Source organism: Choloepus didactylus, chromosome X (genome assembly GCF_015220235.1).
Source record: "Choloepus didactylus isolate mChoDid1 chromosome X, mChoDid1.pri, whole genome shotgun sequence".
NCBI lineage: Eukaryota > Metazoa > Chordata > Mammalia > Pilosa > Megalonychidae > Choloepus > Choloepus didactylus.
In genome coordinates, this window is record NC_051334.1 from 187,420,454 (window position 1) to 187,552,404 (window position 131,951).

Consider the following 131,951-nt stretch of genomic DNA (forward strand, 5'->3'; position numbering starts at 1 on the left):
CCCTGGGTCTGCCCTGCCTCAGTTTCCCCAGGACGTGACACCGGGCCCGGGAGCCCTGTGCTCTGAGGCCTTCCTCCCCGTCCCCCGCCGACCCCGCCAGGGCGGAAGCTGCCTCGGGGACCAACGGGGTGCTGAGGGAGGGTCGCTCGCTCAGGGGGATCAAGGTCCCCAGGCCCCCAGACCCCCAGGCTGGGCTGCCCCGGCTCACTCCCACAGATGGCAAGACCCCGACGGGGCACCAGGCACGTTTCCCCGAGGGGCCCCGGGGGTCTCAGGGGCCATGGGGTAGAGGGTGGCAGAGGGGAGGCCACCACGCCACCGTCGTCAAAGCAAACAGAGCAGCGGGATAAGGGGCCCCGGAACGGCCTGGCGGCTCCGATTCCCGGGAACCCCACCCCCTGCCCGAGCAGAGACAAAGCCCCGACCACAAAGCCAGGAGATGGATGACGAAGCAGGGACAAAATAGTGGCAGCCGTGACTCAGGGACGAGGTCATCATCGCACAAAGAGCATGTCCCAGTCACCAAGGGGCCCAACGAGGCAGAGGGGGCCGAGCGGGGCAGCCCAGAGGGAGAGGGGCCGGGTGCCCCCACAGAAACGCCCTTCTGCGAGACCACGTGGGCCCACCCCAGGCTGCCGGGGCCGGGGATAGGTGGAGGCTGGTGGCCGGCCTTTCGCTGTCACCCGCCGCTCCGACTTGACCACGGCCCACCCAGGAAAGCCCCAGCAGGAGGCCCCAGCGCAGGCCCCGGGCAGCGGCAGAGTCTCCTGGGGTTGGTGGAGGTGCTGGGGGTATGTGGGGGGCCCGCTCCCGGGCAGGAGGCACCCTTTCTGCTCTCCACGCTCACCCCAAATCCACCCTCTCCACTCTCCCTGCCCACCCTCCTTGGCGCCCCAGCTCAGCCTCCTGGCCTCTCGTCCCTTCCTCGGGCCCCCTCAGAGGGCTCTTTCCACCCCCGCCCCCGATCTGATGGCGCCCCCTCCCCTCAGGTCAGCAGGGCAGCCGGGGAAGCGCTGCGCCCCTTTCCGGCCTGGACTGCGGAAGGCGCCCTCCGGAGACCAGGGAAAGCCCCTTTTCTCTGCGACGTCCGCACCCCGTGAGGGCAGCTGCCGGGGTGGGGCACGGAGCACCCCTGAGGAGGCCTGGGGCTCAGGGCAGGGCCCTCCCTGGGGTCCCTGGGCCAGCGGGAGCGGGTGAGGATCGCCAATTCTCGGGCCCCCGCCCACCTGCAGGAGCAGAGACTATGTAACAAGCCCTCAGGGGTTCCCAGCACCCGCCAGCGTGGGGCCCCGGGAAGGACGGTATCTTTCCAGGCCCCACCTCTGAGGACCAGGACGCCACGGGCCTCCCCTGCCGCTGCGCCTTATCCCCCCCAGGACAGAGTGGGGCCCGGCCCTGAGGCGGCCCAACCTGCTGGCCCCGCCACCCCTGTCCTCAAATCAGGCGGGTCTCCCGGGAGTCTCTTCCTGGGGGTCCACACCCGTCCAACGACATGGGGGGCGGACTTGACCTCACTGCCAGCCCCCCTCCCACAGCGGGGACAGACAGACACCTCTGTCACCAGCAACTCGGTCCCCAGCTCGACCCACATCTCCTCGGATACTACTCGTGTGTGCGCGCGGGAGGGGGGCAGGACCCGTGATTTTCACCCAAGGATCCCAGAGGCACACTCGGGAGGGAGGGGCGCGCACACTGGGGGGAAGATGGTGGTGCGTACAGCTGGGGAAAAGATGAGGGTGTGCACGCCCGGGGTTGGAGAGAGTGCGCACGGCGGGGGTGGAGGGTGTGGCACCCAGGGAGCGAGAAGGGGGTGCCACCCTTCTGGGCCCTGGGCGGGGAGGAGCGCGCAGGAAGGGGGCGCCAGGGGCTCCCGGAGGCCAATCTGGGCGTGGCCGCAGAGGCGCCGCCAGGCCTCCTGTGCCACCGCGCGGGGTCGCCCGCCCGCCTTGGCGCCGGTGCGCATCGCCCCGGGGCAGCACGACGGCTCCTTCCCCGACGGTCTAGCAGGCCAGGCCGGCCCTCGGGCACGGTGGGGGGGGGGGGAGTCCGGCAGGGAGGGGCGGGCCGACCGTGGCCAGGGGCTTCTCCCGGGCCCTGGAGTCCCGCCCGAGCGCTTCTCCTAGGGCCTTCTCCCGGGGGAGGGCACAGCCCGCCTGGCGCCGGTGCCCGGTGCATCCCCTCGCCTCCAGGTCGCGGGGCAACAGGGACAAGGCGCATTCACATCCTGCGGTCCCACACCAAGAGCGTGGATGCGCCCAGACGCACGGAGGGAGGGTCCCGCCCCTCTCCGGCCTGGGCCCGCCCCTCTCCGGCCTGGGCCCGCCCCACGCTCCTCCGAGCGCCCACGGGAAGACCCGCCCAGGACGGCCTTTGAAGCTTATTATTGGGCCCGCCCCCTCCCGGTCGTTCGGCCAATGACCAGTCTCTGTTCTTGATGAAAACCCGCCCCTCAAGTCTGACTGACATTTTCGATACCCAATCAAAGCAATGGCTTTGCGTCGGTGTCCCAAGTGCGGTGCAGCGCTAGGCGCCGCCTGCGCTAGCCGCGGGGCTGGGCGTGGCGCGGCGCTTTGGGCTTTCCTGCCGGGAGTGCTGGGGGCGTTTGCTCTGGGGCCCGACCTTGGTGGCCGCGTGAGGGCTTTAATTCTCTCTGCACTTACCCCAGCCTTTTTTTTTGGGGGGGGAAGGCTTGAGGTTATTATTTTGAAAAAATTATATCCACAGGAAGTTGCAAAGAAACGTCCAGGAAAGCTCGGTGCCCCCCTCACCCAGCTCCCCCCAGGACCAGCGTCTTGCAGAGCCATAGATCAATATCACAGCCAGGGAAATGACCGCGGCACCATCCGGGGCGCCTTCAGATTCCACCAGTTGTGTGTGCGCACGTGTGTGCATGTGTGTGCATGTGTGTGTGCGCGTGCAGGTCTGTGCAGGTTCCTGTCCCCACCCCCACGGGCGGGCTGCAGGCCCGGTCCCCCGACTCCTCTGCGCGGCTCCCTCGAGTTGCCCTTTCCCAGCCACGGCCGCCGCCCCCCCCCCCCCCCCCCCGTCCCCTCCCAGCCCTGGGCAGCCACTAATCTGTTCTCCATCCCATCATTTCGTCATTTGGAGAACGGCACAGAGATGGAGCCAGACGGTGTGTAACCGCTGGAGGCTGCCTTCTTCCACCCTGGAGAGCCACCCGGACATTGCATTTTATCAGTCATTTGTTCCTTTTATTGCTGAGTAAGACGCCATGGGGTAGAGACGTCACAGTTTAACCATTCACCCTAGAAGAGTAGAAGGACGTTTGGCTATTCCCAACTTGGGGTTATGACGAATAAAACTGCTATGACCATTCGTGTACAGGGTTTTGTGATCATAAGTTTTCATTTCTCTGGGATAAAATGCTGCGAAGGGCCATGGCTGGGCTATATGGAAGTGCATGTTTAGTTTAAAAAAAAAAACTGCCAAACTGTTTTCCAGAGTGGCTAGACCATTTTACATTACCACCCGCTATATTTTTAAAGAAAATAGTCAATTGTTTTTTTAAAAAGCATGTTATTTTAGGCAAGATTGTGAGCTATTCTGTTTCTCTCCTCTATATTTTCCTGAGCAATTACCAACCAAGTCATGCACATAGTTTTAAAAAACTTAAATAGTATACATTTTTTTTTCTCCTACACCTGCACCGTTTTATATTCCCAGCAGCAATGTCCAAGTGTTCCTATTTTTCCCAGACTGGCCAACACTTGTTATTTTCCACTTTTTAAAAACAATAGCTATTCTTAGTGGGTGTGAAGAGATATCACATTGTGGTTTTGATTTGCATTTTCATAATGACTAATGATGTCACGTATCTTTTCCTGTGCTTCTCGGTCAGTTTTATATCTTCTCTGGAGAAATGTCCACTCATGTCCTTTGCCCATTTTTTAATTGGGTTGTCATCTTGTTGTTGGGCTGTCGGAGTTGTGCTGTTGTTGAGTGGAGGGTTGCATATACGGCTGTCAGGTCAGGTAGGTCTATAGTTGTGCCAGTTTGAATGTATTGTGTCCTCCAAATGCCATTATCTTTGATGTAATCTTGTGTGGGCAGACGATATCAGTGTTGATTAGATTGTGGTTCTTTGAGTGTTTCTTTGGAATGTGCCCCACCCAGCTGTGGGTGATGACTCTGATTGGATAATTTCCATGGAGGTGTTGGCCCACCCATTCAGGGTGGGTATGAATTAAAGTACTGGAGCACTATATAAGATCAGACAGAAGGAGCAAGCTGCTACAGCCAAGAGGGACACTTTGAAGAAAGCACAGGAGCTGCAGATGAGAGACAGTTTGAAGACGGCCATTGGAAGCAGACTCTTACTCCAGAGAAGCTAAGAGAGGACAAATGCCCCAAGAGCAACTGAGAATGACATTTTGGAGAGAAGCTGCAGCCTAGAGAGGAATGTCCTGGGAGAAAGCCATTTTGAAACTAGAACTCCGGAGCAGACGCCAGCCACGTGCCTTCCCAGCTAACAGAGGTTTTCTGGACACCATTGGCCATCCTCCAGTGAAGGTACCCGATTGCTGATGTGTTACCTTGGACACTTTGTGGCCTTAAGACTGTAACTGTGTAACCAAATAAACCCCCTTGTATAAAAGCCAATCCATCTCTGGCGTTTTGCATTCTGGCAGCATTAGCAAACTGGAACAATAGTCTAGTTCGAGTCTTCCGTTTCCTTCTTGACATGCATGCACACTAAATTTGTGGATAAAGTGTGCTCTGTTCCCTCTGAAAGTAGGGGACCGGGGACCTGCCCTGGGAACACAGCCACTGACCATCCCTTAGCAGGGGAGGATGTGGGGCCACAGCAAGCACAAGTCCCACGCAGCTTTCTTCCTGATGGTATTTTGCTTGATTCAGCGTTCACTGCATTGCTGTCAACCTTTGACTGTTTTCCAGAGTTCTGAGAAAGTTGGCTCTGAGTTTCTGCTTGTTTTGTTTTTTTTTTTTTTTAATGTTTTGGTGGGGGCAGGCATCTGAGGCTTTCTACTGTGCCATCTTGGTCCCACAATTCTACATTTTCCTTGTGGTTTTCTCTGGCTACAGGGAATTCGATTGGATCTGTGTACTGGAATTTATGTAATGTACTTATAGGCCACTGACTTTTTGCTATTACTATTATTTTTTTTTTTTTTTTTTTTTTTTTTTTTCATTTCAGACTATTTTGTTGGCATTTCTTTTTTTTTTTTTTTTATTTTTTTTATTTTTTTTATTTTTTTTTATTATTTTTTTTTAAATCATCATTTTATTGAGATATATTCACATACCACGCAGTCATACAAAACAAATTGTACTTTCGATTGTTTACAGTACCATTACATAGTTGTACATTCATCACCTAAATCAATCCCTGACACCTTCATTAGCACACACACAAAAATAACAAGAATAATAATTAGAGTGAAAAAGAGCAATTGAAGTAAAAAAGAACACTGGGTACCTTTGTCTGTCTGTTTCCCTCCCCTACTTTTCTACACATCCATCCATAAACTAGACAAAGTGGTGTTTGGTCCTTATGGCTTTCCCAATCCCATTGTCACCCCTCATAAGCTACATTTTTATACAACTGTCTTCGAGATTCATGGGTTCTGGGTTGTAGTTTGATAGTTTCAGGTATCCACCACCAGCTACCCCAATTCTTTAGAACCTAAAAAGGGTTGTCTAAAGTGTGCATAAGAGTGCCCACCAGAGTGACCTCTCGGCTCCTTTTGGAATCTCTCTGCCACCGAAGCTTATTTCATTTCCTTTCACATCCCCCTTTTGGTCAAGAAGATGTTCTCCGTCCCACGGTGCCAGGTCTACATTCCTCCCTGGGAGTCATATTCCACGTTGCCAGGGAGATTCACTTCCCTGGGTGTCTGATCCCACGTAGGGGGGAGGGCAGTGATTTCACCTTTCAAGTTGGCTTAGCCAGAGAGAGAGGGCCACATCTGAGCAACAAAGAGGCATTCAGGAGGAGACTCTTAGGCACAAATACAGGGAGGCCTAGCCTCTCCTTTGCAGCAACCGTCTTCCCAAGGGTAAAACTTATGGTAGAGGGCTCAACCCATCAAACCACCAGTCCCCTATGTCTGTGGTCATGTTATTTGCTATTACTATTAAAGTGGCAACAAACAGCCTTGAATATGGGTGATTCTCTCTCCAGGATAATGACCTCTAAGCCAGGTCAAAACATATGTGTGCTTAAAAGTTTAATAGACACTAAATCGCCTTCCCCCCCAAGACACTACCAGTTTACAGTCCTCCCCCAGTGTCCCTTAGTGTTTACCCCCGGCCTCTGCCGCACCGAGGACTGACAGCTTTTGAAATGCCTGAAAATCTGATGGGAGATTGATCGTTTTTCCGTTTTCCCCTTCTTCCTGGCTTCTCACCTCCTCACCAAAGGCACTTTAAAGCGCTTGATGTGTCCCTAAATATGCCTGTGTCCTGGTTAACTATGTAGTGTTGTCTGGTGTTTGTGTGTTTATTTTTGCGTGTATGTTCTTGACCAAAATAAATGTTAGTACGCTATAATCTTATTCTGCCAACTGCTTTTCTCATTCACCATAGTTTCTGGGTCTTTCCCTTAGAGACATGCACTTGCCTTTTTCACTGCTGCATAGTATTCCATAACAAGGAGCCAACACGTTTGATGGCTCCTAATCTGAGTTGTACACGCTGAGCCACTTCCAGCTCCTTGCAAGCCATCGACAATGCCATGATGGACAGTGACGCCCCCTTGGTGACTCGTGACAGTTTCTCTGGGTGACGTACCAAGGGCTGGGATTCCTGGGTTAAAGGGCACTGATGTACTTTATTTCAATAAATACTACCAGACGGCTTTCACGATGATGGTTGATACCTCCACCAGCAGGACCTGAGGATCCCCTTCTCCCCCCGGGCAGCCCTCCGTATTAGCCACCTCTCTGCGTTTGGCTGTTCTGCTGGGTGTAAAATAGCATCACATTTTGCTTGCATTTGCATTTGCTGCTTAGTGGCGAGCATGGCCATCTCTTCCTATACCCAGCAGCAGACCTTGGAGGAGCTGGTCAGATATGATGGCTGTCAGTCCTTTGTTACATACGTCACAAGCATTTTCTCTCGGTCTGTCTCTCATCTCTGAACAGTTCTGCTTGCCATGTTTGGTTATAAAGAAGTTAAACGTTTCCATATGATCAAATTTATTCAACCATTAATTTATAGTTTCTGGGTTGTGCATCTTGGCCACGAAGGCCTCCCCTCCCAAATTATGAAAACATTTCTCACATCTTCTATGATTTTAATTTGGGTTTTGCTTTAATTTAAGAGAGATCTTATTTCTCTATATGGCGTGTGTCCTGGTTTGCTAACGCTACCAGAACGCAAAATACCAGACATGGATTGGCTTTCATATAGGGGGTTTATTTGGTTACAAATTTACAGTCTGAAGGCCATGAAAATGTCCAAATTAAGGCAGCAGCACAAGTATACCTTCACCGAAGGAAGGCCGATGGCATCCGGAAAACCTCTATCAGCTGGGAAGGCACATGGCTGGCATCTGCTGATCCCAGGTTGCATTCCAGCTCCTCTCTCAGCTCCTGTGAATTCTCCAAAATGTTGCTCTTGGGGTGTTCTGTCCTCTCTTAGCTTCTCCGGAGCGAAGTGTCAGCAAAAGTCTGCTTCTGATGGTCATCTCCAAAAGGTCTCCTCGGCTGCAGCACTGAGCTCCTTCTGTCTGAGCTCTTATAGGGCTCCAGTGATTTAATTAAGACCCACGCTGAATGGGTGGGGCCACACCTTCATGGAAATAATCCAATCAGAGTCATCACCCACAGTTGGGTGGGTCACATCTCTATGGAAACAACCCAATCCAAAGTTTCCAACCTAATCAACACTAATACGTTTGCTCCCACAAGATTGCATCAAAGAACATGGTGTTTTGGGGGACATACTACATCCAAACTGGCGCAGCATGAATCAGAGTTTGGGGCACTCTTGGCACTTTCCAAACACGTCATGGGATCTTTCAGCTTTCTTCCCTGGCCTCGTGGAGTATATGAGATTCAGCCGGCAGAGCCACAAAACAGCCTGAATGCTCAGTCATCTCTTGGAGGAGAGGCTTGAAGAAAAACTGGTTTCCAACAGTGACAGGGGCAATGCCATTGTGGGGATTGTATGTTGCGGCAGCTGGCTTCGATGACAGTGGCCAACAGAGGGTCTAGCTTCGTGTTTTTCTAAATGGACCACCAGTTGTCCCCGTAACATTTATCAACTATACTAGCCTTTACCCGGCGATTTTCAGTGTCACCTTCCAGCCAAATTCCCATACACATGTGGATCTGTCTCTGGACTCTATCCTGTCCCACTGACCGATTTGTCCCTTCCCACGGAGACATTACAGGGTAATAATTAAAAAAAAAAAACAGTTTTATTCACATGTTGTACAATCCACCCAAAGCCTACAATCGACAGCTCTTGGGATGATCACATAATTGTGCATTCATCACCACAATGTAATAATGACTTAGCATGTTTTGCCATCAAGTGGACCTGCCCCCCATCATTATGGCTTTTCCAACTTTCTAGACCATTTTTGGACATTTTCTTTTCCATGTGAACTTTGGCCTCGGCTTGTCAGGGACTGGAGAAACCCACATCCTTTCCTTCTCCATCCTCTGGCAGCGTGATGGGGAAAACACTACTTTGTTCGAGGAGACACTGGGCTTGGTCCTCTTACTTTTGGAGCTTGCTTTCTAGTGGGTGAGTCACCATTAAAATTAAAAAAACAAAACAAAAAAGTCAAGAAACGCACTATACCATGGCGTGGGTGAGGATGGCACAATCACCCAGGTCCAGGGACGAGACAACAGTATCCAGGCTGGGATGCTCGCAGTGGAGAATCCCACTTTAATTTGCTGGTGCAAAAAGGGGACCTTTATGGGACTGAGACAGGGGTGGCTCATGGAAACCAAAAGGCAGGAAGGAGAGGGGCCAGGCCTCCCTGGGAGAGGAGCCAGCAGCCGGGAAGCCAGGCCCTCTCTCCTCACTGCTGTCCCAGGCTGCAAGTTCTCCCGGGCAGCTGTCTTGGGCCCCAGGGTTGCCTGCCACAAGCCCCCTGCAGATTAGAAGGCAGCACTTTTCTCTCCAGGCAGGTGCATGGGTCCGAGGCACAGAAAGCAGGTGGGCCAGCAGCCCCCCTCTAGCGCTCTTAGAAAAGCGTCCTGATGTAATGACACAACGAACAAGCCCACGCCGTGGCCCTGGGCCCATGGTGGCATCTTCTCTCGGCCTCCACTGTCTCCCTGAACGCTCAGCGTAAACCCTCAACTGAGACTACCGAGACTCTGGTGGGAACTTCTGGGTCCCCATTGCAAATTTCTAGTGGGCCCCAGCTGGCCAGGTCTCCGTCTCTGGCTCGGTCAGCTGTGGCTTGGGGTCCTTGTCAAGTGACCCATTGTTAGCTCAGCAGGGACTGAGGGTGGGACTCCGTAGTAAAGGTAGGCAGGAAAAGATACGCAGCCACCCAGCCTTCCAGGAGTCCCCGGCCCCATTTGGGAAAAAGACAAGGAAATAAGTGATTGTAAGACTTGCCGTCGCTACAAATCTCTTAGAAATGTTATTTGAACAATAAGAAGCATCATTTTTAGGTCTTTTTTTAAAAAAATACTTTATCAAAAAATTAAAAAAAACATTTCAAACAAAACAAAAGAATAAGAAAAACAAATAACCTAAAATAACTACATTGCTTCCAACATGTTCTTACCATACCCCAAGAAAATTAATATACCATAGTCATTCCTGAGCGTTCCCATATCATTAAGATTACTCGCCATATCTTATCTGTTCTTATTAGATTATTGTTCCCCCTTCACTAGTTGCTGTCTATCTCTAGGTCCCCTACATTCTACAATATAAAATATTTATTTTACATTTTTCACAGAGTTCACATTAGTGGTAACATAAAGTATCTCTCTTTTTGTGCCTGGCTTATTTCACTCAGCATTATGTCTTCAAGGTTCATCCATGTTGTCATATGTTTCACAACCTCATTCCTTCTTACAGCTGCATAGTATTCCATTGTGTGTATATACCACGTTTTGTTTATCCACTCATCTGTTGAAGGACATTTGGGTTGTTTCCATCTTTTGGCAATAGTGAATAATGCTGCTATGAACATTGGCGTGCAGATATCTGTTCGTGTCACTGCTTTCCGATCTTCTGGGTATACACTGAGAAGTGAAATTGCTGGAGCGAAGGGTAACTCAATACCTAGTTTTCTAAGGAACCATCAGACCGTCCTCCAGAGTGGCTGAACCATTATGCAGTCCCACCAGCAATGAACAGGAGTTCCAATTTCTCCACATCCTCTCCAGCATTTGTAGTTCCCTGTTTGTTTAATGGCAGCCATTCTAACTGGTGTGAGATGGTATCTCGTTGTGGTCTTAATTTGAGAAGCATCATTTTAAGTGCACACCTGGGCTTGCAGGTAAGTGAGGGAAATCCTGAGTCAGGAAACAAAGGGCAGACAAAAGCCAGAGGTCCAAGCAGGAGCTGAGGCTGGAGTATCAAGGAAAGGGGAGTGTGCTGTTTTTGATCTGTTACGTACCCCAGAAAAGACTACATTTTTAAACTGTTTTTAATTCATTTTTATTGAGATATGTTCACATACCATGCAGTCATACAAAGCATACATTCAATTGTTCACATTACCATTATATAGTTGTGCATTCATCACCAAAATTAATTTTTGACATTTTCATTACCACACACACAAAAATAATAAGAATAAAAATTAAAATGAAAAAGAACAATTAAAGTAAAAAAGAACACTGGGTGCCTTTTTTTTTCTTCCCCCATTTTTCTACTCATCCATCCATATACGGCACAAAGGGGAGTGTGGTCCGTATGGCTTTCCCAATCACATTGTCACCCTTCATAAGCTACATTTTTATACAATCGTCTTCAAGATTCATGGGTTCTGGGTTGTAGTTTGATAGTTTCAGGTATTTACTGCTAGCTATTCCAATTCATTAGAACCTGAAAAGGGTTGTCTATAATGGGTAAGAGTGCCCACCAGAGTGACCTCTCGGCTCCTTTTGGAATCTCTCTGCCACTGAAGCTTATTTCATTTCCTTTCACATCCCCCTCTTGGTCAAGAAGATGCTCTCCATCCCACGATGCCGGGTCCAGATTCCTCCCCAGGAAGACTATGTTCTTTTAATCCAATCTTGTGGGGGCAGCTCTACTGTGGGTGGGACCTTTTGATTAGGTTGTTTCCATGGAGATGTGACCCCGCCCATTCAAGGTGGGTCTTATTCCTTCATTGGAGTCCTTTAAGAGAGCCCATGGAGAGAGAGAGCCAAGAGAAGCTAAGATATGTAATCCAGAATTTGCCCCCGGGAGAAGCTAAGAGAGAAGCTAAGAGAGAGAAGCTGAGACAGAAGCACAGAGACATTTTGAAACCAGAGCCAGGAGAGAAGGACCAGCAGACTCCATCTGTGTACCTTCCCATGTGACAGAGGAACACCAGATGCCATCGGCCTTTCCTCAGAGAACGTATCTTCCTCTTGATGCCTTAATTGGGACATTTTCATGGCCTTAGAACTGTAAATTTGTAACGTAATAAATCCCCATTGCAAAAGCCAATCCATTTCTGGCATATTGCATTTCAGCAGCTTTAGCAAACTGGAACAGGGAGTGAGTTGGAACTGATATCCCAGCCCAAAACCAGCACTCTTGAAGGGTTACTGCCATGGTGAAAAGGAAGGATGGGACAAAATGGGCACCTTGGCACAGGAATGCGAAAAAGCAGCGGGCCCATCTAGGCTTGGACTCTGACGTGGTGGGCAGAGGAGCCTCCACTGAGCATTCTTGAAGCACAAACCTGCAGGGGGCTTGATGTGGCCTTCGTGGTGTGCCAGCCCCAGCTGAGAGGATGACTCGATTGGCTCAGTGCTGTAATCGTGCTGGGGCTCCTGGCAGAAGCAAACCCAACCTCTCCGGAAGGGGGCACTTCCGCACCAGGAATCCCACACAGGATTCCCGGAGATAAAGTCGAAGTGGGGAGACAACAATCTAAGATTGCGAGGCACGGGCTGCCCTAATTGAGAATCAGCCGATACATCCGAGAGTACGACCAGACAACTGAAACGTTCAGAGGGTACAGTTATCCGAGAGGGCCCAGAGCATAATGCAAGCTAACAGCCACTCAGGGTCTCTGCATGCCAAATGCTGTGCATATTGCTTCACCCAAACTCACTCATTCCATCCTTGTGGCAGCTCTCAGAGGTTGGTGCTACTCCTATCCCCATTTTCAGAGATGAGTAAAGGAGGAAAATAAGACCCCAAAAGGTTAAGTAGCTTGCCAGAGTTACTAGCTAGCAAGTGGCAGAGCCAGGGTTTGGGTCAAGGAAGTGCAGCTCTGGAGTCTGATCTCCCATAAAAAAAATTTATCATGGTAACATATATACAAAACAAAATTTCCCATTTTCACCACTATCGTGTGTACAATGCAGTGATATTAATCACATTCACAATGTTGTGCTACCAACACCACTGTCCATCTCCAAAACTTTTTTATCACCCCAAACTGAAACTCTGTACCCATCAAGCAATAATGCCCCATCCTCCCCCCAGCCCCTGGTAACCTGTAAGCCACACTCTCTCTACGCCTTTGCTTATTCTAGGTATTTCATGTAGGTGAGATCATACACTATTCTTCATTCTGTGCCTGACTCAGTCTAATGTTTTTCAAGTTTCCTCCATGTGGTAGTATGTAGGAGAACTTCGTTCCTTTTCACAGCTGCATAATATTCCATTGTGTGTTTGTAGCATATTTGGATTGTTTCCACCTTTGGGCTATTGTGGATAATGCTGCTATGAACACTGATGTACAAGTATCTGCTTGAATCCCTGCTTTCAATGCTTTTGGGTGGATCTCCTTTTAACAGCTCTGTTCTACTGCCTCTGACTCCCTTCCTTGCTCAGAGATTCCCTATGGTGTGCCACGGCACACTGGTAGGTCACGAAGGAGGTAGAGGTAAGCCTGGGATGACTAGCCCCTCAGGCCTCAGGCCATCACTGAAAAAAAGGAGGAGGGTGACAGCAGATAACAACTGTTCTAAACTTCTGCTTAATTGTGGTGAATTTTCCAATACAGACTTGCATTATCTTTGAATTCTCATGAGATTATAGACTAGTTCTCATGAGACCTTGGAAATTGTTGGCATTATTGTGATGTACAGGGGCTCCAAATCTTTGATAACTTCTGAAATATGACAAAATAAAGATGTTAAGGAAGGAATCAAAAGGATAAAAGGAATAAAAAATCTAGGCAGATTTGAAAAAGAAATAAATAGAACTTTAGAAATAAAAAAATAGTCATCAAAATAAAAAACTCAACAGATGGATTAAACAACAAATTAGATACTACTGAAGAGAGAATCAGTGAACTGGAAGATGATGCCAAGGAAATTACCTCCTGCCCTATTCTCACTCTCAGCTGATCATGCTGCTTCCTCCACTGAGAAAGTAGTAGCCCTTCCTCAGAGATCTGAGTCCACCTCTGCAATTCCCCTCATCCTACCTTCTAGGTTTTTGATCATTCCACTATCTTCCCTCTGTTCCCCTAGCTCTAGGGGTAGTATCTTCTTCCTTTATCATTTATGTTATTTCAATCACAGTGGGCTTAGAGGGGAATCACCATGCAGACCACTGAGGTTTCACAGAAATTCTATGCCCCCTTCTACAGAACGTTCAGGGGTGTTTTAGTTTTCAGGGGGTGTTTTAGTTTTCTCAGCTGTTCAGACCAAATACCATGAAATGGATCAGGTTAGACTATGAGAATTTATTCCCTCATGGTTTGAGGCTGGGAAAATGTCCAAATAGAGGCATCACTGTGCCAGTTTGAATGTATTATGTCCCCCAAAACGCCATTATCTTTGATGCAATCTTGTGTGGGCAGATGTATTAGGGTTGATTAGATTGCAATTCTTTGATTAAGTGTTTCCATGGAGATGCGACCCACCTAATTGTAGGTGATAACTCTGATTAGATAATTTCCATGGAGTTGTGGCCCTGCCCATTCAGTGTGGGCCTTGATTAGTTTACTAGAGCATGATATAAGCTCAGACAGAAGGAGCAAGCTGGCAACAGCCAAGAGGGACACTTTGAAGAATGCACAGATGCAGAGAGAGGAGCTGCAGCTTACAGAGATATTTTGGAGATGGGCTTTGAAAGCAGACTTTTGCTCCAGAGAAGCTAAGAGAGGACAAACGCTCCAAGTGCAACTGAGAGTGACATTTTGGAGGAGCTGCAGATAAGAGAGGACAAAATGCCCCAAAAGCAACATTTTGGAGAACACCATTTTGAAACATAATCTGGGAGCAAGCAGATGCCAGCCATGAGCCTTCCAAGCTAACAGGTTTTCCGGACACCAGTGGCCATCCTCCAGTGAAGGTACCCCCTTACCTTGGACACTTTATGGCCTTAAGACTGTAACTGTGTAACCAAATAAACCCCCTTTATAAAAGCCAATCCATTTCTAGTATTTTGCATAACAGCAGCATTAGCAGACCAGAACAGTTTTTGGTACCAGAGAAGTGGGGTGCTGCTGAGTTTGCAAATACCAAATATGTTGGAACAGCTTTTTAAATGGATAAGGGGAAGATTCTGGAAGAATTGTGAGGAACTTGATATAAAAGGCCTAAACTGCCTTGAAGAGACTATTTGTGGAAATATGGACTCTAAAGATACTTTTGATGAGGGCTTGAGCAGAAATGATGAATGTGTTGTTGCAAACTGGAAGAAAGGTGATCCTTGTTTTAAAGTGGCAGAGAATTTGGCAAAATTGAGTCCTGGTGTCGGATGGAAGGAAGAATTTGAGAGCGACGAGCTGGGATACTTGGCTGATGAGATTTCGAAACTAAAAGTTGTGGATATAGCATGGCTTCTCCTTGGAGCTTATAGTAGAATGTGAGCAGAGAGAGAGAAACTTGGAACTGAAGTCTTGGGTTCAAAGAAATCAGAAACTGATGGTCTGGAAAATTCTGGGCTTCCAGGGGGTAGAACCCCAGAAGCTATAGCCCCATGTGAGGATTTAACCAAACGTGGAACTCGACCGCCATTTCGGTACAAGCCAAGATTGGAGATGGAGTTACCCAAAAGGATTTGTGGAAACTCCTGTTGTCTGACAGTTTTGACCCCTGTGTACTTCATGCCAAGCCAACAAGATTTTTGTGAGATCTGTTTGGACAGTGATGCTTTCTTCCCGAAGACAGGCTGCTGGTGATCCTGGGCTCCTCTGTTACATGGCAAGGCATCTGGTGGTCTCTCCCTTCTCTTCCGGGTTTTGTTGGTTTCAGCTTCTTGCTTCCGTGGCTTTTTCTCTTGGTCTGAATTTCATTCTTTTATAAAGGACTCCAGTAATAGGATTAAGACCCATCCTGAATGAGGTGGGTTACACCATAACTGAAGTCACCTCATCAAAAGGTCCTACTTACAATGGGTCACACCCACAGTAATGAATTAGATTTAAGAACCTGTTTTTTTCTGGGGTACATCCAGCTTCAAACCACCCTAGGGGGCTATGTGCCAAAGATCTTGCTGAGGGTGTGTTTTGTCGCCCCCTGCCTCTGTGTGAAGCACAACGCCGTCCTTCCACCAGCATTTCCACCTTACTTAAATCACGTCTGCACCATCTCCCTCAACAGAATTTTCTGGAGGAAAAGTCCCCATGGGTTCACACTGATATCCCCAAATGAAAGTTAGGATTGCAGTGCTCTTAGTTATTTGAGCTTATATTTGCACTTTTTCTTTTACATTGAGAATACTGGCTCTTGAGTTCACCAACCCAGAGTTATTTTACCCTGTATCTTTAATATTTTCAGAAGAGCAATGCAAATGTGATTACTAACAATATGATAACTCACAGAAACATGTTTGCGTGGGGGTTTTATGGGGGGCAGTTCTTTTAGTCTTTGGTGGGGGGGAGGCCCTCTCAAGGGATGCACAGTCAACTGGTTTTTTTTTTTTAATGCAATTTGATTGAGATATATTTACATAACATACCATCCTCCTAAGTGTCAACTGGTTTTTAATTCCTTGAAAACCATTCCTTTCTGAGTGGTGAAGGCACCCAAAAGAACACCCAGTGGGGTTCATTGAAAGCCTCAGCTCCCCATGGCGGGACAGACTGTCTCCTGCTGGGCTCCAAGCCGCTGTTGGCCAGACCCCTGCCTTCTTTCCCAGTCGACTTCCCTGTACACCCTGTGCACACTTATCCCTCGTTTGCTCTGCCACATGCTCAAGTGTCCTCGGCTCCCTTCTGCCAGGCTAGGGATGGGGGGACTTTCCCCCTGTGCCCCCCAGGCACTTAGTCCCTGAACTGCTTTGTGACTGTGACTCCGCTGGCTTCTCTTTCTCACTGACATCTGGAATCCCACTTGGGACGTGATGGGGTCCCGGCCCCCCACCCCGCCGCGGCCTGTCGGGGCGGTGGAGGGTGCCTGTCGAGGCGCCCCGGGGCCCGCACGTGCTTGCGGGGTGGGGGTGGGGCCTCCCTTCCCCTCCCTGCGGCCACACCCCCGCCCTTCCCCGCTGGGTGTCCGACACCAGAGCTGGCCGGCGAGGGCGCCGTGGACGTGGGCGGCGTGACGGGACAAAAACCAGTGACGTGAGGTGGGAGGTGCGCGGATTGGCCGGGGCCCGGGGGAAAGGGCCAGCCGGCGGGGACAGGCGCGCGGGGCGGCTCAGGGCAGTGGCCCATGGTGGGTAGGGGTGAAGCACCAGCGGGGGGACCCCATGGGGCCCGGCCGGGGCGGGGAGAGGCAGGCAGAGGCGCCCAGCTGGGGTGGGCGCAGAGGGGGTCGGCCGGCGGGGGATCCTGGGGGGTCCTGTCTCCCCTCAGGCCTTGTGGCTCTCAGCCCCTTTGGCCTGTGCTCCGCTGCCGGGATCCCTTGCCGCTTCTCCGGTGTGTCCCCCGCCCCCACCGCCCTCACGGTACCCTGGGGGTCAGCGTGTTTCCCCCTCCTGGACGTGAGGGTTTCCCAGTACCCAGGTCGTGTCGTAATTAAGCCGGGCTCCCTGAAAGCAGGCTCGTGGAGTCCTGACTGCCTCTCGGAATTCGGGTTTAATCCTGGACCAGCTTTGGTTGCTCCGCCGAGGATCAGCAAACCCGGCGTTTGACAGCTGAATGCAAGAAAGAGTGGTTCTAATATACGCCACACGTATTTCCTGGCACATTATCTTATTTACCCCTCACAAAACGGTGTTCAAGACCCAGGGATCCCAGGCCTAGGTAGATCCCCTGGAGAACTGCAAACACCTCCACACAAACACGGGTACACGGATGTCCACAGGGGCACTATTTGCGGTAGCCCCTAAGAGGAACCCACCCGCATATCCATCAACCAATGAATGGATATGCAAAACGGGGTGTATCCACACCACAGAGCAGTGTTCAGCTGTATAATAAAGTACAGACACACTACAACAGGGATCAGGTTTGGAGTCTGGAAGCAGATGCTAAGGGAAGGGATCCGGATGCAAAGGACATATACTGTATGAGCCCATTTCTGGGAAATGGCCACAGTAGGGAAATCTAGAGGGAGAGAAAGTGCTTGCCTGGGGCCGGCAGGGGCGATGGGGCATGAGTGCTAAGGGGTATGGGGTTTCTTTTCAGGGTGATGAAAACGTTCTGGAATTAGACCTTGATGATGGTTACACATCCTTGTGGATATGCAAAACCCCGTGCAATTGTACACTTTAAATGGGCCAATTGTATTGTATATGTAAATCACCTATCAATAGACATTATAAAAATCAGAATCTGCACCAGAAAAAAGTATTGCCCCAAGATGGTGAGACCAGAGAGGTTAACATTTTTTATTTGCATTTTCTGTTTTCTACAACGACCCTATGACAACTGTCATTATCTTTACCAAATAATTTTTAAGTTTTGTGAAACGAGCAGGGCAACGATCCCCCTCCCCTTACAAAAAGAGGAAACCAGCTCGAAGGCAGCTGCTTAATGAGCAGAGTAACAATCAGGAACTCATCCCGTGACATGCAGACACGTGTGCTCAGCGTCATTTCCAGCCTGGCTCTCACCCTCAGGCCTGTCTTTAACAGCTCTGACTGGTACTCTTGTACTGCAGGCACATAATCGGTGCCCCACAGTGGAATGGAAGGAGTGTGCACAAGCCGTGGCCCTGCCACCCACTCCCTTGCCCCAGGCTTCCTTTGGCAGGGGCAGGGGCGGGGGCTCTCTGCTGCGGGTTTAGACAGAAGCAGCTTCCCGATTCAGGGGCTCAGGGAGAAACCAAACCACACAGACGCAAGGCACAGAGAAGCAGCTGCTTTTGAAATGCTTTAACATTTACTTTGACTGGTAACTGTAGTAAGTGAATAAGGTGAGTGGTCTGCTTTGGTCACTGAGAAAATGACATGCTTCTGAATTCTCTTTCCAGAGCAGGCAGCGCCTGCAGCACGACACACCCTAAGAGCTCCTGCTGCTGCTCTCCAGCCTCTGAACTGGAGAGGGGAGATGAGGGCAAATGTTGGAGGAGATTCCCAGGCAACGGTGCTCACATGTGCCTCAGGAGGCTGCAGGTAGGCAGCACTGCGTGCGAGGCAGGGCTAGGGACGGTGGTATGTCTGACACGGGTGGAGACTTCCCCACTGGGCTACGGACAGGCACAAGTTAATCCACATTTTCTTTACTTACAAAGGAAATTACACACATTTAAGCAACTCGGTTCCCAACCACGGGGCAGCTGGGTATCTGTGGTCTTATCAGAAAACTTAATATTTGGTCATGGTTTTGTTTGTTCTTCTGCTACCTAAAGTTTTGTAACACGCTTTAATGACTCAAAAATGAGAGTGACCTTTGTATATGTAGTCAGGGTTTAACAGAGGTAGTTAACTTGAACTAGGAATGATAGAAAAGTGTTTACTGGTTTGGCTTTTAAAGAGAAACAGGTACACAGGCAGGGATTTGTAACAACTAGCATGAACATGTGAAGAAAGATGCTGGTGTTGGAAGGCCCGAGCCAACAGAGTGACTTTTAAAGGAACCGGCAGGTTTCATCCACTAAAAGACACTTCACAGTTGCCACGATGTGTCTGGCGCTGATTCCAAACATCTCCAGCAGTTCGCTGGGTCTCCCACTTCGCGGCACCCCTGACACTGCCAGCTGCTGCACGAGGATGTCAGGCTCCATGGAGACTGCTGCACAGACGGCTTCCCCGATGCCACCTGGGGAAGCAAGGGACGTTTGGATCTTTTCTGGAAGGGGCCAGTCAGCCTCAAAGCCCCATGATAAATGGAAACCTCTGAGTTGACCGGTTCTCAGGGAAAAATATTTTTGGCTAGTCATTTACTCATGTAAACAGGCACTCTCTGACTGGCCCAAAGGGCCCTCCTAGTCTGCATGTCTCCAAATCACTTCCGTCTGTGCCCAGAGCGGGCCTGCTCTTGAGCAGGGTTCCAGGGATGTGGGGATCCATGGAGTGCAGATTCTCATAGCTGCCAGGGACCCCAAAATACTCAGAACAAATGAATGGTACAGAAAAGTCACAGCAGCCGGCCTGAGGCTACCACCTTCGGAAGGGGCCGCTCACAGCTTGGCTGGTAAGTTCCCTGAGGTAGAACTTTCCCTGCCGACAAGGAGGCTCCCAAGTGTGCCCAAGCTGTTTGTGCAGACAACGTGGTTTACGGGAACATGTGCTTTCCTTCCTGGGATGTGGGTCCTCACTCAGCAGAGGGTGCCCTGTGACCAGACCCCAATAAAAACCTGGGGTGCTGAGCCCCTAACGGGCTCCCCTGGGCAGAAACGCCCACACAGGACGGCAATTTTTGTTGCTGGAGGAAGGAGCTCGCCCAGTGTGCCCCTCGCGGGAGGGAGGGGACATGGGAAGCCTGCGCGTGGATCTCTCCAGACCCCGCCGTGCCTCTTTCCCTGAGCCGCCCCTGTCAAGTAGCCTTCCGCTGTAACCAACCTCGGCTGTGAGGGTAACTATATGCCAAATCGTCGAGTCCTAGCAAATCGTCAATCATGGGTGTGGTCCTGGGGACCCCTGACATGCCAACGTATGAAGCACCTCGTCTCACGTCTGCCCCACCTCACCATCCGCAGCCCAATCATCACTCAGGCCCGTCTCCCTGGGAGACATTCTCTCTTCAGCATTTGCTGTGCCCTCTGCTTGCCAGGCCCTAGTCCTGCTCTTGTTTTCTCCGTGGCAAACTAGTCATCATTCAAACCTCAAAAGCATCTGTGAAGCTTTTTCTGACCCCTCCCCACCCACAATGCCAGATCAGACACTCCTCTGTGCTGCCACTGAAGCACCCCTGGGGACCGGGCACTGTGCCCTGTGCTGGGGACACAAAAATCAATGTGGGCAAGGTCCCCCCTCCTTAGGGACCCTGTCTAGATGGCAGGGGTGGGGGGGAGTGCAAGTGCAGGCGAGCCCTGAATCAGTGCATTTGCAGAGAGTCGTAATGAAGGTGGTGGCTGGAGGGGATGCCAGCAGAGCACGGATCCATCTCCAGGCCACCAGAACCCTTCAAGGCCAAAGCCCCTTGCCCGAGAATCCCAGGCCCCCTGCACCTTCTTGGTGGTGATCTTCCACAACAAGAAGGCGGCCGCCAGTGGCTTTCGCATTGGAGATGATGGTGGCAGCATCCAGGGGTTTGATGGTAAACAGGTCGATGACACGGACAGGAATATCTGGAGAACGACAAGAACAATGAGAACCAATCATGGAAAGTGGACATAGAATAAAGAATTTGTGGGGATCAAAATCCAAGGATCCATCAGGGTCCCTGAGGCAGTCTAAGCCCCACCTTGCCCCAGCGGGGACGCCCATTGTTCGGAAATAATCGACTGACCTTGTTTAGCGAGATCGTCAGCAGCTGCTAAGGCTTCATGCAGAGTCACTCCAGCTCCGATGACTGTGATTTTGTCATTGACGCTGTGGCGGACAACCTGCGACAGCACCCAAAAGAACAAAATGCTACAGTTACTTTGTACAAAGGGCAGGTCAACGTGGAGGAAATCCTGCTCCATTTCCCCAGCGCTAATCCTTTCACTCCTTAGTCACTCACTAGGCAAAGAAGCTGAACCAGATGCATTTTAAAACAAGGACACGTGCTTTGTGACAGGCCCCATTTCATATCTGTTTTACCAATTCGTCTCCTTCTGCTCTTCATTCACAGCACCAAATGATGGAGTTCTTACATAATACACACACTGAAGGACCCTCTAACCAAGAACTTGAGATTAAAACTGGGATCTAGAGGGCAGAGGGCTGGAAATGGGTTGAACCGTCCACCCGCATGCTGGGGCATGGCCACGCACACCAGCTTGTACCCACTGAGGGGTGGGTGCTGATGACTGGTCTCACGTGTGTGCCAGCCTCTCTGAGCATCTGCCACATGCTCTGACCTCCCTGTGGGGCATGTGTCCTGTGGGTCCATGTTGCCGAGGGGGAAACCGAATCTCAGAGCAAGCTCCCACGAATGCCGGGCAGGGCTGCCACCAGCAACCAGTCTGTCTGATGTCGGCAACCTACTACTCTGAGCGCAAAGGCAGAGCTCCCTGTCTTTTTTCACAATCTTGTTTCCTCCAAAGTCACCCTCTGAAGGCATCCAGAATTATAGCCCTCTCTATAGGCTTCCTGTAGTTCAAGAACCAGTGCTTAAAAAACAAACAAAAACAAACAAACAAAAACACCACCAGAAACAATGAACCGCTGCTGATAGTACAGGTGTTCCGGGTTTCTAAGCCACTCCACCCTCTGAGGTTGACCTAGCCTTCAATCTCTATCTCTATCTCTATCTCATCCCTATCTCTAACCCTAGCCCTTCTGCAAGACCTGGCTCTTTAGTTACCCATGCCATGCATATCATCACATGCATTTTAACTCATGTCCTTTACCATCAGGAAATTTGCTTCTTTTGGTCTGGGCAAATATTTATTTTCCATAAAATATAAGAGAGAGAGACAGAGATACACACACACATGGGGTGGGTGGGTGGGGGGAGCTATGAGGAACCTCTGCAAACCAGGTGACTGTCATCCAGACACCCACCTCCCCCTCCCCACAGCTGGAACCCATGGCCTTGAATTTCAGTGTCGGAGCCCAGGGGACAGGAGAACCTGCAGCTGACACTTGCTACTCAAACCAGCAGTGTTTCCCAGCTGCCGGGTGGCCAGGAGCAGACTGGCTTTATGATGGCCATTTGGAGCCCACATCATCACTCGGAGTTCTGGAGCCCCTGATCACAAGCGCGTGCCTGCCTAGCCCACTCAGTCCAGTCAAATGTCACTGGTGGCTCTGTCCAGAGTGGCCACAGGTAGCGTACCCATTTAGGAAGGACCCTGATGACATGATAAGGCGCCTACAGGATAAGAGCCAGATAGGGAAACTTTTCTCTGCAGTGTGGTCTCAACTATATGAAATATAAATAGATGCTGAGGCAAAAAGGCAGGAGGGACACATGCCAGAAACATCAGTAAGGTTATCTCCAGGTGCTGAATTGGAGTCACCTGTTGGCTTTGTCAACTTCCCTGGCTTCCACCTGGCCGCCTTGGGCAGGCATGGCGCGAGGGGTGGCCAACTCAGCGGTCGGAGGTGCGTTCTTGGGCCCAAATCGGGTCTTGGTGCTAACTGTGGACCATTGAGCAAGGGAGGTACTTAACCCCTCCGCCCCCATCTGCACACCAGGGGTGCGGACAGCCCTGGGCATCTGTGAGGATGCTGAGGTAATGTGAGTGACGTGCAGCTTCTTGGCAAGGGCACTGTTTTAGTTTGCTAATGCTGGAGAATGCAAAACACCAGAGATGGATAGGCTTTTATAAAACGGGGGTTTATTTCACTACGCAGTTACAGTCTTAAGGCCACAAAGCATCCAAGACAACACATCAGCAATCGGGCACCTTCACCGGAGGATGGCCAATGACGTCCAGAAAACCTCTGCTAGCTAGGAAGGCAGCTGGCGTCTGCTCCAAAGCTCCGGCCTCAAAACAGCTTTCTCCCAGGACGTTCCTCTCTAGCAAGCTTGCTCCTCTTCAAAACATCACTCCCAGCTGCACTCTCTTAGTTTCCTCTCTCTGAGTCAGCTCATTTATATAGCTCCACTGATCAAGGCCCACCCCGAATGGGTGGGGCCACGCCTCCATGGGAACATCTCATCGAAATGATCATTACCCACAGCTGAGTGGGGCACATTCCAAGCAAATCTAACCAGCACCAAAAATGTCTGCCCCACACAAGACCACAAAGATAATGGCATTTGGGGGACACAATACACTCAAACTGACACATTCCACCCCCTGGACCCCAAAATGACATCATCTTTCCAAATACAAAATACATTCATTTCATCACAATATCACAAAAACTTAAATAAATTCAGTAACAAAAGTTAAATACAAAACCCCATCAAAATCAATTTAGGCATGGCCATTCCTAAGGCATAATTTTTCTTTAGCTGTGGATCTGTGAACTTAGAACAAATTATGTGCTCCCAATATACAAAGGAGAGACATTCATAGGATAAACATTTCCATTGCCATAAGGAGAAACAGTAAGGAAAACAGGGTTAACAGGACCAAAACAGTTCCTAAAATCTGCAGGACAAACTCCATTAGATTTCAAAGTCTGAGAGTCATTAACAGAACGACGTTGCATCCTTGGGGCTTGAGAGAGCGGGAGCTTAACCCTTCCCAAGGGCCTTTTTGGCAGCTGATTCTTCTCCAAATGCTTGGGTGAGTGCTCCAACACTTCCACACATTGGGGAGACCACCTTCTCGGCTCCACCCTCCTCAAACCTCGGGGCAGCTCCCGGATTCCCTTCCATCTCCGGGGCACACGCTCAACCCCTTCAGAACAGTGTGGTGGCAGCCAGGCTCTCCTCAATTCCCTGGAAATGTGCTCCACCCTCTTTGGGACCTGAGGTGGCAAAACTCTTCCAGAGCATCGAGGCGGAAAGCCCGCCCTCGACCTCCAGGGCAAACTCACCCTTTCCATGCATGTGGGCTGCTCCACTCTCCCAGCCCGAGACCTCCTGACTCCAGACCTCAACCTCCATGGCTCTGTCTTTGAAGAGATTTTTCCTTTAATTTTTTCCTTGTCTGTCTCCTCCAGTCCAGACTGGCAATGGCTCTGTCTATAAAGATCTCGCAAAAATTCTGTTGGCTTTGCATGAAGCATGCAGGGGTCAAAGCCATCAGACAATAGGACTTTCCACAAATCCTTTCTGCTTAACTCCTTTTCCAATCTTGGCTTGTACTGAAATGGTGGCTGGCTTCCACGTTTGGTTACATCCTCATGTTGGGCTGTAGCTTCTGGGATTCCACCCCCTGGAAGCCTGTAATTTTCCAAGCCATCAACTTCTGGTTTCTTTGAACCCAAGAGTTCAGTTCTAAGTTTATCTCTCTCTGCTCGCATTTTATTATAAGCTGCAAGGAGAAGCCAGGATACGTCCTCCACACATAGTCTGGAGATCTCCTCAGCTAAGTATTCCAGGTTGTTGCTTCCAGATTCTTCCTTCCATCTGACACCAGGACTCAATTTTGCCAAATTCTGTGCCACTTTAAAACAAGGATCACCTTTCTTCCAGTTTGCAACAACACATTCATCATTTCTGCTCAAGTCCTCATCAGAAGTATCTTTAGAGTCCATATTTCCACAAACAGTCTCTTTAAAGCAGTTTTGGCCTTTTCTATCAAGCTCCTCACAACTCTTCCAGAAACTCCCCCTTATCCATTTAAAAAGCCATTCCAACATGTTTGGTATTTGCAAACTCAGCAGCAAAAGCACCCCACTTCTCTGGTACCAAAATCTGTTCTAGTTTGCTAATGCTGGAGAATGCAAAACACCAGAGATGGATAGGCTTTTATAAAACGGGGGTTTATTTCACTACACAGTTACAGTCTTAAGGCCACAAAGCATCCAAGACAACACATCAGCAATCGGGCACCTTCACCGGAGGATGGCCAATGACGTCCAGAAAACCTCTGCTAGCTAGGAAGGCAGCTGGCGTCTGCTCCAAAGCTCCGGCCTCAAAACAGCTTTCTCCCAGGACGTTCCTCTCTAGCAAGCTTGCTCCTCTTCAAAACATCACTCCCAGCTGCACTCTCTTAGTTTCCTCTCTCTGAGTCAGCTCATTTATATAGCTCCACTGATCAAGGCCCACCCCGAATGGGTGGGGCCACGCCTCCATGGGAACATCTCATCGAAATGATCATTACCCACAGCTGAGTGGGGCACATTCCAAGCAAATCTAACCAGCACCAAAAATGTCTGCCCCACACAAGACCACAAAGATAATGGCATTTGGGGGACACAATACACTCAAACCAGCACAGGCACAGTGCCCGGCTCAGCCAGCACCCCACATCCCAAGTGCAACCCCCCCACTTGGCCACAGAATTTCCAGCGTGCCCTTTTCCTCCTGGCCTGACATTGGTAAAATCTGTCACCTAACGGCTCCGTTATCCATTTGAAATGGTTTCTATTGTTTTGTGTAGCTTGAGGCTGTGATAGTTTATAGTCAAGTAACTTGAGGGCCCTCAAGTTGATATTACTTAATCTTTAGAAGTTCAACAAAGAGTGACTCTATTTGGAAAAGGGAAAAAGTTCAGTTCAAGCTGAACAAGGCAGAATGTTCCTTCTAAGGAAAAAGAGGCAAAGGCCACCACTAACTCTTTTTTGAAACTAGGGCAACGCAAAGGTGAGGCCGAGTGTGAGGAGGTTTAGAACAGAGTTCTCTTCCCATGAAACAAGAGGAAATCTTGGAGAACGTGAGCTCTTACCTTGGCCTGTCCAATCTCAAAGCTCTCATACTGGGTATAAATCACTGGAGTTTCTGGGCGGCTGGTCCGAATGAAGCACATTCCCTGGGGCACACACGGAAACCAGAGTTACGGTTAAGAAAATCAAACTATTAATTTTCAACTACTAAACCTTAACCAAATGGGGGGGGGGGGCGCTGACCAGTTCTTTTTACTAAAAATGAAGCCATGTGGGACGGAGGGATGAGCTTCTACAACCGGTGGCAGACACAATCAGGCCCTCACTGAGCCAAGAGCTTCTCCAAGCCAGGCACCCGACTGAGCAGGACCCCGGCGAAGCCCCTCGCCGACAGCCTTTAGTGCCGTTGTGTTTATCAACCAAGGAAAGATTTCCCTAATTCACCCTCCCCAAGGTATAAACTCAGGGCAGAAGCACTGACTTATGTTTACTGTAAAGCCTATAATCCCGAATATAAAATGACTCCCCGTTTCTCCAAGGAGAGGATCTGGTCTCTCTTCTGTTCCACTGATTTATTTGTCTACCTTTAGGGCAGCACCAGTGTCTGAGTCACTGTAGCTTTGTACTATTTCCTGACACCAGAAGCATGAGTGAGTCCTCCAGCTCAGTTGTTCTTTAGGACTGTTTTCGGGCTGCATTTCAACATACATTTTAGAATCAGCTTGTCAATTTTTACCACAAATCCCACTAGGGATTTGATCAGGATGGGGCAGAATGCACGAATCATAGAATTGACATCAGTATCTTCTGTCCTTCTGTGAACTAGTTTTTGACTCACCTTTACTTCTAAGCTGCCGAAAAGATGGCTCTTTTGAATCTATGGAGGATGTCACTGGAAATATTATCCCCAACTCTATAAGCCTATTCCCAAACTCATTAGAGTCAGTGTTCTAGAATTTTCCTGTAGGTACATATCTGTGATGCCCACAATGTAGCTGTTTATCTTCCTGCATGTTTTATAACATCCCTTTACAATTATAAAGTCCAATATATAGAAGAGTGCGTGTAAATGATATGCACATTTTAACAAATAACTGTCCAGTGGATGCTCACCCACGAAATCACCTCCAGGTCCAGAAACAGAACTCCACTGACACCCTAGAAGTCCCCCAGGTGTCTCTCACCAATCTCAACCCCTTCCCCCCTCCCCGAGTTAGCCAGCACCCTGAGTTTTATAGGGACAGAGATGGAATCAGAGCAGATAGCTTGTTTTGTGTCTGGCTCCTTTCCCTCAGCAGCAGCCCTGGAGATCCAGCCAGGTTGTTGTGCTCTACTCCACTCCTGGCAGATCAGCAGTTTGTCTCTTTTATGGCCGAGTGGCCTTCCACAGTAGGATTGCACCATACCACATTTAACCCTTCGCCTGCTGAAGGACATTTGGATTGCTTCCAGTTTGGGAAATAGGAATGTCTCTGGCGCACACCTGCATATGCACGTGGTCAAAGTGCCCCGTCACTGAACGATGACTAGTTCGGCAGACCTAAGCCACATTCCCCATAAATTCCAAACAAAGGAACCAAAGGAGCTGGTCAGCCCTTTAGATTCCTTCCAGAAAGCCATATTCCTGCCAACTGTAAATTATTTTATATAGCTTCTCAAAACATGGCTCTTCAGTTTGCTTTAAAGATCCAATAACAAACTCTTCTAGGCTGTTGTTGGGAGTAGAGACTGGTAAAGCCTTTGGGGAAGCAACTACGAGCATCTACTGGCATTTAAAGCACCTATACCTTCAGTCCAGAAACCCCACCTCTAGGAATCAGGGCATGGACACAAGTGTGTGCAAAGACATTCCTTGCACTGCTGCCATCAGCAGAATGTTCACCCTAAGTGTCCATCAGTAGCAAAGTGGTTAAATTGGTGCTCGTACATCCGTACAATGAAATACCGTGAGGTCTGTAAAACTGAATGAGGTTGCTCTATATTTGCACAGGTATGAAAACAGCGCTACAATGTAGGGAGTAAGAAGGCAAGCACAGGACTACATGTACAGTGTGAATCTATCTATATAAAAGAATCGAAGGAGCACACATGTGCACGCATTGTAAAGGCTCAGAAAGGGAACTGGCATGATACACCCCAAATGTACAGTGGTTGCCTGTGGTGGTGAGGGGAGCCTGGTGATCATGAGGGACTGGCTAGCTCTTCCTGCACCCCAGTTGCCTTCTAGTTGGAGAAGCTGGAAGGGAAAGACCATGTCCCCCAGCTCCTTTGTGGTAGGCTCTGGACGGGCAAGGGATTCTATTCTCCTGATGCACTTGCGTGAGGTTTCAGAAGGAGGAAGTGAAGCGGAAGTCAGCCTCTAGCCCTTCCGCGTGGTTTCTGAGGGTAAGGCAGGGCCGGGGAGCACGGGGTTTGTCTGCGGTCACGTCCCGCTGCCTACTCGCCAGCTGTCTGGATGCCAAGAGACAGCGGCAGGGGCTTCCTTCTCCCGGGTGGCAGCCACAGGGGCGAGTCTTAACTACAGCAGGCTCCCCAAGACCTCACAGGGAGACGCTCAGCTGGCGAGTCTACCCTTCATAGTTCTGGGGGTCATTTCTGGACCCAGCCTGAAGCCCACTCCTGCAGCCCTCCCCGTGACTTCATAATCACCCTCCATGAAATCCGCCTCCTGTTTAAAAAACCTACGTGCTCTCTGTTCTGGCACTGAGTCATGAGTGACACAGACCCTGAGGCTTTGCTCAGGCTCCTTCTCTAGCGTTTGAAGCTTTTACAAGGAGAATGTATTCATGTATTCCATCCACACCAACATTTCCTGTCATGATCATATTTTTAAAAGGAATCTTATGGCCAAATTTTCTCCCATGAAATCCACTACTTTTGTGCTGAGAGAAAGTAATGGGAAAGCATCCAATAATAAGTACAAAACGAGTTACCAAGCCCAGAAGTGTTTTCTGTCTTGAACCAACATTCCCTTAAACGTACCTTGGTATTGGCGGCCAGATAAACTGCATGCTCCGTCGAGACAGCATCACTCGGATAGAAAACAGTGCAATTGGGGATGGTTCGGAACATGGCTAGATCCTCCAGGGCCATCTGGGAGGGGCCGTCCTCGCCTGCGAGAACCAAATGCAAGGTGAGCTTGCCCTCTGCCCACCCTATCTATAAATGCCACTCCTTTTGCCACAAGGGGCCCAAAACTGTCGCAGAGAAGTAAAACCAGCTGCGATGATGATGGCAACATCATTCTAATAAAATCGTCAGGGGTAACGAGCTCTCTAGGGTCTGTTTCATTTGCCGTCCCCCTGTAATACCCCAGATTCCATCTCTGTCCAACTCTAGTCATCCTTTTTAAAATCCCCTATTGTTGGCCTTCTGCCACGGAAATGACTTGCTTTGGGCTTGCAACTGACCTTTCCGGTCTTTTCCTGGCCCTGGCCACCACTGTCTCTCGGTTACTTGCAGTGTTCTCTCCCTCAGTGCTGTGACCCAAGTCAGTACCACCAGCTCTCCGAGCCTGCCCTTTTCTCCATCTGGAGGGGCCCCTTAGGCTTTCTCCTTCCTTCTCTGTTTTTCTCCATCAAGAGACCTTCTTTCCCCCCCAGGTTATGTGGTTTTAGTCATTTCTCAAGACCTTCAACGTAGCTGAGCACAACATACCTCTGAGGTGCCCTTGCGCCTGGCCCCACCTTCTACCCTCAGAACCCTGGCTCCTCCCTGGGGTGGACCCCAAGCTACTGCTCCCCATAGTGGGCCTCATTTACCCCAGATCCAGCAGTAGGCCAGGACTCTTGGCCCCTCTCCCAGACCCTCTTCCTGGCTGTGCCCCCAAGTTCTGGTCTTGCCCTTCCTCTGCTCTCTCTCTGGCCATGCCAGGACCCCCGGCTCCAGACATCTGGTCCAGGCCTCACTTCCTCAAGAGGCTGTTCGTCTCGTCGAATCCTTCAGGCCAATTTGAAGTGGATGACTCCCAAAAGTCCACTTCCAGCTCTCGCCTCTTCCCCTGCATGCTCACTGCCAACGCCTCTCTCTACCCTCAGAACAGGCCTGCCAGGCCACCCAGCTTTCGGATGGCCTCATCTCTGCCACTCACAAACACAGCTCCCTGGTGTTTCCCAGGCCAGGAGCAGCTGGAGAGCTGTCCTTTGCTTTTCACGCAATTCCAGATGCTCCAGTCCTTCAGCAATTTGGACTTTCTTTGGACACTCTCAGATTCATTATTTTTGATCCAACTGGTAACTCACACCTTATTTTAATCCTCTGTCCTCCCTGTTTCCTGTTGCTTTCTTCTAACCCATCCTGCCCGGCTAATGTTCCCAAACCCGTGCTTTCATCAGCATTATTCTCCTGCATCATGCCCCCCCCACCCACCCCAGTCCTTATCACATCTCTTTGTGCCTGCAGTTTATCCCAACAGGAGTGTCCTCGCTGCTCTGAACCCCTCAAGGCCTGTTCCCGTTTCAGAAAAGTGACCGGGCTGCCCAAGGTCCCGCAGCGAGAAGGGACCTGTCCTCAGAGGAATTCGTTCCCTCCCCCAGCCCCAACCTCACCCCCTTCCAGCTTGCCCCATCACAGTGAATGATGCCTCTGCCTACCCAGTTGCTGGACTTGGGAGCAGGGGCCCTCCCAGCCTGCTTCAAGTCCAACCCCTCAGCAGATCCGATCCTCCTAGCCTGCCCTTCCCTCCCCTCTTTCCATGCCCTTGACACTCACCACCTCCCCAAGCCACCCGTCTTCTTTCCTGCTGCCTTGCTGGCCTGCCTCTGTCTCACACCCACCCTGATTCACCCTGGGGGGCTTTCAAAACCACTGCCCTCAGGATGAGCACTGAATGTCTAGGCGGGGATGTGCCTGGCCCCCCAGCCTCCCCTCCTGCCCCTCTCCCCAAAGCCTCCACGCTCCCCAAGCCACCCGCAGCTTCTCCGAGGCCTTTGGCTAAGTCAGAGTTGAAGGGGCAAGTGCTCCCTCCCAGGCAGCCTGTGACCCCAGGGAGGGCAGCAAACCATTCTGGGACTCTTGACAGCCCAGTGAATGCCCACCTGCTTGACACACAACGGGCACTGCAGAAAGACAACGGTTTCCCAGGGACTGAACGAATGGAAACTCTGCTGTAACCCCAAGGGGGCCACTGCCAAGGTCACCTGGAGTGTTGGGAACTTGTCAAACATGATAGGGAGGTGGTTTTTTCGTTTTGTTTTGTTTTTAAAGAAGTCATGGCTAAGCCAACTCTATAGAACCAAATCTCAATAAGCTTTCTTTGTAAAGGAAAAATGCTGCCAAGCTGAGGGAAGCCAGAGCTCATACCGACGGACACGCCACAGTGGGAGCCGACAAAGTTGATGTTGGCTTCAGAGGCGGCGCACATCCGGATCTGGTCGAACGCCCGGGTCAGAAAGGCAGCAAAGCTACTCACAAAAGCAATGGTGCGGCCATGGGAGGCGCAGCCCAGGGCCACACTCACCTGCAACACAAGGAAAGTGGTTGAGAACCTCTTAACCCCACAGCTGCCTTGCCCTGTCTCCCCCGCATGGTTTTCCTTACCCACTTTGGATTCCAGGGCCCCCCATAATAACCCTGCTTTGTAAACCCCACTCTCCAGGCACTCACCTGGTAAAATCCCAAACCTGGCACATACCCACCTGGCTGTCTCCTCTCTGCCCTCCCTGGAGGGGCTGAGCACTGCCAGAAAATAAATTCAGAACTGGGCTGGCTGGTGGGTCTTTGTTCAAATTTGCACCTGGGATGTTTCAGAGGCACTCAGCACTGCTCTGCTCCCTTGGTGTGTGTCTCGCGTCTGCTTCCCTGTCGTCCTCCTCTCTCCTCAATCCTGCCACACCCCTTCCTCCCCTAGCTCCCTGGCCTTGTACTTCCCCGGGAAGAGAGAAGGAAACAGATGGGGAGCCTCTCCAATCTGCCCACTTGCTGGACCCCTCCTCCCTGCACCGTGAGAAGACATGGAGTGGCCTGCCACCCACGAAGGCCCACTCTTCCGCTTGTGATCCCGGAGCCTGCCCCTTCCTTGCTTTCTCAAGGGCTTCTTTGATCATGCACCAATCCCCTCCTTTCCTATATTGAATCCACTTCTTCCTTTCTCCTAGATCTTCCTCTTGCCATTCAAATATGTTCTCGTACCTTCCATCTTAACTCTCCCTCCCACCACGGCCTTGGCCTCCTCCCTCCTGAGATCATTCCCTTGGTAGAAAACTTCTTGAGAGAGTTGTCTAGAGTCGTCACCACTTTCTTGGCTTCCATTCTCTCCCAGCTTCCTTCATCTGACTTCCATCCCCACCAGTGACCTCTTGGTTGCCAAATCCAAGAGGTCGACTGACCTCCGTTTGCATCATATTGGCATTTGGCATAGCCAGTCATCCCCTTTTCTCAAGGTGTTTCTTGTGCTAGGCCCCCATGACCCAGCGACCGGAGTCACCCTCCCCCTCCACAGGCTTCCCATGCCCTTGGCTGGCCCGAGCTCCTTTCCCTGCTGTGCTCTGGCTCAGTCCCCACAGCCTTTCTCCTCTGCCTACTCTCCCTGGGAAATCATGGCCAGTCCAGCAGCTTTCATGTGCCCAGGATTATGTAATGACCCCTGCTTTTCTATCACCCTTCCCAACTTCCCCCTGGAACTCCAAACTCACAGACCCCAGCTGGCTTCAACCAGGATGTGCAGGACTCTGAAGGAAACAAAGACTTTCCAAGGGGCACGTGGGCAGGGCCGGTGTCAGGGACTCACGACAAGCTCACAGACTCCCCTGGCCTCTATGTCCCCTTCTGGATAGCAAATCCCTCTGCCAGCCAGGGGGCTTCCAAGTCTTTTCTTTCATTAAAAGTGAAAGAGAATGCTTCACAGATAATTTGTGCAAACAATTTTTCATGAAAGATCCCAATGTGAATTTGGGCTTCTAACTAGGAAGGAATTCAAAGAATTGAGCGACAGTCCTACAACAAAACTCCTTCCATTCCCATCTATGAATGTAGGTTTCTAAGCACTGCCATCATTAAAATGAAAAAGGAATCAAATTTATTCCAAATCTTGCCTCCTTCAAACCATAAGTAATATTTATCCATTGATACCCAAACTCGTAACAATACCTTGATCCAGAAGGGAGAAGCTGTAACGCCCAGGGGCTTATGAACAGAGGAGATTTAAAAGATGGTCAATTTACATGCATGCTAAATAAAAAAACAAAAACAAAAACAAAAAATTTACATGCATGCTTTTGTTGCAGAGAGGAGCAATGGCATGATCAATAAAATGCTTTCATGAGTAAAAATATATTGAGGAAATGGAGAAACAGAATGGAAATGAGAATTCAAATAGAAAAAGTGGTTTACTTTCTCACTGTTAAAGAAGACTGGCTTCATGTACTATTTAACTGGATGATTTGACCATTAATTTAAAAGGCCTCAATTTTCACTATGCTAGAAATTACATCCTCTGCAACTCTAAATTGGTAATGAAAGGATTTCAATGCTAACTTGAAACTAGGGCAAAAGGGTATGTTATTTAGGTAAACGCTTTTAGAGGTTCTGAGAGCAAATACATTTAGAGACAACCCCCCTGCCCACCCACCTACCTAACAAGTACCCCCGAGACCCCCGGCCCAAGAAGAATTCCTGATTGCCCCCCCATCCCCCCTCCTCTCCCAGCCTTGTCTGCCTCCCTGAACAACACCTAGTTTCCTCCTTGATTCTCCCCCGTACATCTACTCCTTGAACAAGTCCTGCTGACACTCCTGCCAGAACAGCTCCCAAATGCAGCTACAGCTACTGCCCGGCTCCAGGCCATCACCCTCTGTGGCCTAAAGAGCCTCACACTCAGTCTCTCCACCCTGCCACCCTGCTGCCCACAACAAGCTCCGCTCCACACCACAGGGTCTTCTGAAACACGCCATGTTGCTTTCCTGCTTCAAGCCCTCCACTGGTTGCTTAGTAAGACCCCGGGTGATTTGGCCCCCGGTGACCTCTCTGACCTGATCTCCTTCCCTTTCCTGCTGTGCTCACGATGCTTCTGTCATTCTGGCTTCCCTTCCGCTCCTGAAACAGTCCATGCTTGGGCCTGCCTCAGAGCTGGCTGTGCTGTCTGCTGGGAATGCTGTCCCCCGGATCTGGGCATGGCAGACGCCCTGTCATTTAGGTGTCAGCTTATGTGTCACCTCTTCTGAGAGGCTGTCCCTGACTGCCCGATCTCAAAGAGCACCCCTGGTCCTGCTCTCATCACTTCCACCTGTTGTCAGCATAGCCCTCAAATACCACCTGCTATTCATTCCCTTATTTACTAGTTTTCTTCTAGAGAACAGGGGCCTCATTTGTTTCAAGCACACCAGTAGGCACGTAGTATCTGATCGCTGACTGAGTGAATCAGTGAGTTGAGGAGCAAGCTTCTGGACAGGCAGGTCAAATCAAGAAATCAAGGGTTGCAGCTTTTCCATTCAAAATGAAAATAGCTTCACAAGACCCCCAGAAAGACATAGGGATGCTTAAATTCCAACACCTACAGGGGCAGGTCCGCCCCATAAACAGACGAGTGGGCCAGCAGAGTACAGGACTGCAACCAGCTGGCTGTGAACTCCCCCTCTAATGGGGGCCTCTGCTCGGCTCCAGCCAGAGTGGAGAGAGAAAACAGTCCCTTGTGGCTCTCTCAATGGGTCTGCTTCTGGGTGGTGGGAGGACTGCCTAGCTGTAGGCTGGGCCGTGCAGAAAGGGTGACGCCACCTAGAGTCCCCCAGCTACTAAAAGGCCGCCAAGGGCCTGGGGCTGCTTCGTGCCCTCCTAGCGGTCCTGGGATCCAGTCCCCAGACTCTATCCCAGCTACGCTCCACCTGTTTCCCTGGAGACTTTTTCTCCAATTCCTTTGCATCACAGAAATGGGAAGAAAAATGGGACTGCTCAGCAGACCTGCCACGGCCCAGTGAGACGACCCGAGAGAGACTTCCACGGGACACTCACCATGTTTTGCTCAGCAATGAAACACTCGACGAAGCGCTCGGGGTGTTCCTTCTTGAAGAGCTCAGAGAAGGTGGAGTTCTTGGTGTCACTGTCCAGGACAATGACTCTTTCGTTCGCATGGCCCAGCTTAGCCAGAGCCACACCATACGCTTTCCGAGTAGCCACCTAGAAGGAACAAAGAGTCAAGCTGTCAAGTTTCTCCCAATGGATTTAGCAGAATGGTACATTTTTGGAGAATGACAAATTTTGTCTCTATCGATAAGAAGAGAGAGCAATTTTGTAAATCACCAATAATCTCCTTTAGGGTCGTAAAAACGGATGGCAAGCTGATCTTAAATCCGTAATCGACTCATTTGGATGTCATTTTCTCAAAAACATGTCCCACATATGGCTGGTATTTCACAGCCATCCCCTGCCCCCTCTTCCTAAGCAGGAAAATGCTCCCCAACTCACTGGATGATTTCAGATCTTAATGGTCTTTATTGCATCTTTAAAATTATTTTGGTATATTAATTGGTCTACTTCTATGGCAGAATATAAAATAACTGACATATGACATTTTATTTGAAACACAGGTCTCAACCAAATTATTCCCTCTGCTCCATGTATACAGTGCATTAAAAAATTTATCTTCCAAAACGCAAAAGCCTCTATGACTTTTTAGTTACAAAACTGATAATACATGTGGCCAAAAAATGCAAATACAGGAAAAACGTAAACACCGAAGTAAAATTCTTTCCTAGCAGTGGCTCTACTTCATTTTTCAATAGAACAATGGTTCTCAAAGTGGGGTCCCTGGACCAGCAACATGAGCATCCCTTGGGCATTGCTGGAAATGCAGATTCTCAGGCCCCACTCAGGGGGGTGGCAATCTGTGTTTTCACAAACACTCCAGACGATGGATGCCAGTGCAAGTGTGAGAATCCATCATAGAGGAAGCACAACTTATTTATTTATTTAGGCCCCTAAGGATTGTTTTCTAGTTACTCAAAGTCATAATCCAGGCTGTGATGAACGTCCTTCTACCTAAACACACCTTGCCCAACTGTCTCCAAGGGATAACTTCCCGGCTCTGGGACTCGGGTCAAAGGGAAGGTGCACGCATACGCAGCCAAGCGTCCTTCTAGGCCCCTTCTCCAGAAACTCGTCAATGACGGGTTGCGCCAATCTCTTTAATCTTTGCAAATACGAAAATAATATCTCACTGTTGCTTCGACTGGCATTTATTAGAATACCAAAGAGGCAAACATTTCTTCACAGTTCCTGTTTGTTTATTCTTTTGTGAACTGCCTGGCTCATGTCCTAAGCCTATTTTCCTATCGAGGTATTTATTTTTCTATTGGCATTTGGTGGATTACGAAAAAGGCAAATATCTCCTTGTGGTTCTTATTTTGTCTTTTGTGAACTGCCTGTTCATGTCCTAAGCCTATTTTCCGATCAAGGTATTTATTTTTCTTATTGATTTGTAAGAACTATTGTGTTTCACAAACAATAATCTGTTGTTACACACCTTGTATTTTTCCTGGTTGGGCATTTGTTTCTAACCTATGGATTCTCTTTAGCCTTACAGAAGTTTTACATTTTTATGTACACATATCAATCAGCTAGAAGCCTTCAGGGTTTCTAGCTTTTATGCCCTACTGCGAATAACCTTCCTCACTCAAAGACTGTAACAGTATTCATCCATATTCCATCTTGGTATTTGTATGGTTTTATTTTCCACATTTAAATCTCCGTTCTATCTTTGCTTTGGTCTGTGGAATAAGATAGATTCAAGTTTTTTTTTAAATAGACATAGCTAGCTAGCTCGAAACCATTGAAAAATTCATCTTTTGCTCCTTAATTGAATGCCCACTTTGTCCTATATGAAGCGTCCATTTATGCTTGGGACTCTTTGTGAACTCTAAATAAAGTTCTGCCAGCCAGCTTCCCTGTCCCTAACCTGGCCCCCACAGCTCTGGAGTGTGGCGGCACCTGGCAGAGCAGGTCCCACACTGGGTGCATGCTTCTGGTTCTTCTAGCTTGTGTTTTCTTCCAAATGAACGCCAGAACCAGAACACCAAGAATAAAGAATCCCAATGGGATACTGTTTGAGAGTGGGGCAGAACTGACATCTTTACCCTACTGAGTTTTCCTATTAAAAAACAAGGTCTGACCTGAAACTCAGAGCTAGAGCTCGGCAGATATGAATGTCAGTATTAGTGCATACAACCACTGTCAAAAAAAAAAAAAAAAAAAAAAAGCTGAAAAAGAGCCCAGACTTCAATTAGTGATATGAATGAAGCAGGTCTGGTTAAGACCAGGGCAAGCCAGGCCAAAGGATAAAGGTTGAAACTGATTGTGTTTTAAAACTTCAACTTTCATATGAGACCAAGGGAATAGATATCTATTTGGTACAGGATCTAAATTTTCTAAACAGTACAACTCTACAGTCGATTTGTTCAAACACCACAATTGCATGGAACTTTGAATAGGAAGTGAGATACGGTAGGTTAGTATAGGCTGGAGTGAAATAGTGACACATCCTAGAGTAATTTGGGCAGATAATAAAAAATATATTTACAGCCTCCCCCTCCCCAGCCCCGAGGATCTGGGGGAAGGTGCGGATGTGTTGGACATCCTCACCTGGACTGGTGTTGATGTTGTCACAAACATTGGGACTGGCGGTTTGATGTGCTGAGCCCTCGAGCATGGGACTTGCCCTTATGAAGCTCATTACCACAAAGGAGAGTCTAAAGTTGTATGTAATGGTGCCTAAGAGTCTCCCCCTGAGTACCTCTTTGTTGCTCAGATGTGGCCCTCTCTCTCTCTAACTGAGCCATCTCGACAGGTGAACTCGCTGCCCTCCCCCCTACGTGGGACCCGACTCCCAGGGGTGTAAATCTCCCTGGCAACGCAGAGTATGACTCCCGGGGATGAATGTGGACCCAGCATCGTGGGACTGAGAGTATCTTCTTGACCAAAAGGGGGATGCAAAATGAGACGAAATAGTTTCAGTGGCTGAGAGATTCCGAATGGAGTCGAGAGGTCACTCTGGTGGACATTCTTATGCACTATATAGATAACACCTCTTAGGCTTTAATGTATTGGAATAGCTAGAAGTAAATACCTGAAACTACCAAACTCCAACCCAGCAGTCTGGACTCCTGAAGACAATTATATAATAATGTAGATTACAAGGGGTGACAGTGTGATTGTGAAGACCTTGTGGATCACACCCCCTTTAGCTAGTGTATGGATGAGTGGAGGAATGGGGACAAAAGCTAAAGGACAAACGGGGTGGGATGGGGGGATGATTTGGGTGTTCTTTTTTCACTTTTATTTTTTATTCTTGTTCTGGTTCTTTCTGATGTAAGGAAAATGTTCAGAGATAGATTGTGGTGATGAACGCATAACTATGTTATCATACTGTGGACAGTGGATTGTATATCATGGATGATTGTATGGTGTGTGAATGTATTTCAATAAAACTGAATTTAAAAAAAAAAAAAAAAAAAACAAGGTCTGGCAGACAGAGGTGCCGGTAGCAGGTTATTGTGAGAATAATTAACAGTACTGAACAGTGTGTGAATGTGGTGGAAAGGGGAAGTTTAGAGTCATGTGTATCACCAGAAGGACAGCTAGAGGTGACAACATGGGGGTGTATAACACAGTGAATCTTGTGGTGGACAATGACTGTGATTAACTGTACAAATATAAAAAAAACTTTCATAAACTAGAACAAATATACGACGCTATTACAAAGTGTTAACAATAGAGGAGTATTTGGGGGGAAATGTGCCTATTGCAAACTATGGACTATAATAAACAGTAATACCTTAATATTCTTTCATCAACAGTAACAAATGTACCACACTGACACTAGGGATCAACAATGGGGGGAGGGGATTAAGGGTATGGGATGTTTTGGGTTTTCTTTTATATTTTTATTTTATTATTATTTTTGCAGTAATGAAAAGTTCTAAAAATGATTGTGGTGATGAATGCACAATTATGTCATGATACTGGGAGCCACCGATGGTATACTGTGGATGGATTGTATGGTGTGTGAATATATCTCAATAAAATTGCATTAAAATATTATTTTAAAAATACATATATATAAACAAGGTTTGGCAGTTCCTCAAAAGGTTAAATGGAGTTATTGTATGACCAGTAATTCCACTCCTAAGTACATACCCAAGAGTACTGAACACATGTCCACATCAAAACTTGTACATGAATGTTCATGGCAGCATTATTCCTAAGAGCCAAAGAGTGGAAACCACTCAAATGTCCATTAAGAGATGAACAGATAAATAAAATGTGGCCTCAACACCCAGTGGAATACTATTCAGCTGCAAAGAGAAATGACATTCTGATACATGGAACAAAATGGATGAACCTTGAAGACATTAAATACTAAGTAAAAGAGAGTCACAAAAAGACAAATGTCATGATTCCATTTATATGAATTGTCCAGATTAGGCCAATCCATAGAGAGAGGCAAAAAGTAGATTAGTGGAAGCCTAAAGCTGGGGGAAATGGAGGAACTAGAGGGGACTGCTACAGGGTATGGGGTTTCTTTCTGGGCTGATGAAAATGTGGCAAGATTGAGGTGATGGTCACACAACTCTGAATTTATACTAAAAGCCACTGAACTGTACAGTTTAAGGGGGTGAATTATACGGTATGGGAATTATAGCTCAATAAAGCGGTTATAAACATGGCTGCCTCTTCACTTAGGCCTTCGGTCATTCATCCAAGCACTTAAAAAATATCTTTTCTTAGTATATACATTTGGATTTCACTACTTAAATGTCTATAATAGAAAACTAATCCATGGTACAAAAAGTCAAAACAGTGTTTGAGGAACTTGGGGCAGGGATTAGCTTGAATGGGAGTGAGGGGATGGAATTTTCTGTAGAGATGTTGATTTAAACATCTTACATAGGTCATATACATTTGTTCAAACATGTTAAGTGATACATTTAAATTTGTGTATTTAACTAAACAGTAGTACACTTAATTTTGTGTACTCTATAAAAGAAAAATAAGAATAAAACAAGCAAATACTTTAACTAAAAAAAAATCTTTTCTTAAAAGATATTTTTAAAATGGGCAATACATGTAGACGGTACAAAATTCAAAAGTTATAAATAAAAGGATATAGAGTGAGGAGAGTCTTCCTTCTGCTCCCGCCCTGCTCCCCAGAGGCAAATGGCAACTGGCTTTATAAGCATCTTAACATAGATCTTATGTATTTAAGCTTATTTTTCGTTACTGCCTTTAATTTTTATTGCTATTAGAAAAGGGATACTTTGCTCGCCACTATGTCTAATGAGTTATTGTTAATATAAGAAAGGAATGACGCTTTATATACTAGCTTTGCTCTAAGCTATCTTACTGGACGCTTGTTTCCAGTAATTTGCAGTTGGTTCTCTTGAGTTTTCCGGATATACGACAGTCTCGCCTGCAAACAGCGATACGTTTACCTTCTGCTCATCAGCCTGGATTCCTTTATTCTCTCCTATTTAACCATCCTGGCTAGAACTTCCAGAGCAATGCTGAATATCTCTGCCTGTTTAATGAGAATGCTTTTTTTAAAAAATTCAATTTTATTGAGATATTACATACCATACAATCATCCAAACTGTACAATCAATTGTTCACAGTACCATCATATAGTTGTGCATTCATCACCCCAATCTATTTTTTGAACATTTTCCCTGTACTAGAAAAAATAAACGTAAAAAAGAACACCCAAATCACCCCCCCACCCTATTTTTTCGTTTAGTTTTTGTCCCCATTTTTCTACTCATCCATCCACACACTGGATAAAGGGAATGTGATCCACAAGGCTTTCACAGTCACACCATCACCCCTTGTAAGCTACATTGCTATACAATCATCTTCAAGAGTCAAGGCTATTGGGTTGCAGTTTGATAGTTTCAGGTGTTTACTTCTAGCTATTCCAATGCATTAAAACCTACAAAGGGTTATCTATACAGTGCATAAGAATGCCCTCCAGAGTGACCTCTTGACTCCATTTGGAATCTCTCAGCCACTGAAACTTTATTTCGTTTCATTTCGCATCCCCCTTTTGGTCAAGAAGATGGTCTCCATCTGACAATGAGAATGCTTTTACCATTAGGTATGAATAGCTGGAATGGCTCCACGATTAAGAGATCTAGCTCTAGGCTTGAAGAAATACCTTCCCAAACCTATTTTGTTTTACTAAGAGTTTTATTTTTTAAAAAAGAAATGAATGCGGAATTTTATGAACCGCTTTTGTTTAGCATCTATCAAAATGCTCATGTTTTCCCCGGCTCCTCTGACCTAATAAAGTGATGAATTCTGTTAGTAAGTTCCCTAATACCACTCAATCTCTGCATTACTGATCTGAACTTCATTGAGTCAGAAATATACTTCTTCTAATGTACTAAGGGAGGTGAGACTGGCTAATGTTTTATTGAGAATTTTCACATTAATATTCACAAGTGAAGCTGGTCTGTACTCTTTCCCTTTGGGCTTGCTTTGTCATGTTTTGGCTTCAAAAAAAGAACTGGGATGCTTTTGTCTTTGAAGGAAAGTGTTGTCATAACACTAGCTGGATACAAGCTTAGAAACAGATGCCTCAGAATCTAAATTCTAGCGATAGCACACTAATATATATCAAAATGTCCAGGTTTCAACAAAAAAATCATAAAACATACAAAGAAACAGGTAGCAATGACCCAGGCAAAGGAGAAAATTAGAGCATTAGAAACCATCCGTGAGGATGAACAGACCTGGGACATTCCAGACAAAGACTGGTCAAAAATTTCTCGAACTTGATAAGTGGATACATGGGTGAATATCCTTGTTTTTAGGAAATGGACATGGCAGCGTTAAATGTTTAGGGAGCAGGATGTGTACACCCTACACTGAAGTGTTCAGAAAACGAATAGAGGGATAGAGGGATGGAGGGATGGAAGGATGGAAGGATGGAGGGATGGAGGAATGGAGGGATGGAGGGATGGAGAGAGAGATGGACTGATAGACTGTCGGAGAGAGAGAGAGAATGATATGGCAAAGGTGGCAAAATGTTAGAATTGGTGGATCTGGGTATCTGGAGGCAGAGGCTGCTGTTGGAGTGCTCTGTATGGGGTTTGTATTATTTTTGTAACTGTCCTGTAAGTTGGAAAGTATTTCAAAATAAAATGCTTAAAATAAAAAAAAAATGTCACTCTTGTAACTGGGTGAGGTGTTGGGGCTTTGGAGGTATAGCACTTTGATAGTTTTCTCAATTTTCTTCCATAGCTATCGATCTATTTGACTTTTCTGTATCTTTCATAAGTCAATCTAAATGTTTTATGTATTCCTATAAAATGGTATTTTTTTTTTTACAGGTTTTCATACCAATTAGCACAGAATTTTATATTTTTCTCATAATTCTTTGAATGCCCTCCGCATCTGTGGTTATCTTTTTTCTAGTAACTAACTTTATATATTTATGGCTTGTTTCTCCTTGAGGCTAGCTAATGGTTTATCTACTATATTAGAAATTCAGAGGCCCAGCTCTTAGATTTCCATATTAACACAACATTTTGGGTTTGAATTTATTGATTTTTTGATGAATTGGCCTACTTCCTTAACTCATTAATATTTTTCCTCTTCATAAAATATATATACTTCTTTTTAAAATATGAAAAGTCCCTATAATTCCACCTTCCAGAGATCAACACTTACTTTGGTATAGGATAAACCTCTACGAGTGGCATTCCTAGCTCAAATGGGGTGAACAGTTAAAATGCTTACACATATTGCCAAAGTGCCCTTTGTAAAAAAAAATGTACCATAATACATTAATATGTGATTTTCCCTTATTAACTCTTTATTCTCCTTCCTAATTTATTTTCTAATTTCTCAAGTTGACTGTGCATTTGTTTTTTTTTTTTTTCGGTTGTTTTTATTCTTCCTTTTTCATTCCTGAAAGTATTTAAAGCCATAAAATTTTCTTCTGCTTACTCATGTAATTTAACCCACATTACCAGACTAAGAAAACACAAGCAACACTCGCAATTTCCCCAGATAAATAAAGAGAAGAAATAAGGGTCAGAAAATAATTCCTTCCTCACAGGTTCACAGCTTTGTTTCCCGTATGTCCCGAAGGCTCAGCCTATTCCAGCTCTGCCATAATATGCAGAGAAGACAGAGTATAAAAATGGTAACCCAAAACTTAAAAGGCTTTCTATTCAGGGTTTCATGCTTAATCTGATCCCCTTTTTAAGAACTGATTTCTGATGAACTTGCCTGCTTCCTTATAGTCCACAGAGGAAGTTCAAAAGACCAGCCCAAGCTTTTGTTAGAATAGGCCCAGTGCCTTGGCAGTAGAATGCACAGTCAATTTTAAGGCCATGAACTAAAGTTAGGAAAGAACAGGGTAGCAGGTGCTAATAAGTGACGAACTGAACAGTAAGAAAATTTAGACTTGAGTATGGGCAAAAGTAGAGAGTAAATATTAGAGATAGTAAGAGAGAAGGTAAATCCATCTTTGTGGCTTATGACAGTTAAATGTCATACTGGCTACTATCTGTCCATCCCTGGGGACCAGAATACACAAAAACTCCTGTGTGTTTGGGAAGAAAATTTGAAATCAAAGCAGTCAATATACATGATTTATTCAATCATCTACCTTTACTGCCTACCTTGTCGCCAACTTTGTAAGTAGTTGGAGAAGTCATTTCTATGTTCGTGATGTTGACGGGAGGTGAGTCTTCAACAGGGGGTTTCGGTATGAGCTCCTTGGTGGTCAGTATCTGGCTCTCAATCAATTTGATAATTGCATCTGCTCTTTCTCTCGGCATTGGCCTTCCATGCCAGTTTTCTGCATCCTCAACGTCTACAACCAAACACATAATAGTTATTCATTCAACAAGTATTCAATAGGCACCCGTTAGGTCATCAGGAAGCCATCCTAATGCAAAGATGTCAGCCTAGGACACAAGGAGGGACAGGAACAGATGAGGCTGCAGAGACAGGCCTGGACTGATCAATGCAAGGGTGTCTAGGTCCCATAATGTGTTTGGGTTTGAGCCTGAGCAAGACGGGCAACCAATGGAAGGTTTTGAGTCGGGGGAGTGACTGGTCGGACTGATAGTTTAGAAAGATCACCAGAACATCAGGTTGCAGACTGGATCGGACAGACATGAGCTGTGCCTGGAAAGGCCATTTAAGAAGCTGTTGTAGTTAGGGAGAGGTGACGGAGGACTGGGCAGTAGAGAGGGAGAGGAAGTTTCTGCCAGAAGCAAATTGGCAGAGTTTGTCATCTCCTGAGCCGGGGGTCCTAGCATCAGATTGTATTTGGGGTGGGGTGGGGTGGGATTATGTTTACTGAGGCCTGTTGAGTTTGAGATGCCTGGATGAATACTCACGATAAAATCTGGCAAGGGGAGTGGAATGGAAGTGGGAGTTCAAGGGGACAGCCGGCCTCTAACAGTTCCATCTGCTGAGAAGAGCTTATTGGTGGACAGCAAATTCTGTGATGCTGCAACCTCACTGAACTCCTCTGGGTATATTTAAAAGAGTGATATTGCTGTCTCATTCTAAAATGTCATTGTTTAAAAGACACCAGGAATTGTATCCTTTATGACTCTTTAAACTTGAGACGAACGCTTTCAGATGGCATATCTAAAATGAGCGTGGAGTTGCAGTCTTTCAAAACTCCCAGCCCCCAGTTCTGCCGCGCCCTTCCCCAGAGGCGACCCTTTATGAGTCTGGTGTCTTTTTCCAGACAGTCCGTGCACAGGCCAGCATGGGTGCATACACACCCTTACTTAGGTATCTGCCTGTACGCCGGGTGGCACACTTTTCCCGCTGGCCTTGCCATCTGCACCTGGCCCTTTCTGACTCCATACTGACCGTGGAGGATTCCCTATCAGCCCTCTGCTAACGGCCACTGAAGGACTATCCTAGCAACTCTTTGGTGTAGGTCGAGAATCACCGTTCATTTGCTGGGGGTTGGGGCTCCTCCTTCTACTCTAACAAGACATGTCATGCAGTAAGGGTTTGAGGGAACAATTGGTTGGTGTCTCTCCAGCCCCCACCCCCACCCCGCTAGTGCTTCCATGCAGGCCCCGCATCATCAGGGTTAAGGCCTGGGGACCGGGAGCTGGCCATCTGCCCCTCCAGGAAGTAACATTTCTGAGACCAACATCGGGATCATGCTATTTTCTTGCTGCGAGTCTTGCCAAGTGCCCCAGCCCCGAACAGCTTTTCCACCTCTGAGAAACTGTCTCTTCCCGAGGGCTGAGCCAGCCATTCTAGTTCTGCCTTGGGACCTGCTTCTCACAGGCACTGATCACCCTGTACTGAAATCACTGCTCTATCTCCCCCACCAGACTTCAGGACTTGGGGGCTGGATTCTAGCCGAACTGGAACCCTGTATTCCTGGATCTCGCATGTATGACAGGCATGATAATTGTTCACTGGGTAGCCTGCCTGGCCACTCTAAGCCTTCTTCCACACATTCTGTCATGGAGACAGATGTTTTAAATAACCCAAACCGGGAAAGAAACGCTTGCTTACTTGGAATCCTCCGGCCCTTGAAGGTCTTGGCAACTATAGCCGTGGGCTTGTTCTTCACCTGAGCTGCTTGCCAGAACACTTGGCACAAGGCCTCCACGTCATGGCCATCCACGACAAAAGTATTCCACCTGTCAGCCAGAAGAGAAGGCCTAGTTACAAGAGACGAAGAGGGGACGGGGCAGGAAGAAGATGATGCAATGGGAACCCGGTTACCCAAAGGCTTCGCAGCGCATCCGACAGGTTTCTGGGAAGTACTTCGGGGGCATGGTGCCACTCTTTCCCCAGCAGTTCACGTTGAAGATTGCCACGAGGTTGTCCAGATTGTAGTGGGACGCGAAGGCCAAAGCCTCCCAGATGGAGCCTTCTGAGGTCTCGCCATCTCCCATAAGGCAGAAGACCCGATAGCTAGAGTAAGCCAAGGGAGGTTTAGGACTCTGCTTAGGGCTCACAGGGGCCAGTCAAGCACATAGAATTCATGGAGAGAAACAAAAAGAGAAGCTGCTTCAGATCATCGTGTTCCTAAGACTGTTTTCAGAGTCAACTCTGCCCAATACCAACAGCTGAGGAACTGTAGCTCAGTACTCATGAGATGGACTTCGCCTTGGGATAACCTTTGAATTCTCATTGGGAAGGCTATTTTTGTGTTTTTCTGCCACTTCTCTGGGGTCAAAAACAAGAGGAGAGGAGGGGAACAAGAAAAAAACAACTCCCTTATGTACCCAAAACAACATTTAGATATGCACGTTTTCCTGGTAAGTTCCATTGTAAAGCATCACTGCCTTCTATTTCTGATCTGATACAATTTATTTACAATAATCATAACAATTTGCCTTAGCAGCATATGTTCTGTTGTAAATGGCAAACTCCTCTGCAGCAGAAATGACAACGGGAACCATTTATACCAATAAAACACAACCCAGGCCCCACAAAAATGCTGGAAGATTCTTTTTTCTTTTTAAGTTATTAACCACAAGGACAGGGACCAAGAGAGGCAACCATAGATGACAATTTTCAACAGACTTCTGGAAAGTGGAAATTAAGTAGGGCAGGGTAACGGGCTCAGCTGTGGAGGAAGTCAAAAGGGAGGGCTCCCAAGGGTGCCGGCTAGAAGTCTTTTAACACTGGGTGGCCGGGTCCCCTCAGGGCTCCTCCCTCACCCTGTGAAGCCAGGTCACTGCCCCACCCTCCTCTGCTTGGGCCCTGGAGACACCCAATCCTGGAGCCCCTCAGCACCCTCCCCTGCCTGCCTCCCACGTCAGCAGCCAGACACATTCCCCTGTAAGAAAGAGACCAAACTGCTCGTCTCCAGAATAGTGGAACCACCCCAGAAAAAGAGACCTTCAAATATTGACTAACCAGGGGTGCCCCAATGAAAGGGCGAACTTGCCACCTGATCACTCTACGGTGAAACACACAGAACATGTTTCTCTTAGAAAAGACAATAGTCTTAAAAAAAAAAAAAAAAAAAAAAAAACCTGGTTTTTATAGTGTAGGCAGCATTGAGAACCCAACCAGACATGCTAGAATGGTCTCAGGAAACGTGATTTCCATACCATGTGAATACCTGGGTAACCAGTGATTGGGTAAAACAATTGCTGCCTTCCCAAACTAATAAACCAAAAATAAACCCAAGTGCTTGTGTGTGTGAGAGGACGACTTAAGTGGCTTCTACTCTAATGTCTCACCTGGCCTTGTCAAAATACCTGCCAGTATAAGCCATTCCACAGGCAGTGCCCAGTTCTTGCCCAAGCGAGCCTGTGAGCACTTCAACAAACGACAGCCTCTGTAAGAGAGGAAAGAGCAAATGAACCCCAGTAGTGGCGTAGGTTCCAGGCATGGGGCCAACCCCCGGTGCCCTGTGCAGGCTACTCCTCATCCTGATGTCCCCGTACCACAGGAAGGATGCGGCCCCTCCGCTGGGTGATTTCCTCTACACCTCACCTACCTACGCCCAATGCTTGTGATCAAGCCTGAGGCCCAGCCTTGGCGATACCAAGAGGAGGGCTTCTTGTCTTTGTTTCAGTACAAAGTGTGCTTTGAGAAACGAGTGCATAAAAAGGCCTTTGGTTATGTCAGGCCTGCTTTGGTGGAGAAAACAAACAAGTTTATTAAACAAAACCAAAGGCCTGGCGCCACTTATGGAAAGGTGAGGGGTTGGTGGGGATCACCAGTCCCCACCCACGCCTGCTGTGGAGGGAAGCCTTTGGCAAGGAGCAACGGGCGGCTCTAAAGGAATGAGACCGCCTCAGGGGCAAGGGCGACCCTGGGCTCCCCCCTGGCCTGTAGTTCCCAGGGTGAGACGAGTACTGGGCCGACAGGAACGCTCGTGGGCCAAGCCAGCCTCGGGAGCTCTTGTCGGGAAGGTTAGGAAGTCTGTTTCCCTCCACGGTGGGCGGCTCTGAATGCTGGTTATCGATCAGTCTGGCTAGCTTTCCTTTTTTTAAACCAGAGATCCAACAGCCGTATTTCGTTAGTATACCGTATTTTTTTTCAATTTTTATTTTGAAGAAAATTCAAACTTATGGGAAAGTTGTAAGAACAATACTAAATATATATATGTGTGTGCTATATATGTATATATATGTATGGGTGTATATATATGTGTGTGTATATGTGTCTGTGTGCATATATACACACACACATATATACATATAGGCGCTAGGGTATTAGAATAGCTAGAAGGAAATAACTGAATGGTAGAACTGTAACCCAGAACATTCTTTGAAATTGCTCTATAGATACTTGTTAAATTGTGCTTTGAAAGTTATCACCTTTCTGTATATATCTTATATTTCACAATAAGGAAATAACTGAAACTGTGGAATTGTAACCCAGAACATTCTTTGAAATCACCTATATAACTACTTCTTACATTATACTTTAAAAGTTATCATCTTTCTGAATATATATTATATATCACAATAGGGAAATAACTGAAATTGTGGAACTGTAAAAACCTCCAACATTCTTTGAAATTTACTAACTAAAAAAAAAAAATGAACTTCCACGTAACTTCCACTCAGATTCACCAACCGTTACTAATAGATAATTGCTTCATATTCCCCTCTCTCTCCATTCCCAAATTTTATTTATTTATTTATTTATTTATTTTTGCCAATCCTTTTGAGATTACGTTTTGGACACCAAGATGGGTTGCAGTTACCACCCCCAGGTACTTCAGCCATACCAGAATATTGACTGCCTTTAAACAAATTCCTGCTGCCTAATTTCTGTTTGTACCCATTGCTCTACAAGCTAAGTTTTTGAAGAGTGCCAAACCAGCGGCTCGTTTTCTCAGATTGTCCCCACTTTTGGAGTTCCTTTTCTTGTTTGTCTCTCAGTGCCATAAAGGACCTGGTATTGCATTCCATTTAATGAAACGGTACCAGGTCAAATTCACAGAGAAGTAGTGGAGAACACTGCCTTACAGGCGTCGGGCAGCCAACCAAATTTTCTTCCAGCTCAGCAAGGTAGATTCACTGATGCTGTCCGCCTCTGCCCAGGTAGCACAGGGGACAGGCACAGCATGGCCCTCTAGGTGGAGTGGGCAGAGCACCAGCAGTGGAAAGGAAGGGCAGCTGGCAGCCAAGGGCCACCGCTCCTGGCATGCAAGCCATGCGGCTTCGAGCAGCCCTCACTAACATGCCCTTTAGAGGGTCCACACGCTAAGAAAGAAGAACCAAACCATAAAGGGAGCCGACTTCAGGCCATGTGGCAGTTTTCCAAAATGAGCTCCAGCAGTGAGCGTCTGTGGTTAAAAGGGGAAATTTTGGGTTGCATATATTAGTAGAATAAAAAAAATTAAAAAAAAAAACACCTTAGGATTGTACAACACAAATAGAGAACCCTAATATAAACTGTGGACTATAGTTAATAGCACAATTGTAATAAAATTCTTTCATTGGTTGTAACAAATGTACCAGACTAATACAAGACACTAATAGAGAAAGTATAAAGGGACTCTATTTTTTGTGTGATTTTTCTGTAAACCTACAATTTCATTAATAAAAATTAAAAAAAAAAAAAAAAGCCAGTGTCTGACTACCACTCACCCTGGAGAGGATGAAGCGGTCGTTGTGCACGTTCTCAGGATTCGACTGCTTGTACCTCATCGTGTGGAAGAAGAGCACGGACATGACCTCGGCGGCACTGTAGCATGACGAGGGGTGCCTGGGAGGCAGACAAGGCACGGAACATTTGTCACAGGCCGGTGACTCCCAAGGGAGACGGCCGGCAGCACCAGGGGCAGAGCCTGCCAGGCCCACGGTCTCCGCAGCCTGGGAAGAATCCAGTTCAAGGAAAGGGGACCCCAGACCACCGCCACCCCAGCTCCAGGATCCAAAGGCTGCTTTAAAACCCAGGAACCTCGCAACCTCTCACCCTGACTAGCGCGAGAGGTCCTCCTTCTGCCCGCGAGAATTAGAACTTCCCGCGAGAATCCCAATCAGCTCCCTCAAATGTTCTTTCTAGAAATTTCTCATGATCCAGTAACTCGAGGCCCTCACTGAATGTCCCAACGACGGACACCCTTAAAAATCAGCCTGCCCAGGAGGCCGGCCAGTCCCTCCGTCGTTAAAAAGGGGGAACGGGGGGAAGGGGGGAAACGGGGGCAACCCACCCCACTAGAGCCCTGCCCCCAGTCAGAAGAGTAAGATCTGAGGTCCCCTCCCGCCTACGAACGATCTCCTTTCCAATTTCCTAAATTAGAAAACAGGCTTATACCTTTCGAGTCGCTCATGTCCCCTAAGTGGGTAATTTGGACTAAAAAACCTTTACGGAGGGCCCTTGAGGGACGGCTAGCCTCCCGCTAGTAATTTCGAAAGTGAAGGATGCAAAACAGAAGGCATAAAGCATTTCGAAAATTGCCAGATTTTGAAATTAATACGATAGGCCGGACTCCGGGCCAAAAGCGGCCGGCAGACGACGAACGGGACGAACCGGGGCCGCCTAGGCGCCAATTTTTCACTCGCCGCCCGCCGCTTTCTCCTCAACCCTGTTTCTCTCGCCCTCACTGCCGGGGCTGAGGGCAGCGAACGGCATCCCTGGCGTCGAGCGCCACCGCGGACCAGGGCAGCGTCGTGTCTCGGGAAACCGCAGACGACGCGCCGGACGACCCCGAGGGACGCCGCCTGCCCTCCCGCGTCCGCTTCTGGGGTCTCCTCTGCTCCCAGGGAGGCCCCGGGGGTCCACCCCCCCCCCACCACAACCGCTGTCCAGCCCGGCCCCGCGGCCTCAGGGAGCAATGGCGTCCGCGACCCCTCGCCCCCTCACGGCTTCAGGCCGCCATCCCGGGCCCCTTACCCGGGGCTGCTGATGTAGGTGGCCCGGATGGAGTGGATGCGCAGGCGGTTGGCCATGTCCCGCAGAGCCTGCAGGGTCTTCACGTCGGGCCTCGCCTCCTCGTCAGCCGCGGTTCCCGCTGCCTCCGCCATGGCTGCGCTCACAGCCCAGTCAGCTCGGAAAATGCCGCCGGCGTTCTCGCGCCCACACGTGACCTCCTCAGTGCCCCGGCGTCGCCCCACCTCCTCCCGCCGCGCATGCGCCCCTGCGCCGCGCTGGGACAGCCGCGTGGGGGCGGCGGCCCGCCCTGGTGCATGTGCTCGCAGCCGCGAAGCCTCCGCTCGATGGCGGGTTCAGTCAGAGAGCTCGCCGCGCGTGGTATGTGTTGCCGCAAAAACAAAAAGGGCCGTGAGGAATTTCATTGTGCTGAGGGAAGACACCCCCTGTCCTGTGCTGAGGGAAGACCCACCCCCCGTGCTGAGGGAAGACATCCCCCCACCCCCCGTATGTTGACGGAAGAAGCCCCCGCCGTGCTGAGGGGTGACCCCCCCCCCGGGCTGAGGGAAGACCACCTCCTGTGCTGACGGGCAGCCCCTCCCTCTACACCCTGCAGCGCTTCCCGGTGGTGGGGGCAGGGCCGGGCCCAGAAGCAGCTGCTCCTCTGAGGTGGCATCAGCCCGAGTGGCAGCTCCGCAAGCATAGCGCCCAGCCCGAAGGCGCCCCTGTCACTGCCGACCCGGCCGGCACGCTCTGACAGTTCTTGCTGCCCACCCGGACGTCGTCTCTCGAGGGTCTGCCCGACTTCCAGTCTCGGCTCCTGGGCACGGTAAGTTCAGCCCCCCTGGATGCCCCAAAGCGCTGCATCTTTATTCCTAAATCCCAACTTCCTGGGTGGGAACTTCGCTAAGGGTCACCTGCATCAGGCACTGTTCTAGATTCTGGGGAGACCGCAGTGAACCAAAGAAAGGCCTGCCTTCGTGGAGCTTATATCCTTGTTCTTGTATTTGCAGGCGCGGAGTTGGGGGGGGTGTATTTGAGCATGTGGAGGGCGATAGGAAGATGCTGTGATGTTATTTGGCTGGTCTTATGCCCAGGCCATCTTCCGGTCTTTAAAGAGGACTCTCTTAGAAGAACTTCTGAATCCGAAAGTCATTATTTTCCAAGATGATACTTAATTCATTCACTTCACTGGCATCCCACAAGCTCTTGGTCCAGGCAGTCCTCAAAGGAATGGGGGTCTGAGACCCTCAAGGTGGAGTTGCTGGCCAGGTTCTGTCCAACCAATGGATCCGCATGATGCCAGATTAGGTGTTGTCACCGGTTCTGGAGGGGAAATTGCCATCAGTCCTTCAAAACCCAGTGGTTCCCAAGAAAGATCAGATCTTACTAGCAGTTCATCCCCCTTTTATCCTCAAAACAGTGGGGAAAGTTGGAGGCCTCAAAAAGGGGAAGAGGCTGCCAAATAATCCCAGAGGCATTGCTAGAATTGTAGGTTTGGTGAAGGACGCAGGATCCTGAAAATCGAAACCGTGTCCTGCCGCAGCCACCTCCTAACTTTCACAGGATTCTAGGGAGGAAAATACCCAGAGTGCAATAGGCCATAATGAACATCCTTGAAATCGTACCTTTGTAAACATATATGTGTATTTCTGCAGAATAGTTTCCTAGAAATGAAACTGCTGAGTTAAAGGGTATGTGCATTTAACATTTTGATAGATACCACTTAATTGCTCATAAGAGAAAGAACTGATTTATATTCACACCTGCAGAGTATGTGAGTGTTTGTTTCCCTGCATCCTCATCAACACTGAGTATTGTTAGTCTTTTTAATTTTGGGCGTGTTGATGGATAAGAAAATAGTATTTACTCATTGCTTTGATTTACATTTCCCTGATTACCTTGAAGTTGTGTATTTTTCATATGTTTACTGCTCTTCATATTTTATCCTTTGTGAATGATCTATTACTGTCTTTTACTGTTTTTATATTGGATTATTTTTAGGTCACTAATTGGTGGGAATTCTTTATATATTACGCTAATTAGCCCTTTATCTATTAGAGATATTGCAGATATGTTTTCTGAATCTGTTGCTTGTTTTTAACTTGATGGGTTTTTTTCTATATGGTTTAAAAAGTGAGTAAAATATGTAAATCTTTTCCTTTATGGCATTTTGGTTTGAGTCTTGCTGAGGAGAGTCTTCTCCACCAGGTTATAAAAACATTTCCTATTATATCATTCTAATACTTTTGTAGTTTTGCTGTTTAGGTTTAGTTCTTGATTCTCTCTGGACTTTTGTTGTATATAATGAAAGGGTAGCACTCTAACTTAATTTTTTTTTTTCAAACAGCCCATTTTCCCCAGACCATATTTAGAATACTTTATCTTTCTCTCACTGTTTCAAAATACCCTGTCACATAAACTGGATTCCAATATCAGTCTGGTTTGGGATTCCATTCTGTTGCATCCACCTAGATGTATACATTAATACAAGGCTGTTTCATTATCGTAGCTTTAGAATACATTTATAAATTTGGTAGGGCAAATTTCATGCCATCCCATTATTCTTTTTCAGAACTTTCTTAGCTCTTTTGCGTTTTCTCTTCCACATGAATTTTGGAATCAGCTAATTTAAGAGCCATAAGACATTCCCATTGAGTTTTTAGTTGGAACCTTGTGCCAGTTTGAATGTATTGTGTCCCCCAAATGCCACTGTCTTTGTAGTTTTGTGGGGCAGAAGTTTTTGTGCTGGTTGGATTTGCTTGGAATGTGCCCCACCCAGCTGTGGGAGATGATTCTGATGAGCTGTTCCCATGGAGGTGTGGCCCCGCCCATTCTGGGTGGGCCTTGATCGGTGGAGCTATATAAATGAGCTGACTTGGGGGGAGGAAACGGAGTGCAGCTGGGAGTGATGTTTTGAAGAGGAACAAGCTTGCTAGAGAGGAGCGTCCTGGGAGAAAGCCGTTTTGAGGCCAGAACTTTGGAGCAGACGCCAGCTGCCTTCCTAGCTAGCAGAGGTTTTCCGGACGCTATTGGCCATCCTCCGGTGAAGGTACCCGATTGCTGAGGTGTTACCTTGGACACTTTGTGGCCTTAAGACTGTAACTGTGTAGGGAAATAAACCCCCGTTTTATAAAAGCCTATCCATCTCTGGTGTTTTGCATTCTGCAGCATTAGCAAACTAGAACAAACCTCATGAGTTTGTAGGTTAATATGTGGACGGCTGATTGTTTTGCTATAATGGGTCTTCTCATCAAGAATGCAGTATGTAGTCATTAATATTGCATCTTATTGGCATACTATTTTTTTGCATTGCTTTGTTTATTTTATTCTTTTCTTTAGTGCAATTTTATTGAGATATATTCATGTACCATACAAACCATCCAAAGTATACAATCAATGACTCACAGTATTGGCATACTATTTTATGTTTTCTATTTACCCTGATATCTTTTTTCTTTCTGTCCCTCTTTTACTTTCTTTTTTGGGGGATTAAGGTCCTTTTTTTTTTTTTTCCCTTGGTTCTTTGGATGCTACATACCTGATTTCCATTCTTCTACGGCTTACCTTTAATTTTTTCATCAACATAGTTAAATATTTTCCTCTCAATTCCTAGTTTTATATTGTACCCATAAAATCCCCACTAAAAAAAGTCTTTGGCAAATTTTTACTTCCCATTTCTCACTTCCCTTTTTAAGAATTGTTTAGTTTTTATGTTTTTCAATTGTATACATGAACATAGTTTAAAACGTGAATCAGCAAACTTTTTCCGTAAAGGGCCTCACATACTAAATATTTTAAGCCTCACGATCTCTCACAAATACTCAACTCTGCCGTAGACAATGCATAAATGAATGAGCGTGACTGTGTTCCAATGAACTTTTATTAATGGATGCCAATTTTTTTTCCTTTTGCACATTTAATAGTGGTTACTACATGCCATCTGCAAACAAGAAGTTTCATTTTTCTCCCCAAGTTTTCTTTTTCTTTCCTCTCTGACTTATTATACCATGTAAGTCCACCATTATGTCTATCTAATATGGAAGCTATGAGAGAAGACAACTTTTCTTGGTTTCTATTTAGGGTAAAGCAATGTCTCAATATTTCGTAAAATATAAGGTTTATGTTGAGAACAGAAATACTTCTTGTGTCCCCTTTTTTGTAGGAAAAATTCAGCAATCTTTAAAAGTATGAAATTAGCTAAAAGTTTTCATATATCCATGCTCTGGATCATAATTTTTACAAAATTAATGTCAAGGACTGGATTCTCACATCCGGACCATCATGATGGCATTTTCTTTGGGTCCTGTGGATTTTAGAATCTATTACCTCTTTGTTTATTAAGATGATTATTTCAGTGGGTTCTGATACACCCTAATGAGCCATTAGTAAGGGGAAATGGGAATTGGATGCTAAAATTTGAATTTTGTATCATTTTAATGTTTCACAAAATATTATTCTTCAGTTGAATTTTTCCAACCATTTAAAAAATTAAAAAAAATTTTTGAAAAGGCTTAAACCATTTTAAATGTTTTTTAAAAATGTAAAAGCCATTTTAAAATGCAAAAAAGATGTAGTGCTTTTGTACAGCTCACCGTAGTTGGCCAACCCCTGGTTCAAATAATTTAAAGGTTTGACAGGGCTTATTGTAAAAACCAGCAATCCCTGGCCTCTAACTGTCTCATTGCCCATGCCCCAGAATCAACAACTTCCAACCCTTTTAGCTGCTTCTTTTGGTATTTACTTCCAATTCTCTAATCTGATGTAGTGCTATTTTTTATATATGTATTGTATATAAATATATTAGGAATTATCTATTGACCTCTCACAGCAAAAGATGATGATGTAGCTTTCTTTCATCTGCCTCCATCAAGCAACATCTACCCCCCCCCCATTCCTATTGCTATGATTACTTCCCCTTTCTCTCCCAACCTTTTGTTTTTCTGGAGGTTGCATTTGCCTCTCTTTTGGCTTGGGTCCCCCATTTAATGGAGCACACCTTTCTCTCTCCTTTAGATTTCTCCCTTGTTTAAGTGGTGCACTTTCTCTAGCACCTTCCAGAGAAGGAATGCATAGGAGGCAAACTATTTGAGTCCTTTCATGTCAGAAAATGTCTTTAGTCTAACCTCCCAGTTGACAATATGGGTTTAGAGTTCTAGGTTGGAAAATCATTTTTCCCTCAGAAATTTGAAGGTGCTACCTCATCAATCGTCTTCTAGTTTCCAGGGTGTTGCTAAAAAGACTGAAGAGCATTCTAATTTCTGATTCTTTGTGTATGACCTATTTTTTTCCACTTTGACAGTTATTCTCTCAGCGTATTGAAGATATTATTTCTCTGTCTCCTGGATTTCACTGATGCTGTTGAGGAGTCAACTTTCAGGTTAAAAGTCATGGCTTTAAAGGCAGTCAGTTTTTCCCCTGCCTTTGGTTTGCTTTTAAGATCTGATCTTTATATTTGATATTCTTCAGTTTAACTATGATGTGTCCAGGTGTGGACTTAATTCTGTTTTTCCCATTTGGGATTTGTTGGGCTCCTTGAATTTGTGGGTTTGTGCCTTTCACTGGTTCTGGAAAATTCTTAGGGTCACTTAAAATATTGCCGCTGCCTCATTCTCTCTTGTCTTCATCTGATGATACTGCAATTCGATTTTTGTTAAATCTTCTCAGTCTCTCTTCTATGTCTTCTATTTTTCAAAATTTTCGACTTTTCTATTTCTTTGTGCCTCCATGCTGTATTCTGGATACCTTCTTTAGTGTTTTTTGTCATCTTTTTTTTTTTTTTTTTTTTTTTTTTTTTTTTACGGTTTACTGATTCTCTCTCCAGCCATATCCAAACCGCTAAATCCATCTATTGGATATTTTAAAACTTTTTAAAATTGTGAAATCTGACATATGTTTGTAAAGTTGCATACAGTGCCAACATACAGCTAATAAAGCATTATAAAGTGAATGCACATTTAACCACTACTCAGGTCAGTCACCCCCTGCCTCTGTGTACCCCTCCCCAATCCCAGTCCCTCCTTCCACCCTACTGGGAACCTCTGCTCTGACCTTTATGGTATAATATCCATGCATTTCCTTACAGATTTCCTACCCATGAATGCCCCCTACCCCCGAAGAGTATCATTTGTTTTGCCTGCTCTTGAACTGTATACAAACAGAACCACATAACATGGAGTCTTCTGGGCTTGACTTCTTTTGTTCAGTATTCTGCTTGGGAAATTCAGTCATGTTTTTCAAGACTGTAGTTCATTTTCATTGCTGGCTGTACTATGTTCTATGACTATCCTTCAGTTTACTTTCATATTCTTCTGTTGATGGGCAGGTGGGTTGTTCCTGGTTGTTGGCTGTTAGGAACACTAGTGTGCCTGTCTCCTGGGGCACATGGTCACATTTTTCTTTGGGGGATATACCTAGGGCTGCAGTTGCTAGGCCAGACACTAAGCAGATCTTTGACTTTAAGATACTACTAAATGCTTTTCCAAAGTGGTTGCACTGCCAGCAGTGATTGAGAGTTCTCATTGTTCCATGTCCTTGTCAACACTTATTATTGTTGGTCTTTCTGATTTTGGCCAATCTGATGGGTGTGTAGTGGTATCAAATTGTGTTTTTTTAATTGAGATATAATTTGCATGAATAAAATACACAGAAACAAGCTGTTTCTTACAGTATAAGGCCATTGGGAGAGCATTTTCATATCTCAAACTCTCCTGAAGGTGCTTACAGTTTCAAAGTAGAATCAGGGGAAAGGCTGTACCTGATCTGGCCCCACATACCTCATCACCCTCTGCCATGCCCTTGGTCCACTGTGCTCCAGCTCCAGTGTTGCCTTCCTTATTTTGGAGATGACAAACAGAGATCAGAGAGGTTTATGAACTTGCCCAATGTCACACAGCCACAGAGCCAGGATTTGAACTGGGTTCTATCTTCAAGGCAGTGCTCTTTCTGTTACCTCATCACCACGAGAGAGTCATTCTTTTATGTTAAAATAGAATTTTCCACCCCGGACGGTCAGCAGCAAGGAATGTGTCTGTATTCTGTACCGCATGGCAGGCACTGTATAAATATTTGTTGAATGAATGAATGAACCTGTTTGACTGCAAGTATCCCTGCCTACCTCTCCTGTCTCCCCGGGAGTAGCAACACAGCAAGCCATGTCGGGTAGTGTGAATGAGTTTATTCCATACTCCACAACAGCTCTTTATTAAATGAAACACATAGAAAATCTTTGAAGAGAAAATAGGAAGGAGCGGTACAAGAGCAGGTGGGGGAGATTGGGATAGGGAATTCTAACCATCTGGGGTGAGGACTGGAATAAGGTATGCCCTATAGAGCAGGGAGTAGGGTGCAGAAAAGGAGGGGAAAGGGGCATGGGGGACAGACTGTCCTTCCCCAGTCTTCCTTGGGCCCATCTTGAATGCATGAACCTTGCATATGTAAGTGTTACAGTTTGCTAAAGCTGCTGAAAATGCAATATACCAGAAATGGATTGGCTTTTACAATGGGGGTTTATTAGTTCCCAAATTTACAGTTCTAAGGCTATGAAAATGTCCAAATTAAGGTATCAAGAGGTAGATACCTTCTCTGAGGAAAAGGCCGGTGGTGTCCAGAACACCCGTCAGCTGGGAAGGCACATGGCTGGCGTCTGCTGGTCCTTTGCTCCTGGGTTGCATTGCTTTCAGCTTCTGATTCCAGTGGCTTTCTCTTTAAAGCATCTGTGGGTCCTCTCTTAGCTTCTTCGGGGCAAACTCTGGGCTTCATCTCTTAACTTAGCATCTCCAAACGTCTGGGTGTGTGTCAGCTCCCTGAGCTCTCTTAAGGACTCTAGTAAACTAATTAAGACCCAACTTGAATGGGCGGGATCACATCTCCCTGGAAACATTCTAATCCAAAGGTCCCACCCACAATAAGTCTACACCTTCAAGATTGAATTAAAATATGGCTTTTCTGGGGGTACATAATAGATTCAAACCACCAAGTAAGTATATGCACAAATGTGTAAGTCTTTTTAGAGAGCGAAGCCATGACCTGTCCTGTTTTATGATCACTTGCTTCCCAACACAGGCGGACTACACGAAGAGCCAAAGCGCAACTCTCCCCTCCAACGTCCCATCATGCAAATCCCTGGCGTCCAGTGAGGATGGCCCCAGCCTCTCAGATGGAGAGCTCTCTTGGAACTTACACGACAGCATCAAGCACCGCATCCTCTACCTGTCAGAGCAGCTGAGGATGGAGAAGTCCAGTCGGGATGAGAACATTGTGGGCTACCTCAAGCTGGTGTCCAAAGCCGACCGGCACCAGGCCCCGCAAATCCGGCAGGCCTTTGAGAGAGTGAACCAGCGCACCTCCGCCACCATCGCCCAGATAGAGAAGCGGCTCCGCCAGTGTCACCAGCAGCTCCAGGAGCTGGAGGAAGGCAGCCGGCCAAAGGATTGTGCGCCGAGGTCGGGTGGCAGCCTGGACGACTGCAAGCTGCCCAGAGAGAAGGACCCGCTTCCGAAACCCCCCAAGCCGGGTGAGGAAGACAGCCGGTCTGCCAGTCTGCCCAATGCTGTCAGATACGTCACCCCGGAGAGCTTCCCTGGTGTGCTGCAGGGAAGGAAGTCAGAGGCGAAGCGGGTGGTCCAGCAACACAACCTGCTGTTGCAGAAGATGAAGAAGGAGCTGAAAGAAGTCAAAGGGTTCCACCTCAGCCTTCGGGTCTCCTACCAGAGCCTAAAAGAGAAGTATCTGAGTGACCTACAGCTGTGGCTGGAGTCCCTTGAGGAGGAGAAATGCAGGTGAGCCGAGCCCCTCTGTCCCCTTGGCTCTGGGGATTGGAAGAGGCCAACTCAAAGGACAGTCACTGGGAGGGTGAAAGGGAGCCTGGGACATGAGCTGGATGAGCCAGAGGGTGAGGCAGGCGGGGATGGGCAGGTCTGTTTGTCCTGCCCCAGTCAGGTCCGCACTGCGAGGAGGTTGGGTGGCTCTCCTCCTCCATTTTTCCTGTTGTCTGCTGGCAGGCGGGGCCGGGGAGGGGCTGCTGGGTCCAGCCAGGGGCTGCTTGGTTGGCCAGGCAGTCGCAGCAGCAGGGCACACGATTGGCACCTCTACCTTTGTTGTGGCCGAGGTGGTAGTGGAGGTGGTGGCAGTCAGGTTCTAGCAGACTCCCTTCATTAGTTAAGGAGGTACTTTTCTAGTCTTCTACTTTGTTTCTTTGACTTCGGGCACAAAATTGCTTGGCTGCTGCTGGTTCTGGCTCTTTCTACCAGCACTCATGGCTGAGCTCGGGCAGCAGACCAAGTATTGGGTATTTGTTCAAAAACTGGCTGTCTTCTGGTGAACTCTTTCTCTCCCTTGTGCAGTGGACCAATTTTATTTTTGTTTATGATGAGACTAGGGCCCACCACTAGAGAAATAAAGGCAAAGTGGGAGATGTCCGAAAAGAGGATTCCTTTCTTTCCCACGCCAGAAACGGCAGTCCTTCCAGTCCTTCCAGTCCTTAAAACAACCTTGCACAGACAGGAGAGATTCATTTGCATGAGACAAGACACCCAGTGCGGTCGCAGTTGACTCGTTTGGGGGAGGGTGGCGGCCGGTTGCTAAATCCTAGGCTCTCAGGATTGCTCCGAGGGTACCGGCGGCGGGGGCTCTTTCCCGGAGGCGAGGGCGAGGCGGGGGACTTGGCCAGGTCCCCGGCGGGAGGCGTGCAAGTATGGAGGGCGGCGAGAAAGGAACAGGCGGGACACGGTTCTTTTAGGGTGAAGAAACCAAGAGAAGAGAGTTTATTAGGGGAGAGTACAAGCTTATATCGGGCGGTTAGAGGGCGGGGTAGCTGTAGGGGTTAAAGGCTTGGATTGGTTCTGAGAGGGCGCGGAGGTTGATTGAAAAGGGGCGAGAGTTGCTCCCGTAACGGTGTCCGGCAACAATGTATGCGCACCGGTGGTGATGGGAGTTGCGCTGGCAACGGGGAGTGTCCGGGCAAGATAAGGGGGTGGGGAAAAGGTGGTTCCCTCCGGCAAGCCTCCCCTAACATTGGTATATTTTGGGTGAGGAAATGGGGCCTGCCTCCGGCCTCACTTTCCCAGGCCCGGGGGGCTGTAGAGGGCGCACTCACCCGTACCCACTACCCTCCCCAGGGGTGGATCCGGTCCCCCAGCCCAGGCCCGCCAAGTTAAAGCGCGTAATCAGTGTCCCGCACCCAGCATTTCTAGGAAAAGAAACCTGCAGTCCCTTTAGTACCTACTTGAGTGGGAAGTAGCCTCTCCTGTTTCCACAGGGCAATCTTCCCAGCATACACATAGCTTAAGGAAGCCAGGCGGGGCAGTTAAAGATTGTTACCAGGGCAGCAAGTTGTGAGTAAGAACTTACCAGAATTACAGGTTTCTTTCGGAGGTTATTTCCACGGGACGGCAGCAACCTGTATGAGTTTCCTGGGGCTATAACAAATGACCGCCAACTGCATGGCTTAAAACGAGAGAAATTTATTCTCTCCTGTTTTCATGGGCCAGAGTCAAAACTGAGGCGTGGGCAGGTCCACACTCACTCTGACAGCTCTAGGGAAGAATCTGTCCCCTGCCACACTCCTCACTTCTGGTGGCAGCCAGCAATCCCTGGCATTCCTTAGCCTGTGGCCCAACTCCATCTCTGCCTTCATTGTCACGTGGCTGGCCTCTTTCTGTATGGCGGTCTGTCTTTGTGTGTCTTCTCCCCTTCTTCTCAGGACAACAGTCAAGTTGGATCCAAGGCCCACCTGACTTTAGTATGACCTCATTTGACTGAACTCATTCCATTTGCAGTGATCCTGTTGGCAAACAGGGTCCCATTTGCAGGTACCAGGGGTCAGGACTTCAATGCATCTTTCTGGGGGGCACAGTTCAACCTGTAACACCTTCCTCGTCTCTTCCAGCTTTTGGGGGGGCTCCCGGCAATCCTCATTCCTTGGTTTGTGGCTTCATCTCTGCAATCTCGGCTTCTGTCTCCACACAGCCTTTTTCTCTGTGTGTGTGCCTCTGTATCCAGATTCTCCTCTCCTTTCTCTTATAAAGACACCAGTCCTTGGCTGTAGGGCCCACCCTAAGCCAGTAGGGCCTCATCTCAACTTGATTCCATCTGCAAAGACCCCACTTCCAATTTCCAAGGTCAGATTTATATTAAGCAAGAGCAGAACTTGGTAGGAGTTAACGGGCATCCCCGTCTGTGGCTCAGTTGCGCAGGACGAGACTGGCTGGCTTGGGTACGCACCCTACACCTTATTGAATCAGACCTTTCCACTGGTGGGAGGTGCAGGGCGGTAACCGTGGGGAGCAGGGCTGCCCCTTTCTCTCTCGCAGACTCCTCATGTGAATTCTAAAAGTTGTGCTTCTCAATCAGCTTCCACCACTGGACTGTGACACGAGTGTGAAATAAACTTCTGTTGGGTTGTGCCACTGCGATTGTCCGGATTATTTGGTACAATCATTTGCCTACCCTGACTGATATATTATAAGCAAAAAAGGCAGTTCTGCTGAGCTCAGATTTACTGGGAGAAATGGAGAAAGGGCTGAAGATGATTTTACCAATTGAGAACGAAAACAAGGAGCCCCAAGCGTTCTTCCACCTGCTGGGTTCAGATGCCCACTTAGGAGATGGGGAAACAGACCCTCTGATAGGCACCCACAGGCATGTGGCTGGTGAGGGCAGGGCCCAGGACACTCCAACACATGCTGGCCGTTGGACTTCGTACGCTAAGAAAGGGGCACACAGGAGTTTGTCACGCTTTTTCAACTTAATATTCCATTAAAATCTTTTGGAAACCCTTTACGCTAGCTGTTCGCATACATAGGAAAACACACATGCTGTATGCGTTCAGCTCATGGTGATTTTCACAGCTTCTCCGGGGCTTCAGCATCCAAGATTTTAATCTCAAAGTCCTGATATGCTTCTCACAGTTCAACCCATTTTCTTTTACAAAGGCATTTTCTACAAAATTGAGGGGCAATTCATATAGCATAAAATGAACCATTTTGAAGTGACCAATTCAGTGGTGTGCCAGTTTTAATGTATTATGTCCCCCAAACGCCATTATCTTTGATGTAATCTTGTATGGGCAGACCTATCAGTGTTAATTAGATTGTAATTCTTTGAGTGTTTCCATGGAGATGTGCCCCACCCAACTATGGGTGATGACTCTGATTGGATAATTTCCATGGAGGTGTTGGCCCGCCCATTCTGGGTGGGTCTGAATTAAATTTCTGGAGCACTATATAAGATCAGACAGAAGGAGCAAGCTTGCTACAGCCAAGAGGGACACCTTGAAGAAAGCACAGGAGCTGCAGATGAGCGACAGTGTGAAGACGGCCTTTGAAAGCAGACTGTTGCTCCGGAGAAGCTAAGAGAGGACAAAATACCCCAAGTGCAACTAAGAGTGACATTTTTGAGGAACTGCAGCCTAGAGAGGAACATCCTTGGAGAAAGCCATTTTGAAACCAGAACTTTGGAGCAGACGCCAGCCACGTGCCTTTCCAGCTAACAGGTTTTCCGAAACCATTGGCCATCCTCCAGTGAAGGTACCCGATTGTTGATGCATTACCTTGGACACTTTATGGCCTTAAGACTGTAACTGTGTACCAAAGAAACCCCCTTTTATAAAAGCCAATCCATCTCTGGTGTTTTGCATCCTGGCAGCATTAGCAAACTAGAACAGGTGTATTGAGATGATCATCTGATTTTTCCCTTTTGATTTGTTGATGTGTTGAATTACATTAATTGATTTTCTTACGTTGAATCATCATTGCATGCCTGGGATGAACCCCACTTGGTCATTGTGTATGTATATATATATTTTTAATTAAATTTTATTGAGATATATTCGCATACCATACAGTCATCCAAAGTGTACAATCAGTTGTTCACAGTACCATCATATAGTTGTGCATTCATCACCCCAATCTATTTTTTGAACGTTTTCCTTATACCAGAAAGAATCTGAATAAGAATAAAAAATAAAAATAAAAAAGAACACCCAAATCATCCCCCCATTCCACCATATTTTTCATTTAGTTTTTGTCCGCATTTTTCTACTCATACATCCATACACTGGATAAAGGGAGTACAATCCACAAGGCTTTCAAAATCACACCGTCACCCCTTGTAAGCTACATTGCTATACAATCGCCTTCAAGAGTTAAGGCTACTGGGTTGCAGTTTGACAGCTTCAGGTATTTGCTTCTAGCTATTCCAGTGCATTAAAACCTCCAAAGGGATGCCTATATAGTGCATAAGAATGCCCTCCAGAGTGACCTCTTGACTGCATTTGGAATCTCCCAGCCACTGAAACTTTATTTCGTTTCATTTTGCATTGCCCTTTTGGTCAAGAAGATGTTGTCAATTCCACAATGCCGGGTCCAGATTCATCCCTGCAAGTCATATCCTGCATTGCCAGGGAGATTTACACCCCTGGGAGTCAGGTCCCATGTAGGGGGAAGGGCATTGAGTTCACCTGCTGAGTTGGCTTAGCTAGAGAGAGAGGGCCACATCTGGGCAACAAAGAGGCCCTCAGGAGGAGACTCAGGCGCATTTATAAGCAGGTTTAGCCTCTCCTTTGCAGTAACAAGCTTCATAAGGGCAAGTCCCGTGATAGAGGGCTTGGCACGTCAAACCGCCAGTCCTCAATGTTTGTGAGAACATCAGCAACAATCCAGGTGAGGAAGCCCAACACCTCTACATTTCCCCCAGCTCCTCAGGGGGGCCCTGCATATATATTTTTATTCTCTGCCCAAATTACTTTGGGATGTTTCACTATTTCAAACTAAGCTATGCAAACCTACCAAATCTCACTTCCTATTCAAAGTTTCATGTAATTATGGTATTTGAACAAACTGTACAAGTTAAATTGTTTAGGAAATATAGGTCTTGCACCAACTAAACATCTCTTCGCTTGGTCTCACATGGAATTTGAAGTTTTAAAACACAGTCAGTATCGTCCTTTACCGCTTGGCCTGATTTGCCCTAGTCCTGACCATGTCTGCTTCATTCATATCTCTAGTTGAAGTCTGGACTGTTTTTCAAGTTTTTTTTTTAACAGTTTGCTATATATGCTAACATTGACATTCATATCTGCTGAATTCTAGCTCTGAGTTTCAGGTATCACACAGCTACCCAAAGTTCCAGGAATCGATCAGGTTATACACAAAGGGATCAACATCTCAGAATCTGGAGATAGCTATTGCAATTCAGGAATAGATGTGACTGCTGTAAGAGCTTTCAATCTAGGGACCATTAGAATAAGCGTTCCCCTGATAAGCTGTGCTCCAAGGTTCAATTCTGAGTTTACACATTGTATTTAGTCCATATCGGTGAGGCCTTGTAGTGTTTGCCTTTGTTTCTGGCGTACTTCACTCAAAATGCTGTCTACAGGATCCATTCACCTCGTTACGTGTCTCACAGCTTCACTCCTTCTTGCAGTTGCTCATTAGTCCATTGTAAGCACATACCACAGTTCACCATTCTGTTCCTCAGTGGATGAACCCTTAGGCCACCTCCACCCATTGCAAATCATGCATACTGTCTCCATAAACACCAGTGTGCAAATGTCCCTTCAAGTCCCTGCTCTCAGATCCTCCAAATAAATGCCCCCTAATGAGGTTGTAGAACCTTATGGCACCCATATACCTGGCTTTGTGTGGAACCACTCCACTGTCCTCCAGAAAGGCTGGTGTATATTCTTTTAATGTGCCTTTGGATTTGATTTGCAAGTATTTTGTTCAGGATTTTTGCATTTATATTCATTGGGGAGATTGGCCTATAGTTTTCCTTTTATGTAGTGTCTGTATCTGGTTTTGGTATCAGAGTGATATTAGCTTCATAAAATGAGTTAGGAGGTGTTCTTTTTTCTTCAATTTTTTGAAATTGTTTATGCAAGAGTGGTGTCAATTCTTTCTGGAAAGTTTGGTAAAATTCCCCTGTGAAGCCATCTGGCCCTGGGCTTTTATTTTAGGTGGATTTTTCGATGACTGATTGGATCTCTTTGCTTGTGATTGCTTTGTTTTGAGGTTTTCTATTTCTTCTTGATCAGTCTAGGTTGTTCATGGGTTTCCAGGAAATTGTCTATTTCCTCTAAATTGTCTAGCTTGTTAGCATACAGTTGCTCATAGTATCTGTTCTAGTTTGCTAATGCTGTCTGAATGCAAAACACCAGAAATGGACTGGCTTTTATAAAGGGGGTTTATTTGGTTACACAGTTACAGTCTTAAGGCCATAAGTGTCCAAGGTAACACATCAACAATTGAGTACCTTCACTGGAGGATGGCAATGGCATCTGGAAAACCTCTGTTAGCTGGGAAGGCACGTGGCTGGCGTCTGCTCCAAGTTCTAGTTTCAAAATGGCTTTCTCCCAGGATGTTCCTCTCTAGGCTTCAGCTCCTCAAAAATGTCACTCTTAGTTGCTCTTGGGGTCTTTGTCCTCTCTTAGCTTCTCTGGAGCAAGAGTCTGCTTTCAACAGCTGTCTTCAAACTGTCTCTCATCTGCAGCTTCTCTCCGCTCCTGGGCATTCTTCAGAGTGTCCCTCTTGGCTGTAGCTAGCTCACTCCTTCTGTCTGAGCTTATGTAATGCTCTAGTAAACTAATCAAGGCCCACACTGAATGGGAGGGACCACACCTCCATGGAAATTATGCAGTGAAAGATCTCGCCCACAGTTGAGTGATCACATCTCCACGGAAACATCCAATCAAAAGTCTGCAACCCAATCAACACCAATGTTTCCTGCCCACGCAAGACTGCATCAAAGTTCATGGTGTTTTGGGGGACATAATACGTTCAAACTGGCACAGTATCCTCTTATGATTTTTTAAAATTTCTTCAGTATCTGTAGGAATTATCCCCTTCTCATTTCTGATTCTGTTTTTTTTTTGGGTCTTCTCTCTTTTTGATTTTGTCAGTCTAGCTAAAGATCTGTTAATCTTGTTGATCTTCTCAAAGAACCAACTTTTGATTTTATTCTCTCTATTGTTTTTTTTGTTCTCCAGCTCATTTATTTCTGCTTTAATCTTTGTTATTTCTTTTTGTCTACTTGCTTTAGGATTAGCTTGCTAATCATTCTATAGCCTCTTCAGTTGTTCAGTTAGGTCTTTAGTTTTGGGTCTTTCTTGCTTTTTGATCTATGCATTTAGAGCTATAAATTTCCCTCTCAGCACTCTCTTCCCTGCATCCCACAGGTTTTGATATGTTGTGTTCTCATTTTCATTTGTCTCTAGATATTTACCAATTTCTCTTGCAATTTCTTCTTTGACCCAGATTGTTTAGGAGTGTGTTGTTTGACTTCCATTTATTTGTGAAAGATCTGGTTCTTTGGTGGTTGTTGATTTCTAGTTTCATTCCATTATGATCAGAATATGTGCTTTGAATAATTTCAGTCTTTTTGAATTTATTAAGACTTGTTTTGTGTCCCAGCATATGATCTATCCTGGAAAACGTCCCATGGGCACTAGAGAAGAATTTATATCCTGGTACTTTGGGATGTAGTTTTCTATTTAAATATTTCCACGTGTGCCTGAAATATGAATCTTAAAAAATATTGTGGTAACAAATATATGACGTAACATTTGCCACTTTCACCGTTTTTAAGTATACAGTTCAGTGGCATTGATGGCATTTCCAATGTTGTGTCACCATCACCACCATCCATTACCCAAACAAAATTTTATATCACCCAAAACAGAAACTTGGTACTTTTTAAGCCATAACTCCCCCTCCCCCTCCCTCCTGGCCCTTGGTAACCTCTCATCTACTTTCTGTCTCTATGAATTTGCTTCTTCTAGATATTTCATCTAAATGAGATCATACAATATCTGCCCTTTTGTGCCTGGCTTATTTCACTCAGCATAATGTCCTGAAGCTTCATCCATGTTGTCGCATGCATCAGGACTGCAATCCTTTTTACAGCTGAATAATATTCCATTGTGGGTATATACTACATTCATCTGATGGTAGACACTTGGGTTGCTTCCGCAATTGTGTATAATGCTGCTGTGAACGTTGGTGGGCAAGTATCTATTCAAATCCCTGTTTTTAATTCTTTGGGGTATAAACTAGGGAGTGGATGGATGCGTCTTTTTTTTTTTTTAAGAACAAAGTGATGAATGATGTGGGATTAAAATCGAGAGCATTATTGAACTTCATCTTCCTTCCACCTGGTTTTCCCCAAATCTCCCTGCCTCCCCTCCCTTACATTCCCAATTCCTTCCTTAGTGAATTTAGACGTTAATCCCAAAAGCCCTGGTTACAACTCCCAGGGTCCCCTTTCCCCAGCTTCTCCCTTTTCCTCTGCCCCCCACCCCACTTCTGGGAAGGTCAGGCACTCCAGTTCGAATGTATGGGAGAGCCCAGACTGGCAACCTGGACAGAGGGGAAACCTTCACCCTCAAGGAAAGGGACAGAGGAGGATGGAGTAGTGAGGCGAGGGCCCCCATAGCCTGGGGTACCAAAATGGGGCCCTGGTGCCAGAGGAAAGGACATTGGTTCCCCAAGGGAGACCTAGCACCCTCAAATTCCTCTAGTTGTAAATGGTCACTGCTGGATCGCTTGCTCTTCTGATGTCAGTTACAGAACCACACTCAGACCACGTCTTTCTCCAGCCTGAGCTGCTGGGCGACGTGGCTGATCTGCAGCCACATGCGCTTCGGGGCCTGCAGGACACATTCTCCAGGTGGCCTCTCCTTCGGTTCTGCATGCTCATCTGCTTTCTCTTTAGGACCTGCTGCAGGGGTGGGGGGTGATCTCCATTTTGCACATCTCCTGAAGGTTTTCATTGCTGTCAGCTTCCTCTACCCACTTCTGCAGCAGGGGCCACAGCTTACACATGTTCTTGAAACTCAGGTGCAGAGCCTCAAAATGGCTAATGGTCGTCGGGCTGAACGCCTTCCCAAAGAGAACCCCCAGGGGGAGCCCCACATTGGCCTGGGTGTACCCCAGGGTTATCGTCTTCTGCTTCGGGAGCTTGGCAGATTGCTCAAGTTCTTTCTGCAGAGCTTTGAGGTCCTGGGACTCTTTGGGGGGTTTGCTCCAGCTTCTCCTTGTCCAGCTTCAGAGCACCAGGGTGGGCAGTGCAGGGCTCAGGGGAGGTCCCCTCGGAGTCACTCTCAGTCCCAACCCCTGCCCTGCCCTCGGACCGAGGGGTCTCCAGGCAGCCTTCGGGCACCAGCCCCACTCCAACCTGAGGCCCACAGAATGCCATCCCTTTGCAGAACTCAGACGGCAGGGGCACAGGGGAATCCTCTATACCTCAGTGCCTGGCCCAACTCCTGGCCCACTGGAAGAGTCTTGAAAGTTCAGCCAGGTCTGAGGGTCAACCCAGCCTGGCTCAGGCCCTCCTGGCCCTTCACCTCCACCGCCTGGCAGGGGTGAGAAGGCGAAGTTTGAAGCCAGGCATCCTGCTGTGGAGACTGCTCAACACCTCTCTGAATGAATCTTTTTTTTTTTTAACAAAACCAAAATACTACACCTCAATTTTTATGATGACACAATTCCTTACTATCATGAAATCGCCAGTCAGCGTTTCCTTCTTGCCTCATGCTTGTCACACATCCCTCTCGCTTCTGAAGGACATTTCTGTTGGGCATAGAATTCTAGGTTGGCACTTATTTTCTTTGAGATAATCAGCATGTTGAAAATATCATTCTGATATTTGTCTTCTGATTGCCATGGTTTCTGTGGAAAAGGCCTCGCTGTCAGTCTCACCACTGCTCCTCTGAGCGGCCTCAGTCTTTTTTTTCCCCCCCTTTGGCTCCTTTTACATTTCTCTCTGTCTTAGATCCCGATTACAGGTACATTACATCTTTTGTCTCTATTTTCTGTCTGTTATGTTCTTTTCTGTGTGTTCCATCCTTTTGACTTTCTATGCTTTGTTCTGAATATTTTCTTCCAGGTTGCTAATATTTTGTTTGGATGGGTCTAATCTGCTCTCAAACCCATCCACTGACTGTTTAATTTCAGTTAATGCATTTTTCAGTTCCAGAATCTCCATTTGATTCTTTTTATAGTTCCTAGTTCTCTGCTGAAATTCTTAACATCTTCCATCTTATCAAAACCGAGAAAGAAAACAAGAAAACCATCCCTGGTCCCTACCTCCACCTCCAACGACTTCTTTTTCCCCTCTGTTCTGGCCTGGATCATGGAAGTCCTCCATGTTAGAGGTAAACTGGATGCTTTTCAGTAATTTTCTCCTTTCAGCGCTCAGGTGCTTTCAACACAGCTGACAACTGTTTTCTTAAAGCACTCATCTTTGTTAGCTTCTGTGACATCCCAGTCCCCTGGTTTTACTCCTCTCTTTCTGTCGCTCTTTCTCCATCCCCTTTGCTAGCTTCTCCTCCTCGTGTGTGTGTGGCTCACTTTCTTTGTTCTCACTGGGGAATCAGCCACACCATCAGTTACCATCTAGATGCTGTCAATTCCCAATGTGCCCCGAGTCTCTGTCCACCCAACTGCTCAGTGTTTTCACTCGGATGGTCCACAGGCATCTCGAACTCAACATGCCCCAGAGTCAAGCTGTACTTATCATCTTCCTTACCAACCCTGCCTGCCTTCCAGTCTTTATCTGCTCAGAAAATGACACCAGTTGCCCATGCCAAGAATCTGGGAGTCATTCTGTCTCTCTGTTTTCCTTACCCCCCTTCACCGGTCACCAGGTTGTGCCATTGATTCTGATTCCGACTGACACTAGAGGTTTGGGGGTTTTGGTCCATGGGGTTCTACCAACCCTCAAAAGGGAAGCACAATTATAAAGAAGCCCACATTGAATGACCTGGCACACATGTCATTTCATGATTGTGGAGGTGTATTATATTTAGGGTAAATTCCTAATATTGGAATTTGGGAATCAAGGGGGTAAACTTATATGTAGATTTATTAATAGTGCTAGCTTCCCCCACCAGCAATGCGCACAAGTTTCTGGGAAAGCGTCATCAATACAGTGTGCTGTCAAAGTTTTGAAATTTTGTCAGGCTGGTGAAAAGGGGCATAGTTTTAATTTGCATTTATCATGTTGTAAATGAAATCGAGCATCTTTCAATATTCATCTGTGTATTTTTTCTTTAACTTTTCATGATTTTAACCATTTTTGTATCGGATTTTTAAACTTATTTTCAATTGTTAAGAGTCCTGTATCACTCTTACAAGGAAAAAATATTTTCTCCCAATTTGTCATTTGTCCGAGTATTTTGCCATATAAAGGCCATAGAAATTCTTTTTAAATTTCCATGTAATTATATTTATTAATGTTTTATTGCAATGAGATTTTGAGTTATAATTTTAAAGGCTTTCCCAATATTCAGAATAAAGAATACATCCATGTTTGTTTCTAAAAAAAATGGTTTGTTTCTAAAAAAAATGTCACAGTAGACAACCCCCAGCTGTTGGGTCATCTCAGATGCTCAGTAGGAGGAACCAGGGGACACAGGGTCCTGGGTGGCCACTGGTGGCTATAGTACTGCTGCCGCGTCTCTGCTGCCACCAGGTGATGGGGAACTTCTTTATGGGATAAGTGGGACAGCCTGGTCTGGCTGAGAGATATAGTCTGGAGTCAGCTGATCTTGAAGGGGGAGGTGTCTTCAGGTGAAGGAGCCTTCTACCAGCCTGGGCTCTCGGGGCCGGGCCCTTCACCTCCACTCCCTTTCAGTCACCTGCTTCATGATCACCCCACGGACCTGTCAGCCCCTCCTCACACCGTCCTAATCTTGGGCATCTGAAATGCCACTCTCCTATTCTCTGGCCACAACTCCCATTTGTCCTTCTTGGATCTCCCATTCCTACTTTATCTGCCCCTCATCCTTTACTAAGACATTCAGAACTATGACCCTGTTATTTAACAACAACAATCATTCAATAAACATTTTTCTATGCCAGATACGGTGCCAAGCACTTTGCATGTACTATCTCATTTAATATGTAAACAAAGCTAATGGGTAGGGATTATTATTATTACTACTCTCATCATCCTCCTCCTCCTCATCAACCTCTCTGAGGCACAGAGGGGCGACTTAAACCCAGGGCAACTTGACCCCCAAACCAGTCCCCCACACCGCTTGGCCACACCTCTCACTGTCCCCGTTTCCTGTGGTAAAGCCCGTGGTCCTTAAGTTCAACCACTCTTTTACCAACATCCTCCACAGTCTTTCTTCTGGCTTCATGGGGGCAACAGAGGCCAAGAGTTTCCTACCACCCCCCATCACCACAACCCCCAAATCTTCCATTCTTCCCTCCAGCCTCAGTAGTGCCTTCCAGCCTCCATACCTAGGTGAAGCCTCTCCTGGGCTCTGCGTTCCATCTCTGTCAGCTTCCTGGGGACTCTGTGAGTCAAGCCTCTCTTTCATGTAGCTTCAATCCCGGACTCGCTTAGATTCTTCCTTTCAGCAAGAAATACCGAACCCTACTTCCCAGAGAAACTTCTGAAGTGTTGTTGCTATCAACTGCCACCTCCTGCTTTCCTCACCTCCCATTCACTCGCCCCTCAGCCCCCAGCGGTCTGGCCGCTGCCCTGTCCCCTGGATGGGGAGTCACCTCCTTGTTTCATTGTCCTGTGATATTTGCTTGCAGCTCACCCTTCTCCCTTCTTCACACACCTCCTAACTTTGGCTCCCAGGCAGCCCCGCTCTTCTGGTGATTTTCCCACGACTGGCTGTTGCTTCCTTTCTCCTCTGCCCCCCTCCCGGGTCCCTCCGTTTATATGTTGCCAAGGATGAGCTCATCCCTTCCCGCTGCTTTAACCCGTCATCCATGCCTACAGCCCGGTCTCTACCTTGTGCCTTTCCTCCAAGTTGCAGACCCATTTGTTCTAGCCCAGTTTGCTGCAAGACAGCTGTCAGAAAACCCATCAGCTGAGAATATCTTCTTCTGACAAATGGCCTAAGTTAGAACAATTTGTCTTGGAAAGAGTGGTTCTAACAGCTTTGGAAGTTTTGGGTGGCATTTTGGTTGACCGGTTGCCATTTTATCTTCATAAGAGCATGTTCCAGAGTGTTCCATTTGCCTTGTGACTGCAGAAAGCTGGACAGAGGGGTCCTGGACCAGGGAAGAAGAAGGGAAGAGAGTCAGCCACGTGGCAGCCCAGGAGGCTGTCACCAGAGGTCACAGAGGCTGGGGGCAGAGGGTAGGGGAGACTGAGAGAATATTCTCATGACAATGTTGTTTATTAATATCTTCTTATTCAATAATTGATTCAAGAATATTTTAATGCATTCATTTGTATGAATATATTAACCAAGTGTGCCGGTTTGAATGTATTATGTCCCCCAGAAAAAGCCATATTCTTTGATGCAATCTTGTGGGGCAGACATAATAGTGGGGATTAAGTTGGAACGTTTGAATTAGGTTGTTTGCATGGAGATGCGCCCCACCCAACTGTGGAGGATAACTGATGGGATATTTCTGTGGAGGCGTGGCCCCACCCATTCGGGGTGGGCCTTGATCAGTGTAGCCATATAAATGAGCTGGCTCAAGGAGAGGAAAGGGAGTGCAGCTGTGAGTGACGTTTTGAAGAAGAGCAAGCTTGCTAGAGAGGAACGTCCTGGGAGAAAGCCATTTTGAAACCAGAACTTTGGAGCAGACGCCAGCCACGTGCCTTCCCAGCTAACAGAGGTTTTCCGGACGCCATTGGCCATCCTCCAGTGAAGGTACCCGATTGCTGATGTGTTACCTTGGACGTTTTGTGGCCTTAAGACTGTAACTGTGTAGTGAAATAAACCCCCGTTTTATAAAAGCCTATCCATCTCTGGTGTTTTGCATTCTGCAGCATTAGCAAACTAGAACACCAAGATTATCAGTTTGTATTCCTGAAGAATATATTCCTGCATATAGACTTGAACATAGCAAATATCTTGAATATTCTTGTGGCTAGGTCCTTCATGTAATTGAAAAGCTAGTAATGAGGATACAATTGGGATGGACACCGTGTCGTCTTCCTCTCTGGGAGCAGAAGCCCAGGTGGACTTGTCAGCCGACCCCCTTTCTCAACAGGGAGCCGGGGCAGAGGCAGATGGAGTATTCCGAATTGGATTCTGAGGTATTGGCTTTCAGTCACTGGGCATTCAGCTTCTTAGCCACCTGGCGTGTGTCTGTGAAATCTGCAGAGCACGACCAAATCGAACTTGTCTTTCCTCTCAAGCCTGCTCCTTCTCTCACATTCCCTGTCTCTGCAAAGAGCATCACTGCTTGTGCTTGGCCAAGCCAGAAGCATGGCCACTGCCCCCGCCACCTTCTCCCTATCTCTGAAGGCCCGGGGCCGGCTTTCTATCTTCTCCATCGCTCCCCAGCGCCTCTCCTTTTCCCCAGTGTCGCTGCTGCCAGCTTGGGTCAAACCTTCCGTGGCTCTTCGCTGCATGATGATGCTCCAACCCCCTGGCTGACCGCCTGGCCTCTGTCTTGCACGGCGCCCAAATGAGGAACTTACGTAAGGGTTTTTAACTATGCAACATCTCAAAACCAGGGAAAGCAGAGAGAATAACCTACTCAACACCTGTATATCCACCCCCAGCATTCTCATATCGTACCATTTGCTATATTTGCATCAAATCTATTTTTAAGAAATAAAATAAAATGTTAAAAGAGTCCATTGAAGCTCCCTTGCTACCCTGTCCAAACCCCCTTCCTCCCTTCATTATCCTCAATTTGGTATTTGTCGCTTCCATGCATGTATTTATACTTTTACTTCTTATGTATGTAGCCATAGACAACGTGTAGTGATGTTTTGCTTGTGTTTTTTTTAAACAGCTCTAGTGAGGTGTCATTTACATACCATAAAATGTACAGTTTAAGTGTACATTTCAATGATTTTAAGTAAATTTACTGAGTTATGCAACCATTATCATAATCCCCTCTTTGGGGGTTGTTTGTTTTTTTTAAATAACAGCTTTATTGAGCTATAAGTCACATACCATAAATTCACCCCTTTAAAGTATACAAGTCAGTAGTTTTGAGTATTCACAGCATTGTGCAACCACCATGCTCTAATTCCAGAACATTCTCATCACCTTAAAAGGAAACCCCAAACCCATTAGCAGTCACTCTCCACTCCCCTTGCCCCCCAACCCTAGAAATCACTCATCTGCTTTCTGTCTCTATGGATTTTCCTAGTCTGGACATTTCAGATAAATGGGATCATACAATATGTGGTCTTTTGTGATTGCTCAATCCCTATACCCAACAGATTTTTATTGCTCTACTACTGTGTGGCAAACACAGTACTGGGGATATTTGTGGTATCTCATAGCCTACACATATAGTTTCGCTTTGAATTTCTAGAACTTCTAGTCTATAGTTGTTTTGTAAAGCTGTTTGAAAAGTAAATGTAGATAAAATGCGTATGAATATAAGGGTGTGCGTGTGAGTGTGGGTGTGCGTGTGTGTGATGTGTTTAGGGTGTTCCCAGGAAGCCCTGGAGGAGCAGGTAGGTTTGGCTAGAGCTTGGGAAGAGAGCAGGTAGGCAGGCATTGTAGATGCAGGACAACTCACTGTTAGCACGAGCACTGGGCACGGTACTGAGGGAGTGTTACTTTCTCTTTTGCTCCCAAGACAAAAGTTGATAGAAGAACAGGTGAGTGACCACCTGCAGGGACACCTGGATGAGATTTACCACCTCAAACAGAATCTGGCCTGCACCGAGGAGAAGATGGCCTACCTGTCCTATGAGAGAGCCAAGGAGATATGGGTGAGAACCTCAAGGGGAGCCTGCCGGGACCCAGGTCGAGAGAAGAACGTAGGGCATATTGCTTAGAAGAGAATCGGGTCTCAGGCCCCAAACAAAGGAGAGGAAGATGGGGCCTGGAGCTCTTCCCTTCCGGAGGGTTCAACGGCAACACATGCATTTGTCTTAGAGCTGGCAGGGTCTGATCTCTATGCTCACGTCTTACTTCCCACTCTATGCTCTTCCCACCATCTGGCCTCGTTTGCTTGGTAGCTTTGGCGCCCTGATTTGCGCACTTTGGTGGTGGTGGTGGGGCACCAGAACCACCTGTTAGAAGAGCCGTGGGACCCCATCCCAGAGTCTCTGACTTGGTGGATCTGGGTGGGCCTGACAAGTCCCCAGGGGATGCTGGCGCCACTGGTCCAGGGACCACCGTCTGAAAATCACCACTTAGACCACTGGTCACCTGGCACCTGGTAAAGAGCTTCCCTCCCCTGTCGATGAGCCAGCCTCACTCGGCTCTGCTCCCTCACATCCAACTCCTGTCCTTGTTTAGTTGTCTCACAACCAGGATCTCAGTCACAGGAACAACTGGACTTGAGGGCAGTCGAGTCAGATGGAACCTTCTCTGGTCCTGGACAACAGCATGAGAAGTGTTCTCTCCCAAGACGGGGCCCTTAGCAGCAGGTTTCTTGCTTTTCTCTGTAGGTGCTCAAATTTCTTAACTTCCTTCTTAGAATAATCAACTCAGTAATATTTGTTGGGCCCCCATCAGGAGCTCAGTTAAATGGCCACAATTCTGCCCCGCCTCTGGGTGAGCGTGTGTGTTTTGTCCCCTGCAGGAGGTCATGGAGACCTTCAAGAGCCGGATAGGCAAGCTGGAGACTCTACAGCAAGTGTCCCAACTGGAGATGATGCAGGAACTCAGACACCGCCCTCAGGAGTTCCTGTTCAAGTTCATGAGCCTGCTTCTCACACTGACCACCATCCTCTTGGTCCTCGTGTCCACTGTGTGCTCCTGCCCCTTGCCCCTCATCAAGACATGCCTGCGCATATGCACCACCATCCTGCTGATCGGGCTTGGGGCGCTGGCCTGGCAGAGGTGGCAGACCGTCCCTGCCGAGGACTGGCAGGCATGGGTTACTGCCAAATGGAGAGCCTACTCCAAGGTCTTCAGGCCTCTATCTGATGGAACTTAAAGGGCCAGGTGGGGCCGCAGGCATCTTTTGGGGTTTCGAGGGTCTCCAGTGGGCCCTCCTAAGACAGCCACTCTTTGTCTCCCTCTTTCTGATTCCATTACCACTGGCCCAATGTGATGTACACACATGCCCACCTACCTTGCACTTTCATCTCTCCATGATCCTGCAGAACCATCTGTAGAATTGAGGTTGGAAAAGAATAAAGTCTATGAGGTGCAGAGGTGCTCTCCTCTTTACCCCACACTCCCCCCCTTCAAGACCAAATGACTCAACACTCAGGCTAGAAAGGAGCCCCCAAACTGTGTTGGCAGCCTTTGCGACTTCTTTTTTTTTAATATTATTATTATTTTTTTTTTTTGGCAAAGAGAAACCACATTGATTTCACAAGGATCAGAAAGAAGAGGGAGGAGAATGGCAGCCAAAGCTGGTGAGGGGGACAGAGGGTTGTTTTTTTCCTGTTGTCAGGGTTGGTGAGCCCTCATGCTGGTGCCACCGAACACACAGAAGAGGCCTCCGTTTTGGAGGCGCTGGAGAGTTCAGAGCTGTCGTCCACCTTCTTCCCAAACAACTGCAAGATGCAGTTCCGAAACTAGAAGGGAGAGAAAGTGTTGTTGAGCAGAGGAGGGTGGTAGTCTCGGGAAGGTGTTGTTTGGGTGTGGCATCGATGACTTAAAACCTTCCCTTCTATTGCTCTGAGACCTAAGAGGAGACCAGTGAGGGCTCAGGTGAGTCCTTGCCCGTAGGGTGGTCTATTCCTGACTGGTGCGTCACCCAATTGATCTTAGGTAGCAGCTGGTGGAGCCCAACGCGGGGCCAGCTATGGGGCCCATGTATAGAGTGAGCTGTCTCCGGCCTTTTGGTGAAACGGAACATGATGGTTGTTTTATTTCCATCGCATCAATTCAGAGGGGGAAGGTGAGGCCTTGGGTAAATGACAGTCCGGCCACCTCCCTCATCTGTTCCATCAGAAGAGACTCTTCCTTCTGCCTGTACCAGGAGGGGTTTTCTCCATGCCGGTTGGCCCCGAAGGAGAGCCCTCTCAAACTCTTTCTCCTGTCCCCACTGAACCAGCCATAAGGCTTTGAGAGCCCAAACCAGAGGGGTTTCCTGACTAATCCAAGCCTCTTCTTGACCACCTCCAGCTCCCTCCATCATCAAAACTCTCAAAGATGAAAACCACACCGGTTGAAATCAATAACAGGAAACGGGCCAAACAGCAGAAGTGACTCAGCTGAAGAGCTGGCAGATGAAGCCGAGGAATTCATTCAACAAATCAGTTCAACATCTACCTACCGCGCACCCTCTGGGTTCGAGGTGCTGGGGATACAGGAGCAAGCAAAATCCCCTTCTCTCGGGGAGCTGACATTCCAGTAAGTTCTCTGAGAATGCAGCAGAAAGGGATAACAATGTAGCAAGTGGGAGAGCCAAGGTTGAAAGATCCAGAAGTGCAGACACCTGTCTAGAAGGGGGGATTTCTGGAAGAGAAGGGAGGGAATCAAGAAAAGATGGTACTTGGCAAGATAGGCTAGAATTCCAAAACTGAAAAAACAGACATAAAAGGGAAATGGGGGTTAGGGATAAACGACCTTTCTCTGGGCATTGAGTGCCAACACTGGGGTCCTGGGAGTGAAGTGTGGGGCTAGCCTTATTTCATATTTAAAAAGTACCTGGAAGAACTCAACTCTACAGATACACCTAGCTTGACACTCTTGGACTTGAGTCTGGCCGAGTGGAGGGAACTGAGCCAACTGGGGACTATAAAATGGCAGAGCAGGGAAACACAGAGGGGAAGGGTGGGGCCCCGGGCCAATGGCTGAGCTTCCCACCAAGGGATGCACTGTGTCGGGCAAAAATGGCGAGGCCCCTGGGGTGAGGTATTTCTGACTGCTTTTCTGGTCACCATCAAGTCACATCACAGCTGCATGTGATGGAGTCGCAGAAGAATAAGGCAAATTGTACTTATAAAATGATGGGCCTTGAATGGCCACCTGGAACCTACCAAGAGGGTGTGGGGGTCATAGGTCAATTGGCTGCTGGGGCCCAATGTGGCAGCTGACAATGGCTGCCATTTGGCCAAAAAGCAGAAAGCACTGTCCTGCTTTTGTCAGGAGCACAGCGGGTCCCCCTGAGCTGGTACAGGAGCTCAGCAAAGTCACACAGCAGCTCAGAGAAGGGCCCCTTTTTGTTCTGGTGTGGAGACAAACTCAACAAGTCAGGCTTCCCATGTGGAAAGGTGAAGGTACAGAGAAGGGCCATGTCCATAAAACCAAGGACATGACTCAGGTAAATGTACACACGCTGGTGAAATTGAGGGCGTTTGAACAATCGGCCATCCCCTGAAGCCTGATGGCGGTGGTTCTACAGCCAGTCGAAGCCAAGAACACATGGCTCATTGAACATTTAGGGGAATGACTGCCCTCAAACTGACAATAGGAGAAGATTCCGGAAGGGGGCAACTCAGTCTGCTGCTAACCACTCAATTGAGGTACATCTGGGTCTGGTCATGGACCTAGTCCTTTCAGCTGATTGTCCTGGAGGGTCATTACCAGGTTCTCCCCACCCCACCTCTGAGACCTGATTCCTGTCAGGAGCCATCGCTGGTCTAGTCCGTGGCGTATTTCTAACTAACTTAACCCGCTGACGGCATTACTCACCTGTCGGTTCATAAAGACATAGATAATGGGGTTGTAGATGGTGGCACTTTTGGCAAAGTAGGCCGGCAGGGCTGCCACCAGGGGGTGGAAGGCGTAGCCAGGGTGGGCAGTGGCGAAGCAGGCAAAGAAGGTGTAGGGTCCCCAGCAGAGGCAGAAGGCGAGAATCATCACCAGCACCATCCGCGTCACCTCCTTCTCAGCCTTCTGGGTCGACTCGGATTCTTTCTGCTGCTTCGCCACCTGGGGGAGAGGCCCGGCCTGACTCAGGAGGGAGAGCCCATCCCCTTCTCCCCACGGCTCCTTGTCCCCAAGCCTCCGCCACCACCCCTGGCGGCCTCCCTGACTCCCTGTTGGGCCCAAGTCAACCACCCAGTGTCAGGGGCCTTCCACGCTCTTTGGGTTAGCCGTGCTCCCAGCAGGAGGTTAGGATGGGATGCTAGGGTCTGAGCATGGAAGCCTAAATGGATTATTACAGAGAAAGAGTTAAGAATGAAAAGAGTGAACAATATGGAAAATGGTGGTAGAGGTGAAAGTGATTGGGGTTTCTTTAGCTAAGGAAAGGCTGGTGGCTGGTGGCAGGGCCATCTTGGCAATCCCCAAGCAATGAGCAATGGGCCCCAGGCCCCTTTCTAGACCGGGACTGGCCAGCCTGCAGGCACCCTCCTGTCCCTGCTGCTTCCAACAGAGATGGGGACAGCTGGGGTGGGGTAGCTCCTTTCTGCATCTGGCAAAGTCAATACCTGCTGTGTGCAAGGGGAAAGGAGGGGTGGGACCCCAGGCAGAGGGACCGGCTGGGAAAGACACAGATAGCTGAACATGCGCAAAAGGGTGACAAGTGAGGGATGGAGTCCAAGGAGGGTGGGGGGCCGCGGAGGTGACTGTTGCCAGGCTACTGAGCAGGGCCCGTGTTCTGGAGCTGTGGATTGAATGCTCGCATGAGCCAGCTCAGTTGGTCCTGATCCGTGGACAACGAAGTGGCCTGAGCGGGGCCTTCAGCCCTGGGCAGTGCAACAAATCCAACTGATGGTGGGTGAAAGTAGCTGTACGGGGGAACGGTGCCACCCCAAAGTGCCTTGCTGGAGAGAGAGGATCTCCTTGTGCCAGGCAGGTGCCCATCCGGCAAGGGGACAAGGCCCTCTGGTGGCAGCCTTTCCACCCCTTGATCTGCAGATTTCATTTGGTAGATCTAGCAGGCTCCCAGGGGGAGGTGGATTTCCCGCCCCGAGGAGCACTGTCCTCAGTCAGGGGGAAAGGCAGGGCTCCGCTCCCCTCTTGGCCTCCTCCCCAAAGAGGTGAAGACCAAAACTGCGACCGCAGCAGGGATCCCAAAGCAGCTCCCAAAAGCGAGTGCCTGATTAATGTCTTAATATTTTCCTAGACTGTGTGGGACCCTCTGATCTGAGGATATCAAGAAATAGTTTAAGTCTCCCTGGACTAGTCTGGCTGCAGTGCAGCTTGGAGTCAGGGGAATGGACAGGGTGCCTTTGCCAGCACAGAGACCTTGGGCCCTTGAGACCTTACTGGGTATGCCAGTTTGGATGTATTATGTCCCCCAAAACGCCATGTTCTTTAATGCAATCTTGTGGGGGCAGATGTATTAGTGTTGATTAGGTTGGAACCTATTGCTTGAGTGTTTCCATGGAGATGTGACTCAATCAACTGTGGGTGAACCATTTGATTAAATTATTTCCATGGAGATGTGGACCCTGCCCATTCAGGGTGGGTCTTGATTTAATCATTGGAGTCCTATAAAAAGAGATCACAAACAGAGGGACCCAAGAGAGCAACTGAGAGTGACATTTTGAAGAGGAGCTGCAGCTAAGAGAGGACAAAACGTCCCAAGAGCAACAATTTGGAGAATGCCGTTTTGAAATGCAACCTGGGAGCAAGTGGATGCCAGCCACGTGCCTTCCCAGCTAACAGAGGTTTTCTGGACGCCAATAGCCTTTCTCCACTGAAGGTACCTTATTGTTGATGCCTTACCTTGGACACTTTATGGCCTTAAGACTGTAACTTTGTAACCAAGTAAACCCCCTTTATAAAAGCCGATGCATTTCTGGTATTTTGCATAATGGCAGCATTAGCAAACCCGAACACCAGGGGTGGGGGAGACCCTGGCCGGGAGGGCGGGGATGGGGCTTACCGCTCGAATGGCCAGCCACACTCGGAGGTAGCAGAGCACGATGATGCTGAGGGGGGTGACGCAGCACGTGACCAGGAGGACAAGCATGTAAGACTGCACGCCGGGGTACGAGTCGCCGCTGAACACGTCCGGGCCACACGAGGTCTTCAGGCCGTGGGGCCAGTACCTGCCGCGGAAGGGGGGGCAGCTCGTCCCGAAGCCCCGGCCCCCACCCCCACCCCTGACTTGGGTGGTGGAAGGATTGCGGCAAGTCCCTGTCCGTTTTGGGGTCTCACGGCCTCGGTTTCCTCCCCTGTCAGGCAAGGCTCATAAAAGCTTGTAGAGTTGTCCTGTAGGTCAGCTGCTTTTGCCCTTTGCAGGGCAACTGCATCCGGTCTATACTTTGTTTTGTCATCCAGAATGATGGGGGTTGATTTGATTCGATTTCGGCCAGAGACGAAAGCAGCATTTATTAGAGACTAGGCTTTGGGGTCTTCATTTCCTCGGGACCTTGGACAGCTCCCGCCACCTCTCAGAGCTTCGACTGTAAGGAAGGGCACACCCCCAGGGCGGCCAGGAGGACGAAATGCCTCAGGGCACACCCCCAGGGCGGCCGGGAGGACGAAATGCCTCATCCTGGCCTTTACACTCAAACATCTGAGCCGCTTACTCAGAGAGTTGGGGTCTCTTCCCCAAGAGGCAGCTAGGCCAGTCACAGATGACCCACCAGCCAGGTGGACCTGCAACCCAAGCAGTCTCCAAAAGGGGGACCCCAGAGGGCACGAGGAGACCTGGAATCCAAACAGGGGTCCCAGCTGCACTGATGGCCGAGCTTGCCGGCAGTTCTCAGTGTGTGCCACCGGGAGCTGCTCGATCTTGGGGGACACGGACCTCTGCAAATGCTGGTGTACCCTGGGGTGTTGCTGTGCAGCAGGTGGACAGTCACACATCCCTAGACATTCCACGTCTGGCACTATCTCAGTGACAGTGGGGTTCATCCCCTCACTTTGTGCCTGGGCTTTTCTCCAAGGTCTCCGAGCGAGTGAGGACAGTGAGCCTTCCTCTTGGCTCTACCTGAGCCACCTTCCTGCCCACTGCACACTTACCTGCTCCAGCCAAAGATGGGAGGGGCCGTCCAGACAGCTGCCCAGACCCAGGAGAAGGCGATGCCCATGAGGGCCAGCTTGGCGTCAAACCTCATGTTGCCAAAAGGCTTGCAGATCACCAGCCATCTCTCCCAGGAAATGATGGCCAGGGACCAGAGACCCGTGATCCCTAGGGGAAGAGAGCAGGCAGGGGCTCGGTGGCAGGAATGGCCTCTGCCATCACCTCTTCCACTCCGGACCAGCCTGACAACTTTCAGGATCAAGAAGCACCCCCACACCTATGTTGCTCGGTTGTGGGCCAGACCCTTCCCTTCTGTTTTTCTAACAGCTGGTTTTTCGTTCCCTTCTCTGCGGTGCCCTCTACCCCACCCCCCTGGCCCCGGCCCCTTTGTCCCTTCCCCATCTCTCTTTTACCCGGCCTCTCTCTCCCTTCCCCACTGGCCCCAGTGGGGTCATGGCTCCCCCTCCAGTTTCCAGCTCTCTTCCTCCTTTCTTTTTTTCTCCTCTTAGCCTTGATGGTTTTCCCTCGGGAGCAGGAGCTCCGAGCACCTGGTTTGGCCAATGAGTTTCTCACCGATCAAGTCATGGAATCTTGAAGCTGGGGCCCTAGAACTCCAGGCACCCACCACAAAAAAACAGAGAGAGAAAGAGAGAGAGAAAGACAGGGTGAGAGAAAAAGAGGGACAAATAGAAAGAGAAAAAAAAAAGGAAGAAAGAGAAAGCTAGAAAGGGAAGGGAAGGAAGGGAAGGAAAGGGAAGGGAAGAGGGAGAGAGAGAGAGAGAGAGAAAGCAAAAAGGTAGCCCGTGGCCCTGTACTGGTCACCACAGGGAGCCTGCCAGTACTCGTTGCCCTCTTGTCACCAGCCCTTCCGGGGGTGTCATCCACAGAGCTCCTGGAGGCCCTGCAGGGACCAGTGTGACCACACAGCGGTGCTGTCGCTCCAGCCAAGAGCAGAAAAGTGGGCGAGCCCGTCAACCTGGCTTCTGAGGGGGCTCCCAGACCTCCCTCCACTCCCACCGTTCTGCAGGAGATGGGGGTGTGGGCGGGACAGCGTCTCCCTCTTCTGCTCAGACCCCAAAGATCTGGGGCTACAATTCAGGGCTCCAGGAACCAGAATGGATTAAAAAACAACCCACCTCTTTGTTTCCACTAACCCCCAACTGAAAGCTAGCACTTCCTTCCATTAGGAATGCAGGCAGCAAAGCCCAGAAAAGGAAATTCTCCCTGTCTCTGACTCGGTCACCAGGAGAAATCACAGCGATTTCCCCATCACGTTACCGTTGCAGCAGATATTTTGAAATATCACTCAGGTTCAGCTCTGCTTCAAAATCCCCGAGGTGGTTAGACCAGCTGGCCCCGTCCCGTTATTTAATCTGTCACTGGAGAACTGTGTCACTGATGCCTTTTATAAACACTTTGAATACTTAGACCTTTCAAGAAGTACTGTGTCACTAAATTTTTTAGTATTTTGCTAACTATCTTTCAGCATCACTGACATCCTTTGTAAGCCTGCGCCTTTCATTTCATGCATCTGCAAACTTTCTCCTGAGGAGGGGTCCCCCAGGCTCCACCGGAGGGCCAAGGGTGGCCGGGGCCCCCCAAACCGCTGCAGAAGCACCAGACTCTTCGGGACGCTTGGCACCTGCATGACCCAAGAAAACTGCCAGCCGGAGCGGAGGCCAGCAGGTTCCTGGCAGAGCACTCGGGAGGGCATGGCCCCTTGCCTAGTCACTCCCCTTCTGTGCTTTCGGGGACTTTCAGCAAAGAGCCTTGTCCAGGCTGGGCCATCGTCTGTAAAATGGGAGGTGGTGGCTCAAAGAGGGGCCCGGTCACCTCCAGTGTAAAGCAAGCCTCAGAGGGTTGTGGATGGGTTCAATGTGCCCCTGTAAATCTTTGGAGCAACCATCTGAAATTGACAGCACTGTGCCCATTTTACAGATGGGAAAATGGAGGAGGGTGGTAGCAGGAGAGTAGTTTAGTGGAGATCACACTGCCCGGAATTCCCATCTGGGGCTGACTGGCAGCCAGGGCCCAACCCGTTGCCCCAATCTGCCCTTGTCTGTCATCTTTCTGTCTATTGCCTACCTCCTGGCATTGGAACTGGAGATCAGTTTAGGCTACAAAGAGACAAACCTGAGTCAGGGGCAGGAGTTAAAGGACCCAGGACCAGTGACCAGGTCATCCTGGGAAGCTTTGAAAACAGGAGAGCAACTGCAGGCTGGTCTTACGCCAGGGGATCTGACAGCCCTTGGGCCCCCTGGCCTTTTGGAAGGACATCAACGTCTAACCCCTTAGCTCTCCTTCCTCTCGGATCAAGAGCTGAAGCTTGAAGCAGGGGCTCCTAGAGGAGTCCCCCAGTCCTCGTCACGCCTGCCTGTCATCCTTTTCCCCTTGGGCCTCCTCCCCAACCCCAGGCAGAGACCGTCTCAGAACAGGTGCTCAGGCCGTGTCAGACTCAAGTGAGCCGAGTGGAAAGTGGGCGCTAGACTCCGAAGCCCCCGGATCCCTGCCGGCCCTTCCCAACCCCTCCGGGATGACCTGGCCTGGCATCCCCAGGCGCCTCTGTCACCCCTCGCATTTGTGCCTCGTGTGTGCTGCCTGGGCGCATCCCTGGGGTTGCTGGGAGGATGCTGGCTGTGTGGACACAGAGTGGGTCTCCCCCAAGCCTGGCCCACCCCCACCCCCACTCCCACCCACCCCGGCCGGCTTACCGCAGAGGGAGACCGTGTAACCCTCCACGACACACAGAGGGTGGCCCAGGATGAAGTAGCCGTAGATCTGATTCACAACACTGATGGTGCTGGCGATGGCGGTCTCCACCAGGTCAGCCACGGCCAAGTTCACCAGGATCCAGTTCAAAGGGTGGCGCAGCTTCTTGAACTTCAGGGTGGCCACCAGCACGAGCCCGTTGGTGAAGAAGGACGTGATGACCACGAAGATCATCCAGACGCTGGTGAGGTGGTACACCCACCTTGGACTGACGTGGAAGTTGGGACCGTCGAAGGGGCCTGGATGGGGAGACAGATGGGAGATGCAGGAGGGGCCGGTGGGGCATGAGCCACCTCTTGGCCTGGGCAGAGATTCCAGAGGTGGGGAGCTGGGAACTGGCGTCACCCACTGCTCCTGAACCCTGGGTCCCACTGTCTCCCTGTTCTGCCAAGTCTCCCCCCACCCCACCCCTTGCTCCTGCCCGCTGCCCTCTCCTTTGCAACTGGCTCTTTCCCTTCTACCAAAACATGATCCGGCTTTCCCCATCCTCAGATAACCTCCTCCCCCATCCTGTCTCTCAAGCTGGAGCCATTGCCTGCTGCACACCTATTTGGGGTCCCGAACTTAACAAAACAGAACTCATTGTCCCCCTGCCGTGCACTGCTTCCCTGTCTGGTTTCCCACACACCCCATCCCCAGCATAACAGGTGCCATCCCCTGGAGTGCCCCTCCCAGCGCCTTGGGTGCAGTCCTCTGCACGCTGCTGGACAACCCTCGTACTGTCCCCTCCCTTCACACCAGCCACGCTTCCAGGTGCTGTTTCCCGGGAGGGCACATTCCAGGTCTTTCCGTTGTGGCAACTGCTGTCCCCTCATGCGAGTCCTCGTCCCATCTCTAGACAAAGCCTTTCCTCCAGGAAAGCCCAGCTCAGGTGCATTGGCCTTCCAGAAGCCTCCCCTTCCCCAGCCACCAGTCGACTCGCCCCCTTCTGAATGCCACCCACCCCAGCCCACGTCTCCATCATGTTCTACCACGGACTAGAGGTCCCAGCACCCGAGTCTTGTCTTCCTCACTAGAGACCACGTCTGATGCATCTTCACGTACAGTGTCCGGCCTGCCAAAGGCCCTCCGTGAGTGAGTGCATGCCTGACTGAGCAGGAAGACAGAGCTGCTAATCCCAACACTGATCCAGTGGCCCTGCTCCTCTTGGTGTCAGCAGAACCTTTTGCACCACCATTGTTTTTGGCAGGACAGCTGAAGGGGTTGTAAGGCCACAGCCCACCGGTATTTCCCAGAAAGCCATGCAGGTTGGTTGGAGAACGCAGCTGGAACTGGGGGGATTCTGACTCCAGTCTGCAGGCAAATGCAAAGGGCCGGAGTGACGAGCCGGAGCACCCTTCCAGGACAGCGGGGCCAAGAGGGGCAAGGGGGAGAGGAGGTCCATGCAGGTGTGGGGGAGGATACAGGAGGCCTGCTCCTACCACTGGAAAGTTCCGGAACGAATGTCATGAAGAAATGAGCAAGGGAAAATGATGGCCATCAACTGCTAGGCTGAGTTATTATAAGGAGGATGGGGAGGGAGGGAAGCAGGTGTAGAGGGCAGGGAGAGAACGTCTTCAACTATACCTTATTTTCTAGATTTTAACTTGGAACATTGTCAATATTTTATTACATAGTTATAAGACAAAATTAAATTAAAAAAAATCCCTGAAAATAAAAAAAAATGAACCTCAATGTGCATCCACTTGGTGGCATAATCACACAGAGAGAACGTCTCTAAGGGACTTGCAAACACAGTTTGAATACAAGGGCCTGGTGGGTTATACCCTAAGAGAAAAAAGACCTGCAAAGATTTCATTTTTGTAATCTTGAGGTTATTTGAAGATTACCGTGTGAGTGTCTTGAGATAAAGCAAATGAATAATTTTATGATATTCTAATTCTGTTATTCCCAAAGTCCTCAGGAACCAGGGATTCTTAGCAAGGGAGAAAGGAAACACAGATGTAAAAACTAATTGGCTCCATTGGTAAACTAACTCATTATTTTGAGAATGAGTGAGCAAAAGGAAAGAAGCAGGCATTTGTCCTTTCTTTCCCACATACACACTGTACCCCGGGGTAACCACGTAGAAGATGAGGGCATGTGTCCCTTCTTGAAGCATCCCAGCTAATAGATGAAGACAGGGTGCGAGTGTTAAATGTCACCAGCTTTGCCATCCCCAGTGACAAAAGAGGTCTGGGCATCGAGGCTCGACAGCCGCCAACATCCCAGAAATCGAGACGCCCAGACATGAAGGTTCTCCTAATGAAACCCGTGGCCGATGAAACCTTCAGAGCAGCTACCAATTTACAGAAAAATAACGAACTAGGTCAAAGGAGCACAAGAAACCACATCACGGGGAAGCTGTCAGAAAAGTCCCGAACTGTGGAAAACTCAAGGGACAAATGGCTTGCTTTCTTCAACAAATAAATTGCAAAGAGATAGAGGGGGGAACCTACAAATGAAAAGAGAATTAAATGACATCAGCTAATCAGAATGCATGGAGTTTATTTGCATCCTCGTTCAAGCAAACCAACTGGGAAAATGTATATTAATGAGACAGCTGGAACTTTGGATATTTGATATTAAGGACATAGTTACATTTTTCAGGTGTGATAATGACATCATGGTTATGTTTTTAAGAGTTCTTTTCTGTTCGAGGTACATATTGCATATTTGCAGAGGAAATGATGTGGTGTCTTGGATTTGCTCCCAAAGATCAGGAGACATGTACCACGGAGGCCCATTACGGACGCTCACACTTGATTTTTGTAGATGCTTGAATCGGGGGGGAAAGAGATTTTTTTGAAGAAGTCCCATCCATTGATTAAGCCTTGGGGGCCTCCAGGAAGAGCTTTGCTGCATCTCTGCTGAGGAGATTTTGGGACATGCACACTCATATCTAGAGGCAACCTGCAGGGCACTCAGACGTCTGGCCCGGGCACCATCTTGCTAATTGCTGCTTGGCCCAGGCCTGCCCACTTGGGGAATATCGACCAACTCAAGGAGCTGTAGTATGGCTTCTGGAAACCACAGCATGCAAGAAGTTCTTGAAGGAACTGAGGGCCTTTGGTTTGGAGGAGGGCCTCGGGGTGGGAGTTGGGGGGTTGCCAGTGTCTCTGGCTCTTTCTTTGGAAGGTTCTCATGCCAAGGTTTTGGACTGGGCAACTCCCACTGGCAGAAGTTGGGCTGCCCTGGATGAGAGTTTCAAGGCTATGGGTTTCAGTCAGTCCTAAACCCTCTCTCCCAGGTCTGCTCAGAGGGGGAAGGCTGCCTTGGAGGGCGAGCATGCCTCTTCCCCCTGGAAGAAGAGACTGCCACAGCCGCCTCTGACCCTGAGGTTCTGGAAGCTACTTGTCCTCTGCTTCCAGGCCAATCCTCCTGTCTCCAGCTGTGGGAGATGCCAAGACAAGTCACACATGCTCCTTTCCCAGGAAGCTCAGGACAATGCAGGGACAGAGAGAGAAGCAACTAGAATTTAATGCCTTAAGTGCTCACCAGCAATATAAAAGAATATTCTAGGAGCCAGAAAGAAAGAAAGAATTCACTCCTCCTAGGACAGGGATTCTCTAAAGGGGCAGGGAAGTCTCCATGGTTTGAAAATGCATACTCGATATTCTGATGTGCTTTTATACTTGGAAAGGAAAAACTCCTTGTCTCAACATCGAAGCTAAAGCAGAAAGTCTTCTTGGCCGGTGGGGACGTGCGGAGAGAGACTTCCTCGGGTGGGGGTGGCTGGCCGGCAGCCCCCAGGGCAGCCACCCCGGCCTGGTGGCCTAGGAGGAGCGGCGCTCAGCCAGCTCGGCCCGGCCTAACCACACAGCACCTGCTCACTCACCTCTGGTGGTGTTGCTGTCAGTGTAAACGGAGACACTTGCCTGGGTGCTGTCCTCGTCGCCCTGTTGTGGTTGCCCGCCTGTGAGCCTCTGGGGGCCCCACCACTGGGTCATGGCTCCAGAAAGCCCCGTCTGTGACACCCACCAGGCCTGGTGCACCGCCTGGGAGCCGGGGTGCTTTATACCAGCCTGTGGGATCAGCCAGGGCCGCCTCACCTTCAAAGCTCTCCAAACCCTCCACCATCTGATCTCTTAATTGGGCCCGGGGCTTAGACCCCCCCCCCCCAAATATTCTTGCCTCCTGGTTTGAGGGCGGCTCAGAGGGATTTGCTAGGAACCGAACTTGAAGCCCCAGCCTACTGCCGCCCAGAGCCCTCTCTTACGGGAGGTGGATCTGAGGGTTGGGGTTTTCAGGTTGGGGTGAGGGGGGGAGCAGCCCCAAGCCCCAATCCACCTCCCCCGATCTGGGTCCCCCAAGAGCCCTGGTGGGTGGGGGCCTGGGAGACTTTTCAGGGCTGAGGCCTGGAACTGGAGCTTCCTGGCGGGGCAGACTGGGTGGCCCAAAGAGGTGCTGTTTGGGCCGTTGGGGGGCTTCTCCCTGGGGCAGGGGTGCAGGCTTTGACTGGGTGGGACAGAAGGGGATTCTGTGGTGATTCTGGTTTTCAGCTTCCCCCACCTCCACCCCCACCCCCACCTTTGCTCTCCCTGAGTGGCAGCTCCTTTGGTCCCCAGGCTCTCCTCATAGCCCTGCCAGCTGCCCTGGGGTGGCACCATAAGGTGCCCATGGGGTTCTCAGATCCCCCCTGCCCAGGTCCCCCTCCCCCAAATTCACAGCCTTTTCTTGGGTGGCCTCAAGTGAGAATCTCGCCTTAGACTTGCCTGCAAAAGCAAACTTGTTGACAGAATGTTCTAGATGGCTTCTGCCAGTGCCACTCTTGGCAGGGGTGCCCGTGACCTGCTAATTGTCCCTGTTGTGCATCTTTTTTAATGGCTTCCACTGGCTCTCCCTCTACTCAGCTCCCAAATCCACCTCCTTTGGGGTTGGCCCCTACACTCAAAAAAGCCTGGACATGGGCCAGGGGCCTTCACTTCCCCATCCTTAGGCCATGAGGCTCTTGCACTCCCGGCTCCACACTTAGGGCCCCTGGTGATACGGCCTCTCCTGGAGGGGAAGCCCTGGCTGCCAAGCTGAAGGCTGGAGCTAAACGGTCCAGCTCCGCCACCCATGGGAAGCATGGCCCCCACCATCGGTCGATGGCTCCTTGTGTCCTTGCCACAGCCTTGCCAGGGGGCCATTGGTGGGCCCGAAAGCTGGGATCCCTCCCCAAGGATGTCCGTGAGCTTCATTCTCGCTGACTGTTCGAGAAGGTGTGCATGGTGATTCCGCTCCTGGGTATACGCTCAAGAGAACTGAAAAGCACACACCCACACGAAAACTAGTACCCAAATGTTCTCCACAATAGCCAAAAAGTGGAAGCAATCCAAATGCCCTCCAATGGATGAATGGGTAAGTCAAATGTAGAATATTCACACAATGGGATTTATTCAGCCATAAAAAGGATTTAAGTACTAATACACCCTACAACATGGATGAACCCCGAAAACACTGTGCTAAGTGAAAGAAGCCAGGCACAAAGGCCACATGTTGTATGACCTCAATTATAGGAAATGTCCAGAATAAGCAAGTCCATGGAGACAGAAAGCACAGTCGTGGTTGCCGGGGGTCCGGGGGCTGGTGGAATGTGGAATAGGTACAGGCTTTCCCTTTGGGGTCATGAAAATGTTCTAGAACTAGATAGTGGCGATGGTTGCACAACCGCGTGAATACCCTGAAGATGACTGACGTTTCCGCTTCTTGTTTTTCACCTAAGTTCTCTTTTAGGGCCCAGTGCGATCCCTGCAGGAAGACCCAGGCCCTGCTCCGAACCCCATCTCTGGAACACACCTGCAGCCTTGGCTGCCCCATGGTTTGGCTTTACCTGGGACCCCTCAAGCCATCCCCCCCTTTGGATGCGAGGCCAGGCCCCTCATGGAGGCTTGGGGAGACTACCTGATTGTGCGATGACAATGACATCTCCCAATATGGTACACATCAACAACATCGTGCTGCTCATCAACACCAGGATCTCGGTATGTCCAGAGGGCCTGCTATGGGCCGTGAGCTCCCAGGGGACTGCGTGGGCACCCCCACCCACAACAGTCCCTTGCACAGTGGGTGCAACTGTTGTCCCTGTTTCCAGGTGAGAGCCCGAAGCTCTGAGAGACTAAACCATCCATCCAAGGCCACAGGATCCCCAGCGTAGCCCTGAGGCAACAAGGTCAAATCCCTAAGACCCAACCCCAGGTCTTTCTGACTCCCACGTCCGTGCATCTTCCTCCTCCTGGTTCCAGGGAGCTTCATCTGCCCGTCCCCACCAAGGTGAAAGAACCAGAGGGCCATAGTGGGCCTCTTCAGAGGTCACCTGCCCACCCAGTCCCTTCTGGGCACAAGATGGCTGGGTAACCACGGACAAGCCAACACCGCCATCTTGGCGCCACGTTTCCGTTTGTTTAAAGGGAGAGAACGAGCCCTGCTTGCCGTGCTGCTTGGAAGCCCATTGAGAACACGATGTGCTGTCTAATCGAGGGTTCAGTGGAGGAGGAGAGGGGTGTCAGCAAGAAGCTGGGGCCCGCCCAGGCCTCCCGCCTGGCTGCAGCCCCGGAGCTGGCTCCCCCAGAGCCCTTGGTCAGCCTGACACTAACGGCCCAAACCAGAACCGTCCCAAGACCCTGGGGAAAGGGATGGGAGGTGGCAGGGCATGACAGGGAGTTCTGAAGCTCCCCCATCTTTGCGAAAACAGGGGCAGGGTGGGGGTGCTAATCGATGATTAGGGCTAACCGAAGATCAAGTCCCGTTTTAGTCTAAAGCAGATTACTGCCCTGGAAGATCACCCACTGAAAGCTCTTTTGGGGGTTGGGAGAACAGGTCCCACACTTTGGCCCAGGCTGCATGAAAGGGAAGGAGGGGGCTGGAGGGAGATGATGAGCTAGGGGCCTTGAAGAGGGGGGAAGGAAGCGGGCAGCAGGGGAAAGAGCTCAGAGAGGAGGCTGGGGAAAGCCAGGAGCTGTTGGTTTGGACCCACCACCACCCATCCCTCCAGCTCAGCCAGTGTGCTTGGAGAAGCAGGACACCCCAGGGTCCCCTTTCCTCTGTGCCCGGGGTGTCCCCACCTCACGGCCAATTGGGGCCAGCCTGGCCAGACCAGAAGATTAGATGTCGGACTCATCTCTAATCTGACTACACCAAAATGTCTCCATGCAGGGAGCGGATTAGGAGGTGGGGGTGGGGTGTGGGGGTGGCTGTTACCTTGATTTAGCTCTTGGCTGCTCCGGGCCGGGGCAAGGGACCATCTGGCCATTTGCCTTTGACTTTGAACTTGGAATTTATTTACATCCCTCCAGTGTTTTGTGTGGTCAAATCTGATTATATTTCCTTTCGGGCTTCTGGCCTTTTCTGCCCTTGCTTTCAAAGTACCCCCCCCCCAATTTCCTCAGAGGTCAGTAAACATGCCCCCGATGCCAAGTGAAAAGACCAGCGTTGGACCGGTTCCCCCCTTCTCTGGACATCCCGCTGGCCCCGAATGGCTCACCCCAGAAACCTGATGACGCTCGGATTTCCCTCCAGCCCACTGGTCTCCCAGCCCTCCCACCTCAGTGTCTTCTCCCACCCCTCTTCCTTGTGGGCCTCCAAAACCCCTGTCCTTCTGGCCTCTGCCCCCTGCGGACGCTGTGAACTTGAGCAAGGGGGTCACCATCTCCGCAGTGTGGCTCCCTCATTTGAAAGATGGGGATAATGCCGATTTGGGGTGCGACTTAAAAGAGAGCATTCTTTTGTGAAGTCTAAACGTGGTATTATAGAAAATGCAGCCAACAAGTCGTCCACCAGATACTCATTAGATGTCTCTTGGGGCCCAGGCACTGTTCTAGGCGTTTGGGATACAGCTGGGAACAAACAGAGCCCTGCCCTCTTGGAGCTGCCATTTTATGGGGTGGGGGTGGGGTAGAGATCAAGAACACTAGGTGTAATAAATAGGTAGTGGTAAGTAGGATGGAGAAAAGGAAAGCAGGATGTGTGTGTAGGGGGTGCTGCCAGGGTGGGAAGGGGACAGACGGCCGTTTTCATAGGGCATCATGGCGGGCCACACTGAGAAGGGGACATGTGAGCAAAGGCTTGAAGCGGGGGAGGGGTCAGGGAGCCATGCAGAGAGGATTTAAACAACACAGTTAATAACCACGACCTAACTGATACACGTAGAAAGCTATGCCCAACAGTGACGCGTTACAGCTTTCAATGCACATGAACTTCTACAAAGAATGATCATATGCTGGATCGTAAAGCAGTCTAAACAGTTTTCAAAGACTTAAAATTGTACAGAGTACGATCTCTGACCATAGTGCAAAAAAGCTATAACGCAAACACAAAAAGGTAATCAGAAGGTTCCTATATGCCTAGAAATGAAGGAATGTACTTCTATATAACTCATGGGTCAAAGAAGAAATCATAATGGAGATCATCAAAATAATTTTACCTCTATGATAATGAAAATGCTATTAACCAAATATTTGGAATGCAGTTCAGGCTGTATATGAAGGGAAATTTGTAGCTTTAAATGCATGGAAATGCTGAAAAGCAATGAACTGAGCATACATCTCAAGAAATTGGAAAAGAGCAGCAAGAGAATTAGAAAAGAAGCAAGTAGTAAAAGAGCAAAAATAATACAACAGAAAACAAACACAAGAGAATCAACAAAGCCCAAAGTTCGTTCTTTGAAAAAGCTAATAAAAATGATAAGCAACTGATAAATGGACTCAAGAAATAGAAATGCCGAAGAGTTCTATGTCTATTAAAGAAGTTGAACCCATATGTTTGAGATTCCTAGCTGCTAAAACAAGTCCCATACCATGAGTTGGCCTAACATCAGGAATTTTTTGGCTCAGGGTTTCCGAGGCTAGAAGGCGGGCTTCCTTCTCGGGTCAAGAGTTTCTGGCTGGCCGGCAATCTTTTGGGTTCCTTGGCTTTTCTGTCACATGGCCATGCACATGGCAACATCTTCTCCTTTCTTTTCTGGGCTCCTCTGACCTCCAGCTCCTGGCTGCTCCCCGTGGCTTCTCTCTCCTTGCCCAATTTCCTTTGCTTATAATGTCTTCAGCCATGTTGGGTGAAGGCCCACCCTCCTTCAGCTGGTGCACACCTTAGCTCATAGCATCTTCAAAGCCCCTCTTTACAAATGGGTTCCCCCCCACAGGACCAGGGGTTGGGACCTGGGCGGGGGGGGGGGGGGGCGTGATCCAATCCCCAACACCATAATTTCAAACCTTCCCACGAAGAAAATGTCTTGGTTCTGTTGCTGACCCACACACAAGTTTAGCTTGTTTTTTGAGCCTGGCGCTGTCTTTTTGGTATCTTTATCAGGCATCCTCAGACATTCTGGGCTCATCCCAGAGGTCTCAAATCCCGCCCAAACAAACAGAATTAGCAAGTTCTAACTAGAGAGTTTGGGTGCAAATATCCAAAATTTCAAATGAATTGAAACCTGCCAGGCCTTCAGCCCCCGATTTTGCTTTGCTGTCTTAACTACGTGATCACCACAGGAAAACACAAAATCACTTTCTCCCGGGGAACTTGGTGGACTCCCAAGCGTGGGCTGTGTTTGGCTAAACTCAGAATAGGCCAAGCAGATATTCGGCTTCATGCTTGAAACTGGGCTGGCCCAGGGCCAGTCATTTCTTCTTAAACTGCCTGGAGTTTGTCAGAGCGGCCCTTGCCCATGTGGGCCCCAGATTAACCGCCTGCTTGGGAGCTGGTGTAGGAGGAAACCACGGCGTCCCTCTTCCCCAGTTGCCGGCTTCTCTTTTCATATTAGGCATCATTAGGTTGTAACTGGTTTCTTTATAATGTAGGGGAAAGAAACGGAGAGATCTGCTTAATGAACCCTGATCTTCATGGAAGAGAGAGAGGTTATAGAACATGATGTTAGTTTGAAGTTTAAATATGAGTTCGTTCTTTTAAATATATACATTTCCTGGTACTGGCTATTAAAAGAAGTACAAGGCGAGCCTGGAACATCTTGTGTCAGAAACCGATCAGGAGAGAGTGAAAGGGCAAGGGTGATGGGAAAGTGTTGGCAATGGATGGTGGCGAGGGGAGCACAACATCGTGAATGCGACGAATCCCACTGAAACGTGTGCTCGGGAGGGCACAAGATAGCAAAGTTTGTGTTGTATATGTGTTTCCACAATAAAAAAAAAAGCAACTAAAAAAACAATGACGGTTAGATGCAGTACATGATCCTGGATGAGATGTAATAATGGAGGAAAAAAGGTCTAAGGGGACGTTATTGGAATATAGGAAAACATCAGGATATAGCTTTTATATCAACGTTAAATTTCTTGAACTTGGTAACTCTACTTAAAGTCGTTAAATAAGTGAATATCCTTGTTTGTAGGAAATGGACGTGGAAGTATTATGTGTTCAAGGAGCATGATGTGTGCAATCTACTCTCCAATGTTTGATAGATACATAGAATGATACAGCAAATGTGGTAAAATGTTAAAATTTGTGCATCTGGGTTTTTTCGGTGACTGGGGGCATGCTGGAGGTCTCTGTATGGGTTTCATGTTATTATCGCAAATGTTCCTTAGGTTTGAAATTTCTAAATTAAAAAAATTTATTTTAAAAAATTTGATGACCCTAATGGAATTGCGTCTCCAAAACCCCATGAGACCATACCGATAGGCAAAATGTTTTAAAACATTTTTCGGGTGGGTTTCCTCCGTGGCTGACTTTTGCTCCTGCGGATATCTTTCCCAGTATGTTTTACTTTGCTTTGCCTTTGGTTTCCTTGTTTATATTTGAACGAGATCGGTTTTCCTTCACCTCCGGCTGTTAGCCCAGCGAGCCTTGGAAGCGGGCAGGGGCCACGCGGGGGAGCGGCGGGGTGCTCGGCTCGCGGGCGCCCTCTGCTGGCGGCGGCGCGAGGCGCGGGTGGGTGCAGCCCTCCGGCTCGCCGCCGCTTTCGCTTTCTCGGCCTTTTCGGTCGCCGCCCGCCGCGCTGCCCCCGCAGTTCCCACGCGGGATCGGGCCCTCTCCTGCGGGGGCGCTCCTGCTGGTGCGTCCCGGGGACGGTGAGAACCCTTTGCACCGCCCACTGCCCCGCCGCACCCTAGGGCTTCTTATAGCTTCTTCTCGTTTCCAGCGCCCCGCACCCATGCCCCGCTCCCCGCATTTGACGTTTTCCTCTGCTTCCTGGGTTCACGAAAAGTGTGGGTGGGGGCGGGGAGTGGGGGAATTTCGGGGTTCGGCTGCCTCCCCACTTCTCGCTGAACCCAGAAGTCTCTTCATTTTCCTTTTCATATTAAAATTATTAATTCAGTTTGTGGTCTGGTTAGTCGTTTCGTTATTTTTTAAACTCTCACAGTCAGTGGAAATCAGACAAAAACTTCACGTATGCCGCATAGATGCAATTAAAATTATCACCAAGATTTGTACACGCCATGATATTATTCCATTTAAGCACTTGCTGATGTCAGGAAGAAATTCCAAACAGAATCCCGAAGCAAATTCGTTTTAACAGAAGCCATTTGATGTTCTTCGGAGGCCCCGCGGTGCTTTTATTGGGTGTATTCTCTTTATCTGTCTGGACTTTTTTTGCCATTGTGCAACAAGAGATGGTCTGCATTTCCACTGTCGGAGAAATGTTTTTACTCTCCTCGATTCAGGAAGACAAGCACAGAAAGCTCGTCCCCACTAGGTGCTGTCTGCAGCCCCTGTAAGTATGGGTGTGCCCCTCTTTCTCTGGGGGGTCTCCAGGGTGGGGGGAGTGACTGCTGACCCTCTCTCTGTAAGGCCCTTTCCCTGGGAGGCTGGCTCAGGCCTTGCTCCCCCCTCGGAAGCTCAGCCCTCCGTCTGTGAGCACGGGTGTCTTGAATCTGGTGAGATGAGCTTTCCTTTAAAAGTGCCAGTTCTGGTGAGGTTGGGATTACAGATTTGATTTAAGTCTGGGAGGCAAGAGGACCGACTCCGGTTGGCCAAGGCAGAGAACTGCTTTACCCCAAAGCAGGGGGGCCGTGGGAGGGAGCAGAGCATAACTTTGGCCCCACAGCACTGAGGCATGCTGGGTCCAGGTCACCGAGTGTTGGTCAAGTTCACCAGGTGGCTTGTTATGAATTCCACCCGAGGTGCCATCTGCAGCTCTGGTTATTTATAAATGGGATATAATTTGAGCGAATAAAAGTCCAGATTAAGATGCTCTCTACCCAGATTCCTCTAGCTAAAGACAGTTGTGGAATGCCCATCATCTGATGGACAGGGAGACAGATCGTGGTCTACCCATGCAATGGAATGTTCTCCAGCCCTAGAAAGTCCTGACGTACCTGTACGTTCTACGACGGGCTGAACCTTGAAGCCGGTACACTGAGTGAAAGCCAGACGCACAAGGCCACACACTGTGATTCCATTTCTGTGAAATGTCCAAACCAGCCAAATCCACAGAGACAGAGCTGGTTAGCAGTTGCCAGGGGATGGGGAGAGGGGGTATGGGGAGTGACTGCTAAGGGGTGCAGGGCTTTATTTGGGGGGGTGTGATGAAAATGTTTTGGAGCCAGAGAGAGGGGGTGGTGGCACAACTTTGTGAATGTACCAAATGCCCCTGAATTGGTCACCTTAAAACGGTGAATTTTATATTATGTGGATTTCATCTCAAAAAAAAAAAAAAAAAAAAAAAAAGACAGTCGTCGTTTTTCTAAGCTTAACTTGTTCTTTTTTTTTTTTTTATTTTTTTTTATTTTTTCATGTGTTTCTTGGCCATTTGTATTTCCTCTTCAGAGAACTGTCTTTTCATATCTTTTGCCCATTTTATAATTGGGCTGTCTGTACTATTGTCATTGAGTTGTAGGATTTCTTTGTATATGCAAGATATCAGTCTTTTGTCAGATACATGGTTTCCAAAAATTTTTTCCCATTGAGTTGGCTGCCTCTTTACCTTTTTGAGAAATTCCTTTGAGGTGCAGAAACTTCTAAGCTTGAGGAGTTCCCATTTATCTATTTTCTCTTTTGTTGCTTGTGCTTTTGGTGTAAAGTCTAGGAAGTGGCCGCCTAATACAAGGTCTTGAAGATGTTTTCCTACATTATCTTCTAGGAGTTTTATGGTACTTTCTTTTATACTGAGATCTTTGGTCCATTTTGAGTTAATTTTTGTGTAGGGTGTGAGGTAGGGGTCCTCTTTCATTCTTTTGGATATGGATATCCAACTCTCCCAGCCCCATTTGTTGAAAAGACCATTATGGCTCAGTTCAGTGACTTTGGGGGCCTTATCAAAGATCAGTCGGCCATAGATCTGAGGGTCTATCTCTGAATTCTCAATTCGATTCCATTGATCTATATGTCTATCTTTGTGCCAGTACCATGCTGTTTGGCAACTGTGGCTTTATAATAAGCTTCAAAGTCAGGGAGTGTAAGTCCTCCCACTTCGTTTTTCTTTTTTAGAGTGTCTTTAGCAATTCGAGGCATCTTCCCTTTCCAAATAAATTTGATAACTAGCTTTTCCAAGTCTGCAAAGTAGGTTGTTGGAATTTTGATTGGGATTGCATTGAATCTGTAGATGAGTTTGGGTAGAATTGACATCTTAATGACATTTAGCCTTCCTATCCATGAACATGGAATATTTTTCCATCTTTTAAGGTCCCCTTCTATTTCTTTTAGTAGAGTTATGTAGTTTTCTTTGTATAGGTCTTTTACATCTTTGGTTAAGTTTATTCCTAGGTACTTGATTTTTTTAGTTGCTATTGAAAATGGTATCTTTTTCCTGAGTGTCTCTTCAGTTTGTTCATTTCTAGCATATAGAAACATTACTGACTTATGTGCATTAACCTTGTATCCCGCTACTTTGCTAAATTTGTTTATTAGCTCTAGTAGCTGTATCGTCGATTTCTCAGGGTTTTCTAGATATAAGATCATATCGTCTGCAAACAATGACAGTTTGACTTCTTCTTTTCCAATTTGGATGCCTTTTATTTCTTTGTCTTGCCGGATTGCCCTGGCTAGCACTTCCAGCACAATGTTGAATAACAGTGGTGACAGCGGGCATCCTTGTCTTGTTCCTGATCTTAGAGGGAAGGCTTTCAGTCTCTCACCATTGAGTACTATGCTGGCTGTGGGTTTTTCATATATGCTCTTTATCATGTTGAGGAAGTTTCCTTCAATTCCTACCTTTTGAAGTGTTTTTATCAAGAACGGATGTTGGATTTTGTCAAATGCTTTTTCAGCATCTATTGAGATGATCAATTGATTTTTCCCTTTCGAGTTTTTAATGTGTTGTAATACATTGATTGTTTTTCTTATGTTGAACCATCCTTGCATGCCTGGAATGAACCCCACTTGGTCATGGTGTATGATTTTTTTAATGTGTCTTTGGATTCGATTTGCCAGTATTTTGTTGAGGATTTTTGCATCTATATTCATTAGGGAGATTGGCCGGTAGTTTTCCTTTTTTGTAGCATCTTTGCCTGGTTTTGGTATTAGATTGATGTTAGCTTCATAAAATGAGTTAGGTAGTGTTCCATTTTCTTCAATGTTTTGAAAGAGTTTGAGTAAGATTGGTGTCAGTTCTTTCTGGAAAGTTTGGTAGAATTCCCCTGTGAAGCCATCTGGCCCTGGGCATTTATTTGTGGGAAGATTTTTGATGACTGATTGGATCTCTTTGCTTGTGATGGGTTGGTTGAGTTCTTCTATTTCTTCTCTGGTCAGTCTAGGTTGTTCATATGTTTCCAGGAAATTGTCCATTTCTTCTACATTGTCCAGTTTATTGCCATACAGTTGTTCATAATATCCTCTTATAATTTTTTTAATTTCTTCAGGATCTGCAGTTATGTCACCTTTTTCATTCATTATTTTGTTTATATGGGTCTTCTCTCTTTTTGATTTTGTCAGTCTAGCTAGGGGCTTGTCAATCTTGTTGATCTTCTCAAAGAACCAACTTTTGGTGATATTTATCCTCTCTATTGTTTTTTTGTTCTCTATGTCATTTATTTCTGCTTTAATCCTTGTTATTTCTTTTCTTGTACTTGGTTTAGGATTGGTTTGCTGTTCATTTTCTAGCTTCTTCAGTTGATCCATTAGTTCTTTGATTTTGGCTCTTTCTTCCTTTTTAATATATGCGTTTAGTGCTATAAATTTCCCCCTTAGCACTGCTTTTGCTGCATCCCATAGGTTTTGGTATGTTGTGTTCTCATTTTCATTCGTCTCTATATATTTAGCAATTTCTCTTGCTATTTCTTCGTTAACCCACTGATTGTTTAGGAGTGTGTTGTTTAACCTCCAGGTATTTGTGAATTTTCTAAGTCTCTGATGGTTATTGACTTCTAATTGTATTCCATTGTGGTCAGAGAATGTGCTTTGAATAATTTCAATCTTTTTAAATTTATTGAGGCTTGTTTTATGTCCCAGCATATGATCTATTCTGGAGAAAGTTCCGTGAGCACTAGAAAAGTATGTGTATCCTGGTGATTTGGGATGTAATGTCCTGTAGATGTCTGTTAAATCTAATTCATTTATCAGATTGTTTAGGTTTTCAATTTCCTTATTGGTCTTCTGTCTGGTTGATCTATCTATAGGAGAGAGTGATGTGTTGAAGTCTCCCACAATTATTGTGGAAACATCAATTGCTTCCTTTAGTTTTGCCAGTGTTTCTCTCATGTATTTTGTGGCACCTTGATTGGGTGCATAGACATTTACGATTGTTATTTCTTCTTGCTGAATTGCCCCTTTTATTAGTATGTAGTGGCCTTCTTTGTCTCTCAAAACATCCCTGCATTTGAAGTCTATTTTATCTGAGATTAATATTGCTACACCTGCTTTCTTTTGGCTGTAGCTTGCATGAAATATTTTTTTCCATCCTTTCACTTTCAGTTTCTTTGTGTCCCTGTGTCTAAGATGAGTCTCTTGTATGCAACATATTGATGGTTCATTTTTTTGATCCATTCTGCGAATCTATATCTTTTAATTGGGGAGTTTAATCCATTTACATTCAACGTTATAACCGTGAAGGCATTTCTTGAATCAGCCATCTTATCCTTTGGTTTATGTTTGCCATATTTTTCCCCTCTCTCTATTAATATCCTTTATTGTACCCATACTGAATCTCTTAGTACTGAACCTTTCTCCAAGTCTCTCTGTCCTGTCTTTGTTTCTCTGTCTGTAGGGCTCCCTTGAGTATCTCCAGTAGGGCAGGTCTCTTGTTAGCAAATTCTCTCAGCATTTGTTTGTCTGTGAAAAATTTAAGCTCTCCCTCAAATTTGAAGGAGAGCTTTGCTGGATAAAGTATTCTTGGCTGGAAATTTTTCTCACTCAGAATTTTAAATATATCGTGCCACTGCCTTCTTGCCTCCATGGTGGCTGCTGAGTAGTCACTACTTAGTCTTATGCTGTTTCCTTTGTATGTGGTGAATTGCTTTTCTCTTGCTGCTTTCAGAACTTGCTCCTTCTCTTCTGTGTTTGACAGTGTGATCAGTATATGTCTCGGAGTGGGTTTATTTGGATTTATTCTATTTGGAGTTCGCTGAGCATTTATGATTTGTGTATTTATGTTGTTTAGAAGATTTGGGAAGTTTTCCCCAACAATTTCTTTGAATACTCTTCCTAGACCTTTACCCTTTTCTTCCCCTTCTGGGACACCAATGAGTCTTATATTTGGACGTTTCATATTATCTATCATATCCCTGAGGTCCATTTCGATTTTTTCAATTTTTTTCCCCATTCTTTCTTTTATGCTTTCATTTTCCATTCTGTCATCTTCCAGGTCACTGATTCGTTGTTCAACTTCCTCTAGTCTTGTACTATGAGTGTCCAGAATCTTTTTAATTTGGTCAACAGTTTCTTTAATTTCCATAAGATCATCCATTTTTTTATTTAGTCTTGCAATGTCTTCTTTATGCTCTTCTAGAGTCTTCTTGATTTCCTTCATATCCCGTACTATGGTCTCATTGTTCATCTTTAGTTCTTTGAGTAGCTGCTCTATGTGCTGTGTCTCTTCTGGTCTTTTGATTTGGGTGCTTGGGCTTGGGTTATCCATATCGTCTGGTTTTTTCATATGCTTTATAATTTTCTGTTGTTTTTGGCCTCGTGGCATTTGCTGAACTTGATAGGGTTCTTTTAGGGTTTGTAGACCAATTGAAGTCCTTATCTCTAATTTATCAGATCTACAGCTTCGTGGAGTACACTTTCTCTAACTAACCAGCAGGTGGCGTCCACGAGCCACCTGTTCTCCACAAGCCAGTTCTCCCCTGCTTAGCCTTTTTGGTGAGTGGGGGAGTGAGTCTTGTGGGGCCCAATTGGTGTACCAAGCTTGCGTGTGTAGTTGGTGTTGCCTGCCCTGTATGTGGGGCGTGTTTCTGGGCAGTCGGGGAGGGGGGGTGGCCCTAACAATCAAATCTCCCTGGTGATCTTAGAGTTTTAAAGCTGGTGCAATAGTCTAATCCTTCAGTTCAGTCCTGCCACAGTTTGTCTCTGCCACTGACCCACAAGTCCTTGGTATTGGCGTATGGCTCCTGAGACTTGCAAGTGGGCCCCTCTTCCAGGCTGTGCACCCCGGGTCCTCTGTTGAGGGATGACTGTGCTATGTCACAGGTGAGTGCCGTCCCCTCAGGGCAGTTCTGGGCTGCTGGGCTGTGTAGGGAGGCTCCCAGTCTGCTCAAATGATGGCTGAATGGGGCTTTGTTAATTCACACTGCTCCACCTTCCCAACTCTGGGACAATCAGCTGAGGTTGCAGGGAAGGCTAATGTCCACGCCCAGTTTTGTGGTGTGTGCCTGTTATTTGAAGCCCTTCCGTCACACTGGGGTGTCTGGGGCAGCTCTGGGCTATGGGGCTGGCGATGGGCAGGAGTGTTTCCTGTCCACCAGGATGATGGCTGTGAGCGGACACCCCCGTTTTCTTGGGAAGTTGTGGTGTTTAGTGAATTTTCTCAGCCACTGAATTATTGCCTTTTGTCTCAGAGCTCTCTTAGTTCTGCTCTTGACTTGACGTGCCCAAATTGAAAGTCTTTGAAGCTTTCTGTATTGGGCTTCTTAGAGTAATTGTTTTAGAAAAAGAAAAAAGGATTAAAAAAAAAAAAAAAAAAAAGGGTCCGCCTCAGAGATCTAATGGGTTATTGAAATGCTAAGAGACAAAGCAACCAGGGCCATTAAGGAAAGGTCCACAGGGCAGAGAGATCGGCTTTTCTTCGGGATTTGCATATGCGCCTTAGGGCCTGAGCTCCGCCCTTCCCCTTTCTGTGTTCACCAGAACTCTAAAACTCCTCTGCTTTTATTTTGGAGTTTTTCGTGTTGTTTTTTTTTTTTTCTATGCCTGTCTCCTCTCTGCTGGGCTGGCTGCTCACAGATTCTCTGGTGTCTGGTCTCTGTCTATCTATGGTTGGAGTCTGGATCAGTAGAATGAGTTTCCGATAAGAGCAGCCACTGCAGTTCTCCCTTCTCCTTCCCGGAGCTGACAGCCCCTCCTCCCACGGGACTGAGCCTGGCAGGGAGGGGCACGGGTCCCCTGGCCGCAAAAACTTACAGATTTCGCTGATCTCAGCAGTTCGACATTTTCATGAGTGTTGTATGAAGTATGCCCAAAGTCAGATTGCTCTGTGGTGTCCAGTCCACGCAGTTCCTGGCTTTCTACCTACTTTCCTGGAGGAGTAACTTTGGGGTAGTCTTCTTTGGGAAGGTGATGGGGAATGCCTCTCCTGGGTTCTGCACCGTCCTCCGAGGGCTGCACCCCTGTATCTACTACTTTATTATTATTATTACTCCTCGCTGGTCTCGAACTCCACCTTGGTCATGTCTTCCTCTTTGAGCAGCCGCTTCCGCGCGGAGCCCAACGTGGCCATCGTGGCCGCAGCCGCCATGATTCCGAGGCCGCCGAGAGGAAAGCGCGCGCCGAGGCGGCAGCCGGTACCAGGCGGAAAGCGGAAACCTTAACTTGTTCTTTAATGAAGAAGTTTCCCTGGTTCCCAACCTATAGAGCCATTATCTTTAGGTTTTCATCAGCGTGCACTCATTTGTAGGCTGGAGTAGTGGTTTTCTCCACTGTGATACTTTCTAATGCAATTGGACTGCACGGTTGGAACCTGTGAAATGGAGAAACAGAGAAAGAGCCAGAAGACGGACAAAATATTTCCTTTTTTGTGACTGTTAGAAAACAGCGTGCAAAATGGGAGGGACGGTGGTGTCCATCTTTGCAAACAATCTATCCTGTCAAGTGAGAGGGGCTTTGTCAGTCCCCACGTCCAAGAGAAAAAGCAAGGGACACAAAGTTTTTAAACAGTTGCCACTGAAGTCTCCGAGAGGGGAAAAAGTGGGGGTCTATGACAGCAGCATTGCCACTTTGCAAGTACTGGTGTTTGCATTGTCACCACTCGATACGCAGCAGCCTGTGACACTGTGACGCTGTGACACAGTCCTACAGGCCATTTGGCTCCAGGCATCTTGGACCTCACAATCTGTCCAATGTGTGCATCTCTAAATCTATTAATAGACAAGGGATTTTAAACCTAGGAACACGAGTCATTGTGCCCAGAGCCTTTGTGTTAGCCGCCCCCTCCCCTTGCCACAGAACAGCATATTCAGAGTTTCCAGGGATTAGGAGGCAGGCATCTTTGGGAACCATCATCTCGCCAACCCCAGAAGAAATTCTGGAAGGGAAAATCTGTGCTTTGATGGAAAACTCACATGGTCTACGACAGGGCTTGGCAAGCTACTGCTTGCTGGACAAGTCCAGCCAGCACGTGTTTCTGTAAGGCCCCCCAGGTTATGGGTGGTTTTCACATATATATAATCTTTTGTGACAAGTGAAAATCATATGAAATTCCAATTTCGGTCTACTTAAATGAAGCTTTATTGGAACACAGCCATGCTCATTTGTCGATGGATTGTCTCTGGGGGCTTTCACACAAGGACAGAGTTGAGTTTTTGCGACAGAGATCGTCTGGGCCACAAAGCCGGAAAACTCCACTTTCTGACCTTTGCAGTCAAAGTTTGCTGCCCTCCCTGGTCTTCTGGCTTATTTGATTTGAGCCTTTCATTGCCTTTGAGATATTTTACAGCTCTCGTAAATGTTCATAACTGATGGCAAAGTGAAATGCTTATCGTCTGTCGACATGCAAACTGTCCAGTGGAGGTTCCGCTGTCTTCCCCGCCTGCTGTGGGAGAAGCTGTGTCGCCTCCATTTGCACGTTCATTTCGATATCCCTAATCCATAAATGTGACTGTTCTTTGGATTCTCCTTTGAATTGGGGTTGTGACATCTTACCAATTGGCTCATTAATAATGAGGGAAATAAAATCTTTAACATGTGGTGGGGGGTGGGGGGTGGGGGGAGAGAGTTTTTGTCTTAACTCTTGCATACAAAATAAGCATCTTTGATGGGGAGGGGCAAGATGGCGGCATAGAGAGGAGTGGAAGCTAAGTAGTCCCCCTGGAACAACTACAAAAAACCAGAAACAACTAGTAAATAATCCAGAATAACTGTGGGGGGACAAACGAGACTATCCACTCATCATACACCAACCTGAATTGGGAGGAATGCCTGAGAACACAGCATAAAATCTGTAAGTAAAACCTGCGGATCCAAGTCGCGAGACCCCCTCCCCCATAGCCCAAGCTGCAAAGCCTCGTGGTGCCAGAGAGAAGCTCTCTCCCAGCAAGCAAATATAGCTCAGCTGAGCTCCAACTGGGGTTTTAAGTAGCGAGTGTGAACTGCTCACTACAGGTACGCATCCCCAAAAAACAGACACAGGCTATGAGTGACGACTGACCTGGGAGAGCCGGAGGGTCGCCTTGGACTGGGTCTGAAGGGGACTATCTGTTTCTTTTTTGGCTCAGTGGAGAAAGCCCCAGTCATTTTCAGTTTCCAGGGCTGTGAAGCAGAGAAGGGTGGAGACACCACAAGCAGACAGGAGACCATGGAAATGCTAATGACCTCCACCTGGGGGCTCTGTCTTCTCTAGGAGGAAAGGGGTGGGGCCCTTTCCATTCAGAACCAGACCCCAGAGCCTGGGGGAACAGGCCATACCTCCCCACACCAGTCAAGAATTACAGGCTAACAGGCATCACTTGCTGGGCAGAAAAGCACAGTGACCTGAGGCATCAAACGGTGGAGCAATTTTCTAAGACACACACGCAGGGAAACCAGGTACTGAATATTTCTTCCCTCTGGGACCTGAGCCTGTTCTGGTCTGGGAAAACCTGATTTGGATAACCAAGGAAACCATGCCTAGACAACAGAAAATTACAACCTACACTAAGAAAAACAAAGTTATGGCCCAGTCAAAGGAACAGACGTACACTTCAACTGAGATACAGGAATTTAAACAACTAATGCTAAATCAATTCAAAAAGTTTAGAGAAGATATTGCAAAAGAGATAGAGGCTGTAAAGGAAGCACGGGACATGTATACGGCAGAAATCAAAAGTTCAAAAAACCTACTGGTAGAATCTATGGAAATGAAAGGCACAACACAAGAGATGAAAGACACAATGGAAACATACAACAGCAGATCTCAAGAGGCAGAAGAAAACACTCAGGAACTGGAGAACAAAACACCTGAAAGCCTACACGCAAAGGAGCAGATGGAGAAAAGAATGAAAAAATATGAGCAACGTCTCCGGAAACTCAAGGATGAAACAAAGTAAAATAATGTACGTATCATTGGTGTCCCAGAAGGAGAAGAGAAGGGAAAGGGGGCAGAAGCAATAATAGAGGAAATAATTAATGAAAATTTCCCCTCTTATGAAAGACATAAAATTACAGATCCAAGAAGTACAGCGTTCTCCAAACAGAAGAGATATGAATAGGCCTACGCCAAGACACTTAATAATCAGATTATCAAATGTCAAAGACAAAGAGAGAATCCTGAAATCAGCAAGAGAAAAGCGATCCATTACATACAAAGGAAGCTTCATAAGACTATGTGCAGATCTCTCAGCAGAAACAATGGAGGCAAGAAGGAAGTGGTGTGATATATTTAAGATACTGAAAGAGAAAAACCACCAACCAAGAATCCTGTATCCAGCAAAGCTGTCCTTCAAATATGAGGGAGAGCTCAAAATATTTTCTGACAAACACACAATGAGAGACTTTGTGAACAAGACACCTGTCCTACAGGAAATACTAAAGGGAGCATTACAGGGTGATAGAAGACAGGAGTGTGTGGTTTGGAACACAATTTTGGGAGATGGTAGCACAACAATGTAAGTACACTGAACAAAGGTAACTATGAATACGGTTGAGAGAGGAAGGTGGGGAGCATGTGAGACACCACAAGAAAGGAGGAAAGATAAAGACTGGGACTGTGTAACTTGGTGAAATCTAGAGTATCCAACAATTGTGATAAAATGTACAAATATGTTCTTTTACGAGGGAGAAAAAGCAAACGTCAACCTTGCAAGGTGTTAAAAACGGGGAGGCATTGGGGGAGGGATGCAATCAGCATAAACTAGAGACTGTAACTAATAGAATCACTGTATTATGCTTCCTTTAATGTAACAAAGGTGACATACCAAGGTGAATGCAGATAAGAGGGGGGGATAGGGGAGGCATGTTAGACACTTGACATTGGTGGTATTGTCTGATTCTTTATTCTACTTTGATTTAAGGTTATTTTTCCTTTTGCTGCTTCCTAGCTGTCTTTTTTTTTCCTCTTTCTTTTGCCTCTCTACCTTCTTTGACTCTCCCTCCTGCCTTGTGGAAGAAATGTAGATGCTCTTATATAGATAGTGGTGAAGGTGGTGAACACATAAATGTATGACCATGCAGAAAACCATCGATTATTTACTTGGGATGGAATGCATGGTGAGTGAACAAAACCATATTAAAAAAAAAATAGGTTGATGACAAAACCTAGAGGGCAATACACTGAGTGAAATAAGCCAGACACATTAGGACAATTATTGCAGGGTCTCACTGATAGGAACTAATTATAATATGTAAACTCATAGACATGAAATATAAGGTACCAAGATATAGGACGAGGCTTAAGAATGGGGAGTGGTTGCTTAGTATGAGCAGAATGTTCAATTAGGATGAACTTAAATGTTTGGAAATGAACAGGGGTGTCGGTAGCAAGATGTGAGAATAACTAACAGTGCCGAATGGTGTGTGAATGAGGAGGAAAGGGGAAGCTCAGAGTCATGTATGTCACCAGAAAGAAAGTTGGAGGTCAAAAGATGGGAATGTATAAAACTGAATCCTATGGTGGGCAATGTCCATGATCAACTGTACAAATACTAGAAATCCCTTCCATGAACCAGAACAAATGTATGACAATACAATTAGAAGTTAATAATAGAGGGGCATATAGGGAAGAACTATATACCTATTACAAACTATATACTACAGTTAGTAGTATTTCAACATTTTTTCATAAACAGTAACAAATGTACTATATCAATACTACGAGTCAACAATTGAGGGGGGTTGGTTAGGGATAGGGGAGGATTAGAGTTTCCTTTTCTTTTTTTCTTTTTTCATTTTTCACTTTATTTCTTGTCTGGAGTAATGAAAAGTTTCTAAAAATTGAACAAAAATTAAGTGTGATGGATGCACAGCTGGATGAGGGTACCCAGGGGCAAGTGATTGTACACTTTGGATCTTTGGATAATTGTATGCTATCTGAACAATCTCAATAAAAATGAAAAAAAAATTAAATGAAAATAGGGTGGGATGGGGGAATGGGATGTTTTAGGTGTTCTTTTTTACTTTTATTTTTATTATTTTTTTTTTGGAGTAATGAAAATGTTCAAAAATTGTGGTGATGAATGCACAACTATATGATGGTATTGTGAACTGTGCACTGTGGATGATTGTATGGTATATGAATATATCTCAATAAAACTGAATTAAAAAAAAATAAGCATCTTAAAATGCATCTATGATTTTGAATTGGGAGTGAGATCTTGGTTTGTACTTGTTAGTGTGATGCCCCGATACATCCCAGAGTAATTTGGACAGAGAATAAAAATGTATTTGCAAAGTCCCCCCGGGGGACTGAGGGAAAATGTGGAAATATTAAACTTTCCCACCTGGGGAATTCCTGATATTCTCACAAACATTGAGGACTACCAATTTAGTAGGCTGAGCCCTCGATCTTGGTACTTGCCCTTATGAAGCTTGTTACTGCAAGGGAGAAGCTAAGCCCATGTATGATTGTGCCTAAGAGTCTCCCCCAGAGAACCTCTTTGTTGCTCAGATGTGGCCCCTCTGTCTCTAAGCCACCTTGGCAGGTGAACTCACTGCCCTCCCCCCTATGTGGGACCTGACTCCCAGGGGTGTAAATCTCCCTGGCAATGCAGGATATGTCTCCCAAGGATGAATCTGGACCCAGCATTGTGGGATTGAGAAAGCCTTCTTGACCAAGAGGAGGAAAACAAATGAAACAAAGTAAAGCTTCAGGGGCTGAGAGATTTCAAATGGAGTCGAGAGATCACTCTGGAGGGCATTCTTCTGCGTTATATAGAGATCTCTTTAGTTTTTAGCTAGAAGGAAATGCCTGAAACTGCTGAACTGCAACCCAGTAGCCTTGATTCTTGAAGACGATTGTATAACTATGTAGCTTAGACAATGTAACTTTGTGATTGTGAAAACCTTGTGGCTCACACTTGGTTTCTGCAGTGTATGGACAGATGAGTAGAAAAATGGGAAGAAAAATTAAATGAATAATAGGAGCGATGGGGGGTGGGATGTTTTGGGTATTCTTCTTTACTTGTATTTTTATTCTTATTTATTTTGGACTAACGAAAATATTCAAAAATTAATTTTAGTGATGAATGCACAACTATATGATGGTTCTGTGAACAACTGATTGTACACTGTGGATGATTGTAGGGTATGTGAATATATCTCAATAAAACTGAATTGAAAAACAATTCATCTATGAAGTTATCCAACGACCAAAACATATTTTAAGTGTTTTTTTTTCATTGAGGTGAAATTCACATAACACAAAATTAATCATTTTAAAGTGGCACTGACTACATTCGTCATGTTATGGAACCGCCACCTGTATCTAGTTCCGAAACATTTTGTCACCCCAAAAAGAAACTCATTAAGAGATCACTCTCCCGTCTTCTCTGTCCCAGCCCCTCGCCACCATGAATCTGCTTTATATCTTGATGGATTTATCTTTTCTGCATACCACAGTTCAAATAAATGGAATCATACACAATGTGACTTTTTATATCTGGCTTCTTCCACGTATAAAATATATTCAGGTTTCATCCACATTCGAGCATGTATCAGTATTTCATTCCTTTTTTCCAAAAACTTTGCTTTTTAAAAATTGCTATTGTGGTAACATCTATACGCCTTAACATTTCCGTTTTTGCCCGCTTTCGAGTGTATACTTCAGCTCTGTGCTAAGGCCACCACACAGCATATTAAAATTAATGAAATTCTAATAAATTTACAGCTCTTGCAACGCCATCGAGTGGTCTTTAATAACTTGAGAGCATTCTGATCACGCCTAAATCTTCCTGAAGCCAGGCGAAGGGACAAACCTTGGTGCTTCCCAAGCAGCTGCCTACCGAAGATGTCACTTGGAGAAGACTCCCGTGAGCATCGTTATTCGATCGAGAATCAGTCTTGGAGGAAGCCGGCATCACAAAGCCTTGCCAGAGGAGACCGGTCAGCGGCAGAATCTAAGGGCACACGTACTCCAGAGCCAGACCTGACCATGGCCTTGACACTGTAACCAGAGTCACAATATTTTATAACAACCCACAGGAGAAAGTAACGTGATAACCATTAGGAATTTTAGCTTCTCCACAGAAGGGGAGCCTTTGTTCTTTGTTTTCTTTTGTCGCTTATTTTCTTATGATGGTCCTCAGTGTGAAATAACCATGGTGGAGTTCGGGGGGTGGCAGAAAAACGCCCCTGTTAGTAGAACTTTGGGAAGCGTGGATTCCTACTAGGGCAAGGAAAAACCTCTGCCATCTGGAAGACTACCTTGCGTTGAAAACATATTGATTACTTCGAGACCATTTTACTTTTGAGCAACTTTCCCTCTCTACTCTATTATGCATAAGCTTTTAAAAATTGATGAACTTAATACACCTTTCTGTGTATTTATTTAAATATACACTTATATACAGGCACGGTAAATCAAAGTTCAGAGGGCAATATTATTTAAAACCATAAGACTTTGGGTTTTAGAATATGAGTAAAACAATCAGGCATAGCCCGAAACGACTGACTACCGAACTTTCTCAATTTGTGTCACGAGGGACAATTGTGTGTGTACGTAAACAAGAACACATAAGGAAAAAGTGACTAGGAACTTTTGCACGGTCTGTCCCTACGAATTTTAATTCCTTTGGAGATTATCCAGGTAATGATGATGCACTAATTACCTCGATTTATCATTCTCCCAAGGTCAGTGGATTAGGGGATCTTAGAAATTATAGAAGGTTCGCATGGAAGAATACTACAATCCCAGTTGATAAATGAAAAACTGACAGAAATAGGACACTTTACCATTTTCACGATGACTGATTACTGCAACTGTTGGCAATTTAAAAGGATCCTTTTAAAAAATAAAGACATGACTCATCACTCAATTTAGTTGAACTCATGTTTACATTTATATTGCCTGTGATAGAGTAAGAAATGATAACCTTCCAGACATGGAAACAGGCACAGAGGGGAGTTGCCTATGTTCACACTGGGTTGGAATTCCAACCCAGTCCTGTGCTCTCAACTGTACTTGATACCACATTTATTCTTATTTTCAGTAATTAATGAATAATAATAACAGTTGGCATCAGGGCACCTTTTTTAAAAACTCAAGTAACACATGAATACTTTCTTATTGACAAAGATTCAAGCAATATGAAGATATAAAACCTTGGGGGAAAAAAGGAAGTGGTAACTTACCTGACCCAAAGTGTGATAAAATTCGGGAGTGGACAAAGAAGTTATCTTTTGAAGGGAAACTAGCAACACAATTGAAGTTGTTCAAGGGTTTATCTTGCACAGTAGTGTTTTAGATTATTTGAGCTTTAGATTATTTTCTTGGCTTGATTTTACCAAGTGGAGTTCAACCACAGCTACACCTAGATAAGTGTGGTCTAAACCATTTAATCACCAAAAAAAATATGAGATTTTCTGTTTTTCCCCATTTGTCTTCCTCAATGTTATTAAAGCCCTTCAAGTATCAGCAAGAGGGTGTAACACAGAAGGGGTTCCTGGAGCTTCTTTAAAGCTGCTCATCTGGGCCTGATAACAATGCACATTTCTTTGTTCTTTATCCAAAAACTTTTTAGGGAGAGAAAGGATTTCAAAACAGGACCACTGTTTAGACTTTTACTAATAGCCTAGTTGGTTTTATGGCTATTTTATGTATTTTATTTTTACTTATTAGAGTATAAAAACCCAAGATCCTATGATTCAATTGATTAATTTTTCTCTTTTCGTTTTTGACCATTTAGAAATTACTTTTTTTGTGTGCAAAGAAAGCCATGATAAGATTTTGTCCCCACGAGATGAATTTTTTTAATTTACTTAGACTGTTTAAAGAGATTACCATATATACAGGGAAGCGGATCCATATTTTATGGGGACTGAAGCTCATACAACTTGGGGTTCCTCTTTAAGAAAAAGAGTACAAAATTACTTGCAAAAGTGTATATTTATTTAGAGTAAGAAAAGAAATCACAACAAACAACACATTTCTGAAAGCTGACAGATACACAAAAACAGCAAAAGCCAGAAAAATATTGTATTGCAGTATTATTCTATGCTTGACCCAGCTCTGCAATCTCCACCCCTGCCCCTACATTTTTGGCTGCACGCTCTTTGATCATATCTTCGTATGACAACAATTTTTTAATATAACTGTCCATAGAGCAAGTAGAAAGATTCAGCAGGCTTTCTTCCAGCAAGGTTGATTGTGAATGGTTTGGCACTGTCCCTTCCCACATCACAAAACCTTGTCAGGAAAGCCACATGTGGAACTTCCTCTGCAGTGTCTTGCTCAGATGGTGCTCCCTGCCCCAGGACCCCTCCCTGTGGCTGCCGGGTGGCTGCTGCTCCAGTAGCTGGCCCAGCTTGGCCGGGTCCTGTCTGCCCTGGGGTTTCCTCCATCCCCAGGACCAACTGAAGCCCAGGAAGCCTGGTTGCAGCACACACACACACACACACACGCGCGCGCGCGCACACACACACACACACATGCCAAGCAGGGGGTAGAGCAGCTTGATGACCCACCAGCACCAACCTGAGCCTAGAAGGGTGCCCACAGGCGGCCAGGGCTTCCTTGAGGAAACCTGCTTCAGAAGATGACAGCTGGGGACTCAGCCCGGCTGCTCTTCACTGTGAGTTTCTCTGAAGGGGTACTTTCACAGCATAGGAAGAGGTGGCTGACATTTTTAATTGTTTTCCTCTTGGGCGTCTTTGAAGCCAGTCCATGGGCTGTGAGAGCCGTCACCTGACTATTTGTTCATTTCCTCCGGAAGTGGACAGAGGGACCTTTCAAAGGAAACTCCTTGTTTTGGTAGAATCATACGAACATGTCTCCACTGAGAAAACCTCGCTCTCATGGAGCAGAAGAATCTTATCAAACTCTCCGGCCAGCTGGGGACTGTCAAGCAGGCCACCTGTGAGGACTTATTTCCCTCCCTGTAACTGCGCCCTGACTTGGGGGGGGGGAGCTTCCTCATCCGGGACAGAGTTTCAGGGCCTTCCTTGGGGAGCAGCAGATGAGCTTGGGAATTCCCAGGCGAGGATTTGCTGGGCTCCAGAAAGTGGAGACCTCTGTCCGAGCGGACCGATGGCGAGCTCGGACCCAGTGCTAAGGACAGCTTCTCATCTGGGTATTTTCACGGGGTTCCCCTGGTTCTTCAAAGAGGAAGAAAGAAAGCAGCAGCCTCAGGGAGCTCGAGTAGAGCCCAGGCTCCCAAAGGCTCCCGCTGATCCCACTAGCATCCTTTCCGCAGGCTTGTTGGCCCCCAGTTCCAGGCTTAGACCCTCCGAGCAAGTGTCTTCGATGTACTCCCCAGGATCGGGACCCCCTTCAGCAGGAGCCCATTCTCCTGCAGGTGGCGCTCTTGGGAACCTGGTCCATTTGTACGGGCACTTGCATGTGTCTTTCCTAGAGGGCACAACCATGCACCATGCCCTGTCCCCTTGGGTGTACAGCCAATAGATGCCAATGAGCAGGACTCAGGAAAAACAGAGACCACAGAAAACAAGCAGAACCAGTTCTACAGCTAGAGCTGAGAGAGACCTGTAAACAGACCCTTGCGCCCACAGGGAACGGCTGTTGGGCCTGCCCCGTCCCTGGGAAAGGCCACCGTCCAGCAGGCTGGAAGCCTGCGCCCTGTGAATGGGTCCTCTGGCTCCAGGGGACTTCACCGAGCCTCAGCCTGGAAGTACAGAGAAGATATCCCGGGGTCCCTCAACCAGACTTTCCAGGACTTCCCATCCAGGAGACAGGACACCTCACCCAGGCTTCCAGGTTCTAAACTGGAAGCCACGTGTCTTCGCTGGGTCTTTCCAGTTTCGTACACTAGGAGGGCAGTCACAAGTCACTGAAACAGGACGTCCGGTCTCTTCCCCTGAAAATGGACCAGAGGACCAGTGGCCTCGAGTGGCCACAAGACTTCCACAGACACGTGCTCAGAAGCCAGCTTAATGGCAAGGCCAGACTCAGTAGTCAGTGACAGCCCTCCTGGGAAGGAGGCGAGAACTCGGGGACCCCCCCCCACAACTAACTGGGGCTTCCCAAGCCAGGCAGGCTCGGCTCTGGGAACAGGCCCCCGAGATGAAAGCAGAGTGTTTAGATGAATTACTTTAATAGGTGCAAAACAGGTTAGTCTCCCAAGGGTTAAAAATCTGTCCTGTCTTTATGAATTGCATGGGTTAAACCTGGGTCTCATTGACGCAGATACATCTCCAAGGAACGCCAGAGCTGGGAATCTTAATTAGAAATAATGAGGAACATGGCTGTGCTTCAGTCAGAAACCAGTGCAATCAGTCCAGTTTTTTCTCATAACAAAATTCAGCTGAAGTTTGGAGGAAATGAGTTTTGCTTTAGTTTGGAATAAAGCGTATCCGTTTGTGGATGGGATGTAAATGGCACTCCCACTTCACTCACCAATCCATACTGTTGTCACAAGGATGGTGGCATGATGGATTAGAAGAGGGAAATTTTGCTTCTTCCAGGCAGCTATATAAAGCAGGGGGCAAGGCATCACTGCCCGTCAGGGGCAGAAGCTTCTCAGCAGGACGAATAACATTTATAAATCTCATCAAGAGAAACAAGGTGAGAGGCACAGATAGGCTGGATTAGGAATGGAAAGCAGTGTGTAACCACTAATGCAGTAAAGATGAAAAATATGGGCCATTGTGAATAACTTTATGCCAATACGTCTGAAAATGCAGTTGAAAAATTAATTACCAGTATTGACCCAAGAAAAAGCAGAGACCCTAAATAATCCTATTATCATAAAATACTTTTTATTAATTATCCAATATCTTTCCCCAAGCAAACCCCACGCTTCGATGACTTCATCAGCAAGATCTCAAAATATTCAAGGCTATGTAATTCTATGAGTTTTATACAAACTCTTCCAGAGAATAAAAAAAGAGGGTACACTTTCGAACTCTTGTTATAAGGCAAACATCACCTTGAAACCAAAACCTGTCAAGGACATTATGAGAAAGAAAATTATAGGCCAAGCTTACTCATTTGCATAGATGAAAAAAATCCTAAACAAAATATTAGCAATATATTAAGAAGGTAATACATGATGAACAGCTCTTCTTGTCCCAGGAGTGCAAAGTTGGTTTAACAATAGAAAATCATTTATTGCAATTTACCATGTTAATTGATTAAAGAAAAAAAATTGCATGATTGTCACAACAGGTGCAATGTGCCGGTATTATGTCCCCCCAAATGCCATTATCTTTGATGTAATCTTGTGTGGGCAGACCTATAAGTGTTAATTAGATTGTAATTCTTTGACTCTGATTGGATAATTTCCATGGAGGTGTTGGCCCGCCCATTCAGGGTGGGCCTAAATTAATCACTGGAGCCATATAAATGAGCTGACAAACAGAAGGGACTCAGTGCAGCTGTGAGTGACATTTTGAAGAGGAACAAGCTTGCTACAGCCAAGAGGGACACTTTGAAGAATGCACAGAAGCTAGAGAGAGGAGCTGCAGATGAGAGACATTTTGAAGACGGCCCTTGAAAGCAGACTCTTGCTCCGGAGAAGCTAAGAGAGGACAAATACCCCAAGTGCAACTGAGAGTGACATTTTTGAGGAACTGCAGCCTAGAGAGGAACGTCCTGGGAGAAAGCCATTTTGAAACCAGAACTTTGGAGCAGACGCCAGCCACGTGCCTTCCCAGCTAACAGAGGTTTTTCGGACACCATTGGCCATCCTCCAGTGAAGGTACCCAATGTGTTACCTTGGACACTTTATGGCCTTAAGACTGTAACTGTGTAACCAAATAAACACCCTTCATAAAAGCCAATCCGTCTTTGGTGTTTTGCATTCTGGCAGCATTAGCAAACTAGAACATGCAGAAAAAGCATTTGATAAAATACGACATCTATTCATGATTAAAAAGAAAACTCCTAAGAAACCAGGCATAAAAATGAACTTCCTTAACAAAGGATCTATAAAAAAATAATTACAGCAAACATCATATGTAATGGTAAAAAGTTGAAAAGCTTCCCTTTGCAATTGGAACAAGAAAAGGATGCCAACTATTATTACCACTTTTATTTGGCATTGGTTGGTTTGTTCTGGCTGGTGCAGTAGGGCAAGAAAAAGAAATAAAAGCTAAAGACAAGGAAAAGGAAAAGCTGTCATTATTCACAGATGATTTGCTGTGCATTTATCAAATGCCAAAGAATCAAGAGATAAATCATGGCAGTTACTAAGGGAGTTGAGTAAGGTTGCTGGATATAAAATCAATATGCAAATCATTTGTAATTCCATCTATCAGCAACAAACGGTTCAAAGGTGAAATTTAAAAACTTAATATACCATTTGCTTTTGGAGTAATGAAAATGTTCAAAGATTGATTGGGGTGATGAATGGACAACTATATGATGATACTGTGAGCAACTGATTGTACACTTTGAAGGATTGTATGTTATGTGAATATATCTCAATAAAATTGCGTTTAAAAAATATATATATACCATTTGCAATCCCATTTAACAGCACCGCAGAGTATCTAGGAATACATTTACAAATCTATTTGCAAGCCCTTGTTGGAGGGAATGATAAAACTCTACTGAGAGGCATTAAGGAAGACCTAAATAAATGAGGGACATACCTGTTGGTGGATTGGAAGACCCAACATTGTAAAGACATCCATTTTTAGTGAGTCAATATGGTACCTATCAAAATCATTATGTAACAAGATGATTCTTAAATTTCCATGGAAATGCCTAGACTCCAGGACACAAGAAGCACTGTGGGGGACAACCTGCAATCCCAGATATGAAGCCACAACTTAAAGCTAAGACAATCAATACAGTGTAGTTTGGGGGCAGGGATAGACACACAGACCAACAGAACTGAATAGACAGCCTAGAAATAGACTTTTACTGGCCTGTGTCAACACTTGATATGAAAGAGGAGGCAGTGCGGAGCAGTGGGGAAAGGACGAGCCTTTTAATAAATTGTGCTGGGACAATGCTTTCATATGGAGATAAACTGTACAAAAAAAAAAAAAAAGAAAAAGAAACTACCTTTACCTCACAGCATACACAGAAATCAATTTCATGTGGATTAGAAACCTCAATATGAAGGGCAAGACTATAAAGCTACTAGAAAATAATATATGAGAATATCTCCATTACCAGGGGTAGATGAGGATTTCTATTCAAGACACAAAAAGCACAAAGGAAAAGATTGAGAACTGACAAATATTAAAATGAAGGACTTTGATTCATCAGAAATATCATAAAGAGTGTGGAAAGACAAGCCACAAACTGGGATAGTTAATTGTCACACACATGCCCAACCAAGGACTCGTATGGCGAAGAGAGAAAGAGTTCAAATTCAACAAGAAAAGGAACAATGACTCAAGAGAAAAATGGGGAAGAGACTTGACCAGGCACTTCACCGAAGAAGATCTTTTTATAAACACATAAAAAGGTGCTCAACCTCAAGAGTAAATGGGGAAATGCAAACTAAAACCACAATAAGATACCCCTACACGCCCACCAGAATGGCAAGAATTAGAAATTCCAGCTCTGCCAATACCAAGAGTTGACAAGGATGTGGAGTAATAGGAACTTGCAGTCATTGCTGGTAAATTGTTGCAACCACTTTGAAAAAACTGCTTAGTGTTATCTACTTGAGTTAAACATTATACCTTACATGACCCATAGGAGAGCATGAACAGATGCTCCAAGAGGAATATTCCAGAATGTTCGTAGCAGAATTTGTGGTTCATTGGAATAGCCCCAAACTAGAAACAACCCAAATGCCCACCAATAGGAGAATGGATCGATAAATTGCAGAATATTCACATGCTGAAATGTCATACAGGAATAAAAATGAATCAACTACGGCTGTATGTGATACCATGGGTAAATCTGACAAATATAATGGTGATTGAAAAAAGAGAGGCATGAAAAGAATATGTACTGGATTATTCCATTCATATGAAGTTCAAAAAGAGTTTAGGGCAGCTTCTTTAGGTGGAAACTCTGTAAAGGAAAGCAAGAACATGATTTTCACAGTCAGTGGGAGAGAGAGGATTGTGATTGAGGAGGGAAGTGGCAACAAGGGTGTTTCCTTTATAATTATTCTTTAAATTGTACAATAAATTTGATGCACTCTATATCAAACAGCTTTATTGACGTATAATTTACATACAACCAAGTATATGTATCTAAAGTGTACAATTTGATAAGATTTGACATATGTATACATCCGTGAAACCTGGGTTTCACCATCAAAAAAACCCTGGGTTTCACCCTGGGCAGCCCCTGATCTGCTTTCTGTCACCATAGATTAGTTTGCATTTTCTGGAGTTTTATGTCAATGGGATCCACTCACCCACTGAAGGACATTTGAGTTGTTTCCAGCTAGAGCGATTACCAATAAATCTGCCATGAACTTAAAAATGCACAGAGAGATTAATTCTAGGTTGAGAAGCCAGATTGAAAATCTGCATCTAATCCTGCATCCACGTAAAGCTATAATAAAGTGACTTTTTGTGGGGAGGGGTTAAATCTACAGGAATGAGAAGGGGATGGGATGAGACAACAGCAGGGACGTTTTGGAAGCTGGAAAAACAGGTGGGCGAGTGGAAACTGACTTAATTGATGTAGAAAGAGCGCAAGATGACAGAACTCTCAAAGGGCGCAGAACTGGAGCTGGGGCTTGAAGGGGGAATTAAAGAGGACTGAGTGAAAGCTGTTAAAAAAGCATTTAGATAAATGTCAAACTTGTAAGGGGTTGACAGCAGTCTGGACTCCTGAAGACAATTATATAATAATGTAGATTACAAGGGGTGACAGTGTGATTGTGAAGACCTTGTGGATCACACCCCCTTTATCTAGTGTATGGATGAGTAGAAAAATGGGGATAAAAACTAAAGGACAAATGGGGTGGGATGGGGGGATGATTTGGGTGTTCTTTTTTCACTTTTATTTTTTATTCTTGTTCTGGCTCTTTCTGATGTAAGGAAAATGTTCAGAGATAGATTGTGGTGATGAACGCATAACTATGTTATCATACTGTGGACAGTGGATTGTATACCATGGATGATTGTATGGTGTGTGAATGTATTCCAATAAAACTGAATTTAATTAAAAAAAAACTTGTAAGGGGTTGAAAAAGGGATGGTATTGGGAAAAAATATAATCAAAGCAAACTGGAGCCTAAGGTCAACAGTAACATTGTAATATGCTTCATTAAATGTAACAAAGGCAATATACCAAAGCTAAATGTGTTTGACAGGGGGATATAAAGGAGGGATATGGGATTCTTGGTAGTGGTGTTGTTGTCTGACCCTACTATTATATTGTATTGTATGATATTTTATTTTTATCTTTTTTATTATTCTTTAACAAAATTTTTTCATAGTAATGAATATGTTCAAGTGCTGATTGTGGTGATGAATGCACAACTATATGATGATACTGTGATTGTACACTGTGGATGATTGTATGGTATGTGAATATATCTCTATAAAATTGTAGGAAAAAATATAAATAGGGGTAAAAGTGCTGGAGAAAACATGGAGAGGGATATACCTAGTTACTGTTGATGAGGAGGCAGAATGGTGTAGCCTTTCTGGAGGTCAGTGTGGTGGTTCCACAAGAAGCTAAGTATGTGGGGCCATAAGGTCCTGCAACCTCATTACGGGGTGTGTACTTGGAAGATCTGAGAGCAGAGACCTGAATGGACACTTGCACACTGGTGTTTATGGAGGCAGTATTCATGATCTGCAGTGGGTGGAGGTGGCCTAAGGGTACATAGACTGAGGAACAGAATGGTGAACTGTGCTGTGGGCATACAACGGAATATTGAGCAACTACGAGAAGGAGTGAAGCTGTGAGACACACAAGGAGGTGAATGGATCCTGTAGACAGCATTTTGAGTGAAGTACGCCAGAAACAAAGGCAAACACTATAATGCCTCACCAATATGGACTAAATACAATGTGTAAACTCAGAATTGAATCTTAGGACATAACCTGACGTGGACATGATTATTGTAATGGTCCCTAGATTGTAAGCTCTTACAGCAGTCACCTCTATTCCTGAATTGTAATGGCTATCTCCAGATTCCAAAATGCTGATCCCTTTGTGTATAACCTGATCGGTCTCTGGAGCGTTGGGTATCTGTGTGACACCTGAAACTCAGAGCTAGAGCTCGGCAGCTATGAATATCAGTATTAGCGCATACAGCAACTGTTAAAAAAGCTGAAAAAGAGTCCAGACTTCAATTAGAGAAATGAATGAAGCAGATCTAATTAGGACTAAGGCAAATCAGGCCAAAGGGTAAAGGACAATTTTGACTGTGTTTTAAAACTTCAACTTCTGTGTGAGACCAGGGAAGAGATGTTTATTTGGTGCAGGATATATATCTTCTACAGCACACTAAATAATTTAACTTGCACAGTCAGTTTATTCAAACACCATAATTACATGGAACTTTGAATGGGAAGTCAGATCTGGTAGGTTTGTACAGGTTAGTGTGAAATCCTGATACATCCCAAAGTAATTTGGGCAGAGAATAAAAATAAATTTGCAGGGCCCCCCTGAGGAGCTGGGGGGAAATGCAGAAAAGTTGGACGTCCCCACCTGGGTTACTGCTAATATTCTCACAAACATTGAGGACTGACAATTTGGTGTGCCAAGCTCTCTATCGTGGGGCTTGCCCTTATGAAGCTTGTTACTACAGAAGAGAGGCTACACCTGCTTATAATTGTGACTAAGAGTCTCCCCCCGAGTGCCTCTTTGTTGCTCAGATGTGGCCCTCTCTCTCTAACTAAGCCACCTTGGCAGGTGATCTCACTGCCCTCCCCCGTACATGGGACCTGACTCCCAGGGGTGTAAATCTCCCTGGCAATGCAGGATATGACTCCGGGCATGAGCCTGGACCCAGCATCGTGGAATTGAGAAAATCTTCTTGACCAAAGAGGGGATGTGAAATGAAATGAAATAAAGTTTCAGTGGCTCAGACATTCCAAATGGAGTTGAGAGGTCACTCTGGTGGGCACTCTTATGCATTATATAGATAACCTTTTTTAGGTTTTAAGGTATTGCAATAGCAAGAAGTAAATACCTGAAACTATCAAACTGCAACCCAGTAGCCTTGACTCTTGAAGACAATTGTATAAGCATGTAGCTTACAAGAGGTGACAGTGTGATTGTGAAAGCCTTGTGGACCACACTCCCTTTATCCAGTATATGGATGGATGAGTAGAAACATGGGGACAAAAGTAAATTAAAAGTAGGGTGGGATGGGGGGGTGATTTGGGTGTTCTTTTTTACTTTAAGTTTTTATTCTTATTTTTTTTTGGTGTAAGGAAAATGATCAAAAATAGATTGGGGTGATGAATGCACATCTATATGATGGTACTGTGAACAGTTGATTGTATACCATGTATGTGAATATAGCTCAATAAAACCAAATGAAAAATAAAAAATAAACAAAACAAAACAAAAAAGCATTTAGAGCATCAGGTGCTAGGGTGGCCAAACATCTCAGCCGAGTTTCGCACTGTAAGGTCTACATCCTGGGAAACCTCTTGGTCCCAGGCCAACCAGGATGACCAGTCACCCAGGCTGTCCTCCCACCTCCATGCCATTGGGCGACTGTGCCCCACCCCCATCCTGGCAGAGATCTAGAACTTTATTCTCTGGAGAGGGCCAAACAAAGGGTCAGTGGACTGTGTGATACTGGGCTCCACTGAGGGGAGTTGCATTGTCCCTAGAACAGGGCGGATCTGTGAATGTCCGCAGCCTGCGTGTTCAAAGCAGAGACCTTTGCTTCCACTTGGTTCCCAGAACGCTGGTGGCCAGGTCCTGACCCTTCAAGCAGATTACAGATGCCGTCTCTGCGGAATCTGAATGGTATTGACATTGTGGACCCCTCCACCAAGCAACCAAGCAGCCCAGCCAATCAAAATTAAAAACCTATTCTTCATCTCTTTGGAGAAACAAGGGGAGAAAGTGTTGCAACCAAGGAACAAGAATAGAGTACTGTAAACAGACAAAACAAGCAAAAGAAGCAGAACAGCACCTGGGGAATAAAGAAGAAAGCTTACAAATTGAGAACATCGTAGCCTAAATGAAAAAGTATAGAACTTTTTTTAAAGACAACGTTGGAGAAATTTCTCAGAAAATAAAGCAAAAAGAGAGATGAAAAATAGAACAGATGATGACATCGAAGGACCAGTTTGGGAGGTTCATAGGTCATTATGTGCATTTCCCAGAACTGAAGGACCGTCACCAAGGTCCATCATCATGACACTTTAGAGCACCAAGGACAAAGGGCAGATACAACAAGCTTCCAGAGAGAGAGGGGGATAAATTCACATATAAAGGGGTCAGGAATCAGAATGGCAATACCTGGCATAGGGAGCTAATGGAAAAATTCCTTCCAAATTCTGGAGGAAAATAATTTCCCACCTAGAATTCTACGTGTCACCAAATTATCAAGGACATAAAAAGGCGGAATTGAGATATTTTCAGAAATGCAAGTTCTCAAAAACTTATCTGCCATGTACTCTTTTTCGGGGGGCTGCTGGAGAATGTGCCTCCCCAATCACTGAGGGGTAAACATGAAGGAAGATACAGGAAACAAGAGCTCTAACCAGGGAGTCAGGGCAGGGGGACCTGGGGAAAAGGACTCAGCCTGACCCCTGGCCCCAGGCTTGGGGGCAGCCAGTTTGGATGGGAACTGTGATGCAAGAGATGGGCATGTGCCATCCCTGATCCCCAGCCCAGCCCGACCGAGAAACCCTGTTTCCCAGGAGTCACTTGTGATCTCGCCCACTGACTTGCCCTGAAGGGAACTCTCAGGGAAGCTGAGGCCAGACTATGACCCAGAAACACTGCCCCGCTTCTCTTCTCCTGGGAGCCTTGATCCAAGAGTGACAGCGTTGCCCTTTCCTTCCTCGGCTGGAAGGTTTTATATTCCTTGCCTTTCTCATGCATTTCTAGGAAGCAAGCCTTTCCTGTCACCCTATCTAAACCTGCAACCCCTGCACTGTGAAAAAAGACGATAAAGATGTTATGTCCCTGCTGATGCTGACAATAAAGGACATAGACTTGAAAGTGTGTTTGGGGGCGTTTCTTCATTCATTCAACTGACATTTGACTGCTGACAATGGGCCAGGCACTTCTCAAGCACTGGGTAGAGCACAGAGCAAGTCCTGCCCTCCTGGTGCTTACACTTTAGTGGAGGAGACAAACACTCACCCCCCTATATAATCTGTAACGGTAGGCAGTGGTAAGGGCTGGGAAGAGAGCTAGGGTAAAGGGGTAGAGAGGGACAGAGTAGAGGTGGCGGCTGCGATTTTGGATGGAGCAAGTGGAGAAGGTGTCTCTAAAGTGAGAACTGAGTAAGGGATTCCAGTTTTCTTAGCTTAATGAATTATCCATTTTTGAACATTTTTCATGGGAACTAGAAAACATATTCTCTGCAGTGTACCAAGTTTGATACATAGAAAGCCAATGTCATGGATTCCGATTTTAGCCAACTTGTATCCCTCTCTTTGTTTTGCCACAAGAAGGAGCCTCTGTTCTTAGTGCCCATTTCTTTGTATATTTCCAGTAAAGTGTGCTTTCCCCATTATCACATCATGGTGTGTTTGGAAATCTTGTAGGGCAAGTCTTCTCTTTGTCAGCATTTTCTTGACTGATCTTGTGCATTTATTCTGATGAATTTTAGAGTCATATTGTCAAGTTCCATGATACTTAGGTAGGGGAAAAATGAATGTCATTTATTGGGTGCCTTCAAACCCCAATGTGTTTTCCCCCTTTCTTCCCCAGCCCTCCCACCTCTCCCTTGGTGATTATCTTTTCATCTTTATCAGACGAGGCTTCAGTTCATTGACACACCCCACTTCCCCATATGTGTAGTAGAGGGTTAACCGAGCAGGTCTGGGGTATCCACACCCTGTATGTTCCAAAGAACCTGGCCCTTGCCCAGCCCTGGGAGGTGAGCTCTGAGCCCTTGGAAGGGTCTGCCCAATAAGAGTCTCGCTGTACACCCGGGGCCCAGGGCCAGCCAGAGTGCCCAGGCCGAGGACGTGATGCCTGGTGGGGGCCCCGGGCCACGCCGGGTCAGCGGGACCTCCGGAGGGGCCGGAGACGGGGCCACTGAGGTCAGCCAGGCCGGTGCTCCCCGCCCACGTGCCCAGGCCCCCATCAAACCCTGGACCCCGAGGCTGGGGTGAGCTGCCCTGGTGACCACTCCGTGCCTGTCATCACACACAGCGGCTGGGAGACGTAAGCACTGTCCACACAGCTCCACCAGGAGGGGACAACTGGGCCCCCCAGACCCAGCCCTTTATGTCTTTTCCCCTTGCAGATTTTAATCTGCATCCTTTCGCTGTCATGAAACCAGAACCGTCAGCCTACCCGCTTTGCTGAGCCCTGTGAGTCCTTCCAGTGAATTACTGAATCTGAGGGTGGTGTTGGAGACCCCAACACACCATATTTGATATCGATCCTTCTATATTTAGTTCTTTGTAAGTCTAAAGAATACCCTTAAACCTCTTGTTCTATAAACTTCCAACAGTAATGTATCTCTGACCCTTTACTTTGTAAACTGAGGATATTAGTGCCCCTACCCTTTCCTCTTTGCCCAGAATCCCATTTTGTATCAGCCACGCTTTAATTTTATATTGTCAGAGTCAACATTCACATCCCATCCCACAACAACAATCAGTCCTTCCATGTTTTGAGTAAAGATGGACCCTAAAAGTTGAAAACCAAACCAAAAAATTCACATTATGATGCCTATGTAAATATTTGTTAATGTTAGCTCAAGAAGAGGGGTTCTAGGATTATATTTCCTCTTCCATAAGTCGAACATGATGACCCCTGGGTCACTTGAAAAGAGAACTTTCCTAGCATCAAGGTCCAGTGGATTCTCTTTTCTTACACATGATCAATTGGTAAAATTATGATATATTTTCCTTTGCTTCTTATTTTGATCATAACCTTCTTGTTCAATTCTTTTTTTCCTGGTGATCTTAATACTGTTTTCCTTATTTTCTTATATTATTTATCATTTTTAGAACCACCTTTCTTCCAATTCTCAACCATACCATCTAATATGTTGCATTCAAATGCACATTTTTTTTTTAAATTCTTGAAGTCCTCTCTTCCAGAGCCTGCCATTCTCCTACTTCTATCTGGACTGATTACCAATCATGCCTTCTGCCCAGTTGGCATCTCTGGTATTTCCTGCCACCTTTCTCTTGGATTAGATCCACTGTTTTGTGGATACCACATCTTCTTTCTTGGCTTACACCCTTGTTTTGCTGGAGAACATCCTCAGGTAGCGTCCTTAGAAAGGTTATTTGAGAGGTAAATCTTCTTAGCTCTTTCATGCTTAAATATATTTTTATTCTATTGTCACATTTGATGGCTGTTTCGGCTGGACTTAGAATTCCAAGTTAAAAATCATTTTCCCTTGGAATTTTTAAAGCATTGCCCTAATGCCTTTAATCATTCAGTGTTGTTGTGGAGTCTGATGCCATTCTGATTCTTGTTCCTTTTGTGTGACTTTATCGTTCAAGAACTCATTAGTTGCTTGCTGAACTTCCTCAATCATTCTTCTGTATCCTTATGTTTTTTTCTCATATATTTTGTCTCTGTTGTTTTGTTCTATTTTCTGGGACACTTCTTCAATTTTGTCTTTCAATCTTTCTATTGAAATTTGAATTTCAATAAGCACATTTTAATTTCCAATAATTACTTCCCATTCTCTGGTTGCTCCTTTTACATAATATTCTGTTCTTGTTTTGTGAATACAATATTTTCTCTTAATTCTCTGAATATACTAATTAGTTTTAAACTTTTTCATATGTTCCTTGCATTTTCTGGAATTCCTCCAAGTTCATTTTTTTTTTCTGTATGTTTATCTTGCCTCTTTTTTATGTTAAAAGTCTTCTCCCAGTTTCTGGTGATACTTAGTGGTCAGTTTATATTTAATAAAGAAGGACTGGGTAGTTAGTGTGGCTTTAATCTGCTGTTGGGTAAATAGATCTGTTTTTCTGCCCTGACTCTCCTCTGTGTAGGGCAGGGAGCTGAGGAATAGGGTTCATATCCCCCAAGTGCTAGAAGGAGGAGAAAATTGTTCAGGAATTGCCAAATCGATGCCAGAAGACTTAGCTTTCACAGACATTTCATTGGTTTTCTTTAGAGAGTGGTCACGCATTTTCCCCACAGGCCTGTGCCAGCTACCAGCTCAGCTTCTGGTGGGGGAAAGGAAGTTCCAACTGGTACTGCCATCCTGTATTTGGCCCTTCAATTAATCCTCATATGCTCGGTCCCACTTCATACTATTGCCTTCCACCACCAGACCTGCTGATTCTGAGCTGGCTCTCTGCTGTTCTATCTGGCAAACTGGCTCCCACCTCCTCTGTAGCTCCCTTGTTAAATATTCTAGGCTGTATTTTTCCTGCTTGTTTTATTCACCAACTGTTCCGGTTTGCTAATGCTGCCTTTTCGCAAAACACCAGAAATGGATCGGCTTTTAAAAGGGGGGGTTATTTGGTTACAAAGTTACAGTCTTAAGGCGATAAAGTGTCCAAGAAAAGTCGTCAACAACAGAGTACCTTCACTAAAGGATGGCCAATGGTGTCTGGAAAACCTCTGTTGTCTGGGAAGGCACATGACTGGCATCTTCTTCCATTGCTCCTGGGTTGTGTTTCAAAATGGCTTTCTCCAAAATGTTGCTCTTGGGGTGTTTTGTCCTCTCTTAGCTGCAGCTCCTCTGCAAAATGTCCCTCTCAGCTGCTCTGAGGTCCTTCTGTTTGTGAGCTCTTTTATAGGACTCCACTGTTTAAATGAAGATCCATCCTGAATGGGTGGGGTCCATATCTCCACGGAAAAATCCAATCAAACGTCTCACTCACAGTTGATTGAGTCACATTTCCATGGAAACACTCAGTCATAGAATTCCAACCTAATCAACACTAATACGTCTGCCCCCACAAGATTGCATCAAAGAACATGGCATTTTGGGGGACATAATACATCCAAACTGGCACACCAACCAATTCCCATTTGCTTTCTAAAAAAAGTGTTGAAATCTGTCCCCATCCTCACTACACTCTCTTCACTCTGATGGGTTTATTCCTTTCTGTTCCTCTACATTTTCATTTTAATGGGCTTCTAAGGGTAAAGAAAGAAAACTGTGTGTGGAAGCACAGACATATACCATCTTGTATCAGAATAAATTCCTTTCTTAACTGTTTTCTTGTTTCTAATAAATGTTAAGACTGCTAATTTTTCTAGATGACAGCTTTGGCCACATAATCTCATACATTTTAATACACAGAGCTCTCGTTGTGCCTTTCTGGAGGTTTACACTTTTAGTTTTTTTCCCCTCTAACCCAAGAGTTCTTTTGAAGCCTTTTGTAAAGCTTCCAAGTGGAAAGTGGCTTTTTTGTTTTGTCTTGGCCCATTCTTTTTTTTTTTTTTTATTAAATTCAGTTTTATTGAAATACATTCACACACCATACAATCATCCATGATATACAATCCACTGTCCACAGTATGATAACATAGTTATGCGTTCATCACCACAGTCTATCTCTGAACATTTTCCTTACATCAGAAAGAACCAGAACAAGAATAAAAAATAAAAGTGAAAAAAGAACACCCAAATCATCCCCCCATCCCACCCCATTTGTCCTTTAGTTTTTATCCCCATTCCTCCACTCATCCATACACTAGCTAAAGGGGGTGTGATCCACAAGGTCTTCACAATCACACTGTCACCCCTTGTAATCTACATTATTATATAATTGTCTTCAGGAGTCCAGACTGCTGGGTTGGAGTTTGGTAGTTTCAGGTATTTACTTCTAGCTATTCCAAATACATTAAAGCCTAAGAGGTGTTATCTATATAGTGCATAAGAATGTCCACCAGAGTGACCTCTCGACTCCATTTGGAATCTCTCAGCCACTGAAACTATTTCATCTCATTTTGCATCCCCCTTTTGGTCAAGAAGATACTCTCAGTCCCACGATGCCGGGTCCACACTCATCCCCGGGAGTCATACTCTGCATTGCCAGGGAGATCCACAACCCTGGGAGTCGGGTCCCACGTAGGGGGGAGGGCAGCGAGTCCACCTGTCGAGATGGCTCAGTTAGAGAGAGAGAGGGCCACATCTGAGCAACAAAGAGGCACTCAGGGGGAGACTCTCAGGCACCATTACATACAACTTTAGACTTTCCTTTGTGGTAATGAGCTTCATAAGTCTTGGCCCATTCTTTTATAAAATTTATTTATAAATTTTAATTTTATTGAATTGTTGTCAGAGACTGTGATCTGTGTGATTTCTACATTCTGGAATTCACTGCAATTGTTTTTTCAGGGGTCTAATACATAAGCAACTTGAGGAACTGTTCTATGAGAATTTGAAACAAATTTGCGTCTCTGATTTTGTGGTATCCTCTAGGATGTTGGTTCCAAATTTTTGGACTATCTGTTGAGCCCTTCTCATTTTCCATTGTTTTATTGGACTTGCTCTTCTAAAACACATACTTTCTATCAGCTCAAGGGATTTTTAGATGGATGAGGTAGAAGTTTGTGCTTGGAGTGCCATATTGATACAATCTTTCTGTTTTTTGGTCTCTGTCAGTTGTTATCTATACTCTGTTTTCCTTATTCTTATCTTCTACTGTCCCATTTTAATGGGACCCATTTAAAAGATGTTATAGTCCTGTTTAAAAGACCATCCCATTTTTATTTTACTAAAGTAAATACTTTAAACTTTAAAATATTTTTCTACTTTTCAATGGCAAGAGTAAAATTGTATCATTTACATTTCATTTATTCAATCTAAGGAATTTATCAAGACCCCTTTCATTATTTTTCTCTTTCCAATATCTCTTGACTTCTAGCCTTGTACATGTTTTCTTCCAGATCCAGAATTAACTTGCTGCAGTCCATAAAAACTTCTGGATTTTTATTGTGATGGCAAAGCATTTCCAAATGAATTTAAGAAGAATTGTCATCTTAATTATGTTGACTCTTCCAAGAACATAGTAATTTCTAATTTTTTTCATGTTTCTTTAATGTTTTTCAGTCAAGTTTTATAGTTTTTTTTTTCCATATAGGTATTTGGCATTTCTTAATAAGCTTGCTCCCAGTTGTTTTATCATTTTTGTAGTTATAGTGAGTTGACTCTCTCTCTATTTTTCTTTTTTCATTACATTTTCCAGCTTTTTATTATTGGCTGGTTCTTAACACCAGGGAATAGACTTGGGAATAATGGGTCTTTCTCCTAAAGGTGAAACTCCAAGGATGAGGTTTAAAAGAGAATGATATTGCACCATAGATCATGTTTTTCTTGCTTTGTTTCCATTTAACGCCATTAAGCATGATGCTTGCTCTAAGTTCTTTATACATTCCTTTGATCAAATTAAGGAAGTTCCTGTCTCTTCACAGTCCTCTAACCTTTATTTAATGATTAGTTGGTGTTGAGTATTATCAAGTGCTTTTTCTGTGTCTGTTGGAATGATCATATGATTTGTTCACCTTAAATCGTATAAGTTAATTTTCTAATATTAAACCATCCTTGCATTCTTAGGAAAAAACTTGACTTGGCTATGCTATGGTATTTATTTCATATATTACTGGATTCTGTTTATTAATGTTTTTCTTCGAATTTTTACATCTAATTGCCCATCCAGTGACATACTCTCCCTATCTCCTTATGGTAGCAATACTAGTCTCATAAATTAAGTCTGGAGAGATTTCTTTCTTTTCTTATTCTCCAAAAAACTCTGTATAATTGGAATTGTCCACCCACTAAAGATTTGAAAGTACTCAAATCTTTGTATTTGACAGCTGTAAAGCTGTCGAGGTGTGGATTTTTTTGTGGGTAGATTTTTCAATACATATTCAATTTCTGTAATGGTGATCAGCGGTCTTCTTTGGGTTTTCTGTTTCTAGAGTCAGTTTTGGTAAGTTGTACTTTTCTAGGAATTTATTAATTTTTCTTATGTTTTTAAATATAAGTTAGTTGCTCATATCACCCTTTTAAAAAACAAAAATCTCGATTGTATCTGGGGTTACATCCTCTTTTCATTCCTAATATTATTTACTTGTCTCTTCTCATTATATCCAGCTTGTTAGAGGGTTGGCTTTTGTTTTTCAGCTTCTTAAAGAACCAGCTTTTGATTTTCTCAATACTCTCTATCATTTGTTTCTAATTCACTCGTTTATTCTCATCCTTATTTTTCTTCCTTCTACTTTCTCTGGGTTTATCTGCTGTTCCTTTTATAGCTTCTTGAGTTGGATGTTTAGTCTGTTGACTTGCTGACCACTTTTGCTGCATCTCTGAGCTTCAGAGTCATACACTCAACCCCTGCTCAACATCTCCACTTTTAAGTCTAATAAGCATCCCAAGCTTAACAAAGTCAAAACAGAATTCTTGATCAGCACCTCCAAAACCATACTTCTCTTGCAGTTTTCCCCATCTCAGTGAAAGACACCCCTGTTCACTCAGTTGCTCAGGCCCAAAACTTGGGATTTGTTCTTGTTTTTTCTCTTTCTTCATACCATCCATCCAATCCTTTCCACTCAATTTTGAGAATATATCTTGAATCTGAGCCTCTCCAACTGCATTCCCTGCCCCTTTTCAGCCCACATAGGACCTCTTTCTTAGTCCCCAACATACCAGGAGTAGCCTTTCCTCAGGGCCTTTGAAGTTGCCTGGAATGCACCACCACCCCACCCAGATATCCATATGGGGGAATAAAATGAGGGAGAAAGCCTGTGGATATCTAATAGCACTCCCTTCTCCCTGGCTTAATCTTTTTCAAAGCATTTACCACTATGTGACATTATATTATATACTTATTGCCTGTTTAGCATGAATCTTGCCCACAAGAATGTTAGTTCACTGCCTTGCTCGTTGCTGAAATTGTAGAGCCTGGAACAGTGCCTGGCACAGAGTAGGTATTCAATAAATGAACGGAATGGAGGAAAGCCAAATCAGAATCAGAAATTTCTTTGTTAGGCATAGAACTAGCACAAGGAGCGGTGGAGGAATGGGATGTTGAATGGTCTCAGGGTAAGATCGCCTGAACCAACAGTCCTGTCCCGAACATCTGGCTCACTGCAACTTTTCTCCGACTCTTAAATATCTTCCCGAAACAGAACTGCCGGATCTCAGCTCCCAAATCACCTCTTCTAGGAAGCCTGGCCTCTCCCTTCCAGGCAGAGTCACGCGCTCCGTCCTCTGAGCTCCCACTGCCTCTCATCCACACCTCCACCAAACCATCTGTTCCAAGCATTGCGAGTCTGGTGCGGCCTTGACGGACATCCTCTTTCCCCCCCAACCAGAGTTCCACGAAGGCAAGGGCTGGGATCTGCTCGTCAGTTTCGTCCCCGGCCATCTGCGT

General features: G+C 46.6%; 3 protein-coding genes and 1 pseudogene across 4 annotated transcripts; 1 reads left to right on the forward strand and 3 right to left on the reverse strand.

Annotated features, from left to right (window-relative positions):
• Positions 1 to 18,377: 18,377 nt before the first annotated feature.
• Positions 18,378 to 50,654, reverse strand: TKTL1 (transketolase like 1). Of its 2 annotated transcripts, XM_037821479.1 has the most exons (14): positions 50,524 to 50,618; positions 49,903 to 49,905; positions 49,275 to 49,371; positions 46,908 to 47,005; positions 45,436 to 45,627; positions 45,223 to 45,350; positions 43,344 to 43,537; positions 34,675 to 34,839; positions 31,033 to 31,189; positions 28,714 to 28,844; positions 25,794 to 25,877; positions 20,864 to 20,960; positions 20,583 to 20,702; positions 18,378 to 19,231 (listed from the first exon to the last, which is right to left on the reverse strand). In XM_037821479.1, the coding sequence occupies exons 1-14, from the start codon at positions 50,577 to 50,579 to the stop codon at positions 19,041 to 19,043; spliced, it is 1,713 nt and encodes a 570-aa protein (XP_037677407.1). In that variant the 5' UTR covers positions 50,580 to 50,618; the 3' UTR covers positions 18,378 to 19,040. The 2 variants fall into 2 exon arrangements, with proteins under 2 accessions (XP_037677407.1, XP_037677406.1); XM_037821478.1 differs by lacking the exon at positions 49,903 to 49,905 and having other exon boundaries at positions 49,275 to 49,392; positions 50,524 to 50,654.
• A 6,999-nt stretch (positions 50,655 to 57,653) lies between these two features.
• TEX28 (testis expressed 28) lies at positions 57,654 to 76,518 on the forward strand. Its single transcript, XM_037820942.1, has 5 exons — positions 57,654 to 57,660; positions 58,464 to 58,477; positions 58,564 to 59,279; positions 75,021 to 75,156; positions 75,975 to 76,518. The coding sequence occupies exons 1-5, from the start codon at positions 57,654 to 57,656 to the stop codon at positions 76,329 to 76,331; spliced, it is 1,230 nt and encodes a 409-aa protein (XP_037676870.1). The 3' UTR covers positions 76,332 to 76,518.
• LOC119523276 lies at positions 67,809 to 69,642 on the reverse strand (annotated as a pseudogene).
• Positions 76,519 to 76,809: 291 nt separating the features above from the next.
• LOC119523011 (long-wave-sensitive opsin 1) lies at positions 76,810 to 88,912 on the reverse strand. Its single transcript, XM_037821758.1, has 6 exons — positions 88,801 to 88,912; positions 84,926 to 85,222; positions 82,214 to 82,382; positions 81,129 to 81,294; positions 78,986 to 79,225; positions 76,810 to 76,920 (listed from the first exon to the last, which is right to left on the reverse strand). Exons 1-6 carry the CDS (start codon positions 88,910 to 88,912, stop codon positions 76,810 to 76,812), a joined length of 1,095 nt encoding a protein of 364 aa, XP_037677686.1.
• Between the last annotated feature and the right edge of the window lie 43,039 nt (positions 88,913 to 131,951).

Excerpts from the sequence above, each read along its gene's own strand:
- TKTL1 (XM_037821478.1), bottom strand. The coding sequence starts at position 50,654 with ATGGCGGAGGCAGCGGGAACCGCGGCTGACGAGGAGGCGAGGCCCGAC. Across the intron at positions 43,538-45,222 it reads CAAGGGCCGGAGGATTCCAA|ACGTTGAGGATGCAGAAAAC; the intron begins GTAAGCAAGCGT and ends GTTTGGTTGTAG. Across the intron at positions 20,961-25,793 it reads TTGAGATTGGACAGGCCAAG|GTTGTCCGCCACAGCGTCAA; the intron begins GTAAGAGCTCAC and ends GTGCTGTCGCAG.
- TEX28 (XM_037820942.1), top strand. Across the intron at positions 59,280-75,020 it reads CTTGAGGAGGAGAAATGCAG|ACAAAAGTTGATAGAAGAAC; the intron begins GTGAGCCGAGCC and ends TTTGCTCCCAAG. Across the intron at positions 75,157-75,974 it reads AGAGAGCCAAGGAGATATGG|GAGGTCATGGAGACCTTCAA; the intron begins GTGAGAACCTCA and ends TGTCCCCTGCAG.
- LOC119523011 (XM_037821758.1), bottom strand. The coding sequence starts at position 88,912 with ATGACCCAGTGGTGGGGCCCCCAGAGGCTCACAGGCGGGCAACCACAA. Across the intron at positions 81,295-82,213 it reads CCCATCTTTGGCTGGAGCAG|GTACTGGCCCCACGGCCTGA; the intron begins GTAAGTGTGCAG and ends CTTCCGCGGCAG. Across the intron at positions 79,226-81,128 it reads TGTGGCTGGCCATTCGAGCG|GTGGCGAAGCAGCAGAAAGA; the intron begins GTAAGCCCCATC and ends CCTCTCCCCCAG.